The sequence below is a fragment of the Ammospiza caudacuta genome, chromosome 24, assembly GCF_027887145.1.
Source record: "Ammospiza caudacuta isolate bAmmCau1 chromosome 24, bAmmCau1.pri, whole genome shotgun sequence".
NCBI classification, from domain to species: Eukaryota; Metazoa; Chordata; class Aves; order Passeriformes; family Passerellidae; genus Ammospiza; species Ammospiza caudacuta.
The window spans coordinates 2,673,819-2,816,811 of NC_080616.1; the positions used below are offsets into that span (position 1 = coordinate 2,673,819).

Below are 142,993 nucleotides of genomic sequence, written 5' to 3' on the forward strand. Positions count from 1 at the left end.
TGATAATAAATGCTGCTGTTGGGACTCCAGAAGTCTCCTCTGACCCCCCAAGCCCCCAAACAGACAATGGCTGGTCCTGTATGGAATTACCATGCTGAACTCAACTGCATCCCATTTCCTATGGCACTTTTTGATAAACAGCCATTTCTTCAATGGAAAAAATAAAGGGGACACAGAGAAACATCTGTAATGATTCAGCTGCATCAGACACTGTGCCAGCTCCATTTCCAGCTCCAGTCTGTCTGTCTGTCCCCTCTGAAAGGAAGTTATTACAGAGCAGTGTTTTTCCCCAGCATTGCACAAAAATTCTTCCAAGCAAAAAGAGGAAAAAAACCCCAATTTCTCATCCTTTTGGTAGTTAAATAAAAAGGACCAGTTATACCATGGTGTAAGGTTTTCTGTGTTGCTGTTTTGGTGGCCTGGAAAGGCCCAGGGATGGCCTTGGAGAGCCGACGCTTCAAAGGACGAGGAGAGACTTCTGATCTTGTCTCGGTCTTGGTGTTTATTAATTGTTTATCTAAAAGATTTTCTTTCAGCCCGACAGAGGTCTGCACAGCAAGTCAGCCATGGGCACACTCCCGAAGCCCCTGGGCGGTCACTTATCTTTATACCCTAAGTTACGTGTACAATATTTATCATTTCTCCCCAATACCTTCTACCCTTATTAACCTGTGCACTTCTAGTAACGACCAATCCCAAAGTGCCACCACCACCACAGAAGATGGAGGCCAAGAAGAAGAAGAAGAAGGACAGGACACGCCCCAATTCCTCCATCTTACTTCTTTAGACCCCCCTGTACCAAAATCCTAAACCCTGTGTTTTACACTTTAACTAACTTATCCCTTCACCATTCACCCAGTGAATTCCTCCTATCCTCATACAGGTCTCATCTCCTGTGTAGGATCAAAATCCTGCCACCAGACACTTCTGGCAACATTCCAGGATTCCCGAGCCCCCCAAGGGCGGTCTCGGCCTCTCTGCACCTCCATCCTGAGGTGCTGAGATCCCACACATGGAAGCATAGACACAACTCCTGTACACAGGCTCAAGGCTCTCCCTTACCTCAGCACTTTCAGATAGATCACTTGAGCCAGGCTGAAGATTCTTTTAACAGTCAAAAATTAATGTTAAAAAAAAACCCCTAACCAAACCCCTGTGGGACCAAATTCCTGCACAGTTCTGCTCCACCCACAGACCCTCCCTGTCACCGTCAGCCACAGATGCCCCAAGGCTCTGCCCTACCCCAGTGACTCTGTGCACTGCTGCCCATGGGAAAAGAGGTAAAACCAGCAGGAAAAAAACTTACCAGCAAATTCCTCCTGGTGATGAGGGGAGGGAACACCAAGCCCACCATGGTTCTGCTGAGGAGAAGCTGTCCTGGAGAGTGCTGTGCCCAGGACAAAGATCTGCAGCCCTCCTGTCTCCAGGGGCTCCTGCAGTTCCACCTCTGGCAGGCCTTGGAGCCACATCCCTGCCAGGGGGCCCTCCCAGCTGTGTCCTGCAGCAGTGGCTGCTCCCCAAGGGGTTTTGGGGCAGCCCCCTGTGGGCCTGGACACCCAAAGCTGGGCTGCTCAGAGCCCCAGAATCCTCTGGCAGCCACATCTGCAGTGCCCCAGCTACAGGCCCTGAACAGCCTTTGGGAGAAGCATAGATCTCCTTATTCCTCAGGCTTCTGGGCTAAATGCAGGTGGGAGCAGCTGAAGGGATCCACCCAGAGGCAGAGCAGAGCTTGCCGTGGCCACAGCCTGGGCAGTGAGGGAAGGTCTCTGCTTTCCTGCAGCTGGGCAGGGCTGGCAGGAGAAGCTGCCCCACATGTGAATCCTCCATTCCTGCCCCTGCCAAGTCCCAAATTGTGCCTTCAATTCTTTTCACACATTCAACCTGCAAATAATTTCAGCTTTGGAAAAGCTTTGCAAAAATCTTGGAAAAGCTTTTTTTTTTTCTTTTTGTTGTAACATTTTGACCTCCCTCCTCCTTCCAAATCTGAACAGACAAGAATCATCACAGCTTCTGCATTGCTTCTTTGGAAGGTGATTATTTCTTGTCTAAGAGAACCCAGCGATGCAGTGTGGATTCAGAGGGAAATAAAACTGCATTTCAAACTCTCTAAAAACACCAACATTTAATTTTATAACATAACCAGGGGTTTATTCCACAATATAAACTGCAACATTTGATACAAGCTACCCAAAAAAGGAGAAAGCCAAAATACAGCTGTGGCAATTACTTTACAGATTTTTTTTTCCTGTCTTCTACATCACAGGGCCCTCAGTGACACTAGGATCTAACATTTGCTGTCTGTACATCAACCAATGCTAGAAGCAACACGCTGTTCAGTTGTCATTCCAGTCACTGAAACCAGACATAGAAGTTATTGCTCAGATAAATAAACCTAGTCTACGAAAAACGAAGTGGAAAAAAACTAAAGTCTCCAAAGAGTTAACAGAGTAAACAGGGATTTCCTCAAAAGAGGATTATTGGAAAATTCATGGTGCAGGGGGTTTTTTTGTTTGTTTGTTTTTGCACCCAAACCAAGCTGAATTAAATATGTCTGTAAATCCCAGAGGTAACTGAATGCTGTACAATAAAGGTGCATTTGTCAAATGCCTTCCCAATCGGTGGAAACCCCTGCAAGCAGTCAGCATCTCAAACCTCAACAACCACAAACAGATTAAGGGAAAATACAAAAGTGTCAAAAATTGTTCTGAGTTTTGGAAAATGATCCCATAAGGATATGTAGCACCATTTGCAATCTGGTTCTTAAACCAGCCCCTGTGGCTTAACTGGAAAACTGGGAACCTTCTTTACTCGAGTCCTGAAGGGTTTCTGGGGTTCACTTGCGGCCCTGGGCGTCCTGGCCGGCGCAGCTGGCACAGATGTAATCCTCCTTCTCTGCCATCTCGGGGGAGATGCCCACACACACCTGGTGGAACCACTGGTTGCAGCTGCCATCACACTGGACCCAGTCGACCTGGTGAAGAGCAGACACAGGGGTCAGAGCAGGGCCAGGCCAGGTGTCCCACACTCCTGGGTCATCCTGGGGCTCCTGGTCTATTGGAAATGTCTGATGCACAGCTGGTGCTGGACATTCACTGTGCTCCCTGCTCCCCCAGGCTGTGGGCAGGGCACACCCTCCCTTATCTCCCCACTGCTTTCCCACCTATCACAGACTCAGCATCCCTCTTCTCCATTTCCAGCATGGATGGGCCTGAGCAGAGCCCCAGGCACTGCCCCCATGACAGAGCCCATCCACACTTGGATCCCAAGAGCAGCCAGGACAGAGTGTCTGCATGTCTGTCAGCCCCCTCCCATGGTGTGCAGATGTTCTGATGTGACACAGCTGCCCCAGGGCAGGTGAGGTCAGTCCTGCTCATCCCAGCTGCACAGACACCGGGTTAGCCAGGGCCTCTCACAGCCAGGACACAGTGTCTGCATGTCTGTCTGCTCCCTCTCATGGTGTGTAGAGGTTCGGATGTCCCATGGGTGTCCCAGGGCAGGTGGGGTCAGTCCTGCCCATCCCAGCTGCACAGACACCAGCCCTGGGTTAGCCAGGGCCTCTCACAGCCAGGACACAGTGTCTGCACAGCCCCACCTGCCCCCTCCCATGGTGTGCAGATGTTCTGATGTCACACAGCTGCCCCAGGGCAGGTGGGGTTGGTTCTGCCCATCCCAGCTGCACAGACACCAGCCCTGGGTTAGCCAGGGCCTCTCACCCCCCTCATGAACAGCTTTTCTGCAGTCAAACAGTCCCAGGGCAGCTCCCTGCCCCAGACCCCAGCCCTGGGAACACCACGGTGAGTCTGCCCCTCCTGACCTCATCCCCCTCGGGCTGGAGGCAGTTCACAGCTGGGCAGATGGCATCCTCATCCTCAGAGTCCTCCTGCTCTGAGAAGGACGTGTCTGAGGGCAGCAGGTGGCTGTCACTGCAACGCTGCAGCTCCAGGAGCCGCTCCCGCTCTCGCTCCAGTTTGTTACTGCACAGATCCTTTGAGTGACTCAGTTTCAGTTTCTTCTTTTTGGGTGTTCTCATCTTTTTTACTCTCGCTCTCTTCTCACCACAGAAGGTCTCTCTCTCGAAACGCCGCTTCAGCTTTCTCTCCATGTAACTCATGCCATCCTTCTTCCCTCGGCAACACTCGCTCTGTGGGAAGGACATTTGGCAGGGTTGGAAGCGTGCAGCTAACACCCATTATCCTGTTATTTCACACCCTGACTTTAGGAACAGGTTTAAGCACAAGTGCAATGTTTGACAATGTTGCACTTTCAGTATTATGAGATGTGCAAGAGAAGCCAAGGGCAGGGTCAGGCACCAGGGACAGAACTCAGAGAGAAAACCATGCTCATTTCCTGCCTCTGAGCCCACAGCTTCCACAGCAGCTGCCCTGGAAAGCCTCCACACAGGACAAGAGTCAAGTGTTCAAGGCCAGGATGGGACTTGGAGTGGAAGGTGCCCCTGCCCATGGCAAGGGGTGGAACAAAAAGAGCTTTAAGGTCCCTTCCAACCCAAGCCAGTCTGGGATTCTGCAATTCTGTGAAGTCAGGACAGATGTACATCAAGTACAGGGACTGACCATAAACACAGATCTAAATTTCAAAAATGTATTAGGCCACAAATTGTATTCAATATTTTGTAACTAATTTATTACTGACTTCTTGACTCCTTTTGTACAAGGAAAATGTATTTTCATGGAAGTGAAATGAAAAAAAGCCCAGTAAAGCCCAAGGGCTGAGGCAGAGCCTCCCCCAGGGTGCCCCAGCTCAGGGCTGCTGTTGGACACTTGCCTTGTCTCCTGTGGCTGTGCTGGGTGACCTCTGCTCTGGCTGCAGGGCTGGGCTCTGCTTTGTGAACAGGGCCTGGTAGAGCTCCTGGATCTCGGGCAGAGAAACCTGCAGCAGCTGGGCTTCCATCATCAGCTCGTCCAGCTCGGTGCTAACCACTAGTGTGAAACACAAGGAGACACAGCAGGAATTCTTCAGTGACAACAACTGCACACATAATGAAAAATCTCAACAAAATCACAACAAAAAAAAAGGTTAAATACTTTAAAGACTTTAAATCTGCAACTGCATGGGTTAGTTCTTATCTGCTCCCTCTCAACTGCTCATTTTTAACAGCAAGGTTAAAAGGAAAGACAAAGGCTTGCACAGAAGCTCCTGCACTGCGGCTCAGCACCCTGCCATGCTCCCATTCCCTGCTGGTTCAAGGATAAGGCATTGCCATCATTCCTGGCAAATTCTCCTACTTTGGGAGCTGCAGGAGTGTGACAATCTCCCCTCACTACCCAACAAGTGGGTAACATGAACAGACTGAGTGAGGCCTGTACAGGGAGCCAAGACAGGAGAGGAAGGAAGGCTGAGGATAAGCCTGATACAAGGTCCTGCTCCATGGTCACTGCCCTCTGCTGCTACTGGCTCCAAGCTCCAAAGCTCATGCAGGGCTCTGAAACAGTCTCAGCTGGAGAGGCAAAAATCTTTGTATAAATAACAGCTTATTAATACACTACAACAAAAATATGAAAAATAAACCTGGTGACAGAAAGAACTGCCTTGTTTGATGTGAACTGTAACATTCCACTGAAATGGCTTTTCTAGCACTGGTATGGACTGAGCTGCACAGACATGAAGGTAAGTCTAGACTTGTGTCCCTGGAGCATTATGCATGAAGAGGGAAGAAATGATAATTAATTTCTGTCACAGTCATAAAATGATGCAATTCACAGCTTGTCTCTTAGTCCAACCCACTGAGTCTGAGGTGAGGATGGCCCGGAGCCTGTGCTGAGCAGAGCAGCCCCATGGGGGCTGGGGCAGCCCCAGACCCTGACAGCTGCACAGTTGTGCTGCAGCAAAGCTCACATGGACTCGTGTCCTGTGCATTCAGTATCCCATGGCCTCCAGCACCACATCCCTGCTGCTCCCATCCACCTCCTACACTTCCAGTGGCTTCTCCTCTTTCCTTCCCCCTTCCTGGGGCACAGCACGGGGGAGCTGTTCTGGTGGGAAGGGGTCAGCTCTCCTGATTCCTCATCCCATTGTGCCACACCTTTTCATCACACATGGGAAATTTCTGTCCTTGAGCAATGCACCCCTCTGCTAAAGCTGGGCACTGAGCTCCAAAGTTGCTGAGGAGATGGAGAAACAACCACCAGGGCTATGCAGTCACAGGCCTGCTCAGCCACTTCCTGGGGACCAGGACACCCTCCCTGTCCCACCAAACATGGGGGAAAAAAGGAAGGGGCAGGGGGAAACCTCCCAAACCAAAGTGAAGATTACAAACCATGAAGTGGGATGCAGTGCTGTCCTGTAGAGAATGGAGAATGCAAATACATGGTTCTGTTATCCCAGTCATGAGGCATGGAGAATGACATTGCCCCAATTGTCTGTGACACCTAGAAAACAAAACACAGATAGTTTCACTAAACATGGAGTTTGAAACGCAGAATAACTGTGATAGGATCAACATTTGTTTCTCTTACAGCTACTGAAATCTTGTATCTACTCCAAAAGACTGCAGGGACACACCAACAGCAAACCCTGCACCTCCTGAACCCTGCCAGGGGCATCTCACCAGGAACCTTCCACAACACCCTCAGCCACACTAACCCAAGTGCCTCAGCCCCTTGCAGAACAAGGCTCTCCTCAATCCCCACTGCTGCTCTCAAGGGAATTTTCAAACTCACCCACATTCCTCACTTTGGCCAGTGTCAAAGCAGCCCAGCTCCAGTGGTTACTGAAGAGCTCCTTGTGTGGAAGTGAGTGCTGAATTAGCCCAGATGACAGGGAGAACAGAACTGGGACAGGACAGCCATGGTGAGAACTGGATTCACCAGAAAACCACCTCAAACCCATGGAGGCTGAAGTTTCAGCTCACACCTGCCCCAAGGTGCACTGGGGCCTGGCTCAGGCACACTGAGGGACCCAGGCAGGGGAAGCTGGTCAGAAGCTCTTCCACTGAGCTTCCCAGGGACCTCTGACTAGGGAAATGTTGTCACAAGGACCTGGACAAGCTCAGTCAGAAATAATCTGATTTGGAAGGTTTACTGACTTATGGTCCAGACCCCCCAGAAATGGCTACACTGCTCTAGGTGGGAGGAACCTCATAGCTCCACACTGAGCTAACACCATCAGGCAAATAAAATGAAACTGTTTCAATTTCTGGCCGAAACATCAACTTCTGTTTCCAAAGTCGTGGCCAGTTCTTTTCAGCTACACTAGCTGACTTAGCAAAATGATACTTTCAGACCTAAATGACTCGGAAGAAAATCTCTTAAATACCTAAAGATATTTTAATTTCTAGATCTTGACTTGCCTGTTTGAAAAATTTGGTCCACTAGCCACTGGCACAGCTGGGTGAATGAGAAGCAGCTGCAACACCCTGTCAGGTGTGGCATGGTTTGTGCTTTAATGTAAGTGAACATGAAAACAGAAACACAGCCTAACTGTAGCAGGACTGGACTAGCTAAATTAAGGTGTTTCAAAATGTAAAACCAACAGAGTAGATTCCATTTTGGGGTGTTTCATGTTCTTCATATAGCACAGAACTTTGATCTCTGCTATTTTTCTGCATTTGTTATTCTCAGGAAACTTCTTTACCTCTTTTCCTTCTTTATGTCTGCTTTTTGCTGTAAGATCTTCACTGAAAAAAGACCAAGTCCCTCACTGCCCCACCTGAAACAGCTGCTGTGGCTGAACCCAGCAATATGAGCAGGATATTCAGCTTGGGAGGTCTAGAGGAAGTGAGGAGAGGCAGCAAAGAATGAAGACACTTTGTTGAAAACAGCTTTGCCTGAGAGCCAAGCTGGTAATTCACAGGGCAGTTTGTGCCTCTGTCAGTAATTCTCAACACTTATTTGAATACTTGTAGGAGCAGAATATAAAGACCGACTGATTAGTAGGTGTCACAGTGTTCACAGGGGTCTGAGGATGAGGGAAGAGATGAGGAACTGATTCCACATTTCAGAAGGCTGATTTATTATTTTATGATATATATTATATTAAAACTATACTACAAAGAATAGAAGAAATGATTTCATCAGAAGACTAGCTAAGAATAGAAAAAAAAAGGAATGAATAACAAAGGCTTGTGTCTCAGACAGAGTCTGAGCCAGCTGACTGTGATTTACCATTAATTAGAAATAACTCTATGAGACCAATCACAGATGCACCTGTTGCATTCCACAGCAGCAGATAATCATTGTTTACATTTTGTTCCTGAGGCCTCTCAGCTTCTCAGGAGAAAAAATCCTAAGGAAAGGATTTTTCAGAAAATATCATGGCTACAAATATGCACTCCAGAAACAATAACTCAGCAGCTCTGTCATTAGTGGTGCCACAGCAGAACACAAGAGCTAGAAGAGGAGAGGGGAAAATCAGGCTCTTTGGGAGTTGTCGTTCCTGGACTCCAGCAGAAGGGAGCAGGAAGCTGCTGCTGGGGCACACACACATCCTGGCTGAGGGGCACAGCAGGACCCAGCTCCGATTCTGGGTTTTGTAAAGCAGGAACAAATCCTCTGCCTTGTGGGGATTTGTAGGGAGCTCCAGCAGACCCAAACCCAGAGCAGCACCACCCCCTGTCCTCACTGACCCCATGCTCCCAGTGCCAAAGCCCAGCCCAGCCTCACCTTGTTTGTCTCCGGCAGCTGTCCTGCCGAGCCTTGCCACCTGCTGTACAGTAATCCTGAGCCAACTTTGTCCTGGATGCGTTTTAGATTCCCTGAATACAACATTTGTTGTGCTCTGTGCTGCCAGTTCACAGTTCTCTCGATCATGTAGCGCAGGGCGTCGCCCTCGGGCAGCCGCACGCGGATGCGCTGCAGGGACGCCAGCAGCGGCAGGATCTTCTCCAGCGGCGGCTTCTCGGAGCGCCGGCACTGCGGGCACAGCCACACGCGCGGCCCCGGCGCGGCGCCGGGCACGGGCACGCAGCCCGTGTGGAAGAAACCCCTGCAGAGCTCACACTGGATCATGGGAGCAGCCGGCTCCTTCTGGCACAGACACACCTTGAGCTCGGCGTCCTCCTCGCTCGCCAGCACCTTCAGCTCGTTGGCTGCTCGCAGGGCACGCAGCGCCTCCATCTCCCTCAGCCGCGCCTCTCCCAGCGTGGCCATCTGAAAGGGAGGCAAAGGATGGATGTGGAAAACCAGGGCAGACAGGGAATATTTCTCTGACCCCCAGGGGAGTGTTGCAGCCTGAATTGCTGCTGGTAAAGTCCAAAGTAAAGATGCAAAAAGGGCCTTTGCACAATATCTATAGATGTTTAATTCAGCCTCGCGGTGAGATGTTCAGGTCCCAGCCACACACCCATTTAGGGTCCAGCCTTCTCCTCTCCGGGGACTGACCTTGGTCTCGGGGCAGGATAAAGGTGAGGGGCAATCAGGGAAACGGGAGGGAGTGGCTCAGGAACACCTCTGTTCAGACATAGGAACAGGGGAAGGAGTCAATAGGGTGTAACTTAGGAGCTGCCCCCCCCAGGGCCTCCACAACGGAGCACTGACTTTGACCCTCATCCATGGAGGAAGTTTCTTAGACTTCAGGATAGACTAGAATTCCCTAAAGTGTGAAATACATTATAGAGAGTAGTGTAGGTATATCACTTGGTGAGAAATTGAGGTTTTGGGATTTTTAGTGTGTTGTGGATGCAAGCAAGATGGAGGGCACAGGGTGTCCTCCTGGGTTTCTTCTTCATGCTTCTTTGTCCTTCTTCATGGGTTTGGGTGGCATTTTGTAACTGTGCAGAAAAGTGTGCACTGCAGGCTCTGTGGGATCAGTTATTGGGTTAAAAGGGAAAATAATCTAGGTGTCAGTTCTTAATTGGACAGTTTAGTCTTAAAAGACCTTGTAACAAGAGATTGTTGGCCATTTTGTGCCTTCTAATGAAAAGCTGCAGAACTCACAGCAGTGAAACTGTTTTACTGATAAGAAATAATGAACACCTGAGTCCAAACATGAACTACTGTCCCAAGTGCCTTCAATCCAGAGTCAGAGAAACTGATGACCAGTACCCCAGCAACTGGGACCCCCACAGATGGCATCTCCAAGGGAGCACTGCTTGTTACAAACAGGGTGCCCCTGCTCCATCACCCTGCACACACACCAGTCTCCAGGGCTTTAAATGATGGAATGAAGCAAGGATGGGGATGTGCAGTGGGGCAGCAAATGGGACTGGAGGGGCAGCACTGGGAACGTGCTGTGGTGCGACTTCAATTCCCTTCCATTTTCTCATGAGGCCCTGAGAGAAAAAGCTTAACCCTTCATAAAAAAATAGCTCCTAACCCCTTCTCTCTTCCAAGTTTTTGTGTTTTGTACTACAAAACCACGGTCTGCCTCAAGCAGCTGAAATCCTGAAAAGTGCAAGTATGGATTGTAGACACTGCTCTGGGAATGTCTCTCAGCTGTCTGACTCTGGATACTCAGAAAAGCTTCCTGGGCAGTTTGCACAAATGCAAATGTACCTCTCACCCTCACTTTGCACATGCTGAACAGTGCTCAGGGCCATGCCCTGACCTACAAACTTGCTCTGGGGATTGTGAAAAGCAGACAAAGCTCAGGTGTACCCTGGATGTGCTGTTTACCCTCTCTGCAAATGCTCATGATCCTTTTTTCAGGAATCTTTAGCACTAGCTCCTATAAAACCAGCAATGTATTTCAGTTTCATAAAAGCTGTGCAAACCAGCTGCAACTAATTAATTCTATGCATTTTATAATGTATATGAACACACTGAGAAGGGTTTATAGATATATACAAAGTGGTTATTTGTCACACCATAGCTTTCAGGCATAATTCCTGGACTAAAATCAGCTCTGGAAAAGTTAAGATAGCTGTGTCCATGCTGGGCAGACATGGGACTGGGACACAGCACATTCTGATGTGCACACAGGTGCTGAGCTGGGTTGGGGTGTGGGAAGGTTCTGGCTCCCCTCGTGTGTCAGAAGCAAACCCTGCCACACTGAATGACCTCTCCCTCTCCTGGGTGCAGTCCCTGGGGTGCCCTGGGTCTCCTTGGCCAGGGGTCCTGGAGTCACCAAGGGCTTAGTGTGATCCAGGGCCCAGCCTGTCCCCACAGGGCCACAACAGGGACAATGCTCCAGCTCTGGGGGTCAGACGAGAGATGCCAACACCAAAGCACTGAAAGTACATATTTCAAGGAGTTGCCATAGGTTAAAACTTAAATGTCCCACATTAAATGACATTTAAGCCCCACCCAATGAGCCCCTACTGTACAAGACATCATTACCTGGCCCAGGCAGAGGCCCTGCACTAGATCTGCTGCAATGAAGCCCTTCCCCATCAGCAACTGAGTCTGGCCCACCCAGAGCAATGTTTTAGGGCCTCCATAACTCATGAGGTTTTCTTTAATTATTTAGAATGTTTGTTTTAATTATAAATGGTGCTGGATTATTGTGTTCTTTGAAAGGATCAGACTTGGCCAAACCCTATCCCATTTTTAATAAGCTTTAGGTATGGTAGGGGAAAACAGGTCTCCATTTTTTGTTTTCCTGTGCTTTGTTCAGCTACAGGCATTGCCTAGCAAACGGTGAGGCTGCCTAATGCACAAAGCAACACATGTTGTTTCCACTGAAAGCAATTTTGGGAAGCCTGAAGCAAACACAGCAAAGTGCAGTTCAGAAATCCTGCAGAGCAGCACAGCAAAAACAGGGTGGAAGCCACACTCCTGCACAGGAGGCAAACAGAAAGAAGGATTCAAGGAACTCAGAAGAGATTCCAGTTAGGAGAGATGTGAGCACTTACTGCAGATGCAGTGTCCTTGCTTTCAGAGAGTGCCCGCTCCAGGTCACTCAGTGTCTCCAGCTTAGTGCTTTTCTTCTTGCCACTTGGCACTGGCTCCTTCAGCTTCTTCTGCTTCCTCTTCAGACTGAGCATCCCAATGTCACACCAGGGACACAACACCTGAGGGACAGAACAGCAGTGTCCCACATGCAGCAGTGTTACACCTGCACTGTTTCTAATGCACCTCCCTGCCTGGATGCAGCCACAGGCACCTACTGAGAACTAGGGTTCCTGTAGTTATTTCATTAAAGATCTGAGGGATTAGGATGAGGTTATCTGGAAGGCAGGGAGAGCTGGAAAGTTCAAACTTCAGTTTTGTAAAATGCCCAGACCCAAACAACCCTTGTGTTTCACCCAGACTGCTGGGAGAGAGAGAGAGAGGGAGGGAGAGGGAGGGAGACAAAATGCTGAACAGCCTCCATGGGACTGAAACTGCAAACCCTGGGAAAGAGCAAAGATTCCAGAGGTTGCCCTGCATTCCTGTCTGGCCCAATAGGAGGGGGCTCAGAGAGCCTCAGTGCTGGGCAGAGTGTACATTGCTCATGGACTGCAGGTGTGACACAGCCACAGCTCCAGAGGGGCAGCAAACACAGCCCCAGCCTTGCCCTGGCACACCTGAACCTGAGGAGGATGGAGCAGGTAGGAACCTGCTCACCTGCAGCTCGGTCTGATGCACTGGAGTTAATCCAGTGCCACAGATTTGTCAGTATTCCCACATTCATATGGAAAACGTTAGACACTGGCACTGCCTGCTCTTGTTAGCCACCGATTAAGAAGAATAGAGAAAACATAGCTAAATCTTAAGCATTTTAGAAGTTTAAAACTATTATTAGAGCTATAGGACACTAACAAAAGTTCTTATTAAAACAGTTTGTGTAATCCTAAAGCAATTCTGCAAATATACTTAATATTTACTGCTCCCTCCTGGCACACACTGAGGGAGCAGCAAATGCACATGCATGACTGAGCTGATCCCCACCCAGGCCTCACCTCCAGAAGGGAATATGGAGAGTTCTCACACAGGAAGGTGTTTGCTGCACACTCCTTCCACGCCTGCACTTCAGCCACCAGGGCCTCCAGCCTGGGCAGGTGCTCCAGGTGCACGGGGAGGGAGCGGCCCCTCGAGACGAGCTCCACCAGCGTGTCCAGCACGGGCACACGGCCCCCAGCCTGCCAGGGGGAAAAGAGGAGATGCTGGATGCACCCAGCACCCAGCACTGCCCAGGTCACAGCAGCCACCCAAGGAGTTCAGGGCAGAGTTGTAAAAATTAATTTAATGCTGAGACAGCTCAGTGACCGGCACTATCAGCCCAACATTTGTGCTGCTTGTGCACTTAGTCATTGACTACCAGACAAAACTAACAACACATTTGGGGGCTGGGATGTGACCAAGTGATCCTTTAAAAAGATAACAGAACAAAATCAGACTGCCAACAATATAAGAAGTCTCCCAGTCTCACAGTGCATTCACAGCAGAAAATCAAAATAATTCTGAAATTATAAAATTATACAGTTATTAACATTGAAAAAAGATCTCCAAGATCGATTTCAGCAATTAACACAGCACTGCCAAAGCCACCATTTGTCCCCAAGTGTCACGTCCACACACATTTAAATCCCTCCAGAGATGATGACTCTACCCTGGGCAGGCTGTGCCAGGGCCTGATTACTCCTTCCAGTGAAGAAACTTTCCCCAGCATCCAACCTGAACCTCCTCAGGTGCAATTTGAGGCAGTTTCCTCTCACCCTGTCCCTTGTTCCCTGGGAGGAAACTCTTGATTCCCTGGCTCCAGCCTCCTTTCAGGTACTGCAGGGAGCTCCAGCACCAGAAGACAATTTAACCCAGGCTGTGCCAGGCCAAGAATGAGAATCACCCCCAGTATCCCATGTGCCACTTGAGAACAAGCTCTGGCCATTCCCTTGGCACCCCACACCTCAGGCAATGCAGGCACCACACACCCAGAGGTAAAGCAGCACAATTCAGTAATTCCAGAGGTAATTACTAGAACAGGCAGTTGATTTAGGACTGGAGAAATATTCACCAAAACAGCCCCAACACCTGTAGCAACTTCAAAGTCCTGATGCCAAGAACTTCCTGCAAGTCACAGTGACTGCAGGCATTTAACAAAACCTTCACAGAACCAAAGCAGAAATTTTTGGTGCAGACAGAACTGGTTTTCCACATTCAAGAGGCAGAATTTCAGAGTCCAGACCAAGAGATTAGCAAGTGCCAAGAAAAAAAAAAAAAAAACCACTCAAATTCTTTCAAGACAGCCCTCAAATGAAAGTTAGTATTACATGAATTTTATTCCTTAAAAATATTTAAATCCAAGAAAATTAGTTTTTTAAATAAGAGCTCAAATTAAATTTTTATTGAAAGCTGAATTTAGGCCAGACAGGCCTGAAAATACCCCTAAGTTAAATTAGAGCTCACTTTATAGAAAAAACAAAAAAAACAACAACAACAAAAAACAAACAAACAAACAAAAAAACAAAACAAAACAAAAAAAAACCCAAAAAACCCCAAAACAAACAAAAAACCCCAGGACAAATGAAAATATTGGGCAATTTATACCAAAATGTGAAATCAGGGCTATCCCAGTGCCACTCTGGGCAGTCCCACTGACCCCTGGCTTGAGCACTTGCAAGGCTGAGCCAGGAACTACTTCTGTAGCACCACTCTGTACCTCAGTGCAGCACAAAAATGTGATTAACAAGGAGTTGTTACTGAGCAACTCAGAAACAGTGACCTTAATGTGAAGTTCCATAATGCAGCAACTTTTTAACTTTCAATTCTTGCTAATAGCTGTTTTATAGATTTTATTGCAGGCAGTTAGTTGCAAAGGTGAAGGAATACAGACCAGAAACAGAAGCAAGAATCAGGGCAGTGGGTGTAGCTGCTCCATGGCTGAGGTAACCAATGATGTCCCAGACTGGGAGCTCAGAGTGACACCAGAGCCCAGGAGCACACAGGGGGTGGGGTAGCTCTGGTGACATGAGCAGGATCACTGTCCCTGCCCAGCAGCCGGGCTCACGTACCTGCAGAGCCTCCACCTCCTGCAGCCAGTCCTTGGCCTTCTGCACTGCATCCTTCAGTGCTGCTCCGTTTGGGAGGTAGGCTGGGATCTCCTCCAGCTCCTTCACTGCTGCTGCCAGGCTGCTCAGGGACTGCCGGGGCCTGGGGGAGCACAACAGCCCAGATGGGAGATGCTGCTTACAGGGGGGCTCTTCCACTCACCTGGGTTGTTAAATCAGAGGGCCACACCAACTGATCATGTTACTGATGATGTTCAGTACTGGCTGCACCCAGCAGAGCTGGGGTGTCAGGAGCATGGGGGTTTAGAAATGTGTGTTTGCTTACTCTGGCCTCCAACTAGAAATATTCTCACATTTGGACTTAAAGAAGATGTACCTTTTATTAACTTTTGGATGACAGACATCCACCAGACCATCCACAGACCAGCACCAACTGAGAGATTATGCATTCAAAGGTTAAAACCCTGAAGTGAGCTTTTCTGTATTTCCCAGTTTGATTCTGAGGTTTTAGAAAGGTACAAACACTACACAGCTCCCTATAGAATGTTGAACCCAAGCTTAGTCATTAATGTGCTATTTAAGCTGTCTTAAAACACTGGTTAGTAGTGGGTAAGAAATGTTCCAATACTTCAGGTATGACAAAATTAAAAAAAGAAAGGAATCCTGAGGGAAGAAACCTGGCACATAATTCGTGTCACATTCCTCATTTTAATACACTGTGCTCTCCCCTGTTTTACTTTATAAATTAGAAGGTAAAAACCACAAGAAAATTTTTTCTTAGTAAGAATATATTTGGCTTATTTCCTTCTTCCCTGCACCAATTAATCTGGAAAAATCTCCTCCTTGTTAGGGAGAAATAGTCCTACATGGACTCTATGGACTATGAAATTTTACCTGCTGGTGATACCTATCTGACCTTGGTCTGAACACGTGTTCTCCAGCCTGAAACTGGGGAGGGGAGAAGGTGGAAAAGAAGGAAGAGGCATCTTAAACCCCTTTCCTGAGTGTCCTGGTTTGATAACCTTTTTTGGCATTGTGGTAGCATCAAACCATGACACTGTGGCACAAGGAGAATTTACACAAGATTGAGCAACACAAACACTGTGAGGCAACTCTGACACCTGAAACTGCTCCATCCCTCATGTCCCTCCTCCAGCCCTGTCCCTTCTGGCTGGCACAAACTTTGCCTTCATCATACTGGATGAACAAAGCGGGGAGCCCCTCCAGGAGTCAGGGCACTTCCATCTGAAACAACTCATGGAACTACAAAATGTCACACCAAGATTTAGCTCTACCTGGCCTTTATCAGGTTCCTGGCTTTGTCATCCCAGTGCTCGGACACGGTGAGGAGCTCCTGCAGCTTGGCCATGGCCTTCTCCACAGCGGGGTAGGGCGCGAGCCCCACGCCAGAGTCGATGAGGCGCCTCATGTCATCCAGGGTGAGGGAGCTGTGCTCGGAGCAGGCCAGCTGCACGTCCTCCAGCCAGCGCGCCTGCTCCAGCCGCGCCCGCAGCTCCGGCAGCTGCGGCAGCTCCACGTCAAAGTCAAAGCTGACGTCCAGCAGCTCCTGCAGCTCCGCAGCGCTGGGCATCTCTTCAGAAAGGAGCTTTTGGCTTTGCTGTTGGAAAGCTTCCACACGGTCAAGGAGATCCTGAAATACACAAATGCAGCAATGAATCAGATGAAAGTTCTCTGCCAAGTCGCTTGACCGTGGAAGCGCAGGGTTAACAATGGGAGTACAGGCTCCTGGCAAACCCCCTGCTGCAATGCCACGGTGCACATGGCAAATTATCCAGATGGATGTCTCCTTTTCCTACATTTCTCCTCCCAAGATGTATAAGTTTTTTGCTCCTGAAACTTTCCTTAATTATGAAGGATTTAAGAGTTTTCATTGTGATAGTCTAATGTTATAGTGTTGCTTTTTTTTTGTTTTTGGTACAAGGTGGTGTACCCTGTGCCATCTGATCACACTGGCAGCAGACCCCCCCCTATTCACTGTCTCCTCATCCACTAGTAACCCTAACACACTCCTATAGCAAGCCCCACCACCACAACCAACCCCATCCCAAGGCCATAACCAACAACATCCCAGCTGGCCCAGGCTTCTGGGTAAGGATGTGCTACCAATGACACTGAATAAACAAACACTACCAACATCCCCCCTAAATAAACCATAACAAGCACCAAAGACACAAAGGAAACCCCCAAGCTTACCAGCCAGCCACACCCTGAAACTGCTACAACCAGCCCCAGCACCCCATAATAAGGGGAGGGGTTAGATGTAATTAATAACTTATATTAAACCTTATGTGCCAGAGAAAGGAGGTGTGGAAACATTAGAAAAAGTACCAGGAGCTTTTTGTAAATGGCACATGGCAAGTTATCCTGAGGGCTGAAACACTACAATAGTGTCTTCAACACACAGTGTGGCCAGCACTTCCCCATGTGTAGCATGGCCACAAGCTTGGGTACCCCAGAACAAAGCAATCCCAGTGACAGGGTGCCAGAAAGAGGGCTCCAAAGAACAGAAAGGATGCAAAGGGAAATGAAGAACTCCATGGGTGTTGCTGACTGGCTTTGTTTTGGAATGGTCCAGGCAGCTGAGGAACAGCAAGGTGAGGAACATGAAACAAAACACTGGGAAGGGCACAGAATTTCTGAAGTTCATTTCTGCTGGACTGGCTGTTGAGCTGCACCCCACAGTCCCAGCGAGCCACAGCATTTTACTCTCATGCAGGGCAACACCTTCTCTCTCTCCATGCACTCAGCAGCTCATTACCCCAAAAGGTATTTCTGTGACTGTTTGCACTTCCTTCAGGATAAAGGACAGTCATCCAGAGCAATCCCACAGTGAAGACTGGGATTATTCTGTATGAAGCAACCTGCTCAGTACTCCCAGTGCTGCCTGAAATGCTGTTCCTGCAGGAAATTCTTCCCTCACAGCTGACACCTTGGCATTTTGCCAGAGAGCCTGTTTCCCAGGGTGGGCAACCTCCCCCAGCATGGAATCAAACATTTTTTAGAGATAGACTGAATTGTGAACCCATCTCCAGTAATGTTGGTCATTGATATTAACAGCCTAATTTGCACAATGACATATAATTGAGGCTTGTTGAGGATGACACAAAGGAACACTCGGACCATATGTGTTTGTTATTCCCCTGTTCAGGAATGCCAGATGGAGAGGAACTGTTTGCATGTCTGGCATTTCCAAATTTCTGCTTTTCAACCAGCAAGAAAACTTCACAGCTTCAGTGCTACAAACAAATAACTGTAAATAGGACTGCATCAAATCTGATCCACACACTGCAGGGCAGATAAAGCTTCCAAAGCAGCAGTCAAAGCTGAGTAGAACTGGTTTGTTCCCATTCATTTCCATGGCACCATCTGGTGTCTCAGTATTGGGTGGATACTTGAGGGACAGTTCAAGAAGTAGACATGGCCTCTCCTGGTTTCAAGTGTCACAAATATGCAAAGCTCTTCTCCTTTAAGACAGGAATTGCAGCTGCACAGAATTTTTTTTAATTACCCCTCAGTGTGATATGGAACATTTGGGCAAATTCTGAAACAAGATCTTGAATTACTTTCAGTTTGCCTGAGGGCTCATCATTTGGGGTGCACAGAACCAGCACGGCTGGTGGTGGTGGGATTCAAAGTGCTCTGACTCCAGGCAGCAGCAGGTTCTCTGCTAGAGAGAGGATTTGGCCAGCCTGGGCTGGGTTTGGCTGGAGTTATCTGTGAGGTTTCCTGGAATGTGGTTAGAGAGCACAAAGAGGGATCTAATTACAAAACTGAGAAAGCTGATTCTGGATTAACAAAGCAGGAAAGTGGAAAGGATGACAGAGCTGTCCCTCAGAGCACTGGGGAGTTTGAATGTTCTCAGATTAACCTGGCTTTACTCGTTACAGCAGAGCAGGTAACTGACCCCAAACTTTTAACTGTAGTTACCCAGGTCATTCTGCTCCTTCTCCTACAATCCTTCACAAACATGAATGGTTTGATTTGCCTGTGCATAATATCCTCTTATCAGACCTTATCATAAGCAGAGCATGAGCCCGGGATCTCTGTCCCCAGGGGGATAGAGTGCCAGAAGCCAGCTCGCTTAGACCAAGAAGCCGCAGTTCAAACCCCCAGCAAGCAGGGTGATATTCAGCTCTTACAGTGATTAACCAGCTCATAAGATTTCAGCTTGCTGCTGGGTAAGTTTGCCCTTGGCTGGAGGCTTCAGAAGACAGAGAGGAGAAGGAAGAAGACGCCGGCTATTCCACGAGTATGGCTTTATTTGGGGAGTCCGTGAAGGGTCTCAGCTCTTCTTCTTCTAAGTTAGTAGGGATACAGTATGCTACTTTTATAGCCTTGGCCAGAATCCAGGCTTGACCAATGGCAAAGGGTTAGAGGGACCAAAAAGTGACCAACAGGTAAGGGTTACAGGCTTTTTCCTTAAAAGGGTATAAAGATTGGTTCTGAGTCAGGGGCTCAGGAACTTCTCTGCTGCTGTGTCAGCATTCCTATTGTTAAATTCTCCATGGCGCCTTTGATAAGAAGAATTTGAGCCTGTGAGCTTTATTACATGTGCAGTATAAAACTCTGCTGACCACAAACAGCAGCTGGTCAGAGCTCCTTTCTTCAGCATCCCATGTGCACGAGTCACCCCAGCCTGCAGTGCCCAGTATTAACTCTTGGAGCAAACAGCGAGATGGGAGATGAATGCAGTGCAAACCCATCACTCTGTGAATGCTCCTGCTCCCCTCCCAAGGCTTCCCCAGTTACCTTCAGCAGTGGTGTCTGGCTGAGGACACAGGGCAGGGCGTAGAGCTGCCTCACGAAGAGCCGCAGCTCGTTCACCGTCAGCTGGTTCTGGCACTTCCCTCCCCCGGAGCGGTACCTGCAACGACACATTCAGCCCTCAGCTCATCACTGAACAGAAAAATAAACCCCAGAAATCAACTCTGAGGCCAGGCTGGACAGGGCTTGGAGCAACCTGGTCCAGTGGAAGGTGTCCCTGCAGGGAGTGGAACAAGATGAGCTTTAAGGTCCCTTCCCACACAAACCATTCTGTGATTTATTGATTCCCTGACATCTGCTTATGATTTCATGTCAGCCAGGCCTTCTTCAGGAACAGCAGAATATTCACAAGCATCCAAGCAGCCCAGGGCTCACACACGTGGGAAACCTCAGTCTGCCACTGTAGAACGAGCTATTGTTGAAACACTCATATCAAACAGGATTCTGGAAAAACGACTCAGCCTTGGAAGGGCACTGGTTATTATGGAATAAAATTAAGCTTTTTTTTCCAGAACACAAAGCAACTGTGGATAAACTCTTCAGTTATGTTGCAGTAGCTGTTGTAGTCAGCTCTGCCCATGTCCACACCAAAAGAGAATAAATCCCAATTCTGAATGGGTTTTATATTGACAGGTTGTGTAGGCACTTCTGAAAAATCCTCTCTACACTGAAATCAGCATTTTTATTTTTATCTAAAAGCTTTGTAGCAAATGAGTGGCTTATAAGTGTTAACAAATGGCCCAATATTAAAAGTCTCTCTAAACTCAAGCCAGTATTAATGAGGTCTGAGAACCCTGAACAGAAAAGGAAAGAGATCCCTTACAATGCTGGCTCCAGTTGAATCCACAGTGTGTTATTTATACAAAAGAGGAGAACAGCCCAGCAGGATATGCCAGCATGACTGGAATGTGAACTCTATAAAATAAATTTTCATTTACCATTCTGTGTTAAAAATAGGTATTTTTAACGGATACACAGAATCACATTGAGAGTTCCAAACCCCACAGTCAGCTGAACAATAAAATGAATTCAAATTCAGGTACAACGCAGGTTTCTTTACAGGCTGCTTTGTTCTACTGGTTTTTGAGTAAGCTCCACAGTGTCTTCCAAGGAAAAGCACAAGTTTTTAAATACATAAATATTTATATACATATACATACACATATCTAAATGGCAAAGCTGTCACAAGATGTTTTTGAAAACCAGAAATTACATGAGCCTAAGAAAAACCATTGACAGAAGCCAAACCCTTGTTCATCCAGGGTTAATAATCACAAAGGTCTCCAAGCACAAATCCTCAGAGACTCTAAGGAACAAAACACGCTTCAGGAGACCTAGAGAAGGAAGGGGATAGACAGGAAAAACATGGCAGCAGGGCAGGAACACTGCTGCCTTCCAGTGCCAGGAGAACAAGGGCCACACTGTGCTCCAGCCCCATTCAGATGCTCACAGAACATCTCCAAGCCTGCATCTGGAGTGTTTAACCCCCAGCACCAAGAGAACCAGAGGAAACAGGGATGTACAGCCCATTTGCATCCCTTCAGGTACTGCAGAGGAGCTGGTGAGCAGGAGTCACAGGATTTACTAGGATTTACCTCCTGTCCTGGTCTTCTCCCCATGAACCGCTGTGTTTACTGCACTGGAGAAGATCCCCCAGTGTCACTGACTGCTGTGACTGACAGGGACAACCTTCCTACAGGAAACAAGTCTCCTTCATGACTCTTCCAAACTCGGGATCAGACCAAAATGCTCAGTCCACAACAGAAAGCTTGCCAAAAGCACAAATCAAATTTTAGGCAGAATCCAGAATCCAACACCCGGCACTGGGTGTGATGGAGGTTGTCAAGCAGATGTGACCTCCAGGCATATGAATCTGCATGTGATGTAACATGTATTAAGATTTTAAGAAGGTAATTATCTTTATATTTTCCTTCAAAAGTTGTGAGCATTCCCCACTTCAACCTTGTGAGAAAAAAAATAATCAAGTAACACAGGTTTTAAAACAATTAAAAATTATGATGAAACTGGACTTTTCCCAGAAACATGCCAAAAAAGATTCAACAAGAAATTGTGAGAGAAGGACAAAACCTCTTCTAGAGCAAATAAGAATCTCAATGCAAGCACTGCCTCAACACTGTGTACAGCAGCAGGACAGGGTCAATTACTTGTCACAGTCTGGGATGCTGCAGGAGCTGGCAGGCCCAGCTGTGAGGAAGGCTGAGAGCCTCTCATGGTGACAAAAGAACAGATCTAGTCAAGGAGATGAAAATAAGAATTGCTCCCAGCTCTTCTCAGTCCAAACGAAGTCAGGGACATAGTCAGTGCAGGAGGGACCCATCTGGCACAGAGGAGCAGGGAAGGGCCTGGCTGCTGCTCCCAGTTCAGCACTGGGAGCCCTGAACAAGCACCAGGGATGGGAGAACACAGGCTGGGGATGCCAGATGGCTCAGCACCAAATGAAGGAGGAGATCAGAAGTGGACAAGTCCTTTGATGATGGTGCCTAAAATCTCTAGGTTGGAGGTTCCCTATCTGGCAGAAGTCATGCCTGTGGGAATGCCAAATTTCTCATTCCTTGTTGCAGTATTTTCACGTTGCTGTGACAGAGGCTTCATCCTCCTGTGTGTGCAGGACAGCAAATTTTTATCAAGTTGCTACTACAAAGGCTTACAGAGGGAACAGCAGGAAAGAAAACAAGAATCATGTCTAAGTGTGACAGCAATATTCAGCTACAGACAGTGTAACAGAACATTCTGCCCCCCAGTCCTTCCAAGCCTTCAAGGTACTGCAAGAGCACAGGAGTGAGGAGCTCTGACCCCTGCTGAGGCAGGTGACATGCAGGAACCACAGGTGCACTTCTACCAGCACAAAAGGCAACTGCTCCAATAAACACCACGTTGCTCAAAGCAGCAAAAATGGGTGAAAATTCTCCAAATGGGACAAATGACAATCAAATTTTTCTGAAGTACATCACACTTAAGATTGGTGGACATGAATCATACTGTTCTCCACATACATAAACCAAACATTTTCTTAGAAATCACCATCCTGCAAGGCTCAGTGTGCTCATGGTGAGTCTGAGTGCCCTGATCAATGGCTTTAAGTTGAAGGAGGGCAGGGATAGATGGGATATTGGGAAGGAATTGTTCCCTGTGAGGGTGGTGAGAACCTGGCACAGGTTGCCCAGAGAAGCTGCAGCTGCCCCATCCCTGGAAGTGGCCAAGGTCAGGTTAGACAGGGTTTGGAGCAACCTGGGATAGTGGAAGGTGTCCCTGCCCATGGCAGGGGGCTGGAATGAGATGAGCTTTAAGGTCCCTTCCAACCCACACCAGTCTGGGATCCATGGGTGAAGAATGACTCAACAGAAGATGGTAATTAGTGAATCCTGAGAGAAAGGCTCTTCATCAATACAGGCACAACTAGACTTGTGCAATGAAGAGAACCAGCCTTAGCCTTCTGTTCTGGCTCTTTTCAGCTCATTTCAGACATGGAGTGCCAGCAGGACCAGATAGGTAGTTCACAAAGAACACTGCCTCACTTCAAATCCCTTGAGCAAATGACCTGTCTGAAAGATTTAAGGTAAAAAGCAGGTATTTTTTCAGACCTCTTGTACAACATTCCCACTAGCAGCAGCTCAGGGAGTTAAGGCACTTTGTTTTTCCACAGCACAGAGAGTAATGAATACAACAACACCTGCCTGTGGACAGATTACAGTGCCCACAGCACAAAGACAAGGGGACTGTATCTTGCTGAGTGTTACTTTGTCAGACATACCACACCATTCTTTCTTTTCAGGGAACATTGGAATGAATTTACAAACTGTCAAACACAGAGGAAGAAGAGATTTGAAAACTCAGGATGTTTAACTTATTACATATAGTAAAGCTGAACCTTCCTGTCAAAGATGGCTCTGCTCTGCTGAGGAAACAAAGATTCTTTTAATTTTTAAATCTTGCAGAGCATTAGCACCCATCACTGGCCACTGACATCCATCTCTGGTGGCCCAATTTTGCTGCAGACATGGAGTGGCACTTACCTGGTCTGTCTCTTGCCATTCAACAGCTGCTGGGCCACCGAGGCACATTTGTCTGCATCCTGTGTCACCAGCCGGAGGTGTCGCAGCAGGTCATTGTCTGGGAACTTTTTCATTTCTGATTCTTCTATCAAAGCCTTGAAACTGATGAGACCTGTTGGGAAAGATATTAAGTTAAGAAGTCTCCCTTTGTGAGGGATTTTCCATGGTAAGGCTTAGAAACAAAACACATTAAATTTATTTCTATTTCTACTTCAGTTACACTTTGTGTCAAAATGATTTATGGTCTTGTCACACAGAGACAGCTTAGCATCATTTCTGGGACTGTAACAGCTAAAATATTTACTTAAAAACACAAAGTGATAAATGATTTCTTTTGATTATTGCATATGAAAAAAGTTACTACAGTTTGGAAACTAAACACTGAAAAAACAGTCCTTTTAAATGATGTGCTACAGGCAGTAGGTAAAATCCTCACTTTTTTTGTTGTTGATCTTTGCCTCCAGGGCCTCGTTGACGTTGGAAGCCCACTCGTTGTAGGACTCGGCGCGCATCTTGAGCGCGTTCATCATCGGGTACAGCTCCTCCAGGGTGTAGCGGTACCTGCGGGCAGCACACGACTCAAACCCCCCGCAACACCGCGGCTGCACGAGGGCACGAGGGCACCAGCACAAGGACCCAGGCTGGGTGGGGCTCAGAGCAGCCTGGACTGCTGGAAGGTGCCCCTGCCCATGGCATGGATGGCATGAGATGAGCTTTAAGGTCCCTTCCAGACCAAATCGTTTGGTAATTCTAAAGTGTGTTGGTCAGTACAATACAGAAATAAGTTTCTGTGCACTCAGGGTTATACAATTAAGACCTTACAACCACACCATGTTCCTTTTGAGATAATTCCAATGTTGTAATTGCTTCAAAAAGCAATTTCTATGGGAGAATTAAGGAGTTTGGACACTGTCTTAAAGCAAGCCACATTCATGTAGGACAAACGATGTACTAAAGAGCACAGCAAAGTTAACAACAGGAAGGAAAGCTCCAAAAAGCAAAACAATACTCCTTGGCAAGGACTGGATCTAAGGGACAATGACCTGGTTGCTATAAATAAAAATGCAAACTAACTTCGCCAGCAATTTTTGCCATTATAGAGGAAGAAGAGCTGAATGCTGAAGAGGCTTTGTGTGCAAGCACAAAACAGTCCCATTGTTGTGGGAGCACTGGATTTGCAAAGGACTGAAACAGAAACAGAGCAGCCCCACTGGCAGCAGAGATTATCAAATCACAGTACCTACACACACAATACTATCTCCAGATCATGGTGTTAGTTACTACCTCAAGCTTACCCCAGTTTGTATTTGTAGGTGGGACAGGAGCAGAGGTCCTCAATGTGGTACAAGCACACCAACAACCCAGGTTTGCAGGGACAATAAACTGCTGACATGAAGCAAGTGGTTTTACACTTCAGGCACTGTCGCTCATCATCAGGGAACAGCTCAAACGTCACCCTCTCCGAGTCAGTCACTCCCTGCAAGAGTGTCACATCAAAGCCTAATGAAGACGTGACTGTTCCAAAGGGGAGGCTATTTCAAGCTAAAACATCAAAAGGTGAATTTTTCAAAAGAATAATGAAGTTTAGATATAACATATTCAACCCAGGTAGGCAGAAATCTTGGTTAATGAAAAAATCAGCTTTTCTGACCAAATGACTGGAAGTACAATTACCACCTTTAAAGTGACATTCTGAACAACATTAAAGGGCAGGTACTAAAATAAGGTGCATGATCAATGATTCTTTACCCAGGTGCTCCTCTGAAATCCACAACTTAGGAAGGGACTAAGTACCTCTAAGCTTCTGACACCCCAGTACGAGAACCAGCATGTTCTCACATCACTGTTTCAACTGTTACTGCATTTATTATAATGAGTTCCATCCCTCCAAGTGCTCAAGCCCAGGTTGGATAGGGCTGGCAACAACCTGGTCTAGTGGAAAGTGTTCCTGCCCATGGCAGGGGATGGAAGGAGATAACCAGTGAAATCCCTTCCAACCCAAGCCATCATTTCCTACAACTCACCAGTTTATCAACCTTCTCACGCAACCTCTTCTCCTCTTCAATCATAATAGCCATGTCTTTCTGGACTGTAGATGCCACCACAACGTCCAGGACATCTGCTTTGGAAGCCATTTTACAGATCATCTCGTCGTGGGAGAAGACGCAGTAGCGGTTGAGCAGCCGGTAATGCTCCACACACTGCCGGCCCAGGGGCAGCTGTGGGGCAGACACAGGGTGCACTTGGGACAGGAGATCAAGGGAATCCCTCTGCATGCTACTACCCAGAAACTGCCCCCAGACAAATCCTTCAGCAACAACATTCACACTTCAGTGTAAAACTAGAGAAATCAAGATCGCGAGTTGCGCGCACCAGGAATGCTTATAGTTCTTTCCCAGTGTGAGCTGAAGGAGATGCCCCCTCTTGCAGAGGTTGTAATTAAAGGCTACTAAATCACTAAACCACAGTGGGCTCGGCAAGATCCAAGGTAAAAATGCACTGAGGCCAAGGAAGCATCAAAAGGACAAGTACATAAGCCTGGCCTATACCCACCACTCGAGGGATGCCCCATCCCACACAGGTGCAGGGCACCCTGGGCCTTTCCCCTGCTGACAGGAATTGTACTGCAGCATGAGAAACTGCTGGCTCAGGGAGCACTGATGTCCCTGACTGGCTGCAGGCACAGCACACAGCTCATCCTGAGCTGGGCAGGTCACTCAGCTCTGTTTTAGGAGCAGGCAAACAGGGATGCTCAGAGTACAATGAGGTTACGTGCTGGGTCCAGTGTGAAACTCATGGAAGGGCAAGAGGAAAAACCAAACCAAACCAACTAACATATAAGCACAGTCAAGTGCAGAAAGCTTTCTTGGAATATTAGTCATCTTTCTCTTCTAATTAATGTTTTTTACATCTAGCAATGTTTTAGTTGGGCTACACTTACAAATAGCCAAGACCTTTTTGGGGGGAAAAAAAAAAATCACAAGAGAAGTAATTTGAAATATCAGAAGCTTAGAAGAACCTTTGTGAGATCAGACAGCACTGTGTATCTGAGTCACTTTCTATCAAGGTAAAATTACTTGTAACTTAGGAGCAACTGTCCTCCATTTGTGTTTATTTTTAAAAAGACAAAGATCTTACTCAATAACTCTAACCTAATAACTGTAATGTGTGCCCATCTCTGCCAGTTCTGAGAGCTGAGTGAAGCTCACTAGGAATGATGCACTGCTCTGTAAACCTTCTATCTGAACTTGAGAACTTTCTGCTCTCTTCCCATTAAGGTGTCTTTCCCTAAAAACCTAGAGCACCTCTGCTACCTAAGAGGATGCTCTCACATGAGATGCAATTCTTATTTTTTCCCCTACAAGAGGACTATCAATGTCTTTAACTTTTAGTAATGTGCTACATGTATTATCTAACTTTATCACAGAAGCTAAAGCAGAAAAGATGTCCAAGTTGGATTTGGTTTCCAGCTGCAGAAAGCACTTAGAGAATTCCCAGTGCAATAAACTAGGAAATTTTATCATTCCAGCTTTTGATTTGAGACGGAATTTGGGGACACAAAAATGAGCAACACTGGCGCATCTCATACTCCAGGCATGCACAGAACTGTGCCTTCCTCCTGCTGCAAAAGTTACATCAGCCCTGACACGTAATTCCAAACTAAATCTTCAGAACCAGAGGCAGCCTGCAGCTCAGTGCATGACAAACCTTCAGCAAACACAGTAACAGGCTCCTTCTGATCTGTGGCCTAGATTTGTGCCTCAGCAATAAATCAGAGCTGTAGAGCAGCTAGGAACAGCTTTGGAACTGCTCACTTAGGGAAAAACTGGTTTGGAACATACCCAGTCCACGGTGCAGAAGTTCACAGCTTCAGCAAAGTTGAAGCCCTGGTTGAAGCCGCTGTGGTAAGCTCTGGGAAAGGTGATAACAAACTCCCCTGCACACTGGTTGGTTCTGTACACCTGGAGGGACAGACAGGCCAGGGTCAGCTCACACCCAAACACAGATGGGGAGGAGAACATGGATTTCCAACTCGCAGTAACTTCTGTGAGGACTTCCCAGAGTTTAAATCACAAGCCCAACAATTACAACTGGCAGCTGATAAAGTGTCACATAAAACCATGGAAAGCCTGGGTTCCACTCAGCCACACCCCACTCTGAACAGGTCTAGGTTGGCTGCCTGGGCCTTGTGCTCCTCACACCTCAGGGTTAGGGTCAACACAGATCCAGCTCTCTCCAATGTGCAGCTGAAGGGGAAGAGAAATTGGGAACCTTAACATTCATATTATTGTTCATCTAAGACTGTTGGGGCCACACAGTCAGCATGAAAGCAGGCAAGTCATCCTGCATTCTTCCATTTTGTAGGCTACCATAGGAGACAAACAATTTTGCTACTTTTTCCAGATTTTCTTTAAAGTCCCAAGGTCAGCCCATCAAAAGCCAATTAAGTTGTAAAGGGACATAATTCCCATGAATAATCTAGTATGGAATAAGATGAAATCGGATGAAAAAATGTTTTTGAAATACCTAAGGACTTATCCAGGAAAAATAAGAGAATGTGGATGACAAAATAAAGGAAGAATTGAGGTTTGGGGCCTTGACAGAAACTCTATGCCAAAAAAACTGTGTCTGATTGAACAGACATACAAGAGCTCCTGCCATTGTTCCAAAGGTAAAGCCTAAACCTTTCAGCTGAGACACAGAAATAGAAATATCCAAGATAGATCTCCAGAGAAGAGTCTGCCAGTTGACTCCAAAGGCAACAATTCCATTGCCCATCTGTTCACAGTGGCACATTTTAGTGGATAAGGAAGATGCAACACATATGGAAACCACCACACCACCTCTGTAATAAAAGTGGCTTCAATTATCAGCTTTAAGTAGAGTTCCAATCAAAGAGGGTTGGTTGGGGGAGTAGCACAGGAGTCTGACACATACAGGCACCCCGTGGGCCATCAAAGTGTTCGGGTTCATTATGGTGACAAGTTGGTGCAAGAGATCTGGCTGGGACTCAAATAGCTCTGGAGCAAGTTTCTTCATTACATCCTCCAGCTGCTCAGCTGCGTACCCTGGGGCTCCATACCACGTTTTAGGCTCCCCCCTGCAAGATTATTAAAAAAAGTTAAATATAAGCAAACTTTAAGTTACATTTTTAGTCTTCTGCTTTAAAATACACCATGTCAAAGGAAGGGCATATCACCAGGAAGGAATGCAAAGGTGCTGTACATTCCTGAATCTTCACATTTTACACAGGTCCCTCTTCTCCAGACCTGTTTTTAACTGCCTACACTTCTGAGCAGGTACTTCAAATATTGTGGGGGAGGGAGAAAAAGTCTGAAGAAGTCCTCAGTGAAATTCTGCTGATTCCAGCACAACTTCAAAACATAAGCTGCCTGTCTTTTCTCATGAACACAAACTCCCTCTTGGGTCCAACAACCAAAGCCAGTTCTTTCTGTCTTATGTACAGCTGCCACAAAAGCAACACATAGGAAGTAGAAATTAAACTTCCAAATTATGCAAGACTTCAAGGAAAAAAAAATCCATATCCAGAGTAGAAACAAAGAACTTTCAGCACTCGATGCAAGCCAGCTGAGAGAATTAAGGGGATGCAGATGTGTTCCAGCAGATACTGTTACAAGCTTACACTGACACTGGCTCACTGCAGCACTGAGACAAAAACGCCTCCAGGGCCTTAGAAAGAATGAACTTAGAAAAGGTATTTAGAAAGGAAAACAGACAAATCACCTTATTCCAAGACTTCTGAAGAGTTGGCAGACTAAAACTGACCCAACAGTCAGTTCCATCAATCATGAAGTAATTGGGAGGATTCCGAAATATAAAAGTGAAGTGTGAATCCAGAAGTCTACCTCTCATCCCTAGGAGTTCATTCCTGTACTTACACAGCCCCTGTGTCAGGGGAAGAGGAGAGCCAGCAGGATGGACTGTGGAAGGGCAGCTACAGACAGGGAGTTACACACAAGGAGTTGTTACAGAGTATTAAATGACTTTGTAGCCTTGGGCCTGGCCACCATTCTGGAACAACTCTGCAGCCTTGGGCCTGGCCATCATCCTGGGACAAGGAGTCCAGGAAAACCAACCACAGATGCAACTAAAATCCATTCTGTGTCTGGACTGGGCTAGTCAAGAGTTCTGCTCCCTGACATATACCAGCACTGAGGAATGGGTAACACAACAGATATGAACTGTGTAAACTTGAAGCAAGATATTGGAACTGGGGGTCTCTGGACTCAGGGGAACAAGTTACAGACAGTTCTAATGCAGGTGTTGAGGTGCCAGCAGCCTGAGGGAGCAGCAGTGGAGGTCACAGGTTTTTTTGCTCTGCTTCCTGACTGCTCCACATCCTCGCCTGTACAAATACTAGAAGCAATGATGGCAATTCTTCCTCTGTCCAGGACTGACATCTTATTTATTGCCAAGCATCTTTAGAGCAAAGGTTTTGGGTTTTTTTTTTTTTCCCCTTTTACCATTTCTAGAACCAACACAGAATTCAGAGTTCTGTAGGATTACTACTGTCTCCAACCCTAGGAGAGCTCTGCTGCTGCAGCCTGGGTCCCTTGGGGTTAGCTGCTCACAACACTGCACCAGGCAGGACACAGGCCCCTCCAAGGCACATGGGAATGTTGAAGATGGACATGCCATCCCTAGGACTCTCCCAAGAACCAGTCCTGCTTTTTGGAGTCTTTGATTCACAGTTTGGAGCACTGTCTCTGCAGAAGCAGGTTGTTCAGACTGCTCTGGCCAAGAACAGCTTTAACTTTAAATGCACATTGCCCTCCAATGCAGATTTAAACCCCTGCATGGAAGGGGAATGAAGGATATCTGCAAATGAAAGGACATCAATGACTTTTCAGATGGAGGATAAATAAATTAAAAGCAGGTCAAGTAACTTTTTATGTCTGGATGTATCTCGTGTATGCACAAGAACTCATATGCACTGCCACACCTTCCTGGCCATCTGCAGACAACAATGCAATTGGGGGCACACTATGGAGGACATTCTATGAACAGTGAGGGAAATGCTCCTAGAAGGAATGAAATCTGTGCTGCAATCTCCTCTTCCACCCACAGTTTTCAGTCTGACTGAAGACTCAGACAAAGAGGGAAAAAAAAAGCAGTAACACATAACAAGATAGATTGTTTTTACCATGTAATACTGTCACTCCTTTGCTTATTTTCACTCAAACATTTGTTTTTTTAACAGTAAGCACCATGAAAACAAGTGAATTAAGTCACTGGCTCTTGGGCTGCACTGCAGAAGCTGCTATTTCAAGGAGCAGCAACTGAATAATCAAGCAAAAAAAGGACCCACTGAACAGCAGCTGGCATTGGTTTTACCATTCTGCTTGAATACTCGTATGAACTAGGAAAGAGAAAGAGCTTGACAGGTTTCAGGAAGAGTGACAAGCATAATCCAGACTCTAGAAAAGCTGTTGTAAGGTGAGAAGTTCAAGGAGTTCAGTCTATTTAGAATATCAAAGAGATGGTAAAGATCTGTCCTGATTACAGCTGACAAGTGTTGGCTTGATGAGAGGATTTATGACAGCATGATCCATCCAACAGACAAAACCTGCCGGAACTGAGTTGCTAAGCTGAAGTTGGATGATTGTTAAAAGAAAACTCGCATGGTTTTTAGTTTATATTGAATATAATAAAACATTTGATGGAGTATCTGCTGCATCTTTCATGGATTTTTTAAAACTGGGAATGGATGTCTCTTTCCAAAACATGACCTCTTGTCCAAAAGTAAATCAATGTAGGAATTACACTGTCAGATTTGACCCTGCTGCAACAGGACAGCAGGTTACTCTGGCTGAGCTCTGCAAATCTGCTTTTAGTCCACTAATTAAGGAGAATAGGGAAGGAAAGGGAGATTGTTTCCTAGACTGGGTTTATTCCTCAAACTCACCAATGCAGATAGTTAATGGAATAGCTCCAATGGTCTTCTATATGCCAACAAAATGATGAAAAGCACATTCCTACGTACAGCCAGGGCAGTTTCATCCCACAGATGTCTGCAGTGATGTGAGCAAGCACAGACTGCTCCATCACAGGCATGTTGTTTAAATTCCAGCCACTATCAAGGTATTCCTGAAAATGGAGCAGAACAGTCACAGGTTTATACAACAGGAGGAGAAAGCCCAAGAAAATAAATCTACTCAAGAGCAATGGAAGAGAAGCACTTTTCCCAACTGAGGAATATAAGAAACAAGTCAATGACTCAAAGACTAAAGCCTCCATTGTCTTTGCCTCTTTCACAATCCTGACCTGCCCTGTTTTGTTAAAATGACACCTTTTTAATTTGGTTTTATTTGGTTTGGAAGTTATTTATTAACTACTAGAATAAACCTATGGCTTTGAATGGCTGATCACAGCAAATTTTATTTATTCAAAATCCCAGTGTAGCTCTGCTCTTAAATACTCTGCCAGATACACAAAACTCTTTGCAACCCAGTTCAATTATTGTGCTTTAAACCAAGAAGAGCTATCCCATGAAAAACTGCAATAAAAACACCCACAGTGAACTCAAAGACCTACCTCTTCTTCTGGTCTAACTTTAAACTTCCCACCTCTAACAGGGAAGCCACTGCCAAACTCCTTTGAAGCAATGTCAGCTCCGTACTCCACTGTCACATCCTCTTCAATGGTACTGACAAGTCTCCAAAATTCTTTTTCAACCAGCTCAGTGGGGACCATCTAGGTATGAGAACAAAAAGGGAGTATGTTTGAGGAATCAGTAGATGAGGAGCACGTGCATCAAAGCTGTCTCAGGGAGGAACCTCCATTAGCTTGAAGCTTTTCTCCATTTTAAAATTGTTTCAACAAGAGAAAAACAACTGCAGCAGAGATGTGGCTCCAGGAGATGCTGCTGCCCTGTTCTCTCAGGAGTGCCTGACAGTCACTGTTCTCTTGCCTACAGACAATTCTTCTAAAGTGGGAAAAGACCAAATAAAAACACAAGCAGCTGGTGGAACAAGAAACCACGAACCAGCAATAACTAGGATTTGCTGATGTAAATGAGAACCTCTGATTTGGGATTTCATTCCATTCAAAACCAGAATCCCTCCTTTCCTCACTCCCTAGATTTACCTAATTTAGCTAACCACACAAATGAACTGTACACAAGACGAGGATGAAGCAGGAACATACATGTACTGGCATGTTAAAATAGTCTGACTTGAAGGCATCGGCCATTTCCCCGAACGTGCGCAGGGTGTAGTCTCGTGCTGCTTGCTCAAACCCAAAGGCTTCCTGAGGCTTGTTACACTCCTGCAAGGGAAAAGGAAATTGGTTCTGTAACCCATTCACACAACACTGTGCTCAGATTTACACAAATGGGCTCCTGTAACAGCTTCTGAGTGGTAAGAAGGAAGGACACCACTGAAATGAAAACACTTCCAAAAAGGCAGAGACAGAAGGAGAAACTCTGCTTGGTTCACCAAATTACAAAATTTATTTGTAAATCTGCATAAACATTAATGAATTAATATGCCTAATTTCTCCTTACTCTAGTAGAGCTAAGCAGGATAAGATCCATAAATGATCACACTGAAGCACCAAGTGAGACTCCAATTATAAGTACAGAGAAAAGGTGTCAGTTAAAATCCAAAATGTTCTTCAAAGACATACCAATTTTTGGCTCAAAACAATAAGTGTCAGCTTTGCAATATGAAGCATTCCCAGTCTTCATTTTAGCTTTACCTCTATCACCTTATTTGCACAACCTTAAATAGCAATACATTGTATTTTCTATTCCTGATCAGTTTAAAAAAACCCACAAAATACAAATTAGCCTTTGGCTTTACTGCAGTGATTTGTCAGATTACCTGAGCCAGACACTGGGGGCACCTCCAGTCCCCTTTGGGAACATCATGGAGGGGTGGAATTAAACAGAAGGTGTGGTAACTGTCATCACAGCCATCACACAGCAGGAGTCTGTCCTCATCGTTCCCACTGCCACACAGGAGACACACATACAGATCCACCTGCAACACAGAATCCCACAGGAGCAATGGGAGAGCTGAAGGTAACTCAGGGTGAAAGCAGTTTGGTAACTCCCATCTGTGACACTCCCCAAAGCTTATCCTTACTTTATCTCTGCAATGGAAATGAGACAAACACACCCTGAATATTCTTTTAGAAGTTTAAATACCTCCCTCTGTAATTAAACAAGAGCTGCAAGCCCTTCCATGCATTTTTTTTCCCCAAGTGCCAGGACAGCTCAGATCAGCAGTATTGTGGCCTTGGCAGGTGCAGCCCAACACCTGGGGCTGGGCAGGAATAACCCAACATCTGCTGGGGCTCACAAACCCAGCATGGGCTTTTCCATGTGCAGCCTCAGGTGTTTCATTCCCCTCTGAGACCAATTGCCTTGGAAAACAGAAATCTGGAGAAAGGAGTTCCTGTTGCTGGGGATGTTCCTTATTTTCCTCAGAGAAGCCTCCAACCTCCCAGAGGAGCTTTGGGTAGGGGGGCAGCTCTTAATTCTGACAGAGCAGCTCCCAAGCCCTAAGGAACAGGCACAAGCACTCCAGCCTGGGATGGGCTCTCTGCTGCCTGTCCTACACCCAACTCTCACCAGCAGTAGCTTGGAAGGCTCTTCCCAAACACAGAACAGAGTCAAGAGGACAGACAGAACCTCTTGCCTTAAGTTGTTAAAAAAAAAAAAAAAAAAAAAAGAAGCAGCATCTCCTGTTCTTCCCCACAAGCTTCTTTTTCATTTGGGGGTGAGGGAGTCAGGGTTCTGGTATTTGCACCCTTCATTCTCAGGTACCAGCTACAGGTGTGGATTGAATGGGAACAGGTTTGGTTTTAGGAGGGACCTAACTTGTGGCATGGGCAGAAAGAATCTCAGCATTATCTTCTCAGAAGTGAGACAACTACCACTGCCTTCAGGAGGGGGTTTTGGGGGATAGCTGGTGGCATGTGGAGAGCTGGGGGTTTTTTTAAGATACATTTGAACAACAAAGCTTCCAATTTAGTGCTGAAATTGTGGAATTAGGAGCAGGTCTGTGAAGTGCCATGTGCCACAGCCTGCACAGAGCTCTCCTGAGGTTGCAGAGCTGTGGGGAGGGATCAGCTCACACAATCACTTCCACTGCACTATGCTTTCAAAATGCTTATTTTGAGACTGTACTTTGGAGACAGAAAACAAGTTACTTTAGTTATAGATAATGAAACTTAACCATCCTGCCATTCCCAGCTCTGTGAAGCTCTGGCACTGTTGATATTCCAGCAGGCACAAACACTGCTGTGCTTCAGCTGGGGCTCCAGCCAGGAAGCAGCCAGGAGTCTTCCATGTGACAAAGTGACAGCAGGCTTTACTACACACCCTAGAGAAATCCAGAAATGCCTGCAAAAGCTGCAGGAAGGCAGGGGGTACTCACAGCATTGGTGGGTTTTTTAGATCTGGCTTTGGATTTGTCCTTCTCTAGCTCCCCAGAAAGTTCTTTCTTCTCAGGGAGCTTCACCACACTGCGCATTTCCTTGTCTGGGCAAAGGAAAAAAAATGAGAGTATTGCAAAATGTTTCAATGCTTAGCATTCTTTGTTATTATTTGTTTTATTTATTGCTTGTTAGACTGCATCACACCAAGGTGTTTGCTGAATTGTTATCCCCCACACTTGGTTCAGTCAGCACAGGGCAAGACTCGAACTCCTGCAATGCCTCCAGAAGTCAGTGTTATCCAAAAATCCCAGCACACCCCCACAAGCCAGCACTGGCTATCACAGCCCACAGTTTTTCAGTATATGCCATTTTAATTAATTTTAATTGAATTATGAGCAGGTTTATCAGCTAAGGTTTTCTTTCCACGTGGTGTTGAAGAATGTTGTCAAGAGCTCTTTCCTTCTGCTCTTGGGGGAGGGAGGCTAGTGCTTAGAGACTCCTTGAAGAAAAAAAATTCAAATTACAAAACACCATAATCTAAACAAATTATTGAAAAAAAGATTCTGAAGGAACAAATGAGATTGACAGATTGCTCAGGTAATTTCAATTATTGAGTAATTGTAAACAGTTCTTGTATTTATTTGGCTAAATTATTTATCAACAAGCTTATTCTTGTGTTTGATGGCATTAAATAGTGTCTCAGTCTCAAATAATTATTTCTTAAGGAGAGAATAGACTCAGGACTGCTGATAGCAGCAATTTAATCATATTATAGGAACTTTATCATTAAGCTCAAAACAGACTACCTTTTGCTTTCATTAGTTAAATTTCCAGATTTTAAGTCCAAATTCCTTCCAAAAAATGTCGGATATCTGATACATTCTTAAAAGAGTTTCTTCTATTTAAAGCTCATGGACTGATGTTATTTAAAATACAAAACAAAAACATTGCTCCAATCTTATTTCTGATTGTTCCAGAAGAGACACCCAAGTTCAAAGAAGTGTAAGTCTTTTTCAAATGAAAACATCATCTTCAAGAAAACTCAACCACTTACAAGAAACCCCCCCAAAATACTTAAATCCATAAAATAACTTTTTATCAAAAAGTCCTATTTTAAAATTAACTGAAAGTTGGTTTCTTTTATAAAATACTTTGAACAGTTCCAAATGCTAATTTTAGTTCTGGTCTTAAAACACATTTGTGCAAAATAACAGAAACTGCATTTCTGCTGTGTTTCACTCACCACCTTCACTCTTTGGAGGGGCACAGCCCATTCTGCGTCTCAGATTGTGAGTTCTGGCTTCTGGAGGGTCAGTCTCACTTTTAACATTGGTTGCCTTTAAAAAGGAAAAAAAAAAACAAAACAAGGAAAAACCCCTAAGTAACATCCTTAGCTGGAAGACTCTGGTTTGCCACCTGTGTTTGGGAAGATGCTCAGTGCCAGCTGATCTGGCTGCTTGCCCAAGCACAGAGAGATGAGTTTGGAATCTCCAGCTGGCTCTGGGAAAGGTTGGCTCTGTGAGTCCCAACTAAACATTTCCTAAAGTCCTTTCCAATTCAAACCACGTGGATTGCATTGGTGTGAGACACAAATACCTCTCTGAAGTATCACAAAAGTTCAAGACTTGTAACCTGCCTTGTTCCAGTGAGAGTCAGAGAGACACTATGGGGACTTCAATTAAACTCAGAGAACCATTTGATACTTACAAACCACTAAATCTAAACTGACACCTGGAGTTCTGAAATACTTGTCTTCAATTATTTACAAGTAGTTCAGAGAGAAATGATGCAGGGAACAACATGGAAGATTGGAAAGTAAATCCTCCAAAATATCCATGCCAATAATGACACCAGGATTTGGGTTTGCTTTCAGTGGGACCCATTAAGAAGCAAAGCACAAGGAACTCAGTGCTTTCACAGATTTTCTTGTACTCCTAAGGAGCAGAACATGCTCCAGTCTTCAAAGCAGGGACCTTTGTTGGTACATCTTGGAACTTTCACCACAGAATAATGCTCTTCCATTTAATGCTTACATTTCTTCCCTGAAATTTTGAGATGGTGGAAGAACAATTCTCAAATCCCTCAGTGTTACAAGAGGTTTCTCCAACACTCTAAGGAAATGAGGTCATGCAACAAGTCACTCAGCCATTCTCTGAAGCCCAGAAGATGGGATGTGTGTGTCAGGTCTAAGGCAGAACTGGACACAGCCCCAAGTACTCTATGGGGTGGGAACTGATGTTCAATCTAGGGGGTTTTGCTTTTTGATTTTTACAGAGCTGGTTTTGACAATATATCCTAATCACTTTTCATGTTCTCTTTGCCCAAATATCTCCATCAGACCACTCAGAGGTCACACTGCTTAAGAAATGCACCAAGACAAGTTGTTCATTGTGTGCAGCAGTTCTGCCTCAGGGCCAGCATGCCCTGAGCCTCAAGTGCAGGGATAGACACCCAGTTTCTGCAGCTTCAGCTCCTCTGAGCTGTGTCTTTTGTGCTTCAGCTGATACTGATCTTCACAAGAGCAGCTCTTGGTCTGGCCTGAGCCTTTTATCACATCAGGTCATCTCACTTTCACCTCCCCTGCATTGTTGTGGTCTTTCACACTGAACTGCTCTACATCAAGCACTTAAAGCCTTTGCATTTCAAAGCCAGCCTAGACAGTCATTGCCCTTTTCCTTTCTCATTATGAACATTTTCTCCTGACTGTTTACTCACCAGGTAGGAAAGGGCAAGGGAAAACTGTGGGTGTCTCACAACTGAAAACATCAAACTGGCAAACATGAGAATGAATTTAAGACTCACAGTTTAAGACATTGACAAATAGTTGTGTATTGCATTAGAGCAAAAAATTGAGATATGAACCAAACATTTCTCTTTTGCAACCAGGTCAGTGCAAATGCAAACTGCTTGGAACTCTAATGCTGAATAAAATGGATTTAATCACCTTCTCTGACTGCATTGATATGGAACAGCTAAATTCACATTAACAAATCTTAATTTCAGGAAATTACTGTCTTAAAACACTACAGCTCCTGGCTAAGCCAGCCAGTCCCTGTTGCTCAATTCAGCCTTAGCGCTGTGTGTTCCAGTTATGTTCTTAATTATGGATCTTCTTTCCACAAAAATGAGGTACACAACATCAGTGGTGCTTGGGGCAAGAGCTGAGAGGGCAGCCTTGTCTGTTGGCTTAGGATGTGTAGTTGGTTTCCCACAAAATGACAAAAATGTGCTCTGTCAGTGCCATCTGAGACCACTGCCAGAGAAACAGCTGGAATTTTAGTGTATATTTGTCCTGCTGTCAATTCCTAAGGGATCCATGAGAACAAGAATCCTTCAACCACAGGCAGATACTTCAAATGGAAAGTTTCAGCCCAAACTACTCAAGTCTGCTCAGAATTATAAATCCACTTGTAACCAGGTATTTGAGTGGAAAAGCTTTAGAAACCCTTAATTGTATCTCATTAACCAAGCATAATTACAGGCAGAATTTGCAACAGCTATGCTGTGCTATTAGCACTAATAAAGACCAAGACCAGAACAATGGGAGTTAATAAGAGTCTGAAACAAACTGTGACCTTCCTAACTCATGATGTCACCACTAATCAGACCCTCTCCTGGGAATATCCTCCCCTACTCTTCATCTGCTCAAACAAAAGAAATAGGAACTCTCTGGAGATAGGACCATCAGGCTGGAAAGGCTGGAGCCAAAGTATTGCTGTTTTCCAGCAACAAAGGAGACACATGATCTCCTAAAATATGTCTTCACAGAAGATACTGAGATATAACCAATACATTTCATGCTTATCCAAACAAACACTGCTTCTCAGAGATGTGTAAGATCATAGAAAACCACACTGACTTCATGGTATGCATTTTTTCCTTATATTGCAAGGGTAAATTAACACAAATTTATAGAACTCATGAGTGAAAAATGAATTATAACAATGCTGATGTTATAACCAAAATCTTCCCCACTCTAATAGCTGGCTTCAACTCATGAGATATGTACAGAAACCTCCTGGTACATTTGGAGAACAAGGAGAAGGAACAACAGATCAAAGCTGCTTCACTTCCAGGATTTGTCACCTGTACTTTAATCTAAGAGCCCCACAGTATCTATATCATGCTGAAAGCATAACCCTACTGTACAGCCTTACCAACAGTCCCCACAGCAGAGCCTCCCAGAACACCAAACCTCAGTTATACACTGGGTAAAGTACCAGACAATTCTTACCCATTATTTACGATTTCTGTTATAGATGGAAAATGAGATGATTGGCTCTCACAATTAAGGGATGATTATTGTGTGACTATTAAGAAAAGCTTTAGTGATGTATAGTTATGTTATTGTAATTTACATGTCCTCTGTTCTCCCCATAGTTCCCTTTCTCCCCCTGTATTGCTGCCATCAGACAGCCTAGATTATCTAGGACAGGTACAAAGAAGCTGCACAGGTGTCCCTTACCTGGGGCAGTTGGGAATGGAAAAGCTTGGTGCTTAGGGGGTGCAGCATGGCAACACCTGACCCCCAATCCAGTTACAAGAAAGCAGTCTGCACTGATAAATGGCAAAGAGCTGACTGACAAACTCTGAGAGGGGCCAGGGCTGGCTGATGCAACCCCCAGGGGTATAAAAGCCTGAGCATCCATCTTGAAGATGAACCGGCCACGTGGTACTCACGAGGGGCAGTTTGCAGCACTGCGACTTTTTTCTTATGTTGTATTTTTGTTAAGGTTTAATAAACCTTTTTAAACTTTCAAAGTGAGCAGTTGTTTCTCACCATTTCTGAACGTTTAGGTAGCCCTGACACAGTGAAGCAGCTGTTCCTAGACACAAACACACACACACACAGTGCCCTGCTCAGGGTCCTTCTGCCCCAGCTCACACACACACACACACACAGTGCCCTCAGTCCCCAGCTCACCTGTTCCTAGGCACACACACACACTGCCCTGCTCAGGGTCCCTCTGCCCCAGTTCACCTGTTCCTAGGCACACACACACACACTCACACACACACACACACAGAGTGCCCTGCTCAGGGTCCCTCTGTCCCAGCTCACAGACACACACACAGACACACACACACAGTCCTGCTCAGGGTCCCTCTGTCCCAGCTCACCTGTTCCTAGGCACACACACACTCACACTCACACAGGGTCCCTCTGCCCCAGCTCACCTGTTCCTAGGCACACACACACTCACACAGGGTCCCTCTGTCCCAGCTCACCTGTTCCTAGGCACACACACACTCACACAGGGTCCCTCTGCCCCAGCTCACCTCGGGGGTCAGGCGCTTGGCGCGCCGGGCGGGCGGGCAGCTCTCCGAGGGTGGCACCGACTGTCGCTGTGGGATGTCGTGGGGCTTGTACTCCTTGTCCTTCGTGTCACTGCTCAGATCTGGCTTCTGCAAGCACTAAAGAGACAATTTGATTACTTTGTTTCTGCCTCTCCTTGCAATACAAACAGTGTAGAACAATTTCCTGGCTCATGGAAAGAACATAGACAGGGCCCTAATAATTCCTGTGCTGGATTAATAAACAGCATGTATGACAATGGAACATTACTTATCTGAACAAGGCACAACATCACTTTTTCTCATCAGTTTAAGGGCTGCAATAGCCATAATAATGGATCTTAAATAAAGCTGAAGTCATCCTTTAAGTGTTAATGAGCACCAAACATTTCTGTGTGGAATACCAAGCCCAACTCTTCTGGGAGATGGGGCTTTGCAGACTGGGTCACCAGCACTCTGCAACTGCTGAAGTGTCCTAAGGTTGAGTGGCTGTCATGCCAACATACAGAGCAATATAAAAGTAAATTACAACCTATCAAACATCCCTGTCCTAACTGAAATACAGCTCTGTACTATGCACATTGCAGGAGCTCCCCTCTTTCCATGTTTTGGAGAGGACAACTGCTGCTTAAATTAAGGGCAGAAGGGAAAATATTCAAGAACAGTTTTAGTTCTTTCAAGCTGCTGAATGAACACACTTAATTGCTGAAAACTGTGCATACCTCTGGCAAGAAACAGAATAATTAGTGACAATTCCCCATTTGTCAAGCCACACAACACTCAGTAACTGCAGACAAAATGTAACAGTTTTTAATGAGTAAACAACAAATCCTACAGACAGAAAAATCTCATGTTGCCAGGAAGTAATTCATGATATTGCTGGATCTACACTTCCCCAGTTCTGTTAGTCTATTCCCATCACAAGCATTTTCTCAGCAAGAGAGAGCAGTAAAGCACAGAGAGACCACTGCAGTGGTGTGAGGATGATGATGCCCTATAGACAGCACAGAAAACAGACTTTCAGAAACAAATTACAGCCAGGAGGGGGGAGGGAAAAGGAGGAAAAAGTGTTATTTTAGAAGCGAAGTCTATGCTAAAAAACTAAGTATTTAACAAAAAAGGAGTATCAGTCAAGGGTGGCAGGGTGTCATTAACCATCACCCACAGACAGCCTGTGACCAAAGAAACCTGCAGAGCTGCTGCTTGTTTCAGACTGCCTCCAGTATTAGACTTTGTAAACTCTAGATTTATATTCTGAAAGCAAATGGCTGACTTAACTTCAGCATTAAATGCACAGTGCCACTCAGCTTTGGAGCTCGTGCACACAACCAGTGAGTCCTGGCTGATGCTCAAAGGTTGGGTCTGGAGCCCCAGAGCACTGCAGCTGCCTCTCCACAAGAGCCTTAAAGCTCCCACTGGAACCAAAACCACAGGATTGCAGAGGGTTTAGGTTGGAAGGGACCCTAAAGATCACCTTGTCCCATGGGCAGGGACACTTTCACTAGAAAAGGCTGAGACCCATCCAACCCGGCCTTAAATGCTTGCATGGATGAGGCATCTACCAAAGATGAAAGAAGATGATGTGACATCAATATCAGTGGAAGATAGCAAAAAAACCCCAATTTCTCAGAACAGAAAATGGACAAGCAGAAAGAGCAAATGGGTAGGAAAAGGTTGAAAATGAGAGAAGAGAAAATAACGTCTATAAAATCTGGGTCCTTGAATCATTCAGTTCCTCATGTGAAAACCAAAATTATCAGAAAAAAAGAGTTTCTACTGCTTCTGATAATAGAGGACATATGGTCCTTGAAAACAAAGATCTAGAAGGCAGGCAAACAGCTTTTCCTAAACAAAAGTGTAAGAAAACCTTGAAAACCAACAGATTGTGCCTCACTTCAGTGCAGTGCCCAAACAAACCCAAAACAAAAAAAAACTAAAACAAAACCAACCAAACAAAACCACACACAAACAAAAACAAAAAAGCCCAAAAACCCAAAACATCCCCCAAAAATCCAAACTAAAAAAAACCCAAACCCCAGCAATAACAAAAAAAAACCCCAAAAAGCCAACAAAAACCCCACCCACAATACCTTGAAAAAATAAAAAAATCCCAAACAAACAAAAAAAACCCCCAAACCCCACAAAAAAAAAAAAAAGAAAAAGAGCATTCACTGTTCCTTGAAAAACAGCACAAGACATTTCCTAAATAATGATCTTTCACCACCTATTTAAGCACAAACACTTCCCAGTGCCTCTCTAACCCGAGGCAAAGGCAGTGGTAAGGAATGGCTGTTAATCACAGTACCAGCTGGACCAAGAGAACACCTGGAATTGTTAAATTCTAAGGATGAGAACTCCTCTGTCCCTCCTTTACCCCTACACTGACAATCAACTGGCTCCAACCAAGGACATAGCTGCCATCTCTGCAGTCCTTTCCTTGTCCCAACCAGGCTTTGGTGAGGTTGTGCTTCCATCAACCATTCCCCAGAAGCTCATCCCACACACTCTGACCATGATCTCCTTAGATTCCAACAAGATGGTTGCACACACGAACCTTGAACCCTCAGCAGTGACAGGGAGCAAGTGAAAACCCCTCAGCTGAAGCCACAAAGCAGCAGCTCCTTTAGCAGACAAAGGACAGTGCAGGAATGGTCACAAGGCCTTCAGGAAGTCAAAAGATTGGGGGGGAGAGGGATACAATTAATGTCCTCTAGGTTCAGACATTTATCAGTAGTAATTAAGTCAGTCAGGCTCCCTGTACTTGTAGGACACAACTGGTTTACCTCTGTGACACATCCATGGAGGGTAAACCCCACCAAGCTCCAGAGGTGCTCATTGCTCTCCAGGAACAATGAAGATGCCAGAGAAATGTCTGTTGTTTTGGGTTTTTTTAAGTTTTTCTAAGCTTTTTAATGTTTATAATCTTGTAACAAACTTTCTCACACACTTTATGTAAATAACTTATTGCTTTGTAATTTTTTATGGAGGAGAAGAAATTTAATAAACTGTTTGTTCAGTGTCATTGGAGAGGTAGCACTGTCATCCTCTAATCTATTGTCACTTTTAGAGATCTATAAATGTTAGAGTCAGAAATTAAACTTCCCTCTTTTATAACTTGGATAGTTGTGTGTCCGTGTTGTTTTACTTTGTATCCTATAGTGACAAAATGTCTTACACCGAAATATCTCTATCAGGGGCACACACATATAAATCTTTGGAAGTATGAAGCTCACTAAAGCCTTAGTTTGGAAAAGAGACCAGATGCACAACTACTGAGTCAACTGGATTCACTGAAAAACAGAAGTAAGACCACCTTGAGGGCCCCAAAATGTAGCTGCACTTTAAATCCTGAACTATCTGGGCAATGCACCACAGAAGGTGCACTGACAGAAGATCCTGGACACCTCAGTTCATGCAGGGGACACTTGTCCCTCTAGGCATTCAGTGTGACTCCCTGGGATGCCACTCAGTTACTACAGCTGGGAATGAGAGGTACAGGTGGCAGGAGCCAGTACCAACAGGTTCACTGCAACTACTCTGGAGACACCCAAGGCCTGTCTAGTCCAATTTCAAAATAAAGAGGAAAACAAATACCCCCTGTGGAGAGCTGCTTTGGGTATTACAAACTGGCTGGTTTAAGGAATTTTTGCTGTTGGACTGAACATGAGCTTTAATGAAAACATGCTATTCCAGTCTATTCCCCTCTGAACAGCTCCAGAGAGTTTCATTATTTCAGCATGTAGATAGAAATATCTCCAGCTGGAATATCTGTCAAAATAACTCCTGAAGCCACTTTAACATGTATTGAAACCACACAAACAGATAATGCTATACACAGATCTAGAGGAGATTAAAGTTATGGCATAGTCATTAGTGGAAACTACATAATTTCATATTTTTGGCTTTTGCAGGAAAGAAAGCAATGACTATTTCAAGTATTACCAAATAAAGAAAAAAAAAAAATCAAAAGACTCAGTGAATACAAGCAGTAATCTTGTCTGGATGAGCACCAGAGCTGCATGAAGAGCTTCTCTCAACAGGCTGTTAAAGGAGGAAGCACATCTCCAACTGACAGCTGTCACATTGAACAGCCACAGCTTCTCCAAAAACACAGCTCAGGTGCTTACATTACCACTGAACAGACACACAGTAACAAACACCTACACAAGAAGCATCTGGGTAAGCACCACTTAATAAAAACATGTGAAAGGAAGCCAAAAAGAATCTCATTTGACATGATACTCAAAAAACGTATTGTAAAACAAACTCACTTGAAAGACAACACTGTCAGGAAAAAAAAATCAAATTAGAGGGAAAAGTGAGCTAAACTCAGCTTATTTCTGTGAAAATTCTCTCAGGTCATTAAAAAAATCTGTGTCTGCCACATATAGGAGGGGAATATTTTAACTGCCTGGGGAGGGGAGGAGCTAAAAAATAAGTTAACCTTCCATGCATCACTTGTCTAGAACTGCCTCCACACGGGTTTGGACAGATGTCAAGTGCTCATTGCAAGGCAGAGCTTGAAAAGTCATTTGAAATGAAGCACATCCTCACCTAAAGAAGAAAAGCCTCTTCTAAAAGAGTTAAACACTGAGCAAACCATGAAGTGAGTGTTAACTGTGTGACAGACACTCTCAGGAAATTTCTATTCCCAGGATACTATGGTACCATATTCACTGTTTTACAATTTAAATGAGATCTTTCCCTGTGCAATGGCACCTCAAAAATATGGCAGCAAAGAAAGGTGTAACAAACACACAGGCTCAATAAAAACCCAAAAAGAAATCTCAGTTTTCAGACCTAATATAAATGCCAAGTTTTCAATTAATGCCTTTAGAAAATTATGCTGCTTTCCATTACTTAACATGAATGTTTGAGGGAAGCCAAATAATTTTTGATCCAGCACTTTCCTTAGCATGAAGATTTTCATCTTCAACTCTATTTTGTTCTTATCCTGTTTGCAAAAGACCCCTTTTTCTGAAGAGCCAGCAGAATTTAGCTGTTCTTCACTGAGAAGTAATTGTCACTACCTACAGAAAAAGTCTAATTCTAACCTCTCTGGAGTTACATGAAATCCCTTCCTCATTTTGGTAGCTTTGTGTAAAGGCCTGTGTTGATTTCTGTACACAGAGATATTGCTTGTAACAGGATTAGGGCATTTATTGCTTAAAAAAGGTCAGCACTCCTGTCTTTGAAAGATCATCACGGAAAGAGCATTTCAAAGAAATAAAAACGGATGTTGGCAACTGCAACCAATTTTGGTTTTCCAAATAAATGACTGCTGCTCTAAAAGATCAGACCTATTCCTCATTAGAGATTATGTGGCCTCCACTCTCAATCAACCCTGAATTATGGTTTAATGGCCAAATCAAAGATTGATGACTAGGAAGGATGAAGATTTAAGCTTGAAAAATATCCCAGGTCACGCTGTTAGCATCACTACAGCAGCCAGGAAGCCTTCTGCAACTTTTCCCCCTTAGTGAACGTGCCACAACCTTGCCATGGCTTGGCACAGTCCCTGAGTCACTCTAGGCATGTGCCCACTCAGGCCCACAAGTTGTGGCAAGAGAGATGGATCTGGAATGCTCCATGGATGCAGCAGTACTTGGCCTTACAGAAATCATTACAGGAACATCCCTTATCATGAGGTTTTGGTAAACTTAAAGACAGAATACCAACAGATACTGCTGGAAACAGGAGTCAGAGGCTACCTGGGAGGACTAATGCTAAAAACGTCACTTCTAATGAAAAGTTTGCCTGTGGCTTCCTGAACTGCTGAGCACAGCATCTGGTCCCCTGCATGACACCAGGCACAAAATGCAGCTTCACAAACATTCCAGAAACCAAGAGAACCCTCCCAGAGTGGCTGCTACATGAACTGAGCAGTTGGTTTCAGCAGAGCTTACCAAGAGACTCGCCCCTGACTGGAACAAGTTGTAGGGGTAGAGAATTCGCTCGTAATGCGCGCGGATGTGCGAGCCCACGGCTTTGCCAGGAGCAAAGCCCATCCTCGTGGCTATTTTGGTCCATTTTCTCTCCTTGCAAACCACATCAAATCCTCCTTGTTCTGCAACTAGCTAAAAAGTGAAAATAAAATAGTCACATATTTAATGGTAAAACTACCAGTGTTCAAAGAAAAAGGCAGGACAACATTCCAATGGACATTTTAAACAACAAATATATAGATTTAAAAAACCACACTTGACATTGAAGTTGTTTTAAGGCAATAGCTGGAATATGTAACATATAACCTGTAATATATTACTGTAATTCAGGAATTACAAACCTGTTGAATTTACAAAGAAGTCAGCAGCTGTGTTCCATGTGCACTCAGGCTACTCTGAGAATTTATTTGGCTGCAATTTGTCACTTTGTATCCCAACACAACTTTCTAGCACAGGACACTCAGTTCTTTTCATTGGAACAAGTGCTATAAACTAAACTCAAAATTTCCCAATAAAAACTGCCCTAAACATTAAAAAAGGAGAAAGAATGTATCCTATTGGAGAGTCCCATCTCTTACTATCAGTATACGTGAACCTCTCCACAAGTTTAATGAATTTCATCCTAAAAGTAATTTGATTTTTTTTTCTTCCATATTTCTAATTAATTTTTTTTCCTCTCACTTTTGTCATTGTTCAGGAACTTTCTCCAATTAAGCCTAAGATAATTCTTGACCAGTATACCTAAGCTCAGTTTTAATGAAGAGCTGTAAATTAAAGGTGATCTCCTAGCCCACAGGAAAACTTCCATGTTAATGTGTTACTTACAGTGTTTCCCTGATAATGTATTCTTACTCTTACTGTCCCATTAGCTATGTTAGCTTAAACAAAGCAATACTTTTTCAGCTTAGATATACTCCAAAACCTCCCCTGACCCACTGTGAGACCCCCCCAGGAACTGAGGTAACACAGCAGCTCTTCAGGATAGTTTTTCCATAATGGTCTTACTCTGTTAAGCTGAAATAAATCCAAGATCTTCCTCTCCACATGTGGAATTTTCAGTGTGCATCCTTGAAGCTCCCAAAACTTTGCAATCTGGTCCAGAAAATTCAGCTTTACACGAGTTTGAGCCTGAAAGCAACCAACCAAACAAGTGAACTGCATGCTAAAAGCAATGTAGGTTTTGTATAAGGTTTACAGCACTGCAGCTGAAGCTGCTTGTCCAGCTTTGCCCTCTGCAAGAGTCATTTTGCATTTTTCCCTCTCATTATTTGAAGAAAAATAAATTCCATGCAGATACCATTGATGGCATTTGTATCTTTCCTTGAGTCACCTTTTGTTACCTTTTACTGCACTGAGAAAAGTACTTTGGGAGAACAGCCAAACAGTCAGTTATTACTGCTAAAGGCTCCCTAAACCAGCTGCATTGTCAGGATTTATTGCATTTACTACATTAATAATTGCAATAGTTTATTACTATTTGGTTGATTTGCAATAAGTAAAAAATGAATCAGGTTTGGGGTATTTTTAATTTTTGAAGTTTTTTTCTATTATCCCTTCTCACTCACAACTGCATTTGTTTCACTTTTAAAGATACAAATGGGTCAGGGCAGGGAAAGTCTGGCTGGTTGCACAGCAATTACCACAGTTAGATCACTGCACTGCTGCTATGTAAGAGCAGTAACTTAAATTTTGACATATTTTATTTTCAGCACATTCTCTAATTTAAGGTAAAAACTAGCCATATCTGTACAGTTTAGCTTGTCTGCAAACTCCAGGGAGCTCTGAACAGCTTGTGGTCACACAAATCACCCCCTTAGCATTCCAAGCCAGCAGCTGAGCCCCTCCCCAGCACTTCACACAGCCACTTCAGGGCTTTAAAAACTAAGAATCAGGAGAATAATCAGGCATAGAGTCACCATTATCCCAAATGGTACCAGCACTGAGCCAACCAGAACTCCTCACACTCCCCTTTAGTGTCAATTCATTGAAGCAGTGAATGAAAGTGCTTGTGAACAGCAAATTTCCACAAACTGAATCCAGATTTTGCAATTGTTTCTTCCAAAAGGCTGGCTATTTTTAAAGCACTCCAAGTGTTTCATCTCTTTTCCTTTTGAAAGATGCTGTATGAGTACAAAATACAGACACAGATCTATGGCCCTGGACAGTTTAACTACTCTGAAGCACCTGTGTGAAAAAGACCTAAATTATGTTCCTTTAATGAGCATTAACATTACTTTTATGCCTGGAATGTTTCTAACCAGGTTCTCAAACAGATGAATTTCCATGCTAATTAAAAATTGCTGTTTGTGGTCCAAAGTGCTGTCAGCTCATGGCCAACTCTGGCAAACATCACCTCCCAAAAACACACAGACACATTTGGGAGCAGAAGTACTGCCCAGCTTTCCAGTTTACCTCCAGTTCATTGAGCCTCTGGATCCTTGGTGTGAAGTGAAGCTTGTCCACATCGCACGCGAATGGAGGCTGCCAGTCCTGGAAAACAGAAGGGTTCCATCAAAAGAGCAAGAAAAGGAAAGGAGTTTCTGCGACAGTCAAAAGCCAGGGGAGCCCAAAGCATGAAGAGGCCCCCGTGGCCTCCAGAGCCTCCTCAGCCCCACCAGAACTTGGTGCAGAGGGGGCTCAGCAGTCACAGCCCAACCTGTCAGGGAGCCAGGGCTGTGCTGACACCCAAATCCCCTCACCAGGAACAAGTCAGCAGCAAGGTGAGATACCTGGAGCGAGTGCCATTGTCTGCCCCTCAGAACACACCACTGTGCCTCAAAACCAGATAATGGAACCACAAAATCAGTTACATTTTGGAACTGAAGACCTGTCCTGTGTTGTAAGCCTCCACAGAACCATGGAATCTTTAAGGCTGGAAAAGCCCTTTAAGATCATTGGGTCCAGCTTTTAACCCAGCACCACTACCACGATCACCCCTCACCCATGTCCCCAAGTGCCACATCCACACATCTTTCCAACACTTCCAGGGATGGTGACTCCACCACTGCTCTGGGCAAACAACCTGTGCCAATGCTTGACAATTTCCTTGGCTGCAAACATTCAGGAAGAGCTGGAATATGACCAATTTTAAAAAAGATTGTTATTACTATTGTTATTACTATTACTGCAACTGAAGTGTTATTTATAAACACAACTATAAAGCTGTTTTATCTTTTAGATCTCTGACAACTACTGCACACTCTTGGTTTGCCAATACACAACTTCACAAAACTAAATTAGATTTGATTTAAACTTGACAGGAATTTATTACATATAAAGGTATCTTATTATCACTAATTACAGAATGAAGATAATGCACAAGTGAGCTACTGGCAATGGAGCTTTGCTTCAGGAAAACAAAAACCTTTCTTCAGCATTGGGTGACTGAGGCAACTGAAGTAAGACCAGCATCATAAACACAGTATTTTTTTATTTTAGATTCACAGACAACATGAAAATTGGAGTTGAAACCAATCATACATTATTTCCAAAGCAATTATCTTACAAACAAACAAGGAGCAAGATTCACCAAGAGTGTGGAGAAGCTGAAGAGCAAAGAGAGCCACCAATCCATACATTTTACCAAGCTTGCATTGATTAATGCAGAACTCAAAATTGGCAATAGAAGTTTTCTGATCCTGCAAGGCACTTGCAGCACATCACAACTTGACAACTCCAATTGGAATTAACATTTGAATTGGAAATTAGACAATGGTAGGGGGTCAGGATGACAAATTATCCACAGAATACTCAATCCTTGACCAGTGGGATACCTGTCTTGATTATTTTCCTACTTTTAACCACAAAACTGCCTGGTGCCCAAAGACGGGTTCTTGAGAAACTCGATAACACTAACCCTACTTTGACTGCCTATTTATGCCAGAAAACCAAATGCAATGAAACCACCAAGTCTGAGGAAGAGAACTGACATTATTTTCTAATATCCTGTTGTCTGATGAGTCATTTAGAGCCCTCAAGCTGTAAGATGAGAAGTACAACTGGGAACAACTGGGCAGGATTTGAAGTATTGTACTTCAACAGGACAAATCTGACTCTCAAGCTGAACCAACTGGTTACATCATGAGTCACAACTCCAGAGTGGGCTCTGTACCAAACACAGGGAGACAGGAGACAGGCACCAAGACCAGGAGGGGACACAGTGGCAATGACACACAGGACCCTTGAGACACTGGGGAGTGAATGAAACTGCCCAGGGGAGAACTGTAGGGAGCTTTGCTTAGGCTGAGAGTAAATGAAACCAAGAGGGCTGTGCTGCCTCTGGCTTTGCTAAGCAGTAAGCCAAGGCTGTTCCCTTATGGACTCTGCATTACTCCAAACCAGACCCTCTAACAAGGCTCTGCAAGGGACAAGAACCAGGAGTAAGAGGAACAGGGGCAAGAATTCAGCTCATGTAGGCAATGATACCGCATCTGAAACTGTCATCAGTCTAGGCTGCACTTCAGGGCCACCACCTGCAGTTACTGCATTGGCAACAGCAAGGGAAGCCAAGGAAGGGAGGGCACAGCGCAGGAGACTTCTGGTCAGGCCACATGTCTGCTGGGACAGGTGCTGCTCTGGGCAGGGCCCAGAGGAAAGCCTGCATGCCACTGGGCACAACAGGAGGAACAGGATCTACCTGCTCCTACAGGCTCTGGCTCAAGCTCAGACTAAAAAATCCAGCTCCAAGGGTGCCTAGGGCAGACACAGACCCAATCCAAGCCAGACAGCACAGAGCAGGCCAGTCCCCTCTGCTTATGGAAGCAAATGAGGAAGTTTATGTGCATGATCTTACAGAAACACCTTGTTCACAGCTTGGCACCAGAAACATCCTGCTCCAGAATGAGCTGATTATCTCCATGATCTCCATGTGTCTATTTATTACTGACTGATGCATGTTTGGGGACAGCCTTTCCTGTTTGGCCAAAGACACTGCCTCTGGCAAAGCACCAGTCACCTACTGTGTTGGAAGAGTAACATGACTCCAGACAACACAAGCTGCCACAACAGGCATTTCCTACTCCTGCAGCTCTGAAGTTACCAATGACTGAATGACCAACACACACCAAGACGCCCTGATGGCACGTCAGCTGTTTCTCAAAGACAAGTTTTAGGAGCTCCATTTATTCAACAGCACTTTCAGAAGGTGACTTTTCAGCCCATCAGGCAGATGGGGTCATCAGCCAGAATCAAACATTTAACAGCCTTAGAAGTGTTTAATTTTCAGCAAGGAGAAAGTCATTGCAAGAGCTTCTGCTGGGTGATGGTAAATTCGGTTAATGAAAGGCAACACAGGATTTGACTCCAGCTTCTGAGGTTTTTAAGCAGGTATCATAGAATATGCTGAGTTGCAAGGGACCACCAAGTCTATCAGGATCATCACATCCAGTTCCTGACCCTGCACAGACACCCCAACAATCCCACCCAGTGCCTGGGAGTGTTGTCCAAACACTTCCTGGACTCGGACAGGCTCGGAGCTGTGCCCATTTCCTGGGGAGTCTGTTCAGTGCCCCAGCACCCTCTGGGGAAGAACCTTTTCCTGACATCCAACCTAAACATCTCCCAGCTCAGCTCCAGCCATTCCTGTGAGTCCTGTCACTTGTCATGAGAGGGAAGAGATCAGTGCCTGTCCCTCTGCTGCCCCTCATGAGGACATTGAAGACCCCAGTGAGGTCTCCCCTCTAGGCTGAACAAACCAAGTGCCCTCAGCTGCCCCTCATGAGGCTTCCCCTCCAGACCCTTCACCATTGTCATGGCCCTCCTTAGGATGCTCTCCAATGGTTTAATGTCTTTTTTATATTGTGGTGCTCAAAACTACACCAAGGACTTGAGGTGAGGCCACAGTAGTGCAGGTAGAGCTGAGGGAAACAACACCATACATAATATTTCACATTAGATTACCATAAAACCACTCCTGGCTTTACAAACACACTACAGCACAGCCCACTGCACACAAACTCTGTCAGATGGCACTGCTGCAGACCCACAGCCATTCACCATCTGGAGAACTGACAGCAGGTATAGCAGACAGTCCATCCTGACTGTCACTGAGCCATTTAAAGTCACAACAAGTTTATTTTGGAGCATCCAAACTACTCAAGGTTGATATAACAAATAAGGCTAATATCTATCTTTCTCTATTCTACAGTATGGCAAGCTCCTCAAGTCCTAAACAAGATACTTTCAACTCTTCTTTAATAAGTGTATTATTTACTCAACAAAAATCTTGGACACATTTTGAAGCAAAAGTTAGCAAGCCAAATGCGATGCTCGCTTGCAGGCCCATGAAAAGACATTTCTGTGAGACAGAAATGCCTTTATGCACTTGGAAAGGCAGCAGCACCACGAGAGGGAGCTTTGTTGTGCAGGATTCACTTGCCAAGCTGCTGAGCCACATGAGCAGCTTTGCTGGGGAAGAGACCAGCCCCCACCCCCAGCTCTCCAGGCTCTCCTCCCTAAAGCTCCTGCCTGGGAATCAGTAAGGAACTGGTTTGGATTCCCCTGTTTTAAAATAGGAATTTTAAAAGTGTAAGTAGTTCAATCTGAAGTGTCTTCCAACAGCCATGCTGAGCATTAAGATTAAGTATATACAGAGATAAAGAAGACATTAATTTCCTAAAAAAATTAGTTCTTACTCCACCAGGACTCTACATTTGAATTACTCTATTGTGTTCTCTTATCCATCCCTGACTGTTATAACCCTACAAGGGACAAACAAAATCCTGTGCCCACCTTGGCCTGCAATTGTTATAAACCTGTCCTCAAATCCAGGCAAAAATGAGATTGACTTCAAAATTCCAAACTCTTCTACAAACTTGAGGGACAAATTCAGCCATGCAGAAGGCACGCTCTAAGGATCACATTAATATTTCAAATAGTAACGTGAACTACAAATGGTCAGCAGAATTATTTCTGTGATTTCCATATTCCAGCTCCCAACTGAGCAGTTCCAGGGATGTCAGGCTTCAGAGCACTGCATTTCAGCTGGCAAACCTGCACCTCACCCAAACTCACTAATTAAAATTTAACCACCCCCACCCCTATGAATTCAAGTGAACAAGAAATTACCAACCTCCCTGCTAAGCTGTTCTACAAGTTGGTTGGCTTCAGCTTTTCTTCCTCCCTTATCCTCATGTCCTTTATAACCAAATCCCTCGTCTGCTGGCTGCCAAAGCAGCTATTCCTGAATCCCTCCCAGAAGAAATGCTTCAAGACATTTTTCAATAAACAAATACCTTTTTCCTTCTCTTTACACAACCAGCTTTCCAGTCCTGCAAATAAAAGGGTTTTTTTTTTTCCTTGGGCTTTTTTCTGAAGTCTCTTATATTTTTTCAACACCTTTTGAAAACTGCAAGTAACATTTTACTTGCAGTCTCTCCCATGTCAGACACAAAAAAAAGACAGCTCTTTCATTATTTTGCTAGACAGCAACTCATAGTAAGATCCAAAGGAATATCTTAGCAATTCTTGCCAGAGAAACACATTCATTCAGTAAACTGCAGCAACTCCCCCCTTCCTGGGATGCCCACCCTGTGAGCCTGACCTACATTCTTTGTTCCCATATCCGTGATCTTGCCTTGGCAAAGGTGTTCCATGATTGCTGCCTCGGAGAGGAAAGGAGCACACTCAGTGACTCAGGAGGTCCCTTTCAGCCTCCTGGTTTTATGCCTGCATTAAAAACACACTCGGAGCTCAGATGGCAGAATGCACACAAACCCATTATCACCCGGCAGTGGGTCAGCCACAAAGCTCCTGTCTAACGGGAACTAATCCCTCTGTGACCCTGTTAAAGGCTGACATCCGTTGGAAACTCCAATCAGCAACAAACCCAGTTTGTGATGAACAGTCCTTCCTTGGCCATTTTAAATGGTGCAGATTTTTTCATCAAACCCCCTGAATTCCTCCTTGCCAGTAAGGGACCCTGGGTGCACTAACCCACCTCATGTGCAGAACTCTCCAAAAAGGAGCCTGGTAGGGTATTTCTTATTTGAGACAAAACTGGGCTCTGTTATGTATTGCAGACTAGCAAGGGAGAACAGGCCCAACCACAGCTCCTTCCCATCTGAGAACCACAGCCAATGAAAATGAGTGTACAGTGGTAATCATCCCCCTAGATCCCAGTGCTTCTGTGCCAGCTCCACACCTGGACAGAAATAAAGGCTCAGGTAAGCTGGAGATGATTCTTAAGTGTCAGGGCCAGCTGCTCCTTGGGACCCAAAGGCAGAGGAGACAGAAAATACATGCAGGGTTTGAACCTCTAAACACAACAGGCAGCCAGGCTCACGCACAGGAGATGCCAGGCTCCTCTCCATGGAGGCACCTGCATGCAAGGAACAGACACACCACCAGTGTTCCAGCAGCACTGCAGGTACAGCTGGGGATGGATGGGGTCCATCAGCAAATCCCAGACCCCTGATTCACCTCAGAGCACTGACCAAGACCCTGAAACAGAGCATCCATCAGGCTGGGGCCAGACCCAGCTATGGGTGTGTGAGGGCACCAGACCCCAAGAGCTGCAGCCACCTCCCCTCAAGGCACAGGACTACCCATGTGTGGAGATCACACCTTTGCTCTGATCCCCAGTACATTCCCAGAGTGTGTGACCAGCAGGGACAGCGCACTCTGCTCCTCAGGCTGTCCCTTACAGCCCTTGCAATGAGTCCAAACCCTCTTCAGAGCTCTAACTGGCAGCTTTCAAACCTTGATTTCACTGCCAATGTAACTCAGATTAGGAAAAGACCTGAATTCCACACCCATCCAGAACAGCTATGGGCAACTCCACCAGCCTCAGCCACAAGCAGCTGCAGAGCCTCAGCTGCCCAGGGATTCCCTGCAGCTCCACCATCCACTGCCCTGGCCCTCCACAACATCCTCCCCTTCCAGCTGCTCAGATTCACCGTCCAGGTAAAGCACCTGCTCCAGGAACACCTTTCACTCAGGCACTCCTAAGGGCAGCAGGCTGCAAGATCCCACAAGTTCTTTTTGATTTCTAAAAGCACTCAGCCTTGTCTCTGGACATGGACACAGCATTGATCCCCAGCACATCTCAGACCCAACCCAATCATCTGGGATGGAGAGGAAGCACATCCTGATGGATACACAGCATGGTTTGCTTCCATCCACTGACAGCTTTTGTTTCATTGCTGGGCAAGGGAGCCATGTTTAGTTTTAAACTCCATTTTCAGCTATTAGCTATCTTAAGTTAGATAGAATTTCTGTCATTTTTTGTTTATGTTATTCTTGCCCCATATGGAAAGTTCTGGACTAAACTGTTTCACCTTAAATTTTCAATGAGCCGAAGAGTGTGTGTTGAAAATCCCTCACTGAAAAAAACTGAGGCAAGGAAAGGAAACTCTCATTGTTTTTTAAGCCTACCCCAATGTTTCAGTGTTTCTGAAGAGCAGAAACCACTCATCGTGACCACAGCAGCCTTGTGCATGGCCACTGCCATTAGTAAAATAAATAATTAACTAAAAATAATTATTCTTTTGCATATTTTCTTGCTAATTAGAGATCAGTAAATAACCTACTCTGAATTTACCTGATTCCACAACACAACCCCTGTGATGAATATGACAAGTTCCTCATTTAAAGCCAACATTTCCTAACGACCTTTGGTAGCAGATCTACTTTTCTTCACATGAACTGACACCAGGGGAACAGGAACCTCAGCACTAAAATATCTCTTCCCCTCCCAAAACCTCATTCATTCTTGATCCCAAAAGCAGCAGGTCTACCACTTTCCACCCTCCACTGTCCCCTTCCAGCTGATCCTCTCTCAGTCAGAAATGCCCTGTTTGCTGACCCACCTGAGCCTGGCCCCTGCTCAGCAGGACTGACAGACATGGCAGCACCTGTGGTTTCTCCCACTGAAGCTCACTTACATGTTGTAATTGAGTTATCTCTGTGTTTTCTTTCTGATAAAATCAACTGACTGAGCCTCTGTGTATTATCAAATCTGAAGGATCATAACCATCAACTTCCTGTTTCAAAGTATCACAATTCTCTGCATTAATTCCTGTTTTAGTGGGGTTTTTTTTACGGCTCCAGGACTAGATTGTCAGAACCTTCAGTCAAGCTGCTCCAAAACTGAACTGGTTTTTTGTTTTGTGTTTTCTTTTTCTCCATAAAAATGAAAATCAATCAAGCAACCAGCTGAATGAGAAGCCTAAACAGACCTTAAGAGGTCTAAACAACATTTAAATCAATGTTGCTCCTCAAAACATGTCCCAGGAGGAGGAGGTCCATTTCTCCCAAGCCCTGAGCCTTTAGGTTTCACCACTCAGGCTCTGTTAAGGTTGAATATTTCAAAATTCATTATTTCATGTGCTGAACTTTTCTGATGCATCTCTGTGTCCTCTCCAGTTGTCAATTTTTTAAAAATCCTCCAATGAGTGCGAGATTCTGAATGCAGAATTTTCTACTCTCGTGCTGTCACAGAGGTAAAATCCCCCCATTTCTCTCAGAGAAACTCCAGAGCTCCCATTCCACCATTACACTGCTCCCCACAGGGATCCACAGCTATTTTTCTATATTCCTTCCTCCTCTAAGATGCTCTATGCTCCTTTGTTCCAAAGGTAAACCTCCTCATTGAGTCCTACTTAAGTGATTACTGTTTCATAATATCCACTGTTTATTGGGCAACTGGGATCCCTCTAAACCACCACCATAACTCCATTCACCATCACAGTTTTTGCTCTTCTAGACCTGTAAAAAAAATTACATACCCTTGGCTTGAGGTTATGAGACACCATTAGAAAGGGATCCTTCATTACAAACAACCATTAGTAGTTGAAATAATTTGTGATTTGGTGTATTAATTTTGCACAATAGTAATTTCTGTAATTAGAATACTGATCACAAGTTCTAGATCTCAGACAACAACAACACACAAATACATGGAATCATGGAAAAAAATTAAAATAATTTGACCACATCAGTGTCCATACAATTGTATTCCACACTATCACCCTCCAAGTTCCTATCCAGGACTATTCCAGACATTCTTCCACTCTGGAGCTAGAGGGAGTCAACTCTTGCACCCACAAAGAAACCACTAAGGAAATTAATTTTCCCCATTCTCAAGTTCACCAGTATTCCAGAATTTACTGAAAACTGACAGTCAATAATTTCAATAACTCCAGTGTCAATTCCTTCAAATTTCCAGCTCTGCTAATACAGACTTTCTGATCTTTAAGTGCTTGGTTTAAGTTACTTGGAAGCCTTAACAGTACTTCTCCATATTCACATTATTTAAAGCAATGAAATTTAGCCTGGATGTTCTCAATTTTCATGCTTGGCCTTGGGAAAGTGATGATGTTTCTAGTACAATGTACAATTCTGAGTATTTTGAAAAGCATTTATATGTTAAGTAAGGCTTAAGTAATCATTATTTATTATTTCTTCACAGCAGCAAAGCAACGATGCAACAAAGTGAAGGAAGAGCCCATCTTCAAGAAAGGCTTGGAGCATTTGATACCACTCCCACTCCACACATTACCATTAACTCTTGAAGCTCAGCTTCACTTTTGTGAGACTGTTTGCTTCCATTAATTGCTATTAACTACCTACCTTGAAGAACAACTCCATTCTCAAGCAGTTCTTCATTTCACTCCCCTATATGCCCTCACTGATTTGCAGAGCTATCACAAGTTTCTAGAATATAAGTCCATCACTTGACATGCCAAGTTTTGGAGTAAACTTATTCCAAACTATCTGATACTGTTTAAATGGAGAAATGCTAATGAAAGATGGTTTTGGTTAATTGAAGAAAATTTTAACTCCAAAATGGCACATGATGGACTGCAAGCAAGTACCCCACCCACTTTCCTGCATCCAGCTGCCCCTTCCCCTGCAGATCTGCAGCAGACTCAAATTTAAATCTCCACTTTATGCAGCTCATTAACTACCAGGAACAACCCCATCCAAGCACTCTGCTGCCAATGGGACTCTCTACTCACAGCCCACACTGCTGACAAAAAGCCACAGAGAGCAGTGCCAGTGAGCTGGTTATGGCTGCACCCTCCACCAGCCGCTGCAGCATCTTAGAATCCCCAAATGAGAGCAAAACTCAGTCATTGGTGATGGCTGGAACAAACTGCAATGAAGAGGAAGAAAACTCCTTTTGAGCACTCAACTGGAAACTGCCATGCAGAAATTGCACCTCCTGTTATATTCCTGGATGTTCTTTCATCTTGTGAACATGCAGTGATCACCCAGAATCCTGTCTTCTGCACGTCAGCCACCTCGATATCTCCTCACTAAACAGGTCACTGTCCTCCAAAGCTGCTACACAAGAAGCCACTGCAGTTGTGGTTTTCTCTGGGCCCACCTGGTTCCCAGGTAATGCCAGCAGAAAGGGACCAGAGAAAGCCCTGCTGCTGGTCCTTCCAAGCCCAGGCAGCTCTCCTATGCATGCTCAGCTGCTGGAGCATCAAAGCCAGCTCTGGTGCAAGGACTTGTTCAAAAATAAGTGGGGAAGCTACAGCTGGGCACCAGCAGCCTCACACAACATTACTCCATACTGCTACTCATATACAGACACACAAATTCATCTGCTGATAACAATACAGCAGAGTTTAGGCTAAAATAATGCCAGCCCAACATCAAATTTCCAATCCTCTCTCGGCACAGATCCTGCCAGTTCATGGTGCTGCCTACCTGCTTCCCGGCACGTAACCAGACTGCGCACGCCGGCAGGAGATTCCCTGGGATGAGGAGGATTCCAAAGGCCAGCCATCACCAAACAAGGCATCCAGCTGGCCACACACACTGCTGTGCACAGGGCAGGGCAGGCTCTAGCTCACGGAATTACAGACCCCTCGATTACACCAAAAAGAACAATAACTGAATATTCACTGCGGCTCCTGCTCGCAGGGGGAAGGCCAGGAACTACGTCAACTTAAAGGGTTTTCTGGTCGCTTTGGAAGAGCTCCCTCTATGCTCCAGGCCGCTGAACCAAGCACGCACTTCACAAGTCATCCCAGGCATTATCCAGGAAAGATAAAGCCATGGGAGCTCAGCTCTCCCAAAGCCAGGCTCCACAGAACCACCCGTGCTCAGCCCTCAGCGGCTCCAACTATTTTCATCCTGCTTCTAAATATGCTCAAAGAGCTGATCCCACGGCCAGGCAGGCACAGCACCTGGTGTAATATGTGCTGCAATACCTGCCCCTTGAGGAAGAGGAGAGCAGCTGAAAACGCAGTTGCAGTGAGTAATTCAGTCCTTTGGAGGGCTGGTGATTTATGATCTCCAACAGATAACCTCCTACAAGCAGCTTGCTGATAAGGTTTTGGCTTTTTACACAAGCAGCCAAGAAAGATGGGATTTTTTAGATGAGATGTTTTTAAAACAAAAAGACATCCCCCTCAAAAACATCCAAACAGAAAAATAACCCTCTCAAGAAACCCAACCAAACAAAAAAAGCAGTTCTGGTCGCAGTTGCTGAAACATTGTTGGCAACTTGGCAACTTAAAACCTCAAAACATCTACTAAAAAGTACTACACAGATCTTCAGTGGTGACTCTGTAACAAAAACCATCTTACCCCCTTAACTCTGAGCATCTGGCTGCCCTGCATGAAAAGAAACCCTGGCACATTCTACCAGGACACAAATTCAAGAGCTCTCTTCACACAGCAATCGGGGATTATTCCTCCAAAGAGCTGGAACACCTTCCTTCCTCTCCAGCAACAACATTGTTCACTCTGCCACCTCAGACACTAACTCAGCAAGTTATTACTATTTTAATTCAGAAGGAAAAGAATGGACACAAGAGGAGTCCCAGCAACAACCAAAACACAAAAGTAAGGAGTGTGTGTTTCTGAACATTATTTCTTTGAAGTCAAAGTCTCACTTGCAAAACTTCAGCCTACAAACTGTTCAGTCAGCTTCCCCCCTTGCTGGAGGAGATGTAAGCTCAGTGCCTGTTTAACATTTTAGTTGTTGCCGTCATGTTAACTGCCTTACCTGGCTGCACCAGCCCAAGACTCACACCACGCTCCACTGAGGGGAAGAGCAATTCACTCAAAATAAAGATTATTCACACATTGTTTAATTAGATTTTTACTTCCAGAAGCCCCTCTCCTCACCAGTGTGGGTGTTCATTCCTTTAAACAAACTAAGAATTCTGACTCCACAAAACTGTGGTTCTAAGATCGTCACAGCATTTCTTAGTAAATTGAGTCGACGAACAAGGGGAAATCAGAATTCATACCCCAATTTTGAGCTTGCTACACCATCGGTTGAGATGATGATGATGAAGATGAAGGCTTACTACTTCTTCCCACTGTGGATTGCATTCTAAAATGGTGGCCATGTCTGTCTAGGCTTCAGCTCGCACAGCCACCAGCCAAACTCACGGCTGCGGAGTTTGGTCTTGTCCAACTTGAGGAACAGTTCCCTGCGCTAGAAGTGAGCCGAGGCCGGGGAGGCCGCGGCGGGGCCGGGGGCTGCGGGGAGCGGGTCCCCCCGGCCCCACACGGCCACAATGCCAACATGGAGGGCAGCACCCCGGGACCTCCTCCGGGGTTCGGTGGGGCCGCTCCGGGCGCGAGGCCCCGGCCAACCCCGGGAGCCGGGGAGAGGCCGGGCCCGGCCGGGGCAACTGCCCCCCGCCCCCGCTCCCTTCACGGCCGCTCTGGCGACTCCCCCACCGGGAGCTCCGACACTTAGGAGCCACTTCGCGGGGGAAGCGGCCGCTTCCTTCGCTCCCCTCAGCCCCAGCCCAGTGAAACTTCTGAGGGGCGGCCTCGCCTGCCCGGGGTCACCTGCGCGGCCGCGGGCCGGGGGGAGCCGGGCCGGGCCCCACACAAAGGCCGCTCCCGGCGGCGCCATGCGGGCACTCACCGGCGGCGGCCGCACCTTGCAGATGCCGGTCTGCTCGGCGATGGGCCGGATCTTGTGGATGAAGGCGAAGGGGTCGGCGAACTCCTCCCAGCTGGGCTCGAAGACGGGGCACTCGGGCGGGGGCAGGAACTCGGCCATGGCCCGGCCGGGGCGGCCGCTCCGCTCCGCGCTCCGAACAATCTCCGGAGCCGCCGCGCTCCGTGCGCGTCCGCGGGGGGGCCGGGGCTGGGAAAAGAGTCCGCCCGGCCCGGGCAGGGGAGGGGGCGCGGCTGCCCCGCCCCGCCCGCGCCTTTGTGCGGGGGCCCGGGGCCGGACCGGGGAGGGCCCGTTGGGGGCGGGGGGAGCAGGCAGCGGCGGCTCCTCTGGAGCGCGGCCTGCCCCGCGCGGCGCCGACCCCTCGTCCGCTACCGGGCACCGGCGGAGAGCGAGGCCCAGAGAGCGCCGCTCACCGCGGCCGCCCGCTGGGGTTCCGTCCCCGTGCCCCCCGCCCCGCCGGGCCGCAGCCTCGCGCCCCCCGCTCCCGCCGCCTTTGTGCGCGGCCCCTGGCCCCGGGCGCGCTGCGGCCGCTCCCCCCAGCACCGCTGGTTCGGGGAGGCCCCGGGCCGCGCTCCCCGCCCGCCGCGCCCCCCGCGGCCCGGCCGCTCCGTCCCGCCCCCCCGCGCGGGGCCGCCGGCGCTGTGTTTACATGCGCGGAGGGATCCGCACAGCTGACAGCGGACCGCAGCCGGCGCTACTTTTTTTAAAGAGCCTCTCCGCGCGCCGCCATTGGCTGAGCACGGGTCGCGTCACGCGCGGGGCGGGACCGTCCGCCTCCGCGCGGCCGCATTGTCTGCCCCGGCCGCGGAGCCCCCGCGGCCCCGGCCCGGCCCCTTTGTTCGGGGGGAGCCGGGCCATTGTCCTGCCCGCCGGCCCCGAGCAGCGCGGGGGGAAGGAGCGCTCCCGTTCCCGAGGGAGCGCCGCGAGGTTCCCCCCCCGCGGCTCGGCGGTTACCGGGGCTCCCCCCGCCGGGGGTCCCACACTGGGCGGTCCCGGCCCCGGCAGCGGGGCTGGGGGGCGGTGCCGGGCGGGGGAGGGGCGGCCCCGCCGCAGCAGGCGCCGCACGTAGCGCACGTGCGCGGGGGGGCGGCCCCGCTCCCGGCCCGGCCCCCCGGCCCGGCACCGCCCCCCGGCACGGACCCCCGGCCTGGCATCGCCCCCGGGCCCCAGGGACCCCCGGTAGCGACCCCCGGCCCGGCACCGCCCCAGGGACCCCCGGTAGCGACTCCCGCACCGCCGGGGCTTCCACGGCCCCTGAAGGCACAAAGTCACCCTCGATACTTCAGGTCACCGGTCCAGAGCGGAGCCAACAGCGGTGCTGTCACATCCGACAATGAAACCAACAATTGCAACTTTTGAGATGTGCACACAATGCTCAGGGTGTCATTTCTTGTAAAACTTCACTTACCGGCTTCAAATTTCACTAAAACTCAGAAAAGCGTCCCCTGTTAACAGCCGTGGCTGGAGAAGTAACACCGAATTGCAGAGCAGGGTTCGGGCAGCAAGGCCCCGAGTTCGCCCCGCTGCACGCTGCCGCAGCAGGGATGGATGCTCATGGAATCGGCTCCATGTCACACCGTGCTCCCACCGCACGGAACACCTGCCCCGGGAGAGGGGATGAGGAGGAAGCTGTCAGCTCTCTGCTCTGCTAGTCACGGTTACACTGAATCAAAAATTTGTACGAAGTGCTCAGGGCTAGTTTAGGACAAACATAATTCTTTTCCTCACTTAAAAATGGAGAGAAAAAAGCAAGCGGACACAGCTTTTGTTAAGCATTTGTGCAGGCGGTGTCACAGGGAGAGATCCTCCCCTCTGAGCTGCCCTGGGGGCCTGCAGAGGAGCAGGATCCGCACCTGGGGACTGTCCCTGCCAAGGGCACAGGACAAGGCACCACCTCCGAGCCTGGCAGCACAGACTGCTCTCCATCCCACCCCGGGCTCAGGGGCCGTGCTGGGCCAGCGCCGATGCCGAGCCGAGCCCGAGTCAGCACCCGGCCCCAGGCAGCACAGCAGCGGCAGCAGCGCTGAGCTCTGACAGTCCCACCCTGGCAGGGACACTGTGACAGTCCCACCCTGGCAGGAACAGGGTGACAGTCCCACCCTGGCAGGGACACGGTGACAGTCCCACCCTGGCAGGGACACGGTGACAGTCCCATCCTAGCAGGGACAGGGTGACAGTCCCACCCCGGCAGGGACACGGTGACAGTCCCACCCTGGCAGGGACAGGGTGACAGTCCCATCCTAGCAGGGACACTGTGACAGTCCCACCCTGGCAGGGACACGGTGACAGTCCCACCCCGGCAGGGACAGGGTGGGCCTGGAGTCACCCCCAGATGCAGCTCCAGGAGCCCAGGCAGGCTCAGCTTCTGGGAGCCCTGCAGAGTCCTCAGCCAGCAGGAACATCTCCAGTTTCCAGGAGGCTCCTGTTCTTTCCTTCCCCCAGTTTGACCTACATCTGATGGAAGTCACTATACCCCTCTCCTTGTACAAAAACAAGATCAGGTTTAGCAGGGAGCTTTACCCATAAATGTGAAATGCACCATACCTGTTTGTACTTTCATTTACACCAAGAGACCTCATGGTACAAATCACCAAATATCATCACCTGTAGAGAAAACAAAGCAGGTTCATCACCTTCCAACAGCTGATCTGCAGCACATCCCAAACTTGAGGGGCTCTGGCACAGCAGAACACTACCTTTGAAACTTTGGGTCTGAGTGTCCCTGAGGGGCAGGGATGTTTGATCAACAGTGGATTATGGTGTTCCACAAATAAATCCATTTCTGCAATGATTCCCTGAGGACTCCTTTCATCAGAGCTGAAGGACCACATTCAGCAGGACTGTTTCTGCTACTTCTGTCACATCTAAAGGCCTCCCATGGGGCTGTGATGAAAAAACACTCAGACACAGGAGTTTTACTTGAGTAACTCTGATGGAGGAGAAAAAGCACTTGGTGCAAAGATCTGAAGATGGGCAAAGCAGGGAGATCAAAGGATGACCCAGGGATAAAAAACAGGTGCCTTGAAGGGAGGGCAAAGTGGCTCAGGGGTGGGTAAGATGGAGATTTAAGGTAAGCAGGAAGCCCTGGAGGGTCTGTGCATCCCATCAAGCATCTTACTTGTCTTTCCTGCTAACCTTGCTACTGCTAATGAAAACACTTCATCACCACAAATGTGTACTTTTGCACGTTGCCTTCTCTGCATCTTCCCTCTGCTGTGACATCTGCAGTATTTGTTCTGTTCAGAGGATTAGTGTGGCACAGCACTGTCTGGCTTAGAAACCCAATTCCCCAAGTGTTAGAGGCACAAGCTGCAGGAATAAAAAGCTGATTTCCCTCGGCTGGAATGAGAGTGCAGACATTCCTTCTTCCATGGTTCAGTTGACTGCCATTAATTAACCTTTTATTAGATGGGCTTTCTCCAAGCCTGTTCCATTTGTGCCCTGTGAGCAGAATTCCCCCATTTGCTGCAGCTCAGTGTTAACCCAGGAGCAGCTGCAGGACTGGCAGGGACCAAGCAGGGACAGTGAGAAATCAGGGAACAGGGCTCCAACACACAGTGCAAAGGCCATGCAAAGGGGTTAGCCCAAGGTGAGGAGTGCCAAGGCTTCCAACTGAAGCCAAGCATTCTTCACCACATCAGGGATTTATTCTTGGCAGCTCCTCCATCCTTGCCCAGCTGTGAGCTGCAAACAGAGTATCTGTCCAGAACATTCACAGCTGAGTGTCCCTTTGCAGGCTGCTGCAGCACAGCTCACTCACACACCATCTGATTACTGGAGTCCCATCAGCCTGGAGGAATATTTAGCAAATCTTTTGTGTTTTCTTGGATGGGCACCATACCCTGAATTTCCCTACTAGTGCAAACTCCCCTTCAATCTCCTGCACCAGCCATCACCTGCCTGGAGCACTCTGTTCACACAGCCTAGGCTGACCTGTTTGCTTTTATGTATCTGACTCAGACACTGCAAGGAAGATCACAGAATCCCAGACTGGTTTGGGTTGGGAAGGACTTCAAAGCTTATCTTGTTCCACACTCTGCCATGGGGGCAGGACACCTTCCACTATCTCAGGTTGCTCCAAGCCATGTCCTACCTGGCCATGGACACTTCAGGGATGGGGCAGCCACAGCTGCTCTGGGCCAGGGCCTCAGCACCCTCACAGGGAGGAATTCCTTCCCAATATTCCATCTAACCCTGCCCTTTGGCAGTGTGAAGCCATTCCCTTGTAAATGATCTCTCTTCATCCTTCCTGTACGCTCTCTTCAGGTACTGGAAGGCTTCAATTAGGTCACCCCAAAGCTTCTCTTCCCCATGCTGAACAATCCCAATTTTCTCAGCCTTTCTTCACAGGAGAGCTGCTCCATCCCTCTGATCAGCTTCATGGGCTCCTCTGGACTCACTCCAGCAGCATCACCTCCTTCCTGTGCAGGGGACCCCAGAGATAGATGCAACTCTGCAGTTGGTGTCTCATGAGAGCAGAGTACAGATAATCAGGTTAATTTTTCCACTTCTGTGTACTTGCCCCTGCCATTCTAGACTAGCTCTCCTCTTCAGACAAAGGTTGGCTACCAGACCCTTGACACAACACTTTCCATCCCAGTTTGGGTCTGTTTGGTTTAATTCTGTGTCACAGCAAGAGCTGCCACTGCAGCCCTGGTGCCATCAGCCTGGCACAAAGAGGAGCAGCTTTAGGAAACACCTGGACTTCTCAGAAGATATCTGCTCTTGGGACACTGGAACAGCCAAGCAAACAGCTGCCAGAGGCTCTGCAATGAACAACACTCAGGGAAATATGGTAACACTCCAGAATAACCCAGAAGTGAGCTGGAGATCCTGCCCAGGGGGTGCACTGCCATGTCCAGGCACCACCAGCACCACTTGGGAGTTGAAACTCCACTGAAGCCAAAGCCCTCATTTCATCAGCACAGTCTGGCCTAATTAAAGCTCTGCATGTTTAGAGGAGTACAGGGCAGGGAGAGATGTGCTGAGCTTCTCTGCTCTTTAAGAAAATAGGTTCCTGGGAACAAACAGATTTAGTAAGCAGAATCTCTGACAGATCAAACCAAACCAGTTTTCCTGGGCAAACCAACAGCCTGCACAAACTTGCAACGCAGTCCAAGTGTCATCATCAAGGCTTGAGAAGGGTTTTACATTTTCCAGCTGCTCCCAGAGATGGTGATGCACAGCAGTCCTTGAGAAACAGGGCTGCTAGTGACAAGGCACTGTGATCTTGGGATCCTGGTCAGAATTATGGAGTATTCTGAATACACTGGGCTCTGGCATTTACAGCACAGCTCCCAGCTCAGACACTGCACTGGCTCTTGCTCTGATGCCAGGCCAGATCATCTGTCTCACACTGTGTCCTAGGTGAGGCTCAGCAGCAGCACCCAGATGGGGAATTAGGGACTGCTGGCAACTTTTACTACAACAGAACCATTGGTTTTAATCTAGAGATGCTCTGGTATGTCTCTGCCTTTCCTCCAGAAGCTGCCCCTCTCTGCACTGCTCCCTGTGATCCCTTCTGCACTCTGGGGCAGCCAAAGAGCCTCAGCAGCTCTGAACTCCTCAGGCTGGAGCTGTGAGCACAGGAAACCCTGCTGAGGGGCCTGCAGAGGGGGCAGGCAGGAAACCTGAGCCTGGGCTGTGGGCTGGAACAGAGTGGCCGAGGACTGAAGTCCCCCAGCTGCACACAGGTCCAGTGGGGACTGTCAGCAGCCAGGTAAGAACAGCTGGTGAGCATGTGGAGCCAATATGGAAGCTCCCCTGCAGTTGTGCAACTGCCTTCAGCATTACTTTTATTAATAAAATTCTGTAAGTCCCTTACCCTATCATTAACTGCTATTAAAGCTGAGTAAAGCCTTACTCCAAATCCTTGCCCAGACTACCCTAAGAACAAGGATAAGCAAACCACAGCTGTTGGAAGTGCTGGAAAGGCAGAGCTGAGGTGCTGTTTCACACGCCTCACCTTGCTCTCAGGCACTCACTGACTCACACTCAAGAAATTTGGGCTGCACCTTCCTGTGCTCCAGCAGTGTGGGACACAGCCTGCTCCCAGGCAGGACGTGCAGCAGGTGGGATTCTCATGGTGGGGAGGCTGGAAAGGGACCCGGCACCAGTGTAGCACTGACAGGCAGTGAGGGTGAGGCTTTGAAGTTCTTTATCTTAAGACAGGTGCCTAAAATAGGTCAGAGTAACCTCACCCAACCCCCCCTGCTGCTCTGCACCGCCTGTTCAGGGAGCCTTGGGGTGACTGCTCAGCCCCAGGCCTCAGTGCTTGAGAAAGTGAAGCCCTGGCAACAACAGAGCAAGTTGGGAAACACACTTTGCCACAATGTATAAAACCACAAAAGCCTATCTTTTTTCTCAGAAAAAAACACTGAGACATGAAAATCCAGCCACTTGATGCAGTGAAAGAAAGTACCATCAGTGCTGGTCCCCCAGGAGGATCTGGACTCAGCTGTGGCTTCTGCCAGGGCAAGCAGCAGCAGAACCCCCCCAGAGCTCAGCAGAGTGCCCTGTGCCAGCCCTGCACAGCCCTCTGTCACTGTGTGTGCCACCTCAGATGAACCCCTGTCCCTCCCACGGTGCTGTGACACCCCCAGGCCCAGGCAAGGAGAGAAGCTGGTTCTGCAGAAAATGTTTAATTAGCAATTCTTGTTCCTAGTCAGGCTTCCTGCCTCTGCTGCAGCCAAAATCCCCCTGGGTTACCCAGACTCGCTCTCAGACACACCAGGGGTGGCATTACCAAGGCACTGAGGACACTTCATTGACTTGGGCAATGGCACAGGATTCAGGGATCCTTGCACTCAGGGACCTGCATTCCAGAGGGATTTCCACTCTCAAACTCTCCCACCAAGCTACTAGCCAGGTTTCAATCAGCAAGTTCAACACACAAAGCCATCTAAGCACCTGTGGATCACTTAAAATACACTAAAAATGTCCAGTCCAAGGCTGAACAGACAAGTTTGTTAAAACTTAATCAAGTCTGTTAAAACCCAAGTTAAAACCTGGGTTTTAAACCACGCTTTCACTGATAAAGAGCCATGTAAAACTGCTCCTAAAAAGGATTTAAAGGTGCAGAAATAGTTGCAGATCACTTGAGTACAATGGAAAATGTGCAAGAGCTACATGAATTAAGGCAGAGAAGACATTTCAGTCAGTGCTGATGGCAAAGATGACAATGTCAGCAAAGCAAAGGTGGCAAAAACCCACATGAATCATACCAAGGAAGACTGATAATGAGTATGGGAGATGGCACACAGGTTCAAAGAAGCTGGGGAACCAGCAGGCATTCAAAGGGCAAAGAGTGGCATTAATCTGCAATGGAAAGAATTTAGGAGCTTTACAGTCAAAAATTAGGCCTCCAAAAGCAGAGTTCTGAGGGAGCTTCACAAAGGAATCTTAGCTTACTGTCTTCATACCTGGAACTACACACATCTGAGGAAAGTGATGTAAAAAATTCAAGGTCTCCAACAGACCTTAGAGCATCTTTCACAAGGAAATACAAGACTAAACAAGAAAAGCCTTTAGTGACCACAAGTACAACACTAAGGGTTACTCTTCATCTGCCAGCACCCACAATTAGCAAAGAATAAAGAGGTGTATCAGCACACAGGTGCTTCAGAGAAGTGCCTGCACTGATCATGTATGAGTGTTTAATACAACCAGCCCAAAGCAGTATGGGGTCAAGCTGCCCCCCTCAGCCTCACCAGGCAGATCCAACACATGCAGATACTCAGCAGACATGAAGTACTTGCAGGCAGTGACAGTAACAAAGCCAGTGCACATATGCTCTAATAGACAGAGCTGGAGCCAGAACACTCTGCCAGGATCTGCAACAGCAGTGAACAAGCAAAGAAACAGGCACAGAATTTGAAAACACAGAGAGGAAGATAAACACTAAACACAGCAACAAGTAAAACAAGAAACAGGAGTACTGTGCATGGAAGTGCCAGTAACTTGCTGGAATGCTGAGGGAAGTGAGGAAGAGGAGCCCCCATCTCTGGGTGCCATATGTTCATATGATCACAGCAAGGCATTAACAGCAGATTCAAAGGCATTTGTGGACAATGGCAGAAACTGTTCTATAGCACACTGAGACGTGACTGGGACACTTCCATGCACACATGGGCTCTGCCTTCCACATAAACACATCACAGGAGTTGGGAAGAAAAAAGGCAGAAACCATTCTGTCCCCCTTAGCAGGGAGCAGAGTCTGTGGTTCCACAGCAGTTGCAGCTAAGCCCTGGTACCCCAGTTCCCTGCTCCAGCACCCAGCTGATCCTACACTGAGTTTGGGGGAGCAAAGGAAAACTGGGCCCTTCTTGCAGGATGAGATTTATTTAACACAAAGCTCAGCGCCAAGGGCAGTGTAAGAGTGAAAACATGATTGCATGTGTGAGACAACAAGGACAGTGATAGCCAGCAGGTAAGATATAAAATACACATATATATGTGTGTGTATATACATTATATATATATATATAAAACATATATGTATAATATATATACACACATATACTTCTTTTTATCCCATTTAACACAAAGCTCAGTGCCAAATGCAATGTAAGAGTGAAAACATGATTGCATGTGTGAGACAACAGGGACAGTGATAGCCAGCAGGTAAGATAAAATACACATATATATGTGTGTGTATATATATAATATATACATATACCTTTTTTTATCCCATTTAACACAAAGCTCAGTGCCAAATGCAATGTAAGAGTGAAAACATGATTGCATGTGTGAGACAACAGGGACAGTGATAGCCAGCAGGTAAGATAAAATACACATATATATGTGTGTGTATATATATAATATATATAACATATACATATACTTTTTTTTATCCCATTTAATACAAAGCTCAGTGCCAAGGGCAGTGTAAGAGTGAAAACATGATTGCATGTGTGAGACAACAAGGACAGTGATAGCCAGCAGGTAAGATATAAAATACACATATATATATGTGTGTGTGTATATATAATGCATACATATATAAGAAAAGTAACTCAGCATAGGGCATTGCTGTGGCAGCTTGTGCAGAATTACACAGAATAAAGTCCTGAACTGCTGGAAGACAGCACCAGGCTCAATGTGGGATATCACAATCTCTTGAGAACACTGCACACCAGCAGCAGCACCCAAGGCAGGTTCCACAACAGGGTTTGGAAATAACTGAAAAGCCACAAAGATCCCCACTCTCAGCAGAACAAGTGAAGTGCAGCTTTTGCAAGTGGTGGTGAGGTAAGAGCATGAAATGCATTTGACAGTTGCAGCCACAGAGCTCTAAGAAAAGGAAAAGCAACACAAAGATGCTGAAGGTCTTTGCAGCCTTCTTGAAGAACATTGCTTTGAATTCCTCCCTAATTTGGAGTTCTGCAACAAGTCCCTCACAGCAGCCACCTCTGAAACAGGAACTGGAACACTGACAGCCAGTAACCTCAGGGGTTCTTGTCTAGGAGAAAGGACAGATGAAAACTGCAGGGCAAAAATCACAGAAACATTGAGACTGGACAAAACCAGAGTCCAACTATTCCCCCAGCACTGCCATGTTCACCACTAAACCATGTCTCAAGTGCCACATCCACAAGTTTTTTGAAAAAAACTTTTCAAAATGATGTGGTGGAGTCATCATCACTACCAGGGATGGTGACTCCACCACTGTCCTGGGCAGCCTGTGCCAGTGCTTGACCTCCCTTTTGGGAGGACATTTTCCCTAACATTTAATCTCAATCTCCCCAGTGACACTCGAGGCTGTTTCCTCCTGTCCTGTGCCTGTCCCCTGAGAGCAGAGCCTGACCCCACCCTGGCTGTCCCCTCCTGTCAGGAGCTGTGCAGAGCCACAAGGGCCCCCCCGAGCCTCCTTCTCTCCAGGCTGAGCCCCTTCCCAGCTCCTTCTGAGCTCAGTCTCAGGAAGTTTGAGCCATTTCAGACAGGAATTTGTCCCAGTTTAAGCCTTCTGAAGTCAAACACAAGTTCTGGACTTGACAACAACAGGCACTTGCTGCCTGGTGTGTATGGAGCAGAGACAGGTCTGCAGATAGAGCCCAGCAAAGCCTCTCACCACTTCAATCCAGAACTATTCAGAGATGAAAGAGCTGCAGCTTAGGAGGAAGCCACAAACAGGCCCTCAGCACAGGGTGATGGCAGCTCAACATCTCCCATCACCTCCCGAGGGGAGCAGGGCTGCAGGGGCAGAAATGCCTCAGGCAACACATCTGGGGCAGCCCTTCTGGAGCCCTGATCAGACCCACATGCACACAAACCCAAGTCATCTGGAACATTCTTTTCAACTTCTCTCAACATCTGATCTCCAGTCCCAACCCTATAAAATGAATTTCAATATTCCTGCCTGTGATCAGGACGTGCTTGCCACTTTTTTTAAACCCTTGTTCCTCCCTCAGCTTTGCAGCTGACGTATCAAAATCACAGCTGCACATATTGAGCCAAAATTGAGAGACCACTCACACATTTACTCATGTCACACAGAAGCCTGGAATAGTTCTTAGAGCCAAGATGAGCACATCCAGTGGGCTGCAATGCTTCATTTTAAAGGGACTCAGATCCACCTTTTTTTTCTCATAAAGAGTAATTCACTTAAGGTTTCCCAAGTCTCTCTGAATTTCTAATTAACTGTTCAGCATTAGAAAAAAGTAATTCCTAAATGTTTCCAGAATGTTTTCTGGATCTTCAAGCTTAGTGTTTACAGCTATTGTTTTCTAGCAAACATTTGAAAAGAAGGATTTAAGTTTTTGTGCCCAAGTACCCAAAGTTCCTGACACAGACCAGGGAAAACAAAATAATGCTACAGAAAAAGTGGGAAACCTGCTCCTGAAAGTTGGCTGGAAGTTTGAGAAAACAAGGTAGTATGTCAACATCTCAGAGTATCTTTAGACAACTCAACACATTTTATATCACATGAAGCTGGCCATGCAAAGGAGGGTCTGCAGAACGCCAAGGAACGGGGACATGACAGCAGAAAGATGGAGACCAGGGTTTAACTGGCTCAATCCACTGAAAGGCTCCACACACAGCACCACTCCTCATGTGACTCTTGCCATTTTTATTTTTAATTTAATATCTTGGTATTCTCAGCATCTTGTCAGCCAACACCTACAAAACCTTCAGAGCAATGTAATTTTCCCCATTTCATCATGCTCTCATTCCTCTCCCCATTAACAGCCAGTTGAGACTCCACATCTTTAATCTACTTGCCCAACTTTTAGGGGAAATCTGTAGATCAAAGTCTCTGCACAGCCTGAACTTACACTGTTAGTCCTTTTAGTTCAAACCCAGATAGAGCCAAGTGATTAATCATTATCACCTCCCCAACACACACAGAAACCCTACAGCCCTTCCAGGGACTCCTGCAATATGATGGAAAATTGTTCTTCAGCTCTTTACTGCTGAATTTACTTATAAGCCCAGTCCTTGTTTTTGGACTTCAGAAGAAAACACTTTTTTATTTGAAGTAATTCCTTATAAACATGACAAAACAGGCACGATCAGGAGTCACCTCATTCAGGATCTTTTTCCTGACAGAAGCCTCTGTGTTTTCCCAGCCAGAGCAGCTCACAGCTCCTATCCAGGATACGGCATCGCCACATTTAGTACCAGGCTCATTTTTCTTCATAAACTTTTTGGAATTATAAAATAAATGCGACTTCAAAGGTACTTCTGTGAGGGTGGGGAGGCCCTGGGTCCCAGAGAAGCTGTGACTGCCTCATGCCTGAAGTGCCCAAGGCCAGGCTGGATGGGGCTTGGAGCACCCTGGGCTAGTGAAAGGTGTCTCTGCCCATGGCAGAGGGTGGAGTGAGATGAGCTTTAAGGTCCCTTTCTTTTTGTTGCCACAAAACTTCAGCAAAGCCAGTGAAAAGCCCACCCCCTGCACAGAAATAGCTCTGCACTATAAATAGTGACCATGGCAGCTTTGTTTCCGTGCAGCATCTCCTACACACAGGAAACCATGGCCTGCTGCAAAGGTTTATCTGGCAGAGCAGAGGCACTGGGCACATGGCAGCACTGCTGCAGCTCTCAAGCTCTCTGACAGAGCTCACAGGGACTGCACTGCAAAGCAGAGTCACTACAGAACCATGCCAGCCTGGCTTCTCTTGGGGAATCTGGAGAATTCCAACAGAAATGCCAGCAGGCCTAGCAAGGCTGAAGGCCTGGGACAAAACACCAAAAATTGTGCAAAGATGCTCCTGTAAGCAGGCATAAAGTAATGGAATGAGTGAATGGGTGAACCTTGCCTATTTGACAGAATTTTAAGTATGTGAGACACAAAAGTTCTTTCTGATATTAACCGAGATCAGTTTGTCTGTAGTAAGGAGGTAGAGGCATGTGTAGCTGTGGGCTTATGTTACCTCTTTCATCATACAATTACACTGTGGCATACTTACTACAGAAATCAGAAATGTACATAATTATATATAAAATATAGATATTAGCACATTAAAGGGGACTCAGATTGCTTTTTCAGAGAGGAGAGTGGGTGGAAATCAAATTCTGCTGCATTGCATTCTCCTGGAACAGCACCAGAACTATCCTAGAACAGATCTCACAGATAACACCAGAATTTACCACAAAGTTCACAGTGACCGCCATGGCTCCAACTCATTTCCTCCTCCTCCTCCACCTCTTGACTCACACAAGTTTTTCTGTCAGGTGAGAGCTATTAATTGCCAATCTCAATACTGGAGAAAGCTGTGTCACCACACAGGTAAAGATATATTTAGTTACCACTAGATAATGCCTGCACTTCTGCCAGTGCAAACAGGCACATGACTGTGCAAAGCACAAGTATGGGCATTTCTTATCAAACAAAACAACAATTAAAGTACAGAATTGGAGAAAGGCTTTCAGAGTGCCAAGCAAGCAATTTCCTTAAAGTGACAGCTAACATCAACCTCTGCAAGTTTCAGAAGTTCACTCTTACACTCAAATTTTAATTCAGTGCAAGTTCTCCTCTACATTTCAGGAAGCAGATGAGCCACACATTTGCTAATCCAACCATAGAGTCAGTAATTAGAACATTTTTAAGGGTTTCTGCAGCTCACTGAAGCAAGAGCAGTTTTAGCAGGATTTTCCTGCTGTAATTGGCTTCATATCTGAGAAAAACCCTATCTTATCTTAGCTCAGCATGCACATGCCTACACAGAGAGCAGCTGCCCACTAGCTAAAGCAACAGGGTTTCTTAATACTAATATGATGAAGCTTCAAGTATGATGTAGGCTGAAAATGTATAATGTGTTTTCAGCAGCAGTCCCATTGCTACCAGGTGCCAGAGCATCTCTTGTGAAACCTTCCACCCATCATGTTGCAGATTACATCTTCTCTAAGTAACATTCCATGTTACTTTTAAAAATTAAAAGCATAATGCTTCTCATCTAATGCCTACAGAGAATGCCATTCCCAGGTTTTCAGAGCTCAGCATTCCATGTGCACCAGGATTTTACATGGCTGAGTGCCCTGCACAGCCTCAGCAATGAACACACCTCAAACAGACACACCATGAGCCAACTCCCACTGCAGAGGAAGTGGCCTCTACACAAGTAATCCACAATGCAGTAAAAACCAGACACTATTTGCAGGAGAGAGTAGGCCAGGCTTCAATGAAACCAAATTCCTCACAGAAAAGCCAAATCACTGCTAAAAGATCCCACTAAAGGCCAGTTCAGAAACCCACAATTCCAACACAATTAACTTCCAAAGGAAATGATGGTGCTGCACTTGTGGCACAGAGCACTCCCCATGATCTGCTGGCAATACAGGATGTTTGGGGTGAAAACCTGACCCTTGCATGGCACCAAACAGCCCTGTGCACGTTTCTCTCTGGGAACTGCCATCCCATTAAAACCTGAATGATTGCCAACATGGAGTCCTTCTGACTGGAATGAATTGTGTCTGTCCCTGGGCCCCACCAAACACATTTGCTTAATCAACCAGTAGGCAGGAAAATATGTTAATCAACAGGACTTCAAATTCATGACAGTTATGTCTACCCTGGAACATAAAACCACAAGGAAAAACAAATGAGAAACTCACTGAAACACTGGCCACACTAGCTGTGCTGAATGGCAGGAGGTGTGATTGCCACACATCCTGCACAGCAGCAGGGCTGGCTGTCTGACACAACCACGGAGGTGATAAAGCACTAAGACTGCTCTCCCCATCCTTGTAAAACTGGTAACTTCCAGCTGCAAATCAGATTGACTCAACACAATGGCTAAAAAAAAATACAGTGATCCAGAAAAAGAGGAGCCAAAGCAATTCCTGGTCAGCTCTCACAGACCAGGATTGTTCTGGGACCTTCTATCAAGAGCAGCAGCCTGTTACTCTAAATTACAGGTGACACCCCCACCTAGAACAAGTGCAGCCAACTGGGACCAGGAAAAGGGCCCCATTTTGTGAGGGATGTCAGATACTGCAGCATTACCTGAGCACTGAAGCTTCCATGCAGAAAGGAGTTCAGGATCTTGCATAATTCAGCTGAGACTCCTGCCAAGCAGGTGTGCATATCTGCAACCAACAGATTTCAAGGCTTGCCTGAATCATGCTCTGCTATTAAATCAGAAGGAATATGAGTAAGTTTGAAATTGGATGGGGAAAATTCTCCAGCCCAAATCTCATCTTTGAGTCAGGCTTTGGTATCCTGTAATCACATTCAGTATTCAATCATCAGATTTAACTATTCCACCTTTGGCATTGCTGCGGGGGAGACTGCTCAGTCATCCAGCTCTACAACAATGCAGTTATTTGGTTTGTGCTTCACTGTGTGCCCAGGCCCCCACTCAGTCGATGCAGAAGGTTTCAGACAGAGGCTGCTCACATCTGAAGATAAACCTGATTAGCCAAATCCTCTCCTGTTCCATCAGCTTACACAGAAGGATGTTCATATCTGAAGCCATGGAATAATTACTTCTGCAAAAGACTTAGTTTTAGGGAAAACTAAGATGTTTAACTTTGGCCAGTTAACCCAGAGATTTTTCTCCAGACAGCTTCAGGAGGGACTGCAGTTCCTTCTGTGGGAGGGCACAGCAACACGAGGGCAACCATTGCTCAGGCTCTGGCTACAGTGGCAGGTCCACCATGCTATGGCACACCCCTCCAGGACATCTCCTCCCCATCCAGGTTACTGCATCTCTAAGTCATGGCCCTCTCTAAGAACAGGAGACAGCTAACCCAAACAGCCTTCAGCTTTGAAGGTCTTGCATCTTTTATGGGTAACACAGCTCCTTTTGCCTCTTGTGACACCAGCTCTAGAGTCTTGGAAAATATATACCTAACACCTTCCAGGAAAAGCTCCAGCTCATTCTAATCTCATGTTCTGGGCACTAATAGCTTTTCACATAGCAATGCTTAAAGGACAAGAGCTGACTGAACCATAGCATGGTTATTTTATTCAGCTACCTTCTTCAGAAAGGAATTCTATCTCCTGGACTGCTGACTGCATGTAGTTAATGAGTGTACATAGTGTTTGGACACTACCAAAGTTCTTGATTAAAGAAGTTTATTCCAATCAGTTGACATCATTTACATTGCTACTAAAGAGGCAGTAAAATGGCAAAGACTTGCAATTCACTTTTGGATTTAATATTCTTCTCCTTCATCTTCTCCATCCATCGAGTCTGTGCCCACTTCTTCATAATCCTTCTCAAGTGCAGCCAAATCTTCCCGAGCCTCTGAGAACTCTCCCTCCTCCATCCCTTCTCCAACATACCAGTGAACAAAGGCACGTTTGGCATACATCAGGTCAAACTTGTGGTCCAGGCGAGCCCAGGCCTCGGCAATGGCCGTGGTATTGCTCAGCATGCAGACTGCCCGCTGCACTTTGGCCAGGTCACCCCCAGGAACCACTGTGGGGGGCTGGTAATTGATGCCAACCTACAGGAGAGGTGGAAGAGACATGAGTTTCTCAGTGGTGTTTGACAGTGACAATAATCAAAGTCAGACAACAGGAGTTGATTAAAATGTGTGACTCACAAAACAGCCCTGGCATGAGAACCTAAATCTCCACATCTCAGAATACAAACCAGGTACCTACAGAACAGCTCAGAGCAAACACACTCCATTGTGGAAACACACCAGAGTTTTCCCCACCTGTCACAGACATCTTTTTATAAAAATCCTTTATTTAAGATTTTTCTCCCTTCTGAGAAGCTGTAGCCTCAGCAACAAAATGTAAACAATGGTTATCTGCTGTGGAATGCAACAGGTGGATCTGTGATTGGTCTCAGGAGGATGTTTGGATTTACTGACCACTCACGGCAGAGCTGGGTCTCACTCTGCTGAGACACATCTCTTTGTTATTCATTCATTTTCTATTCTTAGCTTAGCTAGCCTTCTGAGAACTTTCCTTCTATTCTTTTAGTATAGTCATAATGTGATATATATCATAAAATAATAAATCAAGCCTTCTAAACATGAGGTCAACATTCTCACCTCTCTCTTTATCCTGCAACCCTTGTGACCACTGTGACACCCACCTAGGCTGAGAGAGAAGACATCCCCCATGGTGCTGTGCAGCACTGTTGCCAATCTACATTAGATTGTTTCCCCCAGTGGCCAGTTGACCCTGCCCACCCCAACTGTTCATCCCCCATTTCCCCTACACATTGCTGCCCTTTGCCCTGCCCTTTGCCTTCAGGTCACTGGTCACTGACCCCACACAAAGCCTGTGCACAGCACATGGTTGTGTCTTTGTCCCTGATTCCTCGGCATGGTGGATGCAATAAACCTTCACTGGAATACACCATACAAAGACCCTTCCTGTCTTCCCTCTGCTGAGCTATTTGTGGGGTGTGTGTGTGCATGGACTTGGAATGGCTGCTCTTGTGGCCTTACTCTGAGCAGCTTCTGAAGGAGACACTTTGAAGAAGAGTAGTCAGAAGCTGATGTTGTTTCTTCATGAGAATGCTATGCCTGAGGCTCCAATTATTAGAGGAACTAGCCAGTTTAGAAACCCTTTGATTATTATTGATATAACTATGAACAAAATTATTACTGGCAGCATTTCCACCACCCTGCCCCATTGCCACAAAACAGCACCCACCACCCAGGACAGTGAATGAGAAACCTAAGAAATCATGGTGGAACCGAAACTTGCCTTAAATCCAGTGGGACACCAGTCCACAAACTGGATGGTGCGCTTGGTCTTGATGGCAGCAATGGCAGCGTTGACGTCCTTGGGCACCACGTCCCCGCGGTACAGCATGCAGCACGCCATGTACTTGCCGTGCCGAGGGTCACACTTCACCATCTGGTTGGAGGGCTCGAAGCAGGCGTTGGTGATCTCAGCCACGGAGAGCTGCTCGTGGTACGCCTTCTCTGCTGAAATGATCGGGGAGTAGGTCACCAGCGGGAAGTGGATGCGAGGGTAAGGCACCAGGTTAGTCTGGAACTCGGTAAGATCCACGTTTAAGGCACCGTCGAACCTAAGGGAGGCAGTAATGGAAGACACTATCTGACCGATGAGGCGGTTCAGGTTGGTGTAGGTTGGGCGTTCAATGTCCAGGTTCCTACGGCAAATGTCATAAATGGCCTCATTGTCAACCATGAAGGCACAGTCAGAGTGCTCCAGCGTGGTGTGGGTGGTCAGGATGGAGTTGTAGGGCTCCACAACAGCTGTCGAGACCTGAGGTGCAGGGTAGATGGCGAATTCCAGCTTGGATTTTTTCCCATAGTCAACTGAGAGGCGCTCCATCAGCAGAGAGGTGAAACCAGACCCAGTTCCTCCCCCAAAGCTGTGGAAAATCAGGAAGCCCTGCAAGCCAGTGCACTGATCTGACTGAAAGAGAAAATACAGGTGTTCAAGACATTGTGTGCTATAAGAATCCCCAATCAAGGTCAAGAAAGACAGCACTGAATTCTGGCACATACCAACTGTTCAAGCTTCAGAAATACAGAATTTATCCATCAAGAGTCAAGAAGGTGTCCCAGGATAAGCAATATTCTTGGCTGGTTTAAACCCTCTATGTATTGGATGATGACCACTTCAAATCGCTAGCTTAAAATTCCTTCTATCCCCAATTCTCAGCTGAGGCCATTAACAATGAGCAAGAAAACAGGAATATTCAAAGACCTACACACTATCTATCCCTTACAGTTACTTGGCATTCTCTAACTGCACAAAAATGGAGCAATCCCCCATCCCAGAGCTACTGTAGCAATGCTGCAGGAGTGCCAAGTGTGTATCTCCGCGGGGGGAAGTGAGCTGTCACAGCCCATTATAGCGCCAGTCCCATTCACCCCACTCAGGAGACAAAACCAGACAGCCCTGTCCTCACAAAGAGGTGCCACATGATGCTCAGCTCCCAGGACTAACAGGGACTGCCAACAGCTTGTACAAAGAAATCATGACTGTTTTTCAGGTCAAAGTAAAGCCTGCTGCGAATTTATCATTGCTTTAATTAGAGACTGTGGCAGTCAAGCGTTGAGAATAATTCCAGTTGTAATCTGCAAAAGGTGAACTTTACACCAAGACTCAGTTATAATTCCATATCAAAGCACCTGGAATTTGTGCAATGAGAATTACCACCTTTGTGACACAGATTGGGCAATGGACATGCTTAGCAGCCCTAAATAGGGAACTTGAACTTCCTAAACTGCTCCCTTCATAAGTTTGCCACACGACTGAAGAACTGGGGAAGCTGAAACATCCCAACTTACTGAGATTGATTCCTTTTCTACTGTTATTACCATAAAATTAATCCAGAAATCATAATAGCAGGAAATGCAAACAATAGTCCAAACCACAGAAACAAGCACTCTTATTTAAAATTCCTTGAAAGAGCCACAGCCAGACACCAATCCTTCCCCAGCAGGAACTATGCAAATCATAATTTTTGGTTCTGACTTTCTAAACATGAAACTATAGATGAAGTTTTAGGTGCCTCATCAGCATTTTAGGCCACTTGAAAGCCATATCTGACAGCAGAAACCCAGCCATTCTCAGCTGGCTAAGAACAAAAGCAGATGCACACTAAGTCCACAGATTCTCATACCACAAAGAAATGAAAGCACAGTTGATGTATTTGATAACCTCATTTCCAAACCCTGTAAAACAGATGTTTCAGAGCCTGCAGTGGAGCCTTACCAGCTTCCTGATGCGCTCTAGAACCAGATCAATGATCTCCTTCCCCACTGTGTAGTGACCTCGAGCATAGTTGTTTGCAGCATCTTCTTTGCCAGATATCAGCTGCTCAGGATGGAAGAGCTGTCGGTATGTCCCATTCCTAACTTCATCTGGGGAGAGACAAGATACATATTATTATATAACATAGAAATATTTCAAGCAAATGTTCTATATAGAGCAGCTTTTTCAAACTTCTAGGGGTATCCAGAATAATGTATTTAAACCTTTAGAGATAAAAAGCAAATACCAATCAGTAGGTGCCTTCCCACAGCATAAATGATGAATAACTAAGAAAAATTAAGTTATTGCTTAGGAAACTGCTCTATTTTACACCAAAGTTTATAATTCTGACCTGTCAGAGCAAAATTAAAATCTGGACTATAGAAGAAGCATTTTTCCAGTTTAAGACAACTTAAGGCCCATTTTGCAGCCAGTAGCCGAAATCCCATTTTTCCCCTTCACTTCCCAATCCCTCCAGGATTCTGCTTGACCCCAGTTTCTGTGGGCAAGCAGAGCCAACTCTGCTTACATGTCCCTTTCTCTTCACTGTGCTTTGTGCCAAAGGTGGAGAAGGGTTCAAAAGAGATGGAGATGCTCTTAGAGCAATTATCTGAACACTGAGCTGTAAGCTGCAGCACACACATCCCCCAGCAGTTTTTGGAGACTGATTAAGAGCCACTAGCTCCCAGAAATATGCACTAACACCCAGCAGGCTGAAGCTCTGTCCTACCAGAAAGGTACAAAGACACTCAGCAGAGCTTTGTCTCTGGTTTAACTCAAACCACTCTTGTGTGCTATTGCAGTATTGCATTCTTTAATTTAAATCAGGTGGACAGCAGAGAGCCTTATTAACTACAGCTGAAGTTGCCTGCTTGCATGTATTCATTAATCTGAAATAGAACAAGCAAGACAAAGAAAAGTAAAACTTAAGACATAAAAAAAAGTTAGCATTTAACCACTTTAGGCTGAGCAACTCCCACTCCAGTCTGCAATCCAACAGTCTAAAGTATTTCTAAGACTGCATCAAAATAAAAACAATTTGGAAAAGTTTACCACCCAAATACCCATGTGTCTAAGACTTCCTATAATACTTCTCCACATTACAAGAGACAAATATGGGTAATAAGGGAAAAATATAGAACCAAAATAAAATGGTTCTTTATCCTATGCAGACAGGGGTAGCACAAGCCAGGATGGTCCTTGGGAAGTAACAAAACTTGTGGAGTTCAGAGGATCAGCCACAAAAGTGTGCCTGGAACAAAGGACTTGGGTGAGGGGACAGCTAAACCAGCTTGCCCCAGACATTTTATCCTCCACGTTTTCAAGTCTAGCTGGGGTAGACTGTTAAAGACACTTGTATTGAATTCCCAGATGTCACTGGCCTATTTTGTGCTGGAAAGTTTGATGGTATTTTCCCACCACATTCACAGAGGTGGTGCATATCCACCATCCTGCTGCTTTGTGCAAGGCCAGCACTGATGTGGAAGGACAGAAACCCCTGTGCACACATGGCAGCTGCATGCACAAAGATGGTTTTTCATAAATTCAGTGCACAGGGACTTGCTGCATGAATGGGGACTCATGAGCCCTGCCCAGGGAACTGGGGCAGTAATTTCCACATTAGCCAGGGAGGAGTAACAGCCATTTCCCAGAAAGACACAGGATGTAACTTTTAACAAAAAGCCCAAACTTTGCCTGTTATCCATCTCCCCACACTACACCTGCATCACCAACAAGCACTGGAACACTCACTACTTTTTAGCATTTGTTCCAAGACTCACCAGCTCCTCTGCCCTGTTTTGCCACCTGTCTCATCTCAAATCTGAGCTGTTCCTGGTTGCTCAGAGCCACCACCTGGCCAGAGCAGAGGAGGCAACAGCCACAGAGCTCAAAAAAGCACAAAGCCAGACCTGCAACACTCCTGGGAATATCAGTGCATGGCCAAGGGTGCCTGGGCTCATTTCAAAGTTATAGCCCAGCACTCCCATCCTTAAACAGCCACACAGCTTCTGCTCCCCTGAGAGGTTCATCTGCTGTGTTAGCCACAAGAAGGAGTCTGGTGTGTTACTGAACAGAAGTTACAGAACAGCCATGGCTTGGGTACAGAGGAGTGGCCAGTCACACATTTCCCCAACTCTTCATTGCAGAAAGATAAAACACAGCAGCTGCATAAGCACAGGCAACACAGACCTCTGCTATAACAGAACCAAATCACTACTTGAGGCAAGATAGCCAAAAACCAGCTCCAGAACAATTACTTCTGGCACACTCTGGTGAGAGGAAAACCAGGATTGCTAACACAAGGGATGAAGGTCTTGTGAAACCAGGAGCTCACATTGGGCTGACAGTGCATCTACTGCCCCAGGATGGAGGACTGGTCAGTAGGTGATGCATGGGATCACACCTGAACACCATGAGATGGTGTTGCCAGAGCTTGGAAGAGAACACATTTTCAAGAGAAGACTGTTTCTCAAAGATAAGGCACCAGGAAGCTGAAGTGCATGTTCAGAAATCTCTGAATTTAGGCCAGCTATGGGGACTCATTTCTGCAAGCACTGTTCAGCTTCCACAGATTGCTTTGGGAAACTACAGCAATCATTCCTGTGTGCAATAAGGAATCTTCCTAATGACATCTATTGTGTCTCTTAAAGAGGTTCTACTGACTGCAGCACACATCATGCCATACTGTTCCAAGGGGCTGTAACTGCTCCTTGCACAGCAAAACCATGAAATGTGTTCATGAGACCCATTTAACTCCACAGCCTGGCAGAAGTTATGCTGAAATTCCTGAAAGCTCCACAGAGCACTTTTGCCAGTCTCAATGAAAATAAAGCCAAGTATTTTCCATCACTGAAGGTGTAGGCAAGCTTCATGCACTAAAAATTTAAAGCCCAAAGCATTTTTCAGGACTAGAGGAATGGATCCCTCAGCCAAAACCAATAGTGTAAAGTATTGATGTGGCAATAACATGTGGCAATGCTCTCCAGTGCCTTGTGAAATACAAGGCTGTGCTTTGTCTCAGGTACATACAGGCAATGTGTGTATTTGTGATTGTGAAATGGGTGGAAACCAACAATGGGACAGTTATAAAGGTGAATTCTAATAATAACTGAGGAAAGTAAAGCATGGAGGAAGGTCTTTGAACCAGTCTTTTGTTTGCAATTAACCTTTATAAGTCTTAAGAATTAAAGCATTAAGGATGTTGCTCTTTGACAGGAACTTTCTGCTTGTAGTTAAGCCTTAAAGAGCTCTGCAATAATAACCTTTTCAAGTATGATTTTAGAATATTGCTTGTATCCTTGAAACTATAGCTTTGGAATATATATAAAGGAAATATGCTTATCTCACACCTTAATAAAACAGAGAAAAGCAGCTTGAGAAAGGAAGATGAACATCAGCCCAAGGATTTATGGTTTCAACCAAGGGAAGCTGGACATCACTGTTATGAGACTTATAGTCTTTGCAATTAAAAGGTGGACCCTCATCTGGGGGGCTGGACCTCACCAGATGGGATTCTGCTTCCTTCTTTCAGAAACCAGACCAGCACCATCTGGGGATGCTCCTTTTGGGATACATCCTGAGAAAAACTAAATCACAATAGGTATAGAATTGTAACGTAAAAATTTGGAATAGAAACTGCTGATGAGTAAAAATTGGAATAGAAACTGCTGAGAAAGCTGATGAGTATCCCTATAAATACCTGCAACCCTCAACTATTGGTGTGCAGCTGGAGGGAAAACTTCCCCCCAGTGCTGGATTGATCATACTTTACCATATCAATTAATAAATTGCTTGCTGCTTGAACATTGGCCTAGCCAAGCTTCTCATGAATAACACCTTGCAGTGTCAGTGTTACCTATGACTGCAGGCTCGAGGTCCACAAAGACAGCCCGCGGGACGTGTTTCCCCGCCCCCGTCTCGCTGAAGAAGGTGTTGAAGGAGTCGTCCCCGCCGCCGATGCTCTTGTCGCTGGGCATGTTCCCGTCGGGCTGGATGCCGTGCTCCAGGCAGTAGAGCTCCCAGCACGCATTGCCGATCTGCACGCCCGCCTGCCCCACGTGGATGGAGATGCACTCGCGCTGCGGGACAGGGACAGAACGCACGGCTCAGCACAAACACAACTGCCCTTGTTCAGCACGCCCGGGGGGACTGCCAGCCCGCAAAGCCGTTTAAACATTGGCCTTATTGTCTCGGGGTTGGGGGCATTTGGCACAACACACAACAGGACACAAAAGCCCCTTTGAGGCATCATCAGCTCCGCCCAGAAAAACCCTTTTGGACATTATCATTTTTACAAACTCATTCCTCTTTGTTATTTTTCAATCAGACAGGAAGAGTCTGATCAACTCTTTCAAGTTCTTCAGCCAATTTCTCTCTTCATACCAAACCCAATATTTAGAAAAGCTGGTGATCACACCTCTCGTTGGCCTAAGTGTCCAGAACAGCAACACCCAGAGCCCAGAAGCAACAAAATCCTCCCAGGACCCGGAAGCACCTCGTTTAATGTACACAAAACCAAAAAAATATTCTCCAGACCCCTTGAGGAAACTTTGTCACTCAGTAGGAAAGGCTTTGCCTAACAAACCCCTTCACAACCATCCATAAATACAGACTCATCAGGCCTCAAACCACGCTGCTGTACACAAGGTACTGAACTACTCAACAGCAGATAAAACTACCTCATGAAAGCCATGTAGAAAATAGTTAATGGCAGCAAAATTATCTGTTCCTACCCATTTATGAATTCCCAAATTCCCTCTAATGTCCAGAGTTTCAAACCAATTTCTTTAATATCGCAGTACAGGACTTCAAATGATAAAAGACAAACCCTCTCCAAATTCTGGTCCATCTGTGGCATTTTATATTCAACATCTAGTTTTGAATCTCAGTAAAGGACATTCTAGAAAAGCCTACATAGATTCCAGTTTAATGTGACCATTACCCAAAACTCTGTTCAGACCCCATGACTGGATGGGACAATTTGGTTCCCTGGAATTCCAGGACAAGCAGGAGTGCTTTCAGGCACAAGTACAGGCCAGGCAGAGAATGGGCAGAGAGCAGCCCTGGGGAGAAGGACATGGGGTGCTGGTGGATCAGAAGGACATGGGGGTGCTGGTGGATCAGAAGGACATGGGGGTGCTGGTGGATCAGAAGGACATGGGGGTGCTGGTGGATCAGAAGGACATGGGGGTGCTGGTGGATCAGAAGGACATGGGGGTGCTGGTGGATCAGAAGGACATGGGGTGCTGGTGGATCAGAAGGACATGGGGGTGCTGGTGGATCAGAAGGACATGGGGTGTTGGTGGATCAGAAGGACATGGGGTGTTGGTGGATCAGAAGCTCAGCCCCAGCCCCGTGCTCTGGCCCCCCAGACCCCCCTGTGCTGGGCTGATCCCCCAGGGGGCAGCAGGGCAGGGGGGGATTCTGCCCCTGTGCCCTGCTCAGGTGAGGCCCCACCTGCAGAGCTGCCCCAGCCCTGGGGCCCAGCACAGGAAGGAGCTGGAGCTGCTGGAGAGAGCCCAGAGGAGGCCACGGAGCCGCCCCAAGGCCTGGAGCCCCTCTGGGAGAGCTGGGGATGCTCATCTGGAGAAGAGAAGGTTCCAGGAAGACTTTAAAGCCTCTTCCGGTGCCTAAAAGAGCTCGAGAGGGACTTTGCACAAATGGAAATGGCCTTAAAATGCAGGATGATAGGGTTAGACTAGACATTAGGATGAAATTCTTCCCTGTGAGGGTGGCACAGGCTGCCCAGATAAGCTGTGGCTGCCCCATCCCTGGAAGTGTCCAAGACAAAGCTGGACACTTGAAGCAACCTGGTCTGGTGGAAGAGACGAAACTGGATGGTCTTTAAGGTCCCTTCTGACACAAACCAGTCTGTGATTCTATGACCTGGAACTGCCTATTCCACATCCAGAGTCAATGCAGAAAAGCAGCACAGTCCTTTCAAACTCATTGGGAACCCCATTAAATTAAAAATTGTATTTGTCAAAAAAAAAAAAAAAAAAAAGAATCACCTGTTCTCAAGCACAGCACTGAACTGTTTTAAGCTCCCATCCATCCAAGCTGTACATTCAGGTGCCCAGCCCACATCCTCTCTGCAAGCAGCATCACTCGGAGCTGCTGCCACCCTTCTCCCCTCCAAAGCCATTACAGCATCACCCTCCAGGCTGAGGCACTGAGCTGGGCCAGTGCTACATGGCAGAGAACACACAGCCAACCTGCACAGTGTACAAGAGGTGACAGGAAAGCTGACAGCAGTGCCACAGAGAGCAGACATGGCAATGACTCAGGGAACATCCTTTGGGAGAGCAGGACAGCCTGAAACTTCTCTGTAGGGACAGAACAGAGACCACCACATCAGCCTGGATCCTTACCTGGCTGAGGTTCTACCAGTGACCTAAGCCTTGCTGGAGAAACCCCCAAGCAGCTGGAAGAGGTCACTAAGGTGTGTAAGGACTACACCACACCAGAGATGCAGGGGGTAAAGAGAAGGGTATGTGGAGCAGCTGAGGCCATTGGCTTGGGTAGCCAGAGAAGAGGGGAGATTTGGTCATGGTCTAGAGTTCCCCACAAGAGGAGACTCTTTGGTGACCAGTGACAGGACCCCAGGGAAGCTGTGCCAGGGCAGGTTTGCCTGGATATGAGGAAAACATCCTTCCCCCAGAGGGTGACCAGACAATGGAACAGGCTCCCCAGGTCACAACCCCAGGGCTGACAGAGCTCAACACAAAGAGGGGGACTCCTGGGGGTGTCCTGAGCAGGGCCAGGAGCTGCACTCAGTGGCCTTTGTGTGTCCCTTCCAGCTCTGAATGCACAGCTTGGCACCACAGCCACAGAGCAGGTGCTACATGAAACGTGGCATGTTTACTTGGACAAAATACAAAGTTCAACACATGGGACAATGACTCCCTCCACAAACAGCAGTAACTGAGGGGGAGCCCTGCTGCAAAGATCCTGGAGGCTCCCACACAAACCAGCCTGAATGTCCCACGAGTGCTCTTGTCCTCAGAAGGGCAAGCCATGAGCCAGGGAACAAAAGGAGACACGTTGGGAGCACAGAAGAAGGCTCCCTCTGCTCTGCAGGTGGCTCCAGGGCAGATTCTCAGAGGTTGATGCAAGGCTCAGGTTTGTGTCAGGAAAAGCCTCCCCAGTGGAATGGTGCGGCCCTGGAACAGATCACTGCAGAAGTGGGAGGGGATTTCCATCCTTGGAGGCTTTCAAAACTTGGCTAGACAAGGTCAGTGATAAAGCCTGGCCTGGTGCTACTGTGAGTCCTGCTTTGAGAGGTCTTTCACCTGCTTTCCTACAACTCTACTAAGGACTTTTAAGTAGTATGTGGCTATTCAATGAAGCACAAACCTCTGCAGACACTAACAGATTCTCTGCCCATTTTTTGCTGCATGGCCTTTTCACAGAACCAATAATACTGAAGAACGAGGCTCCAATTTTATTCCAAGAGCACCAGCTCCACGCTGGAATGACAGGCAAGAGAACTGCCACACTCATTATAGCTCAGGGCCTTCACACATCACTGATGAGCTTCAGAACAAGGATTAAATGTATACAGACAGTGCTGGTAAATGCTGTATTCAAGCCACTACAGAATCCTCTTATTTACTTAACTAACACTCAATGCTTTCCCCACACTTATATACATTATCTGCAGGCACACAGTTTCAGGCAGAATTTCTCCAGCCCAGTCTCTGCTTCCTTTCCCTACAGGATGTGCTCCAGGTGAAGGGCACTGCCCTGTCCTGTCACTGCCCTTCCAGCAGCTGCAGTCTCAGCCCCTTGCTGCCCTCACTGCTGGGCTGCAGCCCCCCAGCTCCCCCACAGCACTGCTGGATCAGGCTCTGGGTCCCTGCACTCCCCAGCACGGTGCCCAAGGTGCAGCTGTACCTGCGTGAGGCTGATGGAAAGCCAAGCTTCCTGAGAATGGCTGTGCCAGCTCAGACCAAACTTAGCAGCACACCACATGGAGAAACGCTGTCTCCTTGGGATGGGACTCCACGGAACCTGCATCCTTTGCAGAGACCAGGGGCTGCATTCGTATTCTTGATTTGACTTCATTTGAAAACCGTGACAATAAACAACCCCCGAGAGAAGGGTAACAGCAAGAACCTCAACACATCCCACCAACACTCTAACTTCCAATAATTTTCAGCTCAACAAGTATTTGCCACACATTCACATGCCTCCAGCAGCAGTCTTGCTACATTTGTAAATCCACGTAATAACCTTCTGACAATCTCTTTTCAGAGATGTAGGAAGGCAACACCCCCGCGGGGAAGAGCCGAACGCCCATCCCAGCCTCCAGCAGCGCTGCCCAGCTCAGCACCTGTGGGATACCCCAGCCCCGCCACACCGCTCAGACTGCCCTTCAAGGTGACTCAACCTATCAGCTCATTCTCGCCAGCCCGTCTCACAAAGTCCTTCAGGAACTCTGCCCATGAGCCCAGCCCCCGGACAGCCGCGGGGCAGGAGCGGGGGAGCGGCACCTCGGCACCTCCCAGGCCGGTGGGCCGGGCTCCTCCTTCCCTCCCTGCGGCCCCGCGGGTCGCGCGGAGCTGCCCCGGCCCCACACGCCGCGGGAACCCGGCGGCTCCGCATGGACAGACGGCCCCAGGGGCTGACGGTGCCCGGGACGGAGCTGCAGCCCCTGAGGGTCCCGGGGGCCGCCATGTTCTCGGCGAGCCCGCCACCATTTTAGGACGAGACGGCGGGAGCGACAGGGCGCGGGACAAGACACGGCTCGGGGCAGCGAGACCCACTGCCCCCACGGCTCGGCGGGGCCGTCCCGCCGCCCATCCCGTCCCCCTCCCCTTACCGTTGCAGCTCATGGAGCTGCACCGGGCTACCCCTGGCCCGCCAGGCCCTCGCCCCACTCACCATGGCTCAGGAGCGCCGGGACAGACGCGCAACGTGTCTGGGCAGCACCGCAACAGCGGCGGCTCTTACCGGGCACACCTTTTATAAAGTGAGGGGCGGGGCGTTCGGCTCCCTGCGCTGTGCTCATTGGCGTGGCATGCGCTCACCTGTAGACCATTGGGTGATAGAAATGTCTGTCACCACCCTGCGCGAACTATTGGCTGATTCGTAACAAAGGGCGGGGAGGGGGCGGGGTTTAGTCTTCCCGCCAACGAAGGCCGGCACCTTCCCTCTCAGGCTCCGCTTCAGGCCGGGGATCGCTCTGCCCCGGGCCGGGGATCGCTCTGTTCGGAGCCAGCGGCTGAAGGGCGGGGGGCTCAGCACTGCCCACCCCTGGCTATTGGCCAAGGGCTCCGAACTCAGCCTGGGGAGCCCAGAGTCAGGGGCTGCTGCCCTGGGAAGGGGCCCTGAGGGACCAAGGGCCGCTCACGCCCTTGCACCCACGGGGTCCTGGGTGAGAGCTCCCCCTGTCCCGGCTCCGCGCACTGAGCCCGGGGAAAGGTAGCAGTGAAACGCCCGGGCAAAGCGGGGACTAAAGCATGGACACCCCGGGATCTGCTGGGGGACAGCCCCAAGCCCCACATCTGCCCCGTGGGCACCCACAGGGCCCGTCCTCCAGGCGCTCTGGGTGCTGTCTCTGGGCTGAAAAAGAAAAATCCCTGTCCCAGGAGGGTGGAGGCAGCTCCACTGCAGTCACAGGGACAGCAGGGCCAGTGCCAAGTGCCGCTAGTGGGATGGAGAGTCACAGAATGGAAAGGACTCAAAGCTCAAGGGCCAGATCTGGAGACCCACATAGGTTCATCATTAGGTCTAGAATTTAAATGCCCCAGTTGAAGTTGGATAGTAAGTGGAAAGCATAAACCCCCTGTGGTATGTCCTAAGGGTTATATTAACAGAAATATTCCCGCAATTGCCAAACTCACTCCCTGGGTAAAAGCAGCTGCTGTGTGTGCAGGTCTGATATTTGATACCTGGAGTTCCATCCATCCTTCAGGGCCTCAGCACCAGCATCGGTTTCAGGAAATTCCTTCTTCCTGCACTGAGCTGAGTTTTTGCAGCAGGGGAGGGACGTGAAACAGTTTTGAACAATAACAAAGTAGGTGATTTTTCCTCTTCCTGTACGGATCTCCAGCCCTGCAAGCAGCCTGGATAAAGGTGGTACTTTTAGCAGGAGTGTGGTGGAATTGTGCCAGGCTGGATCTTTACATGGAGGGAAGGGATGAACTGATCCCCAGGGCAGGGAACTGACACCTGCTGAGGATGCTGCTCCTGCTGTTATCAACCACATTGTGATCATCTGAGCCCAAGGCATGGAATGAAACCTGTGTGGGTGTGCCCTGAAAGGAAAGAAGGGCAGAAGCACTCTGGAAAGCAAGGACCACAGGATTGAGAGAGGGTCAGAGGTGGAAGAAGGGGAAAAACCCACAAATAACACTGATATAATTGTTTTTCCAAAGAAGGATACCTAGTGTAATGTGTGACTGAAAAACAAGTGGGCTATAAGAAAGCACTAAACTGTGTTTAGGGAATTTGGCTGATGTATTAAGTTTTAGCTTTCATATTTTCCACATTCTGTACTGCATTAGTATTTAGATCTAAATTTCATATAGAGTGTCAGTGAGTTCTCACAGTTTAGTTAGACAAAACAAGGACACCGCTGCAGCTTCAGGCCCTAAAAGTGTAAACAACAGGGAATTGAGGAAAGCAAACTGGGAGAATGGGACTCCATAACCTGGAGCTGGAATTGGACAATGAACCCCAATATGGAAATGAACCAAAATTTATAAAAGTGTGAGAACTCATGGTTTGCCAGCTGTCTTGGTTGTGCCCTCAGCAGGGTCCTTGTACTGCACAAGGTGTATCCTTTGAAGGCCTTTTTAATAAATATCTCCTTTATTCCTTTAACACTGTTTAGCTCTGTTCTGGGTGGCCTCTCAAAGCATCATGGCCATCCCCACACCAGAGTGGGGTGTGATCACACAAATGGGTACCTGTGAGCTGGGTGATGGGACACCAAGGGCAAACACATACCAAGGTGTGCAATGTGATTTTAAAGATAAGTCTTCTCTTTCATGTTTTGATCCTCAGCAAGCCCAAATTCTTTGCTTAGTGCTTTCAAGCTGGTATATATTTGAAGAATCCAATCAATATTAAACTACTAATAATCCCCAAACTGTGCTCCAAGAGACCTGAAAGAACTTCTCTTCCTGTTCTTTTTTCTCATTTGTTTTATCCCAATTGCTTGGCCTAACCTCACTGAGCATGAGCTTGGCTGCAAAGTGCTCTTAGCTGTGACCATCTCCTTAGTGAAGTTGCTTGGTAAAGAAGACCAGGATGGTCCTGGTGGTCTGAGACAGGAAAAACTGAAATGACAGAGCCATGGAATGGTTTGGGTTGGAAGGGACCTTAAAGTTCATCTCATCCCATCCCCTGCCATGGGCAGGGACACCTTCCACTGTCCCAGGCTGCTCCATCCCTGTCCAGCCTGGCCTTGGGCACCTCAGGGATCCAGGGGCAGCCACAGCTGCTCTGGGCACCTGTGCCAGGGCCTGCCCACCCTCACAGGGAGGAATTTCTTCCCAACACTGAGCTTAAATCTCTCCTTTTTTAGTTTAAACCATCCCCTGCCTAGTCCTGTCACTCTGTGCCCCTGAAAACCTTTGCAGCTGTCGATGTTCATGATCAGATAGGAGGGATCCCTCCTGCAGTGGCCATGAGCTATTGGAGGATGAAAGAGATAAATAGTTACAATATTTTAGTTTCTTTTGTTATTTTTTATTTAAGAAAAAATCCCCAGTTAGATGTTTTTTGTTTTTTTTTTTTTTTTAAAATCATCTATTGTGCTTTTCTCAGTTGGAAAAAAACACCAGCACTACATGTCTAGTGGGACCTTCGCAAACCCATATTTAGGAATACTTTTCCTGTAGGTTAAAAGAGAAAACAGGTCAAATTAGATTTAATTCTTCCAATTGTTGCTATTGTATTACAAATACTTCAGTGTTCTCTTTTTTTTCCTTTCTCAAAGCTTCCCATTTTAGACACCAGGTACACTGTGAGAATTTCATCTGCTCATTCAAAACAATACATTTGGTTCTGTTGTTCCAAATTTCTAAGGAAATCTTCAACTTATGAGCAAAGTTTAATCTAAACTGTAGAATGTATGGGAAAAAAAGTGCCCACACTGGCTTAAAAAATCATAATTTTTAAACTAGTTATAAGACTTTAAAGATTTGATTTATGTTTTTCAAATGCTCTGACCTGAAATAACACTGCCACTGCTCCAAATGTCCTTCAGCTCTGCCAGTGCAGTGGGACAGGGCCTGGACTACCAGTGGTACAGAGTCACACTCAGAGGGAATTTCATATATCCCATTTTATTCTCTGTTAGAAACATTGCAGCACCACCACTGAGATGGGCCAGACCCCTTGCCAAAACAGAAAATTCAGATGGTATTGCTCTGAGTGCAGTGAGCATTCTTTTTGGCTTAGCTGACAAAATCAGATTGGGCCAGGCTGTGCTGTTAAAGGTGCCCTGGTCCAGTTTCAGCTGAGGTTTTGACAGGTTTAATTCCTGTACTCAGTGCCTGCTCTGACTTGGGCACCTGCAGCCTGCGCTGGCATTGCCTCAGCCCCACTCCCCAGGCTGTGCTGGGTGTCTCATGTGGCATCAAGGGCAGGTTCAGGTTGGACACCAGGAAGGATTTTCCTCTCTGAAAAGGTGATTAAACACTGTAAGGGGCTTCCCAGGGAGTCCCCATCCCTGGAAGTGTCCAAGGAAGGACTGGACATGGCACTCAGTCCTCCAGGCTGGTGGACAAGGTGGGGGTTGGTCACAACTTGGGCTTGATGGTCTTTGAGGTCTTTTGCAGCTCCGTGATTCCGTGATTTTGTGAAAGGGACATCACAGCAGTGATTCCACATGTTTGGAGATAAGTGTGCCTCAGTTTCCCTCAGTGTGCCCTCCCACAGCTGCTGCACTATCAAGAATTCCCCCAGTCCTACAGAAGCTGGTGCTGCTGCACACCCAAACTCCATTCCTTGGGACCTGAAATGCTTTTGATTTAGTTTGACTAAATGGTCATGTCAAGTCCAAGGGGCTATTGGGGCTTTCTTGAACACATTCTTTTTTCCTGCTGGAGGCCAGTTCTGTGAGCAGCAGAGGTTTTTGTATCTCCAGTGTGAGAGCCTGAATGAGGGATGTGGGACTCCAGGGGCTCTCCAAAATGCAGTTTATTCCATCCAAGAGGTTACAGCAGTGCAGGGTTGTGGGTGACAGAGCTGTGCCTACAGATGTCAGCTCCAGCTGCAGGCAGGCCTGGAGACCCTTTGGTTTTGGTTACAATGCATTCTAGACTTTTCTTTTGGTTACAATGCATTAGAAACTTTTCTTTGCTGAGCATCTAAATACAGTAGAACCAATCTATACCTCAACTTTTATCTATAGCTTATCATAACTACTATAATTACTATATTCATGTTACTATTCTCCAGTCACTAAAAGTTAGTACATTGCAGTTTAAGCTAGAAGTTTTTTTTTTCAGTTTTCTTGCAGTGGAAAATCCTGAGACCTTTTTTCTACTTGTAACTTTGCTGACTTGTTTGCCTGTGCTATCTTTCTGCTTGGTAAAAACATCTTCTTGTTTGAGGTGGGTTTATCCTTTGCTCTAAGCCATAAAAAACCCTTCTAACTAACACACTCTTTGCCTTCTTAGTTATCCAGTGAGACTGGCTCAGCAATTCTTTTCTTCCATATCAAAACTTGCTTCCATCTCTATTCCTTCTTCAGACTCTACATTTAAAAATCTTTCTGCTAAGCACACATATCTGTGAGAGTTTCTTGTCAAACTTTCATCCTTCCCAACGCTCCAGGATTTCCCTGAGCCTGGTAATGCTGTCATGGCCCCAGGCACAGACTTTGGCTGCAATCTGTGTGTTCAGTGAATATGACACCTTCCAAAAATTCTGGCCTAGCTGTGAATCTGTGATACAGTCTCTGTGGCTGTGCTGTGGGCCTGGGGCTTCTCCAGCAGCTTGGATGAAACTCCTTTGAATGTACAGCTCTGTAGCTCTTGCTTTCTGTTCTTCTCAGAAGAATTGGATAAATAATGTGTGCACATTCACTTCTATCACTGAATTCCCAAAACCACAACAGCCTGCTCTGAGTACCTGGGATGGCCTGGGGATGTCCATGCACATTTCCCAGCACTCAGATGGACAAGGGCAGCCTGCTGCCTGCATTTCAGCCAGGTTCTGACTGAGGCAGCAGCTCCTCTCATCCCCAGCTCACAGCACACCCACCCAGGTGTGGGGATTGCTGAGGGCATGTGCGTGGTGAGAGTGAAGCCATCAAACTGCACCACTCAGGGGACAGTGCTTCACCACAGCTCCATTGTTTCAGAGCTCAGGGTCATCTCCTCCTCTCCAAGTGCTGTTTCACACATCCATCCTCAGCCCTGTGCACTCACTCTGCTTTTAGACCTGGCTCTTTCCAGAAGTGTGGGGCCCCTCGGAGTGGATCAGCAGGGAGAGACACTCCCTTCCAAGTGCCTCCTTTGTGGAGACCAAAGAACCCAGCCCAGATGCCTGTGGGGACAATTCCTACACAGGAGCATGGCAGCTGGGGAAGGGGGGCTGGCAGTGACTTTGTGGGATTTCCTGCTCTTGTTTAAGCTGATCCCACAGCCACCAGCCTTACACCAGCCCACTCCAGGCTGGTTCAGGGGGCACCTCAGCAGCGTGGGGACCCTGCTCCTCAGTGACAGATTTTATTCTCCAGCTCTGAAAGACCCTTTCTCTCTCTAATATATTTGATTTTATTAATTATTTTAAACTTTAGATGGCGGGTCCTGGACATCAGCTGGGATCAGGTGAAGGGATGTGTGATGCTCCAGCAGCAGGAAGGAGCACACTCCAGCAGCCAGTTCCTTAACAGGGATTTCACTTTCTTGTAAGGAGAGCTGCATAACCCAGGTGGGTGGGGATCCTCTGGTGTGCCCCGGGGGGTGTGGGCAGGACCCTGGGAAGGAAGGACAGGGATGTGCAGGTGGGGTTGCTCCTGGGATGCATCAGAGAGTAGCAACAGCCCGGTGTCACAGACATCTTTTGTGGAAAATCCTTTCTTTAGGATTTTTCCTTCTTCTGGGAAGCTGAAGCCCCAGAAGAGTAATGTAAACACTGGTTATCTGCTGCTGTGGAATGCAACAGGTGCATCTGTGAGTGGTCTTCTGTGAGTGTTTGGATTTACTGACCACTCGCAGGAGAGTTGTTCTTGTTTTCTGCCTGGACACAGAACTTTGTTGATTCATTCCTTTTTCTATTCTTAGCATAGCAGCTTCTGAACTTTTCTCTCTATTCCTGTTAGTATAGTCTTAATGTAACTTATATCATAAATTAATAAATCCAGCCTTCTGATCATGAGTCAAGATTCTCGTCTATCTCTCTCACCCTGAGGAACCCTTGCAAAGCCATGGAACAGCCCAGTGCACATCTGTGGGTTTTGGCTGCAGAGCAGGATGTTCATCTCCCCACACAGACCTGCACATTTGCCCTGGTTTCAGCCAGGACAGGGTGAAATTTTTTCCCAGCAGCCGTGAGAGGCAGAGCTGGAGCTGTGTGGGTGGGTGCAAGTTGTTATTCCATACCATGTACTTCACTGCCAGGGTGGGAAGGTGGCAGTGAGGGATTCTGCCTTCCTGGGGGAGAATGACGTTCCCTTTTAGTGGGGGAAAGCATGGTGTGGTTGGGAAGAGCTCTTGGGTATTTTGGTTCTCCATGTAAATAAATAATGCCTTATACCTTGTGTTATTAATATTGTTGCTATTACTGGTCACTTTCTTATCTCATAGCTGTTTCCAGTAAATTGTTCTTATCTCAACACATGATTTGCACCTTTTGTGCCTCCAATTCTCAATCCCATCCCCTCTCCAGAGCAGGAAGATGGAGGGGAAGGGGGCAGTGAGAGGCAGCTGGTTTGGGGGAGTCTTGATGGAGACACTGAATTGGGAAATATAATTTCTAAACCTCAACAACCTTCTACGTCATCACACAGACCTGCACATTTTATCTCAAGTGCTGCATTGCAACAAACAGAGCAACAATTCAGGGAGAATGATTAATCCACTGACCTCAGGCCAAACCTTGATGGGAGGATTCTCCATAAGGGTTTTGGGAATGTTTGCTGGGTGCCAAGATAAATCTTTCATTTAGAGCTGAAAACTATTCATAACTAGACAACACTGAATTAATTCCTGTTCTAAGCAGTCCTGATCCAGATGGGCTGGGAATCCCTAAAAACAGGAACTACAAGGCAGAAGGCACAGCCAGAGTGGTTTGTAGGGAAGGCCTGCAGAACCCTGGCTGTGTGCAGTAGGTGTATCTCTAATTATGTGATTAAACCCTGTTTGTACCTGATCCTGCCCCCGCAGGGAGTGCCCAATTAAGTGGGAGGATGTGCCTGAGTTGCCAGAGTGGAACCCCAAAGGGCTGGGCTCTGTTTTTGTTTGTGAGGTTCTTTCAGTGCAGCGGTGTCTGCCCACAGATTAACATTTCATGAGCAAGATTAATATCAGCATTCTCTCCCTTGATCACTTGGCTTTGTAACCTCACCATGCTATTAGCCTGGCTTCTTGGAGGTAATCCTTAAATAAGTGCCTGGTTTAATGACCTTAAATACATTCTCTGCTTTTAAATCTTAGATTATTTGTTCATCCAACTGTATTAATCCTGCTCCTGCAAGCCTGGACTTCACTACCTGCCCTATTTTTTTGTTCTCTGCAAGCCCACATTGCAGGGGCTGCTCACTTTAAATATTGCTTCAGCCCAGACTCTTTCAGTGCTGCTTTCCTGCCTTTCCTGCTGCTCTGTGGTACCAAACCTCCACCTGCCATTTGTCAAAGCTGAAACAGCTTCTCTGGCAAGTACAGTTGGTTTTCATTTAGAATTCAAAGCCTCCTGAGGAACTCACCCACTGGGCCATGGCCTCTCTGTTTTGGGGTGCTGTGTCTGTGCTGGATATTGCCCCTGTCTCAAATGATCCCAGACTTTGGTACCTGAACCTGTACCCAGTTCGGTTTGTTACCTGGGAGTGAACTGTCCCTAGCCTACACATTTTTTCTCCACACTAACTTTTGGTTTAGATACTGAAAATGTCTCTTGTCTTACCCTACTAGAGGAATTGGTCTCTCTTTTAGGGCAATTAATTGGCTTTTTTGGGGAGGTATTCACCTGGAGAAGAGAAGGCTCCAGAGAGACCTTAGAGTTCCTTCCAGGGCCTAAAGTGGCTCCAGGAGAGCTGGAGAGGGACTTTGGACAAGGGCTGGAGGGACAGGACAAGGGGGAATGGCTTCCCATTGCCAGAGGGCAGGGAGGGGTGGGATCCTGGGGAGAAATTCCTTCCTGTGAGGGTGGGCAGGCCCTGGCACAGGGCGCCCAGAGCAGCTGTGGCTGCCCCATCCCTGGAAGTGTCCCAGGCCAGGCTGGATAGGGCTTGGAGCAGCCTGGGACAGTGGAAGGTGTCCCTGCCCATGAGAGGGGTGAAAACAATATCAGCTTTAAGGTCCTTTCCAACCCAGACCATTTAGTGATTCTTTTAGTGTGGGCAACCAAAATCACTCATTAAGCCAGCTCTCTCTTGCTGTGCAGCTTCCCCTCCCTGCTGCTCAGGCAGCAGCACCAGGGCCCAGCTCATTCCTATTCCCAGAGCTGGGACATTCCCATCTGTACTGACTGTGACCACCTGGCAGAGGTGCAGGGAGTGAGTGTGGCGAGAGCAGGGCACATCCTGCAGGCCTTTGGGCTGGGGCAGGGTTACAGCTCTCCTCGGCACCTTGTGGTGCTGTTTGGGATCTGTGCTGAGCACAGCACTGATCCCACAGGGATGATTCAGCTCCTGCTGAGTCAGGAGCTGTTCTGCCCCTCACCCTGAGCCACCAGCGTTGGGCCAGGGGTGCACAAGGAGCTGGGGGGACACAGCCAGGACAGCTGTCCTTTACTGACCACAGGGATATCCCAGACCATGTGATGGCATGCTCAGCCCTGAAACAGAGGGTGGGGGGATGGTGGGGTCTGGCCAGGCTTAGGGTGGTTGGTGATGAGCAATTACTTTCTTGTATCACTTTCCTTGGTTTCTATTTTCCTCTCTTTATTAGTTTTCTCCCCTTACATTTTTAAAAAATTCTTTTTCATTATTTACTTGTCTTCATGCCAATCCACCAGTTTTCTCACTTTCACCTTCCACTTCTGCCATTACAGTGTGGGGGAGAAACGAGGGTGTTGGTGCTTAGCTGCCAGCTGGGGTTAAAGCACAACACATCCACAGTCCAGACTCCTTCATGTGTGATGGCCAGGCAGCAGAGGCTGGGGGAAGTGTCACAGACCTGACTTGGTTCTTGCTACCCAAAGTGTCACAGACACAGAAAAATCCTTTCTTTAGGATTTTTCCCTCTTCTGGGAAGCTGAGGCCCCAGAGAAAGAATGTAAACAATGGTTATCTGCTGCTGAGGAATGCAACAGGTGCACCTGTGATTGGCCCATGTTGGATGTGTACAATTAAGGGCCAATCAAAGACTGAGCTCTCTCTGGGACAGAATCAGAGAGAGCTCCTTTGTTTATTCATTCCTATTCTATTCCTAGCATAGCAAGCTTCTGAACTTTTCTCTCTATTCCTTTTAGTACAGTCTTACTGTAATATATATAATAAATCAATAAATCCAGTCTTCTGATCATGGAGTCAAGATTCTCGTCTCTCTCTTCACCCCTGCAACCCTTGCAAGCCCAGCAACACCCAAAGTGCACACAGGGTGGCTGCACTGAGAATCCTGTGCAGTGCTGAGCAGTAAAACAGGTAGGAACAGAAACTGCTCAGTCCACTGGCTCAGATTTGAGACCCTCTGGGAATTCATGGTGACACTGATGGATTAGAGCAGGGCACCAGGACAGAGCTGAGCATTCATGCCCCCATTAGCCCTGAGGGGCTGAAGCACTCTAGGCACTGACCTGGCTGGAGAGCTCCAGGTGGTGCAGTGCCCTGCCCAGGGGTTCATGGACAAGGCAGAGATGCTCTGCAGTGCTCTGCACCACAACCAGTGCACCCAGTCCTGCACATGGAACAGCCTCTTTTCACTGCCCTCTGTGCTAAGACCAATTTCACATCAGCTTAGCTGGATCAGCAGCACACACTAATTGTCTGTGAAAGCAGGGAGGGGGTGCCAAGGAGTGAGCCAGAGGGTCTCAGTGAACTGCACTTTATGCTGTGCTGCCCTGAGTATGTGCAGCGCTGACACTGTGGCATCACCTCTCCCAAAACCAGGAGCTGTGTCTGGGGTACCCTCCAGCTACACACAAGACATTCCCTTTTGGTGCCAGCATACTGGGATCCCAACAGAAATCCCATATCCTAGCAGGGGCCTTGAGGAAAGAGATGGAACCAGATCCCCCTGAGCAATGCTGGCATCATGAGGGCTGTGGAGTGCTGGCAGCAGAGCCGGGCTGGGACACCTGTGGCTGCAGCAGGGACTGAGCTGGTGAGGGCACAGAGCCCCCAGATCGCTGCTGAGGCACAGCCACAGCCCTCACACTTTGGTGGTCCAGAGCTTTATTCTGAATAAAGAATCCAGGCCTCTGAATGCAGCAGCAGCTCCAACACAACTCCCTGAGCCCGTGGTTGCTGCTCCTTTAACCCCGGGGAGAGGGGCAGGGAAGGGGCAGGGAGCCACCAAGCAGGGACAGGAGGGGAGGGACAAAGGGACAAAGGACACCTGGATGGCCCAATGCCCCCCAGGGGTAGAGGGCATCCTTTGCATCTGCCAATCACTCGATGCCCTTCTGGAATGCCAGGAGTGACAGACAGTGCTGGGAGGGGAAAGGAGAGGGGACTGACACACCTGGGAGGGAATGATCAGGGGAGGGAGCCGGGGTTCTGGGGTAAACCTTGAAATCACACCACAACACTGCCCTTTTTTGGTGCCAGTCCCTTGGACATGTCATGGCCTGGCAGAGAGAACCAAGTCCTCCAAGAGAACAGGAAAGAACGAGGCAACAAGTTCTTGAGGCCATGTCCTCATGTTCCACTGCCAGATATTCCAAATTACCCAGAGATTGTGCAACGAGCCGTGCTCTGGCTGTTTGCCATGGACAGCATTCCAGGCAGCGTGCAGAGCCAGCTGCTGCGGGAGGGGAAGGATACCTGTGCTGACACGGCTTTGCTCATTTTCCCTTGCTCTCAGGGCATCTCCTCCAGCTGGGCTGGAACAATGGCACAGGGTACTCGGGGCAGCGAGCAGATGGAGCGCTCTGCCTCTGCACGCACAGCGATTGCAGCAACTGTCAGCTCCCCGCAGGGAGCCCAGAGCCTCGGCAAGATAAGGAACATGAAAGGGGGGCAGAGCCCAGCTGGGCATACACACACCCTGCTGCTTCCCCAGCGAGGAGAGGCGGGGACAAACACACCCTCGAGGGATCCTCCCAGCACAGCCCTGCCCCAGGGACGCTCGGATCCCATCAGCACAAATTACCCTGAAAGGTTTGTGAAGGACAGACCCGCCGGCAGCTCTGCCCTGTCCTGCCACAGACAGCCGGGACTGCTGGAAACACGCGGCTCTGGCTCTGTGCTTCGGCCTCCTGGGCACCTGCTGTGGCAGCACATGCCCCACTGCATTCCTGGGCTCTGCATTTCTGTCCCACTGCATTTCTGGGCTCTGCATTTTTATCCGGCTGCATTTCTGGGCTCTGCATTCCTGGGCTCTGCATTTCTGTCCAGGTGCATTTCTGCCCGGCTGCATTTCTGTCCAGCTGCATTCCTGGGCTCTGCGTTTCTGCCCGGCTGCATTTCTGGGCTCCAAACCTGCCCCGGGCTGTCCCGCCCAGCTCAGCCCACATGGTGGCTGAGAGGAAGTTGCCCTTCCCTCCCTGGCAGGGTTTCTCCAGGCAGAAGCTGTATCTGACTAGTTCATGTCTCTGTTCATGAGTGAGTCCCCAGGAAATGGCCCTGGGATGCTCAAGGGACAGATCCTCCTCCCCCAGGTGCTCCCACCCCTGCAGCTCTCCAGGAGTTCGATGTGCAGCACTTCAAAAACAAAACTGCAGAACCACTGGGATAGACTGTGCCACACTCGATTCCGTTTTAGAAAAGATGCAAGAAAGACTTTTCTCAGAGCTGCTTCCCCCTCTCTGAGGATGGAAGTGTTCTCTCAGCAACCCTGGAACCTGCTCACTCTTCCTCAGGGGTCACATGAAGGGAGCCAAGCACTCGATTTTCACTGTGTAAGATTGGGTCATTTTCAGGTGCAGGGGCACTCACCCCACAGCACACTCCTGTGAAAATTATCTTCTCTCCCCCCTCCAGCCCCACAGCTCACCTGCATTGCTGGGCTGCCATCTCCCCCCTCTCTGTCACTGAGGCGCCCAGCTGTGCTCATACCAAAGCTGCACTGGAGGCACCTGGCTGCCTCACAACTCAGTACTCAAGTATTTATGCTGAAATGCATAGTGTCGGTTGAAAGAGAACAAAGCTGTCTTTGATAAAAGCCCTCATGCTCTCTCTGCATTTTTATGGCCAGTTCCACTCATCTGCTGTGGTTTCCTGTTGTGTCCCCAGACAGCTTCAAAATACTTGGTGGGTTTTTGGCAAAATGCTCAGTGGTTTTTTTACTCTTTGATTCTGGAGTTTGGCCTGTATTAACCTGACTCTGTGGGAGGCAGGGACGCTTTCCCTGCACCAGTTGTCCAAAGACTCCGAAGCTATTTCATCTCAATTGTTTCCTTTCCTCCTACTTATGTTCCTGCCAGGGAGTGCAATGTCAGATATGTAAAATTACCTTCAGGGAAATTCATAACACATTTCAGAAATCCCTGTTCCCCCACCAGCTCCCTGCAGAACTGCCTGTGCTGATGGGGCAGTCCCTGCTCACACAGAGGCTCAGGGAATGCAGCAAGGTGAGCTGTGCAGGACAGGGAACACCACAACCACCTCCCTGGCCAAGCTGGCCCTGCTTTCATCAGCCACAGATCTCCTCTGAGCTCTGCTGAGCCATTCCCCTCCACTCCTGCAGGCACAGGTCCCACACACAGAGATCTCACTTCATCCCTGCTTGGTTCCTCTGTGAGGCCTCAGCTGGATGGGAGAGCCCTGGGACACAGCAAACAGCAAAGTTCTCCAAGCTGCTGCTTCAGAGTCCACACTGTCAGCACTGCCCTGGTGAGGATTCCCTCAGTCAGAAGGGAGGAATCAAGGAGAGGCCTGAGGTCCTGACAGGCCCAGGCACCCAGGTTTGCTGACTTGCAGAGCTTGGGAAAGAGGGAGCCTTGAATCCTAGCCCCTGCTCCATGCACCACTTACCTGGTTCAGTGAAATGTAACTCATTTAGGGAAGGAAGAGTGTGATTGTGACCTCTGCAAGGCATGAGTTGTGGCAGCTCCCCAGGACAGCTCAGCTGATCTCACAGCCTGCAGCTGTCAAAAAGGAGCAAAGGCCTCCATCCTACCAGTGCCCCTGGAGCATCCCACAGGCTGCATGTGCCAACCCAGCAGCCAAGAAAGGAAAATTTAGCCTAAGTTATCAAATTTGACACACAAAGGGTTCAGCAGCTGCTCCAGTGGGAGGTTTGAGTGGGAATGGGAGCAGAGAGGTGAAGCTACAGGAGGTGTAAATGCCAGAACCAGACCACAGCTCTGGGCTATGAACCCATCCCAGTACCAGAGCCAGACTGGAGCAAGGTCTGCTTTTAACCACCCTGAGCACATTTAGGGCATATAAACAGTAACCCATACAAACCAGGCAGGCAGGCACTAGAGATCCTGCCAAATCCACACCGGGAAGCAATTAGACAAAACTGTTTTTATTTTCCCCCTTGAACCTTGCTGGAGGGATTGGCTGGAGCACAGGACGCAGGTTTGTTACTGTTCCCTCTCGAGGCACTGCTACATCTTAACACAGGAGGGTCTCAGGAGTCAAATCTATGCAGACATTAAATAGAAGAATCCAATTTCAAATTAATTTTAAGTGATCTACATGTGGAAATTCAGGTTTCTGCTCTGTCTTGGTATTGATAAAGATGGGCTGCAAGATGAGCCTTCCTATGTACCATGTAAGTGCTTCCCATGCTTAAGGGTTGTCTACCCTTATTTTCTAGGAGTTACCACAGGCAACTGGAAAACAGTTTTTCAACATGCTGGATAAAAAGCAGTGAAAATATTTGTGAGTCTATGTGAATTTTTATTAGCTGTCATTGACACAGGAACGGTGCAGCTTCAGCAGAGCCCAGACCTGGTGCTGTGTCCAGTGGAGCAGCAGCTGCTCTTCCCCCAGGCTGTGTCTGCTGACTGGGACACTGCTCCCCACAGCTCCACTGAAGGCACAGTGCAGCTGCCTGAGCTCAAATCCCACACTGTGACGCTGCTTTCCCCCACCTCGTGCCCACCCCCTGAAATTCTCAGTCACCTCTGGGAACATGAATTAGCCCAGGTGCTGGCTGAGAGCTGGGCTGCACAGCTGTCCCAAAACCTGCCCCAGGTCTCTGTGCCACCAGCATTGCAGGGGTTTCTCATGGGCTGCAGGAACCCAGACCCTGCTGAGGCTGAATGACACCCAAGATCTCATCGTACAAAAGCTTCTTCCCAAGAATTCCCATCACACTGTTCATTTCTTCTCAGCATTTCAAGCCTATGTGATCCTATTTAGTATTTAAGAGCCAGCAGAAAGCACACCTGGATCCATGCAGGGCTCAGCTCCCCTCTCCCACTGAAGAGGAGCAGGAGCTCCCAGCATTCAGGGCTGTGCTGAGGTGGATTTCAGCTGCTGCCATTTCGATGTGAAGGCTTTGACCTGAGCTCTCCCATCTCTCCAGGGCTGTTCTACTGCCTGGGAAAGCTGCTACCACCCCCAGCTCCTCCCAGTGCCACCCACTGCTCAGGAATCCACAGGTGCCATTTCTTGGAGGTCATTTACTCAGTGGTACTCAAGCTGATTTCCAGTCTGTTCTGCACAGTGGCTCCTTCAAAATGAGGGGTGAGCAGTGCAGCACATTTAAGTAACATGGACTGTAACTCAGGGATTTCAGGTCAGAGGACATATCCTAAGAGAAAATAATCCAAATGAAAGTGTGAAATTAGTGATGTGATCCCACCATTTTGCCATGGGTGCAGAACCCGAGGGAAGCTCTCCTGTCCTTTGAGGACATCTGCTTGATGAACCTGTGCAGTCCTGGGGCTTAGGGCTAAGAGACAGGAAGGGCAGGAGGGAAGAAGCAGTTTCCATGACAAATGTCCATCTGACACATTCAGCAAGGACACAGCACAGGATTTGCCTCCTGCTCCTCATCCCTCAACCTCTAGATCACAGTTGTGCCTCTCTCCCTGCCGTGATAAATCCTGACTGCCCACAGCAGAAGTTCCTGACACCAGGCCGCACATTGAGGCAGTGTCTCCAAATCATAGAAGTGCAGGTGCTCAAGCACTGGGACTTGTTTCTGCCCCTCCTGCTGTCAGGATGCCTCTTCTGGGAGACTCATCTGAGGCTCTGCCTGCCCTACAGAGCCCTGCCAGCAAAACTGTTTCATTAGAGGGGTAAGGGAAAGGTTCTTCCCACAGCTTTGGGGCAGCACCCTACCCTAAACCTTGAGTTTGGTGGCACAAACAAATCCATCACCCTGCTCAGCTAGGTCAGCACCCAAGTGCTTGGGAGCAGAGGACAGGGATGTGTCCCACAGAGAGGCACAGCACCAGTGAGCCCAAAGCACCTCTGGACAACTCACACAGGGCTCAGCAATGGAGAATGAGCTGGGCCACGATTACCAGCAGTGATAAATGCAGGGAGAACCATGGCTCCTGCAGCCTCCTTCCATCTTTAATCAGCTCTGTGCTCAGCTTTCAAAAGGCAGAAACCAAAACTGGTCACAATATCCCAGATCACTCTGACCACCAGCTTTTACACAAGAGAAATTCCTGACATCACTGTTTAACACACTCATATGTTCTGACATGCTTCAGCACTGCCTGTCCAACGATTCAGGTGCTTTTCAGGCTGGAATCTCTTCACTCCAGCTGCCTGAAAGCTTCATGGTCTGGTACATTTTCTTTGTTTGCTGCTCTATCAGCTTATGCTGTCTGCACATTCTACCTGTGTTCCCAAGAACTCAGTTAATAGGACTGCACACGTTAGCTGGAATGCCTCACACTCACTTCAGGTGCCACAGCTGTCAGGTGGGATGAGGTTTTGGAGAACATAAATGTTAGAGCTTGGGGTAGTGAACATTCCTTCTGAAAATCAACAGAAGACTCAGCCTTAAGCCCTGGAACTGCTGTGGCTGCAAGTCAGACAGTTTCAGCTGCCACGAGGACTCAGTGCAGCAGTGCTGTCAGTGCAGTCCCTGTCCAGTGCCCCATTCACACGGTGTCATGAGAGACACCTCAGCCTCCCGGAGCAACAGCAGCCACCAGGGAAGCGGCAGAGTAGCCAGACTGGGGCAGGTTGGGCTACGAGGCAAAGGTGTCAGGGTGAGCTGTCCCTGCAGGGCACAGGGACCCTCCCACCACCAACACTCTTCCCGTGTGGGCGCAGTGAGGAGCCGGCCGTGCCAGGGCTGTGATTGCTGCCGCTGCTCAGCTGTGGATCTGGGAAAGGGGGCGGCAGTGGAGCTGCGGGTCGGTCACACGGGGAGCAGGCAAGCTGCGGCCAGCCAGGCCGCGGGGCGGGCGGGCCGTGCTCGGTGGGGCCCGGCCGCGGTCAGTCCAGGGCTGCCCGGCCCCGCGGGGCTCCGGGGGCTCCCGAGGGCCGGGCCCGGCTCCCACCCGGGCCGGCGTCACTCGTGGGCCACGCGCTCCAGCGCCACGTAGAAGCTGTCCTTGTCGTCCAGGCAGTGCCAGCCGATGGGCCCCGCCTCGCAGTCGGCGCACACCAGGAACTTGACGTTGCCCACGTCGCGGGTGAAGCCCACGTTCTCGAAGGAGAACATGTCGCGCACCAGCCAGTGCTCCCGCAGCACGTCCCCGCCGCCGCCCGCCGCCGCCGCCGCCTTCTTCCTCATGGCGGGCAGGAGGAGCTGCGGAGACACGGGGCCGTCACCGCCCGGCCGGCACCGCCCGCTCCCTCCCCGAACCCCCCGGTACCTCTCGGCGGGCGAAGGTGGCGGCGCCGGGCAGCAGCACCCGGGAGCCGCAGCGCTGGCACAGCACGGCCCGCAGGTTGCGGCCCTGCGCGCACACGAGCCCGGCCGAGCCCGGCGCGGCCGCGGGAGCGGCGGGGGCAGAGGCCGGAGGCGCCGCCGGCTCCATCTCCGCGCAGGGCGCCGCCATGGCGAGGGGCGGGACCGGCACAGTGACGTCAGCGGAACGCAGCGGTGACGTCATCGCTATGGTCCCGCCCCGCGGTGGTGGCCCCGCCCCTCTGCCCATCCCGGGAGGGGCCGGGAGCGCCGGGCTGGGAATTCTGTGCGGGAATGGTGTACGGGAATGGTGTACTGGGAATGGTGTGCGGGAATGGTGTGCGGGAATGGTGTACGGGAATGGTGTACTGGGAATGGTGTGCGGGAATGGTGTGCGGGAATGGTGTACGGGAATGGTGTACTGGGAATGGTGTGCGGGAATGGTGTACTGGGAATGGTGTACTGGAATGGTGTACTGGGAATGGTGTACGGGAATGGTGTACTGGGAATGCTGGGCTGGGAATGGTGTAAGGGAATGGTGTACTGGGAATGTTGTACTGGGAATGGTGTACAGGAATGGTGTACGGGAATGGTGTGCTGGGAATGGTGTGCTGGGAATGGTGTACTGGAATGGTGTACTGGGAATTCCATACGGGAATGGTGTACGGGAATGGTGTACTGGGAATGGTGTATGGGAATGGTGTACGGGAATGGTGTACTGGGAATTCCATACTGGAATGGTGTACGGGAATGGTGTAAGGGAATGGTGTATGGGAATGGTGTACGGGAATGGTGTATTGGGAATGGTGTACGGGAATGGTGTACTGGGAATTCCATACGGGAATGGTGTACTGGGAATGGTGTATGGGAATGGTGTACGGGAATGGTGTACTGGGAATTCCATACTGGAATGGTGTACGGGAATGGTGTAAGGGAATGGTGTATGGGAATGGTGTACGGGAATGGTGTACTGGGAATTCCATACGGGAATGGTGTACTGGGAATGGTGTATGGGAATGGTGTACTGGGAATGGTGTATTGGGAATGGTGTATGGGAATGGTGTATTGGGAATGGTGTACTGGGAATGGTGTACTGGAATGGTGTACTGGGAATTCCATACGGGAATGGTGTACGGGAATGGTGTAGGGGAATGGTGTACGGGAATGCTGCCACTGGGAATGCTGGACTGGGAATGCTGTACTGGAATCCTGCACTGGGAATGCTGGACTGGGAATCCTCCCCCAGGAATCTTGCCCTGGGATCGGGCTGAGACCCCAGCACAGGCTGAACCCCCAGCTGTGGCTGCCCCTGGGTCCCTGCAGTGTCCCAGGCCAGGCTGGACCGCATTTGGAGCCCTCTGGGATGGTGGAATTGTCCCTGCCCATGACAGGGGGATGAGATGAGTTTTTTGGGTCCTTCCCACCCAAACCAGTCTGGGAATTTCTGGCCCCCAGGGATCCTGGACTGGCAGTGCTGTGTCTGTTGTGGCCCACAGGGACCATCAGGGACAGTCACTTCCCAGCCGTGGGAGTCTGGAGATGCCTGAATTCGTGGTTGGAGAAGGAGCTCAGTTGATGCTGGACAAAGGGAAATTGTCTCCCTTTAAAGCCTCCATCAGTGGAGATATTCCAGAACCATCTGGACGCAATCCTGTGCCGTGGGCTCTGGGATGGCCCTGCCTGGGCAGGGAGTGGGACCAGATGAGCCCCTGGGGTCCCTTCTCTGATCCTTCTGGGACCCTGTGAAGCTGCAGCAGTGATTGCACCAGGATATGGGAGCACCTGGGCTGCTCTAACAGCAGCTCTGTGGCTGCTTGGCACAGGGAGAACCCTCAGTGGGGAGGGCAGAGGGCCTGAAAGGGGCAGGGGCACATTGACAGCAATGTGTGACCCCACAGAGCCTGGGCAGTGCCAGGGCAGTGCCAGGGCTCACAGGCAGCACTGAGGGACGAGGTCCTGGAGCCCAGGGGACTCTGCTGCTCCTCACTGAGCACCTTTGGGCCCCTCTGGCTGCTCTGGGCTGCTGCTGCCACCCCTCTGTTGGTGTTGAGAAGATTGAAAGAGGCCTTTGATTGAGCCACTGCTTCTTTAGAGGACAGGCCAGATCCCAGCAGAGCCCTGGTTTGGTGTAAATGTGCCCCATGCTCCTCCTGCTGCTCACTCCTGACTGCTGCCAAGAGCCCTCAGGAGAAGCCAGAAATGGGAACTGACATCTGAGGTGAATATTCACTAAATATTCTTTGGTGTTCACTAAATAAAGGAGTAGGATTTCAGCAGCAATACTTACACAAGCTGGGGTGTGAGTGTGGCTGGGAGACATCAGCCCACCCTCCTGGCACCTGGGCAGAGTTTGGGGGTTTGAGCTCCTGAGCCCTGTCTGGGGCTGTGTGGGGACCAGAGCAGGGGGAGGAGAGGAGCTCAGCAGTGCCACTGACAGCCCTGGGGCTGCCCTGAGCCAGGCTCAGACCAGAGAAAGGAACAGGGTCCAGTCCTGTCCCACGGGAAGGTGACAGGGTCCAGTCCTGTCCCATGGGAAGGGGACAAGGTCCAGTCCTGTCCTGGGGCTCAGGGAAGGCCCAGAACCCCCATGCCTGGAGATGCTCTGGACTCCACAGAACCTGATCCAAAGAGGATCAGGGTTGCAGATCCCCAGAGTGCCCTTCCCAAGCACAGTTACCCTTGGATTCTGTGGGATCCTTCCTGCTCATGGAGGGTCAACAGCAGTTTGAGAAAAACACCCCAGAGCATTGCTGGGAGCTCAAATCCATCCCTGCCCTGGAGCTGACTCTGGCTGCCCCAGAGGCACCTGAGGGTCACTCGGTGTCACTCTGTGTCACTGTCTGTCACTCCAGGGTCACTCTGTGCCACTCCAGGGTCACTCAGTGTCACTCCAATGTCACTCCAGTGTCACTTCTCTCTCTCCAGAGCTTCAGAGCCTCCCCATGGCCACTCCTGCCCCAGACCAGCCAGGAAAGCTCTGCTCTGCCCACACATCTGCTTTGCAATGGAGGAGGCCTGTGGCTGCATTTCCCTTCACAGAGAAAAGCAAGGCACAACTTCCCAAGGATATTTCCTGGGAATCGCAGTGAGGAACCTCAGAGAAACAAAAAACAATTCTTATCTAATTTGCTCCTCCTGTTGTTGTGTTGGAAGATTGTTTATCTGAAGGAGTTGGTCAGTTGGATTCTGCTGAGGATTGTTTTGTTTCCTTGGCCAATTGGAAAAAGCTGTGTCCTGACTTTTGAGAGACAGTCATGAGTTTTCTTTAGTATCTTTTAGTATTCTTTAGGATTCTTTGTAATATAGTATAATACAGTATAATAAAGTAATTAACTAGCCTTCTGATAACATGGAGTTCTGCCCATCATTCTTCCCAGACATTGGGGATCCTGCAAATCTGACAGGAGGCCTTTCCCTGCCAGTCTGGAGCTGAACATTTGTGAGGTTCTGCTTGGCTGTACCACAGGTGCATATCCTAATTTTGGGGTAACCCAGGCTGTGAGGGGTGAGATCCCAGCCAGGTGTGGGAGGGGAGCCCTGTGCCTGCCCTGGGGAGGCTGCAAACCCACCCTGCAAACCCACCCTGCCAGGCTGCACCTGCCCTCACCTGCTCACATGGATGTGAGATGGGCACTCCTGAGGAGTCCCAGCCCATAAACCTGAGTGGCACCACAGCACCCTGATGTCTCAGCTTGTGGCCCCAAGCTGCTCTAGGTTGGTGGCTGCAGTGGTGGCTCTCATTGTTGCAGCCCTTGTGGACAGCTCAAGAGGTAAATAAAAACCCACTAAAAGGATCTTTGGCCAATTCTTAAGTCTTGGATGGGAGCTTTCTTTGTTGGAAACTCATCTTTAATTCTTCAGTTCTTACTGAAGTTCTTACTTCTTCTCATTTCCCAGGACATTTCCTGACCACTCCACAAATGTATTCTTTCTCTTTCATACAAATTGGTTTGCTGCAAGGTGTTCATTCACAACCAGCTCAGTCAGGAAAACTGTAGTATTTTTAATTTATTTCTGTGACTGTTACTGTATCAGTAACTCTTGCAAAACTCCCAAGTCAGAGGTGGTGCTCCCATGCTTTGCTAGCTCCCTCTACATAAATAAGGCAGAGTGCTTAGTGTTTAAAGAAGAGCTGAGGTGATTATGTGTGCCTTAGCTGCAAGGCCTGCCTTGGTGATTCTCTCCTGCTGCTTCCATGCAGCCAGCAGTGGAAGGGTGAAAATGTCTTTTAGCATTTTCTGCTGGATCATTCATGAAGCAAAGCTTCACTCTTGCTGGCCAGAGAGATCCATACCAGCTTCCTCCCAAGCAGAACATTTTGTCCCTTTGTTTTGCTTTCAGCAGGAGCCTGGACATTTTCTCATCTCCAGCACCAACATGGAGCATTTTGAAGATTTATATCGTGCATTAACTCCCTGGAAACACCTTGAAGTTCCTATTCAAAACCTTCAGTACATCCTGTGGTGGAGAGGCAGGGATGGATCTGCTGGTCACATCCTGCTGTGACCCAGTTCTGCTGCTGCTGAGTTTGTGCCCAGCCACACACTGGACACGGCACTTGTGGAGCTGAATCCCTCTGAGCCCCCTGCAGGAGAGCAGGGCTTGTCAGGGAAGGGACAGCAGCCACTGACAGCTCCAGGGGCAGCATCAGAGCCTGGCAGCTCCCCCTGCACCCTGGCAGAGGGCACAGCTGGGACAATCCATGGGTGGCACCAGGGAGTGCTGCACTCCCCAAAGAGCCTGTTCCCCTCTTTGCTTCCCCACTCCTCACTGGCTGAAGAATGATGGAGCAGTTTGGGGACAGGTGTCAGGAGAGGCTCCTGAACATCTGGAGTGAGTGGTGAGCTGTTTGTGGGGGGACCAGGTAGCAGGGGGAGGATCTGAAGCCATCAATGAGGCAGTTTGCCCTGAAACCAAGAGAATCTGTTTTGCACATGGACAGATGAATTAATGCTGGGCTCCATTCATCCCACATGCCCATGGAGGAAACAGGAGCTGTAATTTTTTGCAACTGCAGCTCCACTGTAACAGTATTAGAATTATGGAATTGTTTAATTTGGAAAAGGCCTCTAAGACCATTTCCCCAGCACTGCCGTGTTCACCACTAACCCATGTCCCCAGGGGCCACATCCACAGGTCTTTTGAACACTTCCAGGGATGGTGAATCCACCACTGCCCTGGGCCTGATCAGCCCTTCAGGGAGAGATTTTCCCCAATATCCAACCTTAAACTCCCCTGGCACAGTTTGAGGCTGTTCCCTTTCCTCCTGTCCCTGTTCCCTGGGAGCAGAGCCCAACTCCCCCCAGCTGTCCCCTCCTGTCAGGAGTTGTGCAGAGCCACAAGGTTCCCCCTGAGTCTCCTTTTCTCCAGGCTGAGCCCCTTTCCCAGCTCCCTCAGCCCCTCCTGGAGCTCCAGCCCCTTTCCCAGCTCCATTCCCTTCCCTGGACATGCTCCAGCCCCTCAATGTCCTCCTTGTGAGGGTCCCAAGGCTGCTCCCAGGATTGGAGGTGTGACCTCAGCAGTGCCAGCACACAGGGATGCTCACTGGTCACAGCATGGCAGGTACACACCAGGTGTCATTGGCCTTCTTGGCCACCTGATGATTCATTATTGCTGCTGACTGTCATCAGTCTTTTCCTCCTCTCTGCTCCATGCTCTTCTCCAACAGACCTGGCATGAAATTCCCTCATTGGGGAGTTCCCCAGGCCTGGCTGGTCTCTGTGCACAGATCTCACAGCTGGAGCAGCTGTTTTTCACCACTGGGCTGAAGCTGCAGGGCAGAGACACCTGAGGGCAGCTGCCTGTCTAGCACAGGTTTTGCACAAACCCTCCACACAGCAGTCAGTCATGTCTGGAAGGTAGAGAACAGAAGCTAAACTCCTACTGGCTCAGGAAATATTTTATTCTTTATACTTTCATTAAAAAATAAACATAGGAAACAAAACCACAGAACACTTGTGTGATAGAAACAAACGCAGAAGGTCAGAGCATTGGCTGAAAGTGCATCATTAGGTCATGCTACCACGTCCCTGACCCCACCCTGTCCCCAAGCAAGGAGTCAGCAGGAAGCCCAACGAGCAGCACTACATGGAGCCCAGGCACTGTGGGGCCAAGCTGATGGCAGAGGGGAGCCTGAGCCCCCACAACAGTGAGGCAGGACATGCTGAGCAGGGAGAGCTCCATGAGCTGCTGGGAGCCACTGGTGGAGCCTCACCTGGGCTCATGGGGCAGCCAGGGATAGCAAGTGTCACAGGATGTGGAGTCATGAGACAGGGGAATAAACAGCTGAGAACAAAGGGCGAAACAGAATCCTGGATGTCACTCCAGAACAGCCCTGGAAGCAGAAAAATCCTAGATGAAAGGAAAACCAACACAATGAACTTGAGTGATAGGCTGCCTCAGGTGTGCTGGGCTCGGGTCTGTCTGGGGACAATCCCCAGTGCCTCACCCAGCAGGACCCTGGTGGGCAGCAGCCACTGTGTCCCTGCTCTCCTGGCCTCAGCTCAGGTGACCTCCTCACAGGATGGGGCACAGCCAAGCCCCCGGTGCCACACATCATTTGCAGCTGGAGCTGTCAAGCTTTTTGAGGAAACACGATGTGATGAACCTTGCTGAGCACCTGATCAAGAGCACAAACACTGCAGATGCTTCTGTGGCAGGCACTGAGCTCCTCCCCTGCCTCTGCCCGCGGCCTCAGTCTCTGCTCACAGGGGCTGACAGCTTTAACCTTCGACTCCTTTGTGCAGCCCTGCAGACACAGCGACAGCTCAGGGCCCTCACACCTCACCCAGGCTGGCTCTGCAGTGCTGGGGAGCACGCTGCAACATTCAGGACGTACACAATGATTTGAAGCTGGAACACAAGAGCAGCTGGGCTCAGCCTCACACATCCACACGGCTGAGAGCGCCCGAGGACCCGCAGGGTCCTGCGGTGGCTGAAGAGGTGACCCAGGGCTATGTACATGTCCTTGGGAGGGGTCACCAGGCTGCCTGAGACCAGGCTGGGGCAATCTGCTCTGCCCACAGACTGAGCCACAGGAACAGCACAGAGTGCAGCTTCTCCTGACCCATTCATCCCCTTCATCCAGCTTCCCACAGAGCCCCTGATTTCAAATGACTGCTGAGATCACACAGTTATGCACATGCTCTAGTCACAAGCAGCACAGAAAGCTGCTGTTCTGGTGCCTATTCCCACAGCATCCACAACTCTCAAGAACAGTCACTGCAAATCATTTGGGACTCTTCCTCCAGCCGAGACATTTTAGAATGTTTTTCTTTGTGAGTTGCCTCTGCTCACTTCTCCCGGAGGACGCAGACCCCGGCGTCGCAGCGCTGCATCCCCAGGGAGGTGACGACTTCCCAGCTGTCAATGATGGGGTCGTAGCACTCGATGCTGCTCAGCAGTGAGTTGCCATCGTATCTGCCAGGACACAAAGTTACACATGAAGGATGGTGCTGGAGGAAGAGGCTGAGGCATTCAGAGCTCTTCCTAGGAGGCTGGAATAGCCCAAATTACCCAAATTATAACCCCTGCACCAGGCTGCCACTGCTGTAGGCTGCTGCTCTCCTGCCTGCCTGGGCCCTGGACTGTGGCATTCACATTCTCTGAAAACATCTCTTCACCCAGGATTTTTCTCCTGGGAAGCTGAAAAGACTCATAGAAAAGGAAAACAATTCTTATCTCATTTGCTTCTCTTGTGTTTTGCTCATGTGGAATATGAATGGAGAATATTTACCCACAGGTTGTTCCAGATTGCAAGGCAAGATGTTTTCTATTACCATCTGTATGGCAGATTACCTTTGTCAAGTGGGCAGTTTGCCTTATCTCTCTCTGAGTGATCACAATCACTCCTCCCTCAGGAGGGGACATCTGCTGATAACAGCTATTGAATGTCCCTGCATGGCTGATAAGGACTACAGCATCCCATTGGGAGATGTGAGCCCAGAGGGAGGAGCCAAGCATTCCTACCCGGATAGAATCTGGAGATTCTGCAACACCAGCACAGCTTCTCCACTGGATTGCCCAGAGGAACAGCAGCTGCCTCTTCTTCCACTGGATCTTCAGAGGCAGAGACTGCACCTTTCTCCAGGATCCCTGCTCCAGCAGAACCAGCCCTGACACTGCAGGAGGGCTGAGCCACAATTCCAATGGGACTGCTGCCAACAGCCTGACCCACAGGGTGTCAGGTTGGGTTCTGACTCTGGCAGTGCTGTTCTAGTGTACTGCATTGTTTATTTTATCCTTTTATTTTCTTCCCTATTAAAGAACTGTTATTTCCTGTTCCCATATTTTTTGCCTGAGAGCTCCTTAATTTAAAATTCATAGCAATTCAGAGGGGTGGGGAGGGTTTCCATTCTCCATTTCAGGGGAGGCTCCTGCCTTCCTTAGCAGACTCCTGTCTTTCCAAACCGAGACAGATTTGTTTCATTGGGTTCTGGTGTGAGTTGTTTTGACTCTTTGGCCAATCAGGGCCAAGCTATGTCAAGACTCTGCAAAGAGTCAGGAGCTTTCATTATTATATTTTTAGCATTTTAGTAAGTATCCTTTCTGTATTCTTTAGTATAGTATAGTATATTTTGGTAAGTATACTTTCTGTATTCTTTAGTATAGTATAGCATTCTTTAATATAATGTAGTATTATAAAGTAATAAATGAGCCTTCTGAGAACATAGAGTCAGATTCATCATTCCTGCAAACACAACACTGACCTTTGTGCTGCCTGTTGTGGTTGGGCACAGTGACCCTGTGGGTGTCTCCCCTCACAGAGGAGAGGCCCTGTGGCATGGGCAGCAGCTGTGGGGTCCCTTGCAGGGCATGCAGAGCTGCAGGGCCCTGGCTTACCCGGCGATGGCGTAGAGGCGGCCCCGCAGCACGGTGGCCCCCACGTAGCAGCGCGGCGTGGTCATGCTGGTCACCGTGGTCCAGGAGTCGGTGCGGATGTTGTAGGCCTCCACCGAGGAGAGGTGAGCAGTGCCATCAAACCCACCCACCACGTAGATGTGGTCATTGAGCAAAGCCACGCCAGCCCCTGCGGAGAGAAGGTGGCACAGTGACACCCACGAGTGAAACTGGCAGTGTCTCTGTCCCTCAGGGAGCCTCTCAGAACCCCGGCCAGTCCTGAGTTGGCAGACACTGGAGGGGCAACAGTGGGGAGACACTCTCTGTGCCCTGAGGGTACTGAGGGCTCTCCTGTGCCCCGAGGGTCCTGAGGGTTCTCTTGTGCCCTGAGGGTACTGAGGGCACCTGGGCTGGTCACCTTTGCAGCAGAAGAGACACCAGAGACAGCGGTAGATGCTAAAGGGCTGACTCTTAGTAGGGGTTAATCCAAGGTTTTATTGAGGGGCTCTGGGGGAGCTCCTGCACCTCAGGGGGCTGTCGCAGACATCTTTTCTGAAAAATCCTTTCCTTAGGATTTTTCCTTCTGAGAAGCTGTGAGGCCTCAGGAATAAAATGTAAACATTGATTATCTGCTGCTGTGGGATGCAACAGGTGCATCTGTGATTGGTGTCATGTGGTTGTTTGTAATTAATGGCCAATCACAGCCCAGCTGGCTCAGACAGAGAGTCTGAGCCACAAACCTTTGTTATAATTCTTTGTTATTCTATTCTTAGCTAGCCCTCAGATGAAATCCTTTCTTCTATTCTTTTAGTATAGTTTTAATGTAATATATATAATAAAATAATAAATCAGCCTTCTGAAACATGGAGTCAGACCCTTGTCTCTTTCCTCATCCTCAGACCCCTGTGAACACGGTCACAGAGAGCCTCCTGCTGAGAGCCCCAGGAGATGAGCCAAGGTTACATTTAAAGGGAGGTGCAAACCCAAAGTAGAGAACATTTTACTAACCAGTAAGTGACCCTAAGGGATGGGTACTGGGGGATGGACATTTAGGACAGTGTATGGGGCAAGGCTTGGGGGGCTGACCCCTGGCCTCTGGCTGATCACTCGAGATCCTGGATCGAAGCTTCTAGATGGAGGGATGGGATGCTGAGTGATTGACAGAGAGCCAGGGCGGGGATTTGGGGATGATCTTAGCAAGGGAAAGGGATTACACAGGTTAAGGGAGGGGGGTACAGTCTGGGATAAACCATTTGGGAAAAATACAGGGATATAAAACAAAATTACTTCAAAGTATTACAAAGTATAAAAACACACTACAACAGGCAGCACCAGGCTCGCTGCCACAAGGCGAACAGCTCAATTCCTCCCTCTCCAAAGGACATTTTTTATGCTTGTACCTCCCCTAAAATAGCTGATAACTGTGTCTTCTGTTGTTGTCTCCAATATGAAACATGAAAACACCTCACTCCACCGAACACTGCTGACGCTGGGGCATGGGGGTCTGGGCAGCACAGCAGCACAGGAGTTTACCTGGACTGACACCTGAGCACAGGTGTGTGAGCACAGCAGCACCAGGCCTGCTCTACTGGCAGGCAGAGAGGTTCCTCTGGTACTCTGAGTCCCTGGTGCCACTCAGCTCCTGGCTGTGGCCTGGAGAGAGCTGCACTCTGCTCCATGCTAAGCTGGAGGAGGGATTTCCCTGGTGCTCCATGCTAAGCACACTGCGCCATGCTAAGCTGGAGAGGGATTTCCCTGACATTACTCCTCTGAACACAAAATGAAAACTGGTTTCTACACTGTTGCAGAGGCAGAGGTGGCTGGAGCAGCTGCTGAACAGGTGTTCTCACAGTGAAAGCAGACAATAATATGCTGCTCCAACTGGGAATTTATGAAACCAGCAGCAAATAACCCCTACCAGCCTTGGTTCCTCGTTGGCAGCCCCTCAGGTACAGCACAGGAGGACACTGTGACATTACCAGGCACTTGGTGGCCTCAGGGGCTCCTGAGAGCACAGTCAGCCCTGTCAGGCTGTCACCACCCACAGGGAACTCTTGCACTAATGAATATCCTGAAGGAAATGAGCCAGCTACCCTGGCATGGATCTGTTTCTTTACAAACAGGGTATAAGACACGTTCTGTTTCTCTAAACACATCCTGCCTTTCCCTGCCTGTCCTTGCTGAGAGCCCCAAAACAGCTGGGAATGGCCAGGCCGGCCCAGGGGGCTCTCCAGGAGCTGAAGAGACCAAATCCAGGCCTAATCAGGGAAATCAGGGTCCAGCAATGCAATGTGGCCAAGGTCTCTGAGAGGGGGCCTCCCTCCAGAACCTGTCCTAAGAGGTGAAAAGAAACAAGGAAGAAATGTTCTGTGTGAATAAAGGCAAGATTACTCTTAGTCCTGGTCTTGGAATTCAAACACCTGCATGTGGATAAATCTTAGAGGGTTTTTTGGGGACAAAAGAAATCCTGTAGGATCCCAGGTCACCAGCACTCATACCTAAGGTGTGAGTAGTTAGGGCTGTTATTACCAGAGTGGCAGCACCAAAACCTGAGCAAAAAAAGGCCCTTGGGCATGTTTCAGATCCAGGCACTCCAGGTCACAGTGCCAAGGAAGGAGCCACTGAGCCAGTGCTGGGGACAAGAGCCTCAACAGGGTCCTGCTGGCTTGTGGCACCAGGGAGCTCATGCTGCAGCCAAGGCACAGACACTAAAGCCTCCAGCTCCTGTGGGGAGCACAGACCTGGGAAATGCCTTTTGCAGAAAACTTGAACCCTGCTTTTGTCTTGAACTTGGTCTTGCTTGAACTCTGGTCTTGTCCAAAATCAGACTATTCTGGTGCCCACAGCAGGCCCCTTGAGAAAGCCATCTGATCCTCAAGCTTCCTAGAGATTCATGGATTGACTCACATGGTGCCTCTGACCTAGAAAAACCTGCAGATCTCATCCTGTGTTTTATATGTATGGCCTTCCTGGATGTGGAAAGTGCCCAACTCCTAAATCAAATCCACTCTTGGCAGATAAACCAACACTTAACAGGAATATCCCTGTCACAGGAATAAATATTTAAAGATTGGGGTTTTGGTGAATGCCACTGCAGGCACAAGAAAACTGAAATGTTTTGGAACAGAGCCCAGTTTTACTGAGTACCCAGTACTTGTCCCTAACCAGGACCACTGCACAGGGATCACATGGAGCAGTGCTGCCCAGCTGGCTGTGAGGGCCAGTTATTGCAAGAAGCAGAGAAAAAGCAACTTCAAAAGGGATTTGGAGAGGGTCTAAGCACATAACTGTAAGCACTGGGAGGCACACAGGGGTGGAGACACAGAGCAACCTTCCCATGCACACACAGGCAGGGCCTGGGCAGCAGGCCTGAGGCACACAGCCAGAGCAGGAGTCAACACACCAGGGCACACAGGAGCCCCATGACAACCCCTCTGAGAAATGAAGGAGAGTTTAAACAGAAAGATACCCCAAAAGTAGGATTTAAACTGTATTTTTGTCCTAGGTACAAGTGCCAACTTAAAGCTTGGATAGAACACCAGGCAGAGAGACAAGTGAAGAGCTGGTGGGGATAATTATGGTGTGACTGCACCTTTTGTGTAAGCCCACTGCTGGGTGACAGTGCTGTGACAGGGCTGGCCCAGAGCAGGGCTCAGGGGAAGGAGCCTGGCAGTCACACCTGCCCTCACCATGCCCCATGGAGCTGCTGAGTACTGACCCAGTACTGGGGTCAGTCTGTGCCTTGGGAGCTCTTCTCCATGCCAGGCATTGCTCCTGGTTGTGGAAGTCACCCAGCATTTCATCAGCCTCCCTGTAACCTGTGATCCTGCCACTGCATTCCTCTGTACACAACTTGGGATGGAGGCATGTGAAAATTAATATTTCTCTTGGGAATTCAAGCCAGTAAAATCATCCTTTCACAAAGCCAACCCACCCACTGGGGCCAGAGCATCCTCCAGGGCAGCAGAACACAGCAGCAGTGACTGCTCCCTCAGTGCAGCAGAAACACACTGACCTCAAGGCACTGTGGCTGTGGATGTGACATCTGGTCAGAGAGAGAAAGCTAGATAAGCTTTCCCATGAATTGGTCTGAGGCAGCTGGAGAGAAAGAATGATAGTCAAGTACTAAACAATCCACAGGTGGTGTTTGTAATAAGTTGTTTTCCTTAAGGCTGTTTACAGATGGGTGTCTTCTTAATTAACCAGTGGTGATGGTGGTTTGGTTTAAGGACCAATCAGGTCCACCATAGTGAACTAGAGTATAAAAAGAAATGGGTTCCTAGTGAAATTGTTATTAGCCTTCTGAACACACATGGAGTGTGTCACTCATTTATCTGAGTCATTTCTGACCCAGCAGTGACACTGTGGGCTCTTACCTGAGCGCTTGGTGGCCATTGGAGTGACATTTGTCCAGTGTCCAGTGTGGGGGTCATACCTCTCAACAGAATTCAGGATGTTCAGCCCATCGTAGCCTCCTGAAACAAAACACAGGAGCAAACCGTGGGGTTCACCTGGGGAGAAGGTTTTCTGTGCAGAGAGCAGTACCATGCTCTTCTAGTTCTGAAATTACAATCGACTTCCAATCCTTAGAATCTGGTTTAAGCCCAGAGAAGAGTAATAAACATAATCCTATTTATACTGGCCCTAAGCATCCTCCAAACTGCACTAAATTTTTGACTCACCCAAATATCCCCCGACTCAGAAAAACTATCCCCATATGAATGAGGATTCAACCCCCTGGGATCTGCTCGACTCCCCTTCTCAATCCTCTTCTTCCTAGTAGCCATCCTCTTCCTCCTATTCGACTTAGAAATTGCCCTACTCCTCCTGCTACCATGAGCCACCCAACTACAATCCCCTACCACCACCCTAACCTGAACCTCCTCACTTCTCCTCCTCCTTACCTTAGGACTAGTAGGACAACACAGGAGCAAACCATGGGGTTCACGTGGGGAGAATGTTTTCTGTGCAGAGAGCAGTAGCATGCCTGGTGAGCCCCAAGCACAGCGTGGCACTGCCATCAGCACAGCCCATCCTGGTGGGGCAGAGCATCCTGCAGCCAGCCCAGAGCCCCCTCTGCCCCACACTGCCCTGGGAGGGCATCACCTCCCCAAACCAAACCAGGCCAGCCCCATGGAGCTGCCTGTGAGCACACTGAGGCCACTGCTGGTGCAGCCCTGCAGATGTGCAGCTCCCAGGTCTGTGCTGAGGCTGAATGGTGTAGGCTGGGATCTCTCAGGAGCTGTTTCACAAGCAGATACTACAATCTCTGTGCAGCCCAGCAAAGGAGCAGTGTGCTGCCATCCACCCTGGGGAACAGCATGAAGAAGAGGAATGAACATGGTTGGTTTAGGCCAGGTTTGGCAGGGTTTGGAGTAATCTGGTCAAATGGAAAGTGTCCCTGCCCATGGGAGGGGGTGGAATGAGATGAAGTCCCTTCCAACCCAAACCATCCCGTGGTTCTATGAAACCAGTGCCTAAGATCTGTGACTCCCCAGGAACAGGACTGCAACAGAGGTGGGTGCAGTGCTGGGCCTGCCTTTTCTGAGGCCTAGAAGGTGACCAACAGAAGCTTCAGAGTGCTTGTCCTCTGTCAATCTCACTATATTCACAGCTGGTGTAGTGCTCTGAAACTGAAATGAGTGCTACAGGAAGAAGCTGGAGAACAGACAGCTCAGGATACATTTCTGGAGCACTACAGCCACCATTGCAGGTGCACTCCCTGTCCAACAGCTACCTGCTTCATCTCTGGGCATTCAGAGCCCAGGCCACACAAAGCCTCAGCTGGCATTGCTTATCCTCCACACTCCTGCCACCTCTCAAATGCAGTATGTGTAAATTGTGTTTAATTTGCAGTGATGTGGCAGCTACAGTCCAAGCCATTGTGATGGGCACAGCGAGGTCAGGCAGCACTCACACAGCTGTGAGTGCCCAGTGAGGTTAAGCCTCCTCTAACATGGACGTGACAGGTTGGGGCTGCTCAGGCAGCACTTGAATGTTCCCTTGGGTAAAAAGGCAGGCTGTGCCCAGCTCAGAGGTGCTGAGGGTACCTACCCAGGCAGTAGATGACTCCATTGGCCACCACAAGCCCTGCTCCCTCCCGTGCTGTCTGCATGTCTCCCAGCATGCTCCACTGGTCGATGTTGGGGTCGTAGCGTTCCATGCTGGTGTGCCGGCGGCTCCCGTCGAACCCACCCGAGACGTAGATCATGTCTGCAGGGACAGAGGAGGCACAGCCACAGCCAGTCAGCCAGGGACAGAGGAGGCACAGCCACAGCCAGTCAGCCAGGGACAGAGGTGGCACCAGCCACAGCCAGTCAGCCAGGGACAGAGGTGGCACCAGGCACAGCCAGGGACAGAGGTGGCACCAGGCACAGCCAGTCAGCCAGGGACAGAGGTGGCACCCAGGCACAGCCAGTCAGCCAGGGGCAGAGGTGGCACCCAGGCACAGTCAGGGACAGAGGTGGCACCAGGCACAGCCAGTCAGCCAGGGACAGAGGTGGCACCAGGCACAGCCAGTCAGCCAGGGACAGAGGTGGCACCAGGCACAGCCAGTCAGCCAGGGACAGAGGTGGCACCAGGCACAGCCAGTCAGCCAGGGACAGAGGAGGCACAGCCACAGCCAGGGACAGAGGTGGCACCAGGCACAGCCAGTCAGCCAGGGGCAGGCAGCACCAGGGCCCTCACACATGGAGCAAAGCTACAGCATGGACTGCAAATCACAGAAAACAGACCATGGCACACCAGGAGCCAAGATGAACCCAGGCTGCTCAGCCTGGCTCACAGGCCCAACAAACAAACACAAGTCCCATATGGCCCTTAAATCTGCTTCTTGCTGATGGATGAAAGAGGATAAACACAATCCAGCTATTTTTTTTTCATGCTGCAGAACCACTGAAACACTGCCATGCCCAAATCAAACCCTGCCCATGGTGAGCTTCATGTCAGTACCTCTCCAAAGCCCTCACTCTTTCCCTGCAGATGTTCCAGTCACTGCAGTGCTGGATGGTCACAGCTGTACTGGCTGTCCTGTGCTCAGTGTTGCCCAACACTGTCACCACCCTCAGAGCTTCCCACTCCATAATCTCTCTCAGAGCCCCTTTCCCCGAGTTCACAGATACATGCTGCAGGAATGCAGCGGAGGCAGAGCTCCTCTCAGGATATGTGGGCAAGTTTTCCATTTCTGCATCCCAGTGATGAGAAGGCAGAATCTCAGGCTCCCCTCCTCCCGCAGAGCCAGCCCACTCTTCACACAGCAGCTCAGGGCACCTCAGGCTGGAGCTGAACAGGCTGCTCTGCCCTGGTATTGCAAATCAAAGGTGACTCTGACGAAGGGGAGAGAGAATGATGTATCTGACTCCATCATCAGAAGGCTAATGAATTGCTTTACTATACTATACTATGTACATTGTATCTAAACTGAATCTGCCATGCACTCACCCTTACTCACAACTGCACAGAACTGCACTCATCTCTGATTCTCTCGTGACTGTCCTGTGACAGTCCGACTCACACACACATTCTTGGCCCTGATAGGCCAAGGGAACAAAATACCCTCACTTTGGGTAAACAATCTCCATATTGCATTCTACTTTAGCACAACACAGGCACAGCAAGTGAGATAAGAATTGTGTTTTCCTTCTTCTCTGCTTGTGTCACAGCTCCTCTCTGTTCAGAGGGTGTGTGAACACCACACCCTGGCAGCAAGCAGGACGTACCTCCAAGGGTTGTGGCTCCTGCCAGCCCTCTCCTCACATTCATGGGAGCCACAGAGTACCAGATGCCATCCTCATCCGAGGTGTAATCCAGGCACTCCACGGAGCTGAGGCGGGAGCGCCCGTCGTAGCCCCCGATGACGTAGATGCGGTCGTGCAGCGACACCGTGGCCACGTAGCGCCGCTTGCGGGTGATGCTCTGTGACAGCAAAACAACACTGAGGTCAGGAAACAACACTGGGCATGGAGACCAACCCCTCACAGAAACAACACTGGGCATGGAGACCAGCCCCTGCCCTTCACCCTCTGCTGCTGCTCCTTTGGGAAATTACATAGATGTGGTCATGCAATGACACCGTGGCCACGTAGCGCCGCTTGCGGGTGATGCTCTGCGACAGCAAAGCAACACTGAGGTCACAGAAACAGCACTGGGCATAGAGACCAACCCCTGCTCTTCACCCTCTGCTGCTGCTCCTTTGGGAAATGGCCACTGCCCCAGGGCAGGCAGCTCTATGGATTTAAAGAGGAAAGCCTGAGTGACTGTGCCTGCCCTCACCTGGCTGTGCTCTTTTCTCAGGACTGTGTCTCTTTGCACTCAAATATTTCATTTATCCTGTGCTGCTGCATAACCTCTGATGCATTTGGGATGATTTTGTTAGCCTCCTATTACAATGGGAAAGAGTAGGGACTCTGAATATTTAGGTGAAGCTATCAGCCCCCAAAAAAGATCAGAATTTTGGAACACCAGGTGATACTCAGCGTGCCCTGACTGGTGATACTGAAGAAGAGCCAGTTCTCCACACTGGGCATGGAGACCAACCCCTGCTCTTCCACCTTGTCCTGCTGCTCGTGTGGGAAATGGCCACTGTTCCAGGGGAGGCAGCTCTAAGGATTTAAAGAGCACAGCCTGAGTGACTGTGCCTGCCTTCCCCAGCTGTGCTCTCTTCTCAGGACTGTGTCTCTCTGCACTCAGATATTTCACACTAAATGTCATTTATCCTGTGCTGCTGCATAACCTCTGATGCATTTGGGATGATTTTGTTAGCCTACTATTACAATGGGAAAAAGTAGAGACTCTGAATATTTGATGAAGCTTTTAGCCTCCAAAAAAGATGAGAATCTTGGAACACCAGGTGATACTGAGTCTGCCCTGACTGGTGGTACTGAAGAAGAGGCACTTCTCCACCATTTCACACAGATAAAGGTGATTTTAATTTGAGTAGGAATATTCCTCAGTGCAGGAATTCTCTCTTCCCATTATGCTCCAAAACACTGCAAGCAGTGGGATCATGCAGCAGCCTTAAGACTGCACTGATTACATGGTTCCTATTGACATTCCAATTATCATCACTAACCTTAAGCTTCACACCCCTTCACTAAGAAACATGATAGTTCTCACTCCCACAGCCAAGATGTGGGTCTCTGCAGGCTCAGCTGATCAGGTCTATGACAACAACCCCCTCTCCCTCAGTCACTCTGCATTCACCATGTGAATCTCTAAAGAATTTCTGTCAGAAATCCTCAGCAGATTGCACAGGACAGCCCAAGGAGGTTGTCATCCAGCTGGTGCTGCAGATCAGTGTTTGCTCACAGCCTGCTCAGCCCAGTGGTGCTCAGAAGCATTCCCTTACCGGCAGGAAACTCCACTCCTGGGTCTTGGGGTCGTATTTCTCCACCACATCGATGGGGGACTGCTGGCTGCCGAAGCCGCCGATCACCAGCAGCACCTCGTTAGCTCCTGAGGGACAGAGGGACAGCAAAGCCAAGTCAATCCCTTCACAACCACAGGGTCACCTCAGGGGAACAACCTGGAGAAACTCTGAGCCTTCCCTGGCACAAAGCTGCCTCTAAATCCCTGTTTTTGTCTTGGCTCTGGAGAAGGGACCTAAGCTGGCTCAGGCACTCACACTCCCTTGTCACTGTCACATTTTCTGGAAAAATCCCTTCACTAGGATTTCTTCTCCTGGTAAGCTGAGAAGCCTCAAAGAGAAATGAAAACAATAATTATCTGATTGCTTCTCCTGTGTTTGCTGCTTTGGAATGTGGTCTGGAGATCGCTTACCAACAGATGCATTTGATTGGTTTCATGTGAATTGTTTTTACTTAATAACCAATCACCATCAGCTGTGTTTGACTCTGAGGAGTCAGTCATGAGTTTTTATTATTCATTCTTGCTAAGCCTTCTGTCTGTATCCTTTCTCTTTCTTTAGTATAGTTTTAGTATAGTAGAATAGAATAGAATAGAATAGAATAGAATAGAATAGAATAGAATAGAATAGAATAGAATAGAATAATAAATCAGCCTTCTGGGAACATGGAGTCACATTCCTCATCTCTCACCTCATCCTGGGGAGTCTCACAAACTCACTCCCTCTGTGCTCAGTAAGAAAGAGAAGGGAGAAACTCTTCAGAGCATGTGGCAGACAGTAGACTGAGGTGTTAGGAGCTGGCTGCTGGAGGGCTGTTTCTCCTAACATCAGAGGCTCTTTGAAAAGACAAGCTGCCTCAGAGACAGGTGGTGAAATTCACTCCTTTGTATCTCCTTTTGTATCCTTTCTGCTATTTTCCCCAAACCTCTCACCACCCCACAGAATCTGTAGGAGAATGGCTGCTTCCCTGCAGCCTCCTCACAACACAAAGTCTCCTCTTGGTCTCAAGTGACATCCAGACCTGATTTAGGGGACTTTGTTCACCACATAACTGAGAAAGAAGTCAGGCTGTCTGAAGCTTGGAAAACCAATTAAATATTTTCCCAGGAATTGCCTCTTAAATCTTGTGTATTTTATTTCAAAATTGCATTCCCTCTATTTTCTCTGAGATGAATTCCCTGAATTTATCTTATTTCCTCCATGACTGTTAGTAACAGCTGTGACCTGGAGAGTTGTAACTTCCCCTCTAATCCCTGCCTGGAAGCCTCAGGCTTCTGTCTCAGGTTTAGAACAGTTCAGCATCCCCTCCACTCCTTGGCCCTTTCTGGAACAGGGAGTTTATCACTAGAATTTAGGACTGTCCAGCCTTTCATTGCACAAGGACTAAATATCAAACAACAAACATTTAACAAGAGTTTCTCTGTCACAAAGCAGAAAAGCTGCCACCTCAGATGAAGAATAATATAAAAAATAACTGGGAAGGATTCACAAGAGCTCCAACATCCTGGAAAGCCTCCCTTCAGTAAGAAAGCTAAAAGTGCAATCAATTCAGCTCCTCCCATGAAAGTTAATACATGCCTTGATCACAGTTGAAAGTGACCCATTGTTGATATCAGATGGTATGGAATCAATTAAAACAGCTAGGGCTGAATCCAAAGCATGAACCTCAACAATAATGTGCAGTTTTAACCCATACAATCAGACAATAAAACAGTTTTTTCATGTCATTTTTATCAGGCGAAGTATTTCAACTAAGAATAAAATGAAATTTGTTTTTCTAAAATCACAGAATCACAAAATGATTTGTGCTGGAAAAAATTTTAAAGCTCGTGTCATTCCATGTTCAGGGACAGTTTGCACTATCCCAGGTTGCTCCAAGCCCCATCCAGCCTGGCCTTGGACATTTCCAGGGATGAGGCAGCCACAGCTGCTCTGGGCAGCCTGTGCCAGGGCCTCACCACCCTCTCAAGGGACAATTTCTTCCCTACATTTCCCCTCTTTCAGTGTGAAACCATTCCCCATTGTCCCATTGCTGCAGTTTCTGATGAAGAGTCCCTTTCTGGCTTCTTTGAGGTCCCTTCAGATACTGGAAGGCTGATGCCATGACAGGCTGAGCTGAAGTGCAGCTCTTTTAAACTGGCACAGGAATTCCCACAGCATGTGCTGACGCCTGGACTAGGCAGGAACAGCATAACAACATTTCCTTCAGGCCAGAGAGGTCTGATCAATGTGTCTCTGACAAACCTGATCTGCCCTCCTCCTTTTGTGGTTAAAAAAGGCCACAAAGGGATTTTGGAATCTCTCTCCACCACACCTGCAGTAGCACTGGAGACACACAGGGAGGATTCCTTGCAGGGAGAGTGGTCCCTGCTGGCACTGATGGCAGTGCCTTGGGAGTGCACCAGGACACAGGCATGGCACAGAAGAAGCCAGTAAAATCCTTTTCCTTCTTCTGTAGGTCAGTCCTACTTTTATGTTGCTCTTGAGTGCTCACAGCCCAAAGACAAACATTTTCTGTACAATTCAGTGACCGTGCTTAGTAGAAGTTACAGAAATAAAGGAAGATATCATTTATTTGCCTTAACAAGGCTAGGGAGAAAATAAAAGGCACCTCTGAAGGGGAAGAGGGACATCTCCATCTCCCTCCTTGTTGCAGAATGAGTTATTTGTCGGGGATGAGCTATTTGTTGGCTGCAGGGAAAACTTGGGACTCTCAATGTGAGAACAGCAAGCTTTGTCTATTAAAAAAGCATCAGACACTTATACAACAAGTAATAAGCTCATAAATACTCTCTAATTTATACTGGCTATTAGCTACACTACAACATCAGCTCTTCCCCATTCTTTAAAAGTTACATCTCTCTTTTCTCGTATCTCTTTCACTATTTGTTACTGTACTACAGCTAGACTCAAAGACACACTATCTTGCAAGTACAAAACTTAAAATTAGCCACAGCCTTGTACTTTTCTAATTCTTAGCTACTCTCCCAACACTTCCTTGCACCTTCCCCTGTTCAATTTGCTGTGGAAGCTTGCTGTCACTGTAAGGCAACTGCCACTCACCTCACAGCTCTACTTTGAACTCTGATTCCTACCTCTTCAGATAGGAAGAAACTCTTCCCACACTTCTTGGACAGCTGCATGCTGGGACAAATGTATCTGCAGGCACCAGGTACTCAGGAGACTGGTTTTGAGGCCACAGCAGGGCCTGGGATTAAAGGCAATCAGCTAGACCCCACATTGGCACTAAACAATCATACTCTATAAAAGAGGCACCTCTGCCCTTTGTCCAGTCCCCTCTCTGTCCACTGGGGACCATGGCATGACAAATTACTGCTGTGAAGAACACCAACACAGTCACAAGGCATTAGAAAAGGGCTAACACAACACCTGCCAGTGCCCTGGCCCCTCTCAGGCCCTTTTCCTGCTGCTCACCCAGACGTGCTCGTGTCCTGGGTCCCTGCATCTGGCTGCGGAGCTCGGGCCGAAGGTGGAATTTCTTGGCTTCGTCCACGAGGTCTCTGCACTGCAGGCTGCAGCGGATGAAGGGCTGGGAGGGGAGAAACATGAGTCACTGCTACATGCAATGTATTTTAAGAAACCTCAGAAGAACTGTCCTAAAGCCAACTCTCATCAGCTCAGACAGCATGAAAAGGACTCGTGTGCGGGCCCTGGGAAATGCAAAGGCAACTGAAGATGCTGAGCAGATCTGGCTCCATCCTCACAGTCTGGCACTGAAAGCTCCCTAAAGAAAATGGCTGCATTGGAACACTAAGGAAAAGCCACTTCTGCTCCATTTAAGCCAGCAGAAGTATGACTAGGAAGGGGAACTGGCAGTGAAACCACCCTTGTTCTGCCCCACATAACCTGTCCTGCACCTGCCATTGGAGAAGAGAGGCACAGCACAGCACAATGAAACTGTTTAGCTGATTTACTGCCCTGATCACTGTGCACACGGGGACATGGAGTTGTGAAGAGGCAACAGGAATACTGAGGTCACGTTGAAGAGTGAGGGGCATTCAAGGACAGCCTCATCTCCTTGCACAATGCTGTGTAACTCCCTTCCCTAGCCAAAGGCCTGGACCAACCTCCTTTCAGCTCAGCACTCATTTTCCCATGGCTGTTGGGTGTACATGCTGCTTCAGTAGGTTCAGATTTACCTCTACAGGTTCCTGGTGTCTGTGTGAGGCAGCCACATGGGGCCAACACTCCACTCTCCACACTGCCCCAAGCTGAGGATGTGCCACCAGTGTGTGGCACTGCCAGACTGGACAGGTCACCCTCCACGTTCACTCTGAGAGCTGAGGGCTGTACACACTCTGGCTCAGGCTGGATTTGGAACAGATCTATTTGTTCTAGTACCAGTCCCTTTTCCATTAGCTTAAATTTCAGTTTGAAGTGGACCACAATAATCTGACTGAACACCCTTTAGCTCTGGCACAACCTAACACAAGAGCCCATTAGTTTGTCTTGATTTAACAAAATCCATAATCTATCACATCTGAGATGACTGTTGATAAATCAGCCTTTTCCTGACATAGAGAAATGTCTGTCATTCACCATTCAGCACCTGTCAGGTGACAAGGACTGGTGACCCTTGAGTACATCCTATCACCATCTAACCTGAAGGCTGGTTTGTCCTTCTCTGGGCCTTCCTTTAAAATCTTGCCTGGGGTCACTTCCTGTCTGGAAATGAATTAGCACTTAAAAGCTTAATTGTCAATTTGCATCATCCCCATTTTGGGCTGCCTCTGCAGCACCCCAGAACACAAAGCAGCAGTGTTAGCCATGGCTCTTGGCTGTGTGTTGGTCCTGGACCCACACAGCTGCTGCCTTTCTCACTCAGAGGTACTGGCTGGCCATCTGCACCTCAGACACCTTCTGAGGAGCCATGACCTTCCTGAGATCAATGCCAGCAATCCTCAGTCTGGGGAAGGGGACCTGCCAGCGCTTGGGAATGAAGGCAGAAAGCACTTGGAGACTGTGAGAGATGACAAGAGAAAGGTGCTGTGGATATGTGGATATCTGCAGAGACAGCTGACTAATGGCTCTGGAGAGGGCACCCTGGGGCTGCAGAGCAGGATGCTGTGACTGCTGGCACAGCAAACAGCTCAGTGTGACAGCAGCGATGTGCTGAGCAGGGACAGCTGCACAGTGTCACCAAACTGCAGCAGAGAAAGGGCTCTGCAGCCATCCTGGGGCCAGCAGAGGCCAGGCAGGAGCAGCAGTGGCTGCTGTACTGTAGCAGACTCCATAAAATTGTCTAAGACCCCTTGGAGGGCTGAGACTTAACAGTAGGAATTGCTGAGTCATGATGAGACAGCAAAATAAGCTCCTGTCTTCTGCCCCTCGGACCCCAGCTTATCTCTGCAACCCCATAGGTCACTTTCCCCTAACCCCCACCATTGGACAAGTTTGGATCCCTCTGTACCCTATAAAAAGGGGCTGTTTAGCCCATTTGGCAGAAGAAGAGCCGTCACTGGAACCCTTCACACACCCCTCAATAAAACCATCACTGTGGAACCACCAGGACCTCTCCTTCTCCTCTCTCTCGCTGCTTCTCCCCCGAGCCCACTGGTGCCTGAGCAAGCAAGAGCTGGAATCCTAAGAGAGCTGATAATCACTAAAGAGCTGAAATCCACTGAGCTTGCTTAAGGCAGCAGTGGCTACGAGCAGCCTGGGTATTTGGGCAATGTCTCCAAGAGGCACTGAGCTGTCTGGGTAGCACTGCCTTGCTGGGGACAGAGCCTGCTCTGGGGCAGGGGGGCCTTGGCCGTACCTCGGTGTCGATGACGTCGGTGATGTAGCGCGGCGTGAGCAGCGGCATCCGCACGTACTGCAGCAGCTCCGGCAGCGACGCCTCGCGCTCCTTCTTGGAGTGCTTCACCCAGTTTATCACGGCCTCGAACACCGGCTCCTCCGAGTCCACCTGCACACGAGGCACATCCTGATCAGGGGCAGCACAGCAGGAGCCACTGCCATGGAGCACAGAGTGCTCAGCTGCTGCACTGCTTCACAGCCAGCAGGGGAGCGGGACACTCCAGCTATGAGTGCCTTAGGGAAAGCCCCATAACCACAGTGAACTCCCTCACTTTCTTTTCCTTAAACCTGTGTTCGCTTTTTCCCCTGCAGCTGAGATCAACCATGGGCAGTGCAAGTCCCAGAGCAGGGAGTGCTATGGTGCAGAGCAAAGCCTGGAGCTGAGAGCTCCATCCACTGTCAGTGGGAACTCACAGGACAGCTCCCCCAGTTCTCTGGAGCAGGAGCTGTGATCCTGCAAAATTCAAAGGGCTATCAAAGACATGATTAAATCATGTTTCCTTTGCACAGCAAAGTGTCTGCCCTAGGCCCTGGCAGCCCTGGGCCTATGCACTGCCCCTTGGACACTCCAGCCAGAGCAGGTACATTTAAGGTTTCAATCCACCTTTTAAAAACTACAAATGATTTCAGAGTGGAAAATCCCAGGGCATGAATGCTACTGTTTATTTCTACTGTTAATTTAATTTAATTTAATTTAATTTAATTTAATTTAATTTAATTTAATTTTATTTTATTTTATTTTATTTTATCACTAGTTTATTTCTGTCTCCATTTAGGACCAGCACATGCTGGTGCTTACACTACTTCTGGAGATTACACTGACTAAATCATCTCAATTTGATCCTGTAATGAACCACAGATGCTTTGGACACCTATGATTACCAAAAGCAAAAGAATTGTAAATATATATATATATAAAAGAATTATATATTACTTATTACCTATATGTATGTAAGAATTATATATTACTTATTACTTATATATATATAAGAATAATATATTACTTATAACATATATATAAGAATTATATATTACTTAGTACTTATATATATAAGAATTATATATTACTTATTACTTATATATTACTTAGACTTTGTTTTCTTCTTGCACATCTATCAGATCATCCAACGTAAAAGGAAATCAGACATGAATTTATTATCACACAGTCTGTTAACTGAGACTAAATATGAAGATAAAAGAAGAGCCTGTGATGAAAGGACTGAGCCTTCCCACCAGCCTATGACTGGTCCCCTTTGAAATCCAGTTTGAAGCTGTCAGGCAGAATGTTTTGAAGAAGGGAGCCACAGAGGTTAATTATGTAAGGCATTCTTCTACACCATTGTTTTATATTTGTTACATTGTAACTTGGAATGGCCTCTTTCTCTTGGAATTACAGGGGAAGGACAATTAGACCTCACAAAAGGAGAGCAGACTACTGTATTGTTTCCAATTTCCCCACCTCCTCTTTAAATGCAATAATCCTGTGTTGATTTATTCCCTCCTGAACGGAATGTCCTCAGATATATTTAACAGCTTTACCATTCATTGAATCATTTATGTTTTCTGATAAATGATGAGTAACACTAAATGCAGGATCACACTGAGGACCTGTCATTGCACTTCTTGAGCAGCCCAGAGATTTTCTGAGGGTGTTCCCTTACCATACCCTTGATTCCACACAGCACCTCTGTGCTGGCACAGCAGGACAGAGATCTGCTCCTTATCCCACATTGGTCTGGGCTGGAAGGGACCTTAAAGCCCATCCCATTCCACCCCTGCCATGGGCAGGGACACTTTCCACCAGACCAGGTTGCTCCTGCTCCTTGGACACTTGCAGGGATGGGGCAGCCACAGCTGCTCTGGGCACCCTGTCTCAGCATTCTCACAGGAAAGAATTTCTTCCCAACATCAAATCTAAATCTCTCCTCTTTAAAACTGTTAATCCTTGTCCTATCACTCTCTGCCCATGTAAAAAGTCACTCTTCCTCTTTTTTATAAGCCCCTATATAAGGTTTCCCTGCAGAATCCTCTTCTCCAGGTGAACAGCCCCAGCTCTCCCAGCCTGGCTCCAGAGCAGAGGGGCTCCAGCCCTCAGAGCATCTCTGAGGCCTCCTCTGGACCCTCTCTAACAGGTCCCTGTGTTCCCTGTGCTGAGAACCCCAGACCTGGACACAGCACTCCAGGTGAGGTCTCACAAGGACAGAGAAGAGGGGGAGAATCCCCTGCCCTGCCCTACTTGTCACATGTTCTTAAGGTACAATAGTGCATGCCCACCACACTGCCTGCTGCAAGGTCTGAACCAGCCCTTCCAATCCACAGGGAACGTCACCTTTCCTGAGCAGATCATCCAAGAAACTTGGCTGGGTCAGTCTGAAGTTCCACATTATTTTCTGCTCCCAGTAGCATCACAAGCCACAGGAGCTCAGCCCCTCACAGCACAAAACTGCAGCCTGTCAAACACCAAGCACACTCAGCCAGAGCTGGGTCCTTCACCACTGCCTCACATGGTTATTCTCAAGTAGCCTCACTAACAAGGGGATGTTGCAATGGCTGAAGACCACTTTCAAGAAATACATCAACAATTTTCCTCTGTCTGCCCCTGCACTGGCTTTTCAGGAGTCCCATCAAAGATATCCCATACTTTGCTTCCAAGCATTCCTGTTCCCCTGAACTCTGAGCAGTGATTGCTTCAAGCCTTTCCACTGCAGTGAACATCACCTCTCGACAAAATCCACCTCAATAAATAATCAAGTTCTCTCATCATTACCAGGGAATGTTCAACTTATTCATAGAAAAGTTGGAAAAATGCATTTGAGATGTTCCAGTCACATAGCATGCCCTCCAAAAGCTCACCTTCAGGGAACTAAATCTCCCTAAAATTCTCTGCAGAGTCAGACCACCCTGCACCATCCCAGGATTCCTTGTGCAGCAGGCAAACATAAGTTAAGGCTTGAGGCTATTGCTGAAATGTAGGCATTGAGACAACTTATCTTCTCCAGGGAAAGGAGGGAATGAGGGCCAATAACTCTGCAAAGGGAACTAACTCTCTGTGGTTGACTTGCAAGAAACACTTGTGTGACAACAAATTCTTACAGAGAAACTACATGGCATTGATAAAATTACAAACTAGCAAAAAGAAAAATAGATGCCTCCTGAAAATTAAATTTCAAATTCAGGAACTGTGTGAGGAGTCCATCCCAGGAGTATGGACTAATCACTGACTGGTTTCAATGTTTTATTTCAATGCTTTGCACAGTAATGGTACTTTTCAGGTTTTACCTGAATTTCATCACACTTGATGAGCTTTTCAACCTCTTCTTGATTTAAGAGGATAAACTCTTCATGCTGAACCACCTCTGGAAAATGTTTCTGGCTGAAGACCTCTGCAGCTTGCATTAGATCCACACAGTTGTGTGTCTCAGCAAAATCCCGAATGCCCAAACAATTTGATGGATCCAGCTGGCTTTCTAGAAACTCACAGCAAGCTTGTTTCACACCTATGGAAAATTGGAGGGGTGAATGAGCACTGCACACTTACTATCAATCCACTGCTTTGGCAAGGCCTTCAGAAAAAAGTTCTAAGCAATAATGAAAATCCAATTCGAACAACAAGTAAAAGTACTACAGAAACATCCACATGCATGTATTGCTTTGGAGACTGAAGATACTTGGAGCAGCCAGACCACGTGTTTGGGCTGGTGTGAGCTCTGATTGTTCCATTCCAATGAAAAAATTACATCAATCTGATACTAGGAATACTCCAATGTGAGTTGTACTCAGCTTCATGGATTACAAACCACTGCTGTGTCTGCCAGTGGATATGGCACCAGATTTCTAGGTCTGTGATAACTTTTAGGTAAGCTGTCTGGGATTTGGGATAATTGTCTGGGATAGCTCCATAGGTGCATGTGCAATGACAGCAACCAGTCTGTTACTGACCCAGACACACTGTGAGGGCAGGTCAAATGGCATCCAGGACTGCTTATTATAATAATCTAACTGAGCTGTAACATTTATGTGCTATACAGCTCACAATTCCTCTTGGGAATCCTCCTGCAGAAATACAGTAGCCCAAAGAATGGAACCTGTTTTACCATTTTGTTTTGCACCCAAATCTGTTCCTCCACCAATGAGACAACAGCACACAAGAAAAGAGAAGTTGGACATAACTACTTATAAATATCATTCCTCCCCCAGCCTCTCTTCCATGCACAGAGGGACAAACAAACCAAATCTCTAAACAGCAGTAATGATGCAATTTGTGCTAATCCTTCAATTACCTTTCAGCTGAAGCAGACATGCTGCTGGAAGCAATTCTTGGACGTTTTCTACTGTCACATGCACAGTTTCTGTATATACAAAGTCCAGCAGGATTTCCATGGTGGAGGCTGTCAGGCCCTGGATATCCACACAGGGTTTATCCTTCTCTGAGAGCTGTAAATTAAAAGGGAGACACAGCTTTATATTTCATTAATGTGATCAGAAAGCCCACAACCCTCAGCAGTTTGAAAATAAGATCTGTCAGAGCTTTCAGGAGAGATTTGTCCTTTCTATTCTGGTGCTCACTGAAAGGATATAGGGAAGGAGGGAATTTCCTTACAGAATTCACTTATAGAAATGAGTAAGAGACAAAAGTTGTTTATGGATCAAAAGGACAGTCACACAGCACAGTAAAACCTGTGAGCTGAGATCTGAGTCAGCAGAGATCCCATGTGTCACCTGTGCAAGACAACTAAACTCTCCTCCATGCAGTACTCCAAGCTTTATTCCAAGGGAATTCCCCCCTGAGCTGGATGTGTGTGACATGCTGCAGTTCCCATGGAGTTTCCATTTAAATTTTGGTCCAAACCAGGTTCTTTCACCTCGTGTGAAAGAGGCCGATCCACACCCAGAGTCTGGGTATTTGATTCATTTCACTTCAGTAAAGAAAGGGGGGGCTGTGGGCCAAAGTCCCCAAATCGCCAAAGGCAGCCTGTTTACTATTAATACATTTTAACAAACAAAGGCATTAATGTTCATTGGGGTCTGAGGCCATATATCATGGTGCAAATTGTAGGATAGATAATGAATGAACAATGCAATGGGGAAGAAGGTAAGGGAGTAGAAGTCTATTTTTAGGCTGATGGGGATTTTGAAGTTTATAATGAATTTTCATTCTCAGAAGGAGGTGAGGCTTTCTGTTCTGGAGTGGATGTGGATTGCTATTGGGATTAGGCTGATCAAGAGGGAGGTTTTGACTGTGTTTGTAATTGTGTTGGGGGTGCTCTTGAGGTTGTTGGATAGAAGTGGAAATAGGATGGGGGTGGAGACGGTTACTAGGGTTAAGAGTAGTTCTCTTATTGATTAGCCTTCTATATTCTATTGGTTAACAATTTCCTTGCTTCTGATGCTAATTAGTCCCATGCTCAGTCTCCCTCTTCCTCTGGGTCAGAGGACTTATGCAGTTGGTGGCTGTGAGTCAGCAGCCTGGACATGCCCCTGCCAGCATTACCTTCTGCCCATTCAGAGCTGAACTCAGCACAGCTGCTGAGCTGGCTTTATCAATTTCTTCCTTATTTTGGGAGTTTTGCCAAGTGTCTCTGTGGCCCAGAAATTTGGCTCCTCTGTGCCCCCTATCAGTAGGACATGCTTCTGCCTGAGCTTTGGTAACTTCTCCCTGAGCATGTCCAGCCCTAAAGCTGAACAAGTCAATTCTACTGACTTGTAATTTTCCTTTCCAACACCTGGACATCTTAATCACTCTTCTCTAAAACCAAGCCAAAGAAAAAGCTTTCTCAACTTGTCAGTATCCTGATACATTCTTCAAGCTTGTGGTGAACTTCATTCCTAAAATGAAACAAAGTAAAATGACAGTTTGTGCAGTGATGGCACTTACACAATCCAGGCTTTGTCCTCCGACTATTTAATCACCTCTATGATTAATTTTGGAATAATCATTTTTTCCAAGGAACATTATCCTCTCAATGGTCAATCTTTGGGAACACCAAATTCTGTGAATCCATCAAATTTGTACAAAACAGATTATATTTCACAAAGCATCAGTTTCATGGTTCAGTGCCTCCAGCACAGAGCTGCTGGCAGAGCACCTGATGATTCCTGACCAATGGACTGGCTGGTGGGCTCACTGATCACACCCTGCACGTTGCTGCCAGCTCAGCAGCATGGCTGCACCTCGGGAGATAATGATCTTCCTGTGGCATGCTGCAAAACCAGCCCCTGGCTGCTGGAGCAGTCAGCACCAGTGCAAGCACAATGCAGATGAAAGCCCGTGGCTTCTCTTGCCAAGAATGAGCCCAAAGTTGGTACAGCCAGTTGAGCAGAGGCTCAGGGAGCAGAAAGCATGGCCAAACATCATCACTGAGCTTCACATCTGCCACAGCTAGGGAAAAAGGAGGTGACACAGAAACAGAAAATAAGAGCAGTGGAAGCTCCTCCTGCAGAGGCACTCCATGACACAGCAGAGATGTCTGCTGGGACTGAGCCCTGTCTATCATACAGAGACACACTTGCACAGAAGTACAGGAGGTAAGGGTGACCCTTGAGGGAATTTGAGGGAATTCAAATCTCTTGACTCAGTGAACAACCTTTATGGCTTCCAAAGCTGGGAAGGAACAGCAAATTACCTTGTCTGACCTGCTGTGTGACAGGCCAGGCATTGGATTCAGAAGCTAAAACCAGTTCCTGCCTTGGGCCACACAAAACATTCCTGAACCAAGACTAAGCTGTTTGTTCCACAAACGACACAGGTGCCACCAAAGTTCAGAACTGATCAGACAAGATATTCAGACGATTCTAATAAGCAAATGAAGACACAGACCACACATATTTAGGATCAAAGATGTTACAAACTTCTATTTAGCTGTAAGCATCAGTTCTTCACACATCAGCTGGAGCTGATAAAGAAGCTCCTGACCCACAATCAACCAACCATGCACATGCTGTATATTGGTGACCACAACACAAACCACAAGGACAACACCAATACCATACAGATTACCACTTCCTACTTCCCTTGTACTTCTGCTACACTCCACTGCTTGGTTGTTATTTTGCTCAGTTTACTCACATGATAAGAATGCCCAGGAGGAAGGAAGTATTTCATGTAAATTCATCTAATGTGTGTGATGCAGAATTGGGATCCTAACATTATACCTTAAAGAAGGGTCTCAGTGTGGAGACAATTTGATTTTGAACACAGAATCATGGATTGGTCTTGTTTGGAAGGGACCTTCTGTGGACCCTCTCTGTCAGTTTGAAGCCATTTCCCTTTCTCCTGTAACCCCAGTGAAAACAGTCTCTCTCCATTTTCTTGTTGGTTCCCTTCAGGTACTGGAAGAGCCTTCTCCAGACTCAACAATCCCAACTCTCTCAGCCTTTCAGACTCATGAGGACTCTGAGCTGAGCTCCAGCATTAGAGAACTGCCTGCAGTGCTCAGTGCTGGGCTGCTGGGACACAGACAGTCCCTGCTCCATGCAGCCACATCCTTGGATTCAGAATGCAAAATGATGGTCATGCAATGCAACCAACACATAGGCCAGGCAGCTTTCCTCTCCAAGGTGTTCACTGGTTACTTCTGAGGTTGTTCAGTGGCACCAGCCACATCTCTGCTGTCAGAATTTCAGATGGGTTTCCCACTTTGCTGTTTAATATCAGAGCTGTGCTCACTTTCCCTGAAGGGAGTAAAGTAGCCCATACATAGGAAGTGTGCAGCAGTACAGATCCCAAAATCAACCACAGCATCCAGGAAAACAGCTAAGGACAGTCACTTCCAGGCCTCAGGAGTGTTGCCTCAAGATACCCAAGGTGCTGAAAGCCTCAAGGCAGGGGCTGAGGTTACAGCTCTTTTGTGAGACACATTGTTGCTTTCTCCATTCCACCCATAACTCATTCTGCTGGGTTTGGCTGGGGTAATTTATTCCCCTCCCAGTGGCTGGCATGGGGCTGTATTTTGGATTTGTGCTGAATGCAGGGATGATGATGGAGATGTTTTTGTTATTGCTGAGCAGTGCTCACACTGAGCCAAGGCCTTTTCTGCTTTTCACACTGCCAGGCTGGCAAGGGGGCTGGGGGTGTGTGGGGAGCTGGGACAGGTGACCCAAAGTGACCAAAGGCACGTCCAGGCCATTGACACCATGCTCAGCACATAGAGTGGGGGCAGAAGGAAGGAGGGCAGGGATGTTTGCAGTGATGGTGCTTGCCTTCCCAAGTCACTGCTATGTCCTGGAGCCCTGTTCTCCATGGGATGGCTGAACACCTGCCTGCCCATGGGAAACAGGGAGTGAATTCCTGGCTCTGCTTTGCTTGCATGTGTGGCTTTTGCTTTCCATATTAAACTGTGTTTATCTCAACCCACAAATTTTCCAGCTTTTACCCTTCTGACTCCCTCCCTGATCTTGCTGGTGAGGGAGCAAGCACGGGGCTCTGAGGGGCTTGGCCGCTGTCTGGGGCTAAACCACGACAATCAAGCAAGAGAATGGGTCTAAAATTTTGCAACTCCTTTCTTACCCAAGGCTACTTCTTGTTTTTGCCCTTACTAATGCAGATCCACAAAAGTACTCTGGAATAAACCCCAATTTCTTCTCACAGGGGGAGAGAACTGCTGGCATGACAGTGCTGATGTGTGGCTCACTGTACCCTGGAGAGCAATCACAGCACAGAGAAGCTGACCATGTAAGAACCTGGAAACACCAGTTGTTTACTTTCAGAATAATATTTCTCTGTTCTGGGGGGAAAGAACCCTTCAATTTCTAGAACAGCCTCCAAGAGAAGACCGAACAGTTTCCTTCTGAGGTGGAGCCAGTAATCAGCTCTTAAAAGATCCCAAGTTATGTTAACTTGGACAAACAAAGACAAATGCCAGTGCACAGCCAAGATCCAGGGGAGATAAAACTGCTCTGCAATTTTCACTACAAGGAACAACCCTGCAGGTAAAACTGATGCTGTTTCAGTGCTCCCACACTGCTCAGCACAGGGGCAAAGCAAAGTGTTGCAAAAAGCCTGGGCTTCACCAGGTGATCAGTGGCTTCTCCTCATGCTGTAAAACGGGAACAAAAAATGGGAAGGAATTAATACTAAGCTAGATTGAGAACTTCTTAAAATGTTAAAAGTCAGAAGTGAGAGAAGGAAGGAAACTTGAGACACAGAGAGGCAAAGGCAGTTCTTTACGACAACAGCATTGCTGACGGTCTCAGTGTTGCACTGGCTATGCACAGATGTGACACCAGGAATACTGTGACAACCCCAGGAGAAAAGGTCAGGAATCCCATGGCAGAACCCCAAGATCAATTCTGAGCAAAGCCTCGTGCAGCCCAGCCTGGCACATCAGAGCCAAGCAGTCTCCAGAGCTGCAGGAGGCAATGCATGGACTGCTGAGGAACCCTGGCAGGGGCTGTCAGCCCATGACACCACACACACACACAAACACTCTGAGCTCCCTGGAGTCCCAGCCTGGCCAAGCCCTGCACCCACAAGGGCCTGGAGAGTGTCCAAGCACTGTCCCATCACAGCCCTGACACACACAGGAAACATGGCCACTCTGAGGCTCACCAAGCTACCCCTTCCTGGAAGGAAGTGTCCCACAAACACTCTCTAATTGTTGCCCCTTGGCAGGTTGGGCACTTTAGGGTTTCCATAACAAAGAAACAAGTTTGGAAGAAACACAAACCAAGCAAAAGAAAAGAAACCCTTAAAGCAGAGACACTGTGGAAACATGAGAGAGCAAGCAATTCTGCCCACTGAGCACAGCTGCTTTCCCAGGAAGAATTTAATTTCCTAGGAAGATTCCCATGTCTGAAAGAAGGTCACAATGATGTTACAGTTAACAAGAGTGTAACAAAGCAAGGAGAGACAGCCCAGACCCAAAGCACAGCAACCCCCAGCCTTTGTTAGCAGCCACAAAGAACATTCTGGAGCACATGGAGTGACACTGCCTAGAACAAGGCCAGAAGTCACAAGCACTGGCAGGAACGTGGAGGCAAACCCAGAGAAGCAGGGACACCTCTGTACTGCTGAACACCTAGAGGTACTGGAGAACTTCAGCCTCCAGGGATTGAATCTGCTTTGTGTGTTTTCTTCATCTAATTACATTTCCTTTATGCAGAGAAAGAGCACAAACCTGATGAATTTACAAATTTCATGAAGATATGGACAAAAAAATATATTGGGGTGAGGTCAGGCCACACATGCATCATTTTGGTTTCTCTGCACAGGACTGTAAACACCTGCTGCCCTGACAGCACTGAGCTAAGTGGGCACACAGAGAGCTCTGCCACAGCCTTCGTGCCTGGGTAAAACAAAGAAAAAAATCACTCTGCTGCAATGACTCTTGGGCTAGCAGGGAGGGCTTTAGGACCTGTGAGCTACTGAACAATGTTTCTCCCTGCTCATGGGCAAGGTGGCAGGATGAGGAAAGCATCTTCCATAAGAAAAAGCTGCAAAGATTGACTCCAACTTATAAAGACAAAGCCAGGCAAAACATCTGACATTCAGCAGTGAGTGCCAGCTCCAGCTGAGGCAGTGCCTGTCAGTGACTCAGGGAAACTGCACACAGGTAGTGCAGATCTCACAGAAGGGCTGAGAGCCAAGGTGCTCACAGGTGACATGTGCTGGGTGGCCCAGAGCCGTCCCAGTGACACCCCCACACAGCCCAGCCCTCAGCCAGTGCCAAGGGCAGCCCAGAGCATCAGCAAACACCCTCCCTTGCTCTGCAAGGGCTGCCCAGAATCCCCAGCACGGCTGCCACAGCGCTGTGCCAGGGCAGGAAAGATGCCCGGAACCACGGAAACCACAAATCAGTACTAGAAAAATAAAGAAATGTATCAGAACCCTCTGGCTTGGCAGCTCAGCCTGGCAGCTCCCTGGGCACAGGGTGGTCACAGCAGACCATAAATCAAGGCCACAAGCTCTTAACTCCCCACCAGGTCACAATAAATGGCTCTGGAGTCACCATAAGACACAGAATCACCTCGAGGGGCTCCAGGGCCACTAGGACAGAACCCAGAGGGCTCCAGGGCCAGCATAGGGGGATTCACAGAGACCAAGGAAATATCCCGGGCCACCATGGGGGTTCCTATGGCACCCACAGCCACCATGAAGGGAACAAGAACCACAACGGGGGCATCCTGAGCAACCACGGGGAGTATCCAGCGCACTCCAGGATCACCACCAGGGGATCCTGGGCCCCCACGGGGGGATCCTGGCCCAGCTGCTGAGCAGCTCAACAGAGAACAGCCCAAGCACTGGGCGGCCCTGCCTCCTCCACCCACGGAGCACCCAGGGCCGGCGGCAGCACCGACCTCGCTGGTGAACATGGCGCAGAAGTAGTCGCTGCAGGCGGCCAGGACGATGCGGTGGGCCGGGAAGTCCTTGTGCTCCACGCGGAGGGTGACGTCGCAGAGCGTGTTGCTCTTACGCAGGGCGTTCATGGCGTTGAGGATGGACTTGGCGTGGGAGTTGGTCATGATGTCCTTGGGGGGGGCCATGGCGCGCGGCACCTGCGGGCACAGCCAGCACGGCCACATGGCACGGCGCCCGCCGCCGACAGGGGGCGCTGCCGCCGCGCCGCCCTCAGCGCCCGCCCTCAGCGCCCGCCCCGCCCGCCCGGCGCCCCCGCCCACCGCGACCCCGCGCCGACACCCGCCCGGAGCCGCCAGCTCAGCCCGGCCCGGCCCGGCCCCGCCTCACCCCGCCCTGCCCCGCCCGGTCCCGCTCGGCTCGGTTCGGCCCGGCCCGGCCGCACTCACCGCCGCGGGGAGAGGTCCCGGCCCGCACACCTCGCCTCCCCCCGCCCTTCCCTCTCCCCCTGCCGCGCGCTCTGATTGTGTCATCGCGCCGCGCGCACAGCGCCCCGCCCCTGGGTGCCGGGCGGTTGCCGAGCAACGAGATCGGGGCGGGTCCCACAGCGCCCCCCAGCGGCCCCCGAGGGACCCGCAGGACGCTGAGGGGCGGGGGGGAACGGAGTGAGGGAGCTGGAAGGGGCTCAGCCTGGAGAAAAGGGGGCTCAGCCTGGAGAAAACGGGGCTCAGCCTGGAGAAAAGGAGGCTCAGGGGGCCCTTCTGGCTCTGCACAACTGACAGGAGGGGACAGCTGGGGGGAGCTGGGCTCTGCTGCCAGGGAACAGGGACAAGAGGAGAGGGAGCGGACACAGGCTGGGCTAGGGCAGGTTCGTGTTGGATACTGGGGGAAATTTCTTCCTTGGAGGGGTGGTCAGGCCCTTGCACAGACTGCTCAGGGCAGTGAGCATGGAATGGTGGAATCACCATGCCTGGAAGTGTTCAAAATATGTGTGGAGGTGGCCCCTGGGGATATGGTTTTGTGGTGAATATGGCAATGCTGGGGGAGTGGTTGGACTCCATGATCTTAGAGGGCTTTTTTGACCTTAATGATGCTGTGATTCCATGATTCTGGGTTCCCTGCTGCAGTGCTCTGAAGCAGAGCCCTCACAGAGCCCTCGCAGAGCTGCCTCCTTCCCCTGGTGTGGCTCCTGCTGGGTGAATCCCTGGATCTGGCTCTGCCAAGCTGGGAGCCAAGGTGGGAGCCAGGCACCGGCAGCCTGCTCTAGAATCCCA

The 142,993-nt window shown here is 48.2% G+C and overlaps 4 protein-coding genes across 4 annotated transcripts; all 4 read right to left on the reverse strand.

The window, feature by feature from the left end:
- Positions 1-2,036: 2,036 nt before the first annotated feature.
- Positions 2,037-61,311, reverse strand: KDM5B (lysine demethylase 5B). The gene is made up of 27 exons (XM_058819216.1): positions 61,168-61,311; positions 48,738-48,815; positions 47,331-47,453; positions 46,287-46,457; positions 40,366-40,500; positions 36,329-36,422; positions 35,085-35,188; positions 33,525-33,683; positions 32,848-32,967; positions 32,236-32,394; positions 31,607-31,788; positions 28,618-28,780; positions 27,522-27,641; positions 25,704-25,898; positions 24,975-25,156; positions 24,116-24,240; positions 23,641-23,791; positions 19,592-19,706; positions 16,117-16,472; positions 14,825-14,963; positions 12,776-12,955; positions 11,747-11,905; positions 8,619-9,104; positions 6,275-6,386; positions 4,783-4,937; positions 3,815-4,141; positions 2,037-2,971 (listed from the first exon to the last, which is right to left on the reverse strand). The coding sequence occupies exons 1-27, from the start codon at positions 61,303-61,305 to the stop codon at positions 2,834-2,836; spliced, it is 4,566 nt and encodes a 1,521-aa protein (XP_058675199.1). The 5' UTR covers positions 61,306-61,311; the 3' UTR covers positions 2,037-2,833.
- Positions 61,312-76,733: 15,422 nt separating this feature from the next.
- LOC131567626 (tubulin alpha-8 chain) lies at positions 76,734-89,278 on the reverse strand. Its single transcript, XM_058819317.1, has 5 exons — positions 89,231-89,278; positions 84,201-84,423; positions 80,306-80,454; positions 78,317-78,997; positions 76,734-77,094 (listed from the first exon to the last, which is right to left on the reverse strand). The coding sequence occupies exons 1-5, from the start codon at positions 89,231-89,233 to the stop codon at positions 76,801-76,803; spliced, it is 1,350 nt and encodes a 449-aa protein (XP_058675300.1). The 5' UTR covers positions 89,234-89,278; the 3' UTR covers positions 76,734-76,800.
- Positions 89,279-103,116: 13,838 nt separating this feature from the next.
- On the reverse strand, positions 103,117-106,556 carry RABIF (RAB interacting factor). Its single transcript, XM_058819361.1, has 2 exons — positions 106,370-106,556; positions 103,117-106,302 (listed from the first exon to the last, which is right to left on the reverse strand). The coding sequence occupies exons 1-2, from the start codon at positions 106,553-106,555 to the stop codon at positions 106,063-106,065; spliced, it is 426 nt and encodes a 141-aa protein (XP_058675344.1). The 5' UTR covers position 106,556; the 3' UTR covers positions 103,117-106,062.
- A 5,798-nt stretch (positions 106,557-112,354) lies between these two features.
- On the reverse strand, positions 112,355-142,252 carry KLHL12 (kelch like family member 12). The gene is made up of 12 exons (XM_058819378.1): positions 142,169-142,252; positions 141,722-141,919; positions 134,707-134,860; positions 133,706-133,923; positions 130,386-130,535; positions 128,042-128,156; positions 124,589-124,695; positions 122,961-123,156; positions 121,297-121,455; positions 119,619-119,717; positions 115,246-115,432; positions 112,355-113,823 (listed from the first exon to the last, which is right to left on the reverse strand). The coding sequence occupies exons 1-12, from the start codon at positions 142,250-142,252 to the stop codon at positions 113,697-113,699; spliced, it is 1,794 nt and encodes a 597-aa protein (XP_058675361.1). The 3' UTR covers positions 112,355-113,696.
- Between the last annotated feature and the right edge of the window lie 741 nt (positions 142,253-142,993).

Coding starts and splice junctions, on each gene's coding strand:
- KDM5B (XM_058819216.1), bottom strand. CDS start 61,305: ATGGCCGAGTTCCTGCCCCCGCCCGAGTGCCCCGTCTTCGAGCCCAGC. Junction 36,423..40,365: donor CCAAGCGCCTGACCCCCGAG/GTGAGCTGGGGC, acceptor TCCTTTTTAAAG/GCAACCAATGTTAAAAGTGA. Junction 11,906..12,775: donor CTCCATATTCCCTTCTGGAG/GTGAGGCCTGGG, acceptor TCTGTCCCTCAG/GTGTTGTGTCCCTGGTGTGA.
- LOC131567626 (XM_058819317.1), bottom strand. Junction 78,998..80,305: donor TAGAGCGCATCAGGAAGCTG/GTAAGGCTCCAC, acceptor TTTCTCTTTCAG/TCAGATCAGTGCACTGGCTT. Junction 77,095..78,316: donor GGTGTCCCACTGGATTTAAG/GCAAGTTTCGGT, acceptor CCTCTCCTGTAG/GTTGGCATCAATTACCAGCC.
- KLHL12 (XM_058819378.1), bottom strand. CDS start 142,252: ATGACACAATCAGAGCGCGCGGCAGGGGGAGAGGGAAGGGCGGGGGGA. Junction 130,536..133,705: donor TCAAGTGTGATGAAATTCAG/GTAAAACCTGAA, acceptor CCTCGTGTGCAG/GTGGACTCGGAGGAGCCGGT. Junction 124,696..128,041: donor CAGGACACGAGCACGTCTGG/GTGAGCAGCAGG, acceptor TCTGTCCCTCAG/GAGCTAACGAGGTGCTGCTG.
- RABIF (XM_058819361.1), bottom strand. CDS start 106,555: ATGGCGGCGCCCTGCGCGGAGATGGAGCCGGCGGCGCCTCCGGCCTCT. Junction 106,303..106,369: donor CCACCTTCGCCCGCCGAGAG/GTACCGGGGGGT, acceptor GTGTCTCCGCAG/CTCCTCCTGCCCGCCATGAG.